This window comes from Halichoeres trimaculatus, unplaced genomic scaffold (genome assembly GCF_033239565.1).
Source record: "Halichoeres trimaculatus isolate MK-OKI-2021-1 unplaced genomic scaffold, fHalTri1.1 fHalTri1_scaffold_4, whole genome shotgun sequence".
NCBI lineage: Eukaryota > Metazoa > Chordata > Actinopteri > Labriformes > Labridae > Halichoeres > Halichoeres trimaculatus.
Genome location: NW_027437182.1, coordinates 9,688,144 through 9,832,322, shown reverse-complemented (window position 1 = coordinate 9,832,322; position 144,179 = coordinate 9,688,144). Strand labels below are relative to the sequence as shown.

Genomic DNA, 144,179 nt, shown 5'->3' with positions numbered 1-144,179 from the left:
TAATACTTAAGTTATTTCTCTGATCCAGTGACATAAATAACAATACTGACACCCCTGAACAAATTTCACAAACGTTCCCTTTATGACGACACTTGAATGATTCAAATAGACCATGCAGACGCAGTGGTATACTCTTTTTCCATTTGGGTATGTAATTTTTCTCGCAGCACCCAAAAAAGAGGCCAGGGCTTAAAGGGTTAAAGTGAGACAAAGATATGAACTCCTAGTGCACAGCGGATCAAAAACAAAAGTGGTGTTTGATTCTGCTGCTATATGTGCACATATACATTTCAAACACCATATAACTCCACTATCTGAATGTACTGAATGCCTCCTTCTTTCCTCTATATCTGATGTGACACAACCATCCCATTAAAAAAAATCTATAGAGGGATATTTGAGAGCAGATTTAATGTGAGTTTTTTTTATGACATTGGGGAGTGTAAAAAGGTTTCCTCGTCACTATGAATCTACAGAGAATTCACTGCCTGGAACCAGGTTCAAATAACAGTTTCTCAGATCTCTCAAGCTGCTTTACTGGGTTGTTCTGACAATCTCTGACATAAGGATTCAAAAATAAGACCTTCTGATAGTTCCACTGGGCTTGTCTAACACTATTTTTATACACAACACTCGACAACCTTTCCTTCACCCCAGAACTCACAGTGTAACTTCTGTGTGGAAGTAAACCACAAGGAGGGAGTGTTCAGAAAATATGTCAGTGACTTCCAAAGTGCTGAGGCACAACTATCACACAATGAACCTGGAATGAGCGTTGTTATACTTTTTAAGTAACAGACAAAAGACGTAACAGTAGGAATTTGAAGGCAACGCCACAGCTCTGACAGCTCATTTCAAGTCCTCATCCACAGCACTCAGTCTCTGCAGCTTCTGGCCTGAATCCAGCATCAATTCTCCGTCCCAGCTCAAACTCCCACACCAAGGTCCTGCACTTTAACACATCACTGCTCCTCACATCAGGGTTTCAGATCAGCTTTTTTTTTTTTACTCACCAAACCACTTCACTCTCACAGGTTTCTCCTCAAGTCTCAATTTCATCTTGAGACCTAGCTCTAACCTCTAGCCCTCCACTCAAACCACTCTGTGGGGACTCAACCTGTACTCCACACTTCTAACTCTCTGTTTTTATTTTCCCCTCTCTGAAGCACAAAACAATCTTTCCCATTGACCCTTGTCATGGCGGGTCAAGCACAGAGAAGATGGTACAAGGAGTGCTTTTTATTTGTCCCTGGACTGTGAAACTCTGTTTTTCTTCTTTACAGTTTTACAAAAGCTGTTGTTCACCTTCATTTTGAAGAAAATACAATAACCTCTACAGAATCTGAAGATCTTAGGTGCCTTTATTTTGTAGATTATATGTTACAGGATGTTCTTTTCATGTAGTAGTCCCAGCTAGTCCTCCAAAGTCAAGTTCAGGTATGAAGTGGGGCTTGTGGACGAGGATCAGAATACAGAACATGAAAAATGTTCATCTAGTATCTCCGTCTGTATGCTTGCTCCTCTCAGTCAGCCCGCTGAAAAAGAAGCTGTGAATGCGACACATGCATCTTCCAGTGCTGCAGGTAAGTAGCTGTAGGTGATTTCAACCAGCCCTTGTTGTAAAAAACGACACCAGATGGCTCTGTGGACTGCTAACAGGATCATCGGACAGGTCAGAGCTTTTGGTTTGCCGTGATAGACGGTTGTGTCAGGAGGCCTGAGGGAGGAGGGGGTGTTATATCGATTTAATTCTGCAGCAGAAAAAAAATACAGGAAGTTTTAGGAGAGAAAGACAAAGAGAGTGTTTAGCTGTTCACTGGACATCTGCTTTATTGGTATCTCTGTGTGTAATCAAAGCACATGATTGTGTTTCATGCTCAGCAGAACAAACCTATAAGCACTTTGACTCAATGAGAAGTACAAGCAGCTCAAAATTATACTCACGTTTTTTGATTTTATGCCTCTTTGTACTTGTTTTTACTCTGCTTTTGAGGGCATACACAAAAACAGTCTGGGCTAGGGTTGCAGGGTTGTACACGAAGAGGAATGTGTGTTACCAACTTTCTTACCTAAGCTTTATCTTGAACTACATACATTTCACTCAAAAACAAAACTGTGGGGTTTATACATAAAAGTTGATTGTGTTACAAAACATGAATACTTAAACCCAGTCCCAGCTCTCATCCCCAGACTCTGAGTCCCCCTTATCTGTGTCTCTGTATCCCAGTTCCGTCTCGACTACTCACTCCTTCCTGACACAAAGCAGAGATGTAGTTGTCTGAATAGAAATTTAAAATTGCACTAGAGCATAATTCATATTGTTCGCTCTGTAAGGGTTACTATTGTAAGGCCATTTCAATTCCCTGAAATATGTGTATTAAAAAAAAAAAAAAGAATGGGCAGTGGCTACTCAGACTCTCTTCTATTCTTTCCTGAGAATAAAGGAAACCATATAATTACCACACAACACAATCTCATTCAGTCCTTTTTGTGTAAAGCATGAAAGTTATTATATTGTACAGCTTGTCATATAATAATATGTTCATTGTGCAATGTGCCATATGAAGGATTTTTCATGTGAGTTGTACATTATCACTGGTTATATGAATTGCAGCCGTCATAAAAAAGCTTTCAGTCTTCCTCTGACTGAAGTATTTCTGAAGGAAATCTCGGCAGGACATTACAAGGCTTGGATCTGCAGAATTCCTTTCAGCTATAAAAGACAAGCTCTCTGTTCCTGGTTTTCACACAGGAATTTAAAAGGACAACCAAGGTGCTAATGTGATCTAAGATATCTGTGTTGTTGATGCAAATATGTTTAGAATATTTGAGAACAACTTTTGGCTCTGCTTATCATTTCTTAAAGACAGAAAAGTCTTGTGCTTGAAGATGTGCCGTCAACTCCTTTATATTGGCATTTTTGCTCTTATGCAAGTCTGAATGGGAAGGTAAACACGAAATGGGGGGGCAGAGAAAGGATTATGATAGACAATGAATTTCTTCAGCCGTTCTGAGGCATGGGTTGAAACCTAGCGACTAAGCTGTGTCCTATTTCAGGGCTTCCACCCTCGAAAGGCTCCTTCAAATATGGTAGCTGAATGTGTCCTACTTTCCTCAGATATATCAGGTGCATTCTTTGTATGTTCCAAGATTCTTTGTGTGCCTATTCAAATGATATGGCAGGATTTCAAATGTCTGGATAAACACAGTATAATAGGCTACAAATTCAGTTCTGTCAAATGGCTGATGATCATATGTGTATCTAAGGAGCAGCTACACCAACGTATTCATCAATAATTATTTACTTTGTCATGGTTTTTAGTTTAAAAAGATAAGCTACTGGGCTGGGCTGCAACATGCTGTTTGTTGCTTTCTTTTGAATTTCAGTGTAACATGTTTTACTTTTGTCAACAACTTGTGAATGAGTGCTTTGCCTTGTTGTTAGCATGTCATTCCCACACTTCAACTCCTGGTTTACAGCACTGCCCACTTTCCTGTCCTCTCAAAATCGAGGTGTAAAGGGGCAAAAGTGAAAAAATTGAAAAAAAAAAAAAAAAAAAAAAAAAAAGATTACAATTTCACCCTATAGTATGCTACTTTGAGGGGCAAAAATGCTCATGAAGCCTCTGTCCTAGTTTAAAGGGATAGTTCAGTTTTTTTGAAGTGGGGTTGTATGAGCTCTATGTGACCACTAAGGACATTAGATACAGCAGAAAGTTGTCTCCTATTCCTGAGTAAGACACAAACTTTAATCGATGGTGACAAGGAAGTAGACGCTAACAGGGACAGACGGTACCAAATTCAAAGGCTATTTTCTCTGCCTACAAGAACTAAAATCAAAAAGTAATACCACAGTTTAAAAGTGCACTACATAAAATATTTTTTAAGTGCATTAAGTCTTCGGAAATATAAACATTTATCTGGACCTAACTAACTTGTCATGTGTCCTTTCGCGCAGCGCTAGTGCGCTCCGTCCCCCCTCCTCCTTTCAGCTGTAGGGAATGTAAACAAGCTATGCTTCGAGCGCTGGTTTTAGCCTCGTGTAAGTTTGATCAAGTATCATAATTCTTTTGTTTGTACTCCAAGGATTGTGAGGCAGCGTAGGAAATTCAAAATGAGTGACTATGACAGCGACCATGAAGTTTCATTCACTTTGGAACCAAAAGGATACCTGTATGAGCCGGAGTAGCTACACAGAAGAGGAGCTGCTACAGAAGGCGACTGAAAGGAATACAGAGGAGACAATTCCAGTCAAAAGTAAATCCCCTGAAGACCTTTTCAGTTTGGCCTGAAAGCTGCTGGCTCAAAGCAGTGTCACCTTTATTGTGTCTGAAGCATTATCTCCTCTTCTTCATCAGTATCAAAATTTTGTCATTTACTGATATCAGACATCAGCCTTTTTTGACAGATCATATCTGAGAAGACTCTGTGTTGCAAGCTTAGCTAACTAATTTTAAACTGGAACAACATGTTACCTTTTCTTCATGTCCTTGAAACACTTCATATGGTTCCTGGATCATTTGTCCCATATTATCAAAATAAGCAGTCATAACATTAGATGACACTTGTGGTCCAGCCGAGCAGGATTTTGAGAATGTCGAGCTCTAAATCTTTGATGTCCGCCACAGGATCTTCAACAGCACTTAGTGCGCTTCTTTTCTAACGTCTGATTTAGCCCACTGTGTTTGACATTCTCAAAATCCTGCTGGGCTGGGTCGCTTCCTCAAACTTTTATTTTGGTGCTTCTGGCAGGCTGGAGTGTGAATTTGCATAGTAGCTAAATATTTAGAAATTGTACCTCAAGATTTAGAAATCTAAGCTAAATATTTAGATTGAAAACTAAAGGTTTTATAAATGTAGATAAATATTTAGAATGAGGACATTTATTTAGTCTGCATAAAAATAGAAATAGAAATATTGTGATTTGTAGTGTGTCCTACTTTACAATCGACGCCCCATATCTTTCTGGGCTCAAGTGACAGAACAGTCGAGAAAAAGGACTCACCCTCACATAAAATGGGCTGATCAGCTTTAAAACCATAGCTTAGGTTTTCTGAAATGTGGTTGTATGAAATACTTGTTAAAATTAAGAGTGTTGGCCAGAGAAGATCCTGGTCAGCTTTGTTCTTTGTTGAGAAAGAAGCCAGAAGAGAACAGGAATTGGAATTTTTTTTTTTAACCGTCGCAGACACGGTCAACTTGATCACGTATTTGAACAAACTTGAAACTTATAATTTATTGTAGCCTATAGGTATGTAGCTATTCTGGGTCAAAAATGGAAAAATAATTATAAAGAAAAACTCTTTTCTTTTTCAGTCATCACTGTGTGGGGGGTCTGTGAGTGTCAAACGGTCCACAGGAGTCTCCAAAGATTTTCTGACACACCAAGTTTTCTGACATCTTTCCTCTTAACTAAACTTTAATCACCCGACTCCATGCTCAGCAGGGCGATGGAGGATGAGGACTCAGAATCCCAAAATGAAGGAAATCTGCATAATGAAGTCTAAGCAGGCGCTCTGAGGCAGATCACCACCTGTGACCCTTCACTCCCTTTAGGGATTTGAGAGGAAAAGAGCCAGAGATGAGAAGGCCAGTCAGCAGCTGTCAAGGTGAAAGAAAGACACTTACTTTAGGTCTTTTTCCAGTCATGGGCACTTCCCTGATCTAGCCAACTTGCTGCACAGGTCAAAAGAAGAATTAAGCAGTGGAAATTACCAGACTGGGATTGTTCTCATATAAGTCGTAACATGACACATAACTTTTTGTGAAGTTACGGTTGGTGGGGCGTCGAGCTAACGACCAATATGTTGGAAAGACTGCAGCAGCATGTGGTTTTTACTGCACCAACAGCTGCCTTCAATGTTTCATCTGCTTACCCCCTGAGCTACAAAAAAGCCATTACACAGCACACACACACACACACACACAAACAAATATACCTCAATATTTCTAAGCTGTAGGTTCTTATTCACACTCCATATGGAAAATCCAGGAAACAGTTGGCCTAACTAAGTGACTCCTTACCAGCTGACATTTCCTCATTTCTTTTATTAGTCACACACTGTGCAGTTCATTCCTGTGGGGATGTTTGACAAGGCTGAACTATGTGAAAAACATATGAGTTGAAAAGCAATTTGGCTGCAGAGTGTGGACTTTACTTCCCTCAATTATCTGGCTCACAGTTAGTCCAAAATGGATAGCCTGAGTGTGTGGATGCTTATGGCTTTGTATCTTTTGCTTATTGTAATTGGCTGCCATAAAACTACCATATGTTGATACCTGCCCTCAGGGGAGAGGCCAGGACTGTGTTCACAGGGTCTGCACGTGAGAAGAGCCAACAAAGATAAAATAATGAACAGCTATAGATGCAGGTAGTGCCAATTAAGAATATCTGCCCATAATCTTGTGGGGGGAAAAAATCTTTTGAAACTTCAGAATGTCTCAAAACGGATTAAAAAATTGTAACTTTTTGGTTTCTATTTGAAATATGCCCAAAAAGCCAAAAAGCTTTTCCTCATTAATTAGAATCATTTGGAAGCCTTTAGTGGTACATTTATGGAGCCAGATCAGTGTCAAAATTCACTAATGCAAATTTGTGTGTGTGTAAATACATCCACAAATGCATATCATACTAATAAATTATGTCTAACAGAATGCTTGAAAGATGTGTCTAAATATTGTACAGCATATAGACAGGTTTTAGTTGTGATTTCATGTTAAAGTACATGTCGTTGTCAGTGTGTCTGCACAGATGCTGTGACAATGATCACGTTAAAACATGCCCTCAAATCTATGAGACTGTGATTGGCTGAAAAGGAGGGAGACAGCTGATTGGCTACAGACCTTTCCTGATGAAAAAAATGCTTTTATAGATCTGAGCACGTCAGGAAGAGTCTCAAAAATCCACATATGCAGCAAGGTTTACAAATGACAAGTGATTTTTCTTTTACCTTTGTAAATCCTTCCGTGTGCATTTGTGGATTTCGTTAATATTTTACACATTTGTGGATCAGTTCACACATTGGTAGATGCATTTATATACACAAATTTTGCATTTGTGAATTCTGAAACTATTCTGGCTCCATATACAGTGTGCCTATTTTACTTACAGATTTGGCAGAAATGTGGTTTAATATTCGTAAGTATGTTCCAATAAGTAAATAATCACTTGAAAATCAAAGTAATAAGTGTAATAAGTCTGCCGCTGAAAGAAATAATCATCACATTCACTTCCAGCCGACACCCTGGCTGAGGACACTCAGGGAGAAGTTTTAGCTGAGGCAGGAAAAAAGTGATTGAGGGAGGAACTGGAGGGGGTCTGTAACAGCAAATCTGACAAATTCTGTCTGACGATGACATGATACTGAACACACTGATGCAGAATGAAGAGTATCTGTGAGCCTCTGGGACACGAGGTGAGATGCAGGCAGTGTAAAGCTTTTAGCCAGGGTGTCAGACAAACATGTTGTGGCTAAATTTTTTACTTTGTTCTGAAAGAAAACTTTAGAACAGCTTCCCATGAAGGTCTCCTGAGTTTTCTATAACCTTTTTGACAATATGAGTCAAACAGAAGAAATGTGGATATAAGATAAATCTGAACATAAAAGAGACATAAATCCAACCCTCTAGAAACTGTTGGAGTCAAATAAATGTTCTGCCCAATGATTTAATACGTCATAATAACTGTCGCAAGATTGCATCATATGTGTCTTGGCAGTTACAATTACCACTTCTGTTTTTTATCTTGTATGTTTATTTTGGGGCTTTTTCCCATATTAGATCGTACAGCTCAAGGCGGATAGGAAATGTGGGCAGAGAGTGCAGGATTATGTGTTAAATCATGTTGGAATGATGACTCGATCCTACAACAAGCACAAAGAGGACTGTAGCATCTGTACATGGGGCATCTGCTCTACGAACTAATCTGAAGTACTTTTTAAAAAGTCCAATCTTCATATATTCACGATCAAAACTATTGAATGCTGATGTTTGTTCAATTCAGTGGAGGGCGGGACAAAGTGGCTCAAAAGTAGGACAAGTTATTCATCAAACAAGGCAGAGTTATGATGCCAATTTTAAGATGATGGTTATCAATACGGCAGAAATATTAATCAACTGTCAAGGAGCCGTGAAATATGGTGGGATGTCAGGAGGAGTCACAGTCAGAGGAAATCTGCCAGAGGACCAAGAGACTGACAGGAGGCTGTGTGAGCATGACACTGAAAAACAGATTTGAGTTATTCCCATTAGCAGAGCTGTCATTAGAAAAAAACCCTTTGATATCATCACTGTGGCTAGACTTGGCCGGTTTTAAATTGGGACAGACTGACTAATAACAAAAACATACAGCACTAATGGAAGCAGTTTTTTAATGGTAAATTCTGATAAAAACAGGTGCTTCATTTAAACGTGTCAACGTTGAATTCAATTTCAATAAATCATGTTAATCAAACTGTTATTATAAGCAGAACATTATTGAAAATGTTTTATTTAACGTGTTTGTGTTTTTATTAATCTCAGACTAGCTTTTTGCTAACTCTGGTACAATGTGTCAAATGGTAACATTTATGCTAACTTCTGTGCATTATCTTTCATGAATCAATCCAATAAAAAATTAATATATTTGTTTTCTTTGCAACATGATTGAGTATAAAAAATAATCCTGGAATGAGTCAAGAAAGAGTAGTCAGTGTTGTCTTGGATGAGGACCGAAACATAAAACTTTACTGATATCCAGACTTCCTCTAAAACCTTGATTTAAACTAAACACTGGCTAATTTTTCCATTAAGTATGAACCCTTTGGTAAAACTACTGTTTGGATTTCCCATCTGCAGTTCATTTATCATCCGAGTGCGTTGGCTTGTGGGCGTCAGACAATTTGCAAAAGCTATAACACAAATGCAACAGCTACAACATGAATACAAGACCAAAAGACGTGAATGCAAAAGTCACAACACGAATGCAACACAAGGGAAGTATGGCCAAAGAGGCTTCTTACCCAAATGGACACAGAAAAGTTGTAGAAGTCATTAAATGATTAACTTCACATAAATACAACTTTGTAGGGGTGTCACCTTGTAATATCCTTCATAGTACTTATATTTCTTTATTTACGTTAGCATTAGAGCTATATTTATCATAGCTTAAGACATAAAAGAAAAAAATCTTTACTTTACTTTCACAACTTTTCTTTACCCGTTAGGAAACCAAAACAGTCCTCTTAACCTCTGTTGTGGCTGTACTTCCATTGTGTTGTGGCTTTTGTATTCGCAGTGTAGTGTTTGCATTCATGTTGTGGCTTTTGCAAATTGGCTGGCACCTATTGGCCGCTGTATCTGCGTTTAACATATCAAAGAATAATCTGGTCGGCATCGTTTATAAGTAAAGCTGGATAGAAAACCAGCTGGTTCTTTGACCTGTCTATTGAGTCCTCTTCTGAGTGGGCTTGTGACCAAAGAATGGCCTCAAAAAAACTCAAAATCCTGATAATCTCTTCATGTTGTGTCTCCACTGAGCTCACAAAGCCCAGAGGAATCATGAACTGTGCAAACTCAGGTCAACCCCGCGAGACTGCCTCGACAAATAACACATCTAAACCACAGCAAGAGTACAAACCACAGAGGGAGATGTTGGAGGCGGGGGTAACAAGCTCCTTCATTTTGTATGTGCATTCAGCTGAACCATGGCAGAACAACAAGCCCAAAGCAAAAACAACTTCCCTTTCAAGTTCAAGGTGGAAGCCAAGAGATCTCTCGTGGCTTTCTGAGCATCTTTTCAGGCAAGAAGTAGCTGAAACGGCTGATTATTTGGTTGTGAGTAAAAAGCAACAGAAGAATAAATTGATCTGAGATGCAACAAGGTTGAATGATTAGTAATGAATGAAAAGAATCACTCACAGATGAACTGCTCTCAGCCCTCAGAAAGCACAAGGAGAAAACATGAATGAAAAGGAAGAGCTATTCGTCAAAGTCAGAATCGGATTGTGTAAAAACACTCAGTTGTTAAAATAAACAGATTCCTGGGAACAAATTATAAAAAGATATTCGTACTATCCTACCTTTGTGTGATTTCACTTTGGTTGTTGAGTGTTTAGATCACAGTGTTACTATCAGGGAAACACTGAGGCCATATTTTCAACCCGTGTCAGTGAAAAGGAGTCTTAAAAAAGAGCTTCTTTTTTGATTCACTGAAATGTGTCACTGTCTCCAAGAGTTCAAAGCCTTGGAAAGTATTAATCCATCACAGGCTTGGCTCCCCAGCCCCCTCTGCTCTGACCTTGGGCCATAAACAGCATTACTGATGTGTTACAGGCGCAGAGACTGAATAATTACACGGAGGAGTTGAGGGAATTTGATGCACAGCACAACAGGCTGGATGTTGCCAGCACGGACAGGGATAAATACCGGATGTCATTTGAATCTTGATACGCCTACAAATATGCTTCGGTGTGGGGTGAAACCACGGTGTGGGTGTGAATATGATGAGTGTGGGCAAAGGACTATGGAGGCTTTAGACTCCATACAAATCACATCGTAGCCTGTGGCCTATGGATCTGCTTTGTTAAAGGATTCTATGAAAGATAGAATAGGTTTACCTCAGGACTTCTAACTAATCCTGAGAGACTGAGCATCTTTCTCTTGCTTTATGGTTTACGTTACACTAAAAAATTGAAGCTAGCTGTGCCTGAACTCTAAAAAAATATACCACAGCTATTAAAGAAAACAATTTGGAACTCAGTTGTTGAAACAGTCTTTACATGTGGTAGAAAAAAATAATTCTGTGCCATTTATGAGTTTCCCCCATTAAAGGTCCCATATTATGAAAAAAAATCACTTTAAGTCTTTTAGTGAAATTTGTGGGTCTTTGGTTTTCCTCCCAGCCCACAAAATGTCATATTTAATGACAGAACCTGTACTTACTAGTGCTTGTGAATGTAAAATTCGGACCTAAAACGAGCTGTTTGGAATTTGAGGATTCACCGACGTCAGCAATTCCCCTTTTTGACCAATCAGGAGCAAGTCTGACCTGATTGGTCCACTGGAGCAGATACCCCCGGACCCCCTCCCCGAAGAGCCATCACTGCTTTGTTTTTAGCTGTAAACAGTCACACAGTTCCATGCACAAGCTTCCCATCTCAGAAGAAGACAAGACTAAGGCTAGAGTTCATTTATCAAGGAAATGTGCCAGCTACACTCAGTGAAACTGTGCATGTGTGTGCTAGTCACTTCACGGCCAACTGCTTTTCCAACTATGGACAGTACAACAGAGGGCTAGCGAATAGATTGGTCCTGAATCCAGGTGCATTACTAACCATCCTCTAACAAACCTCGGACCCTGGAAATGTGAGTATTTTAAATGCTGTGTGCTGTGGAGCAGATGGAAGAGCTTTTCCTCAGTATCCCCCCTGTCTCTGTGTTAGCTTCAGGATGCTGCAGTTAGCCTGTTGTTTTAGCCTGTAATGCTACTGTAAATGAGCTCTGCTGTTTTCTAAATGTTGTGGACTCAGAGCTCGTGGTACTGCTCTCAGTGACGTGAAGGAGCGGGGGCGGTATCAGCGGTGGCTCATTTACATATGAAGGCCCCGCCCACTAAATCGTTCTGGACAGAGGGGCTATGAGAGCCTGGAAACAATGCTGCTGTGCTTGATCTATTGGCTTTTTGGACCAAACATGTTACTACCATTTCATGAAGACATCAATGATCCATAATAAACTGCAGAAAAGGAGCACAATATGGGACCTTTAAATACATCTGAAAAACTGTGAACAGCCTCTACTCATGGTCTATCATTTTGACTGCCTGTTTGTTCACAACAGAGGACATCACCCCTAAATCAGCTACTCTTCATAACAGAGGCCACTCATAACTGCAGGGCAGGGGGTGATGGTCCAAAAGAAAGTGGTGTAAAAGTGAGCTAAGTTTTTCAACATCTCAGGGCGGAGTTACAGAGCCTGTTTTAAGACAGGTGTTGAAGAGTGTGACATCTGAGGATAGCAAGCCCTGAAAGATTGTTTTTCCAACATAAATACCTCAGTGAATCTAACAGTGCTTGTCAAAGTGACGACCCCAAGAGACTGACAGTTGAGTGTGTGAGTTACTGATTAACCTCTTAAAGACTTGCATGTTTGAATATTTCTTTCCTGTCATATTTAGTGTTAAAATAGCAAATGACACCTTATATATGTTAACATTGGTCCATTTTCACACTATATAACTAGAAAAGCACTCAGAGAGCACAGACCTCTGCCAAGCATATTGTGATTGTGACGCAACCCTTTAGTCTTACTATAATGTTATACTCCCTTTCAGCAGACTGTTTGCTAAAATTTGGTGTCAGTTGCAGGTTTGTACAATAATTTGTTTCCTGACAGTGTTGAAAATGATGACGGCCCAGTACATATTTCATATTCTGGATCTTAGTTTCCAGAATATTGCCAGGATCTGGATCATACTTTTACATCTGTCAGAGATTATGGTGACCTTGTCTTGTATTGTTTCACAAAGCAATCCAACCATTTATCGTGGAGTTATATACACATGTGGTGAAAACTGCCCTATCTCACAGTGATAAAGAATCCTTTAAAAAATCTCTGGATCCAGATGGTGATCCAGATCACCTCCTAAATTTGATCACTTCTTCCTTATTCCTTCCACATTTTGAGCATTTCCTGAAATTTTAATTAAGATTCAGTTGTTAGTTTTTGATTTATGTTGTTCACAGACAAACAAACAAAGAGACAGTCAAACTCTCCCATCTGTCTTCGTTTGTTTAACATCAACATATGGTCTAATATGAAAAAGTATTGTGACTGATTTTATTTGTTATAATGAATATCAGTATCACAAGTGCTTTACTTACACAATTTAAATGTAGCAGATCCATTTGGAAGATACTGTTGTTAAATTCAGCTTGGTTCAAAGCGTAACTATTCTCATAATATCTTTGTGATACAATAAATCATAAATCTGTCTGGGAAAAGGTTGGGTCTTAAAATCACGGTTGTCTTATTGTTGGGTTGTTTTTTTGTATCCCTTTATAAAACTTTGCCATTTACTATTAAAATTTAATTCATGGCTAACTCACAAGCAAACAGGGGAGCATGTCTCTCAGGTGGTGGCTCATTAGCTTCATTGCTAACCACTTTACTTTTACTTTGCCTCTATTATGTTCTCTACATTGGCTAAATTCATTCAACGCTGCTGCTAAATTTCTAAGTTTCAGAAAAGTCTGATAAAGTATCTGTGTTTACTCAAATAATCAGACACTTATCAAATACCTGAATTGCACAGCACATGAGATGAATGTGCATTACTCCTGCTATTTTTGCAATCAAAGGCAGAGTCCCATGTTACTTTCAGGTGATTGTTGTGTTTATGTGTGTTCATGCTGTGTAGCAAGGAAACATTCAGCTGCAGTGTTTATGCATACATATTAATGTGAACCTTTTCTGCATGTACTGCGTGAAAGGAGCAACAGTTTGCTCTGCCTGATGGTGAAATAAAACAGTTATTCAGCTCCACCTGGGCTGCTCTGCTCCTGCAGCTGTGCAGTATGTCTGACTGAACAAATGAAGCAAACAAACTTACCCTGATTTATGTATTTATTTACAGTTATCCTCTGACATCTGCTCCACTGATGCCACAGCTTTACATGAATCAGATTAAACAGAATAAACAAACATTCGAGAGATTATGATGTGCTTAAGAATGTGTAGAAAGATGCCTCCAAATGTTAACAGAGCAGACTCAATAGATCACAAAAAGTTGTTGGCTTATCAATTTTTTTTTGTAAGAGCCATCAAAACAGTTTTAAGAAACATGAACTTATGTGGAATTCTGCAGAGTCTAACACTCTCCCTAAAAAGTTGTTAACTTCTACCAATTTTGACCCAATTTGACCCAAATCTGACTTCAAAGAGCCTCTGTGATTACATATGCTGATTTCTGGCAGACTGAGTTTCCAGTGATTTTACCTCGCAGTGATCAAAGTGTCTCTCTTAATGTGCCATGCATACTGGAAAGTGTAATTTCGAGACACACAGTAAACCTTGATCTTTAAACAAGCAAGTCAAATTTAATGTATCTGAAACTTTCTCTAAAATGAATGAAGTCAAAGCTGTTGAAACATCACATTAACAATGATTTAACTGCCATGAGAAAGAGCTACTGCTTGCAGATAATCAATAGAAAATGTATGCTTAGCCGTCTGGCTTCACTTAATTTGTTTAGCTTGTTGTTAGCTTTAGCGCTACACGATCAGCCTAATAGTAACTGCAAATTCAAAGGCTGCAGTTCGGGTTTGAAACAAATATACATGCATGCACATGTGTGTGTGTCTGTGCATCTTGCAGTCTCTCTTATATGACTGTTTTGAGAATATTTGGTTGTGTGTGGTTGTGAACATAGCCCACAGAACTTTTTTTGGTCACGTGACTGTACAGAGTGCAAAGCTACCTACATCAGAAGCATGATGAGGGAGGCGATGTTAACACCTAGAGAGGGAAAAACGTGTCTGCTACTTAGGGATATTTTGAACCAGGTTCAGTGATATTAAACAGGGAGGAGTACTGAACATAAAGCAACACAACCCATTTGCATCATCACCTGAGATGTGCTGGTGCCTTTGCACCATGGAAGAATTCCTGCATTAAGTCTGCAGTCCAACTGTCTCTGTTTGCACTTTGCATAAATGTCATGTATTAAAAGCACTTTACTAACTTTTTCTTTTTAACAGAAATACCCAATGCACCTTTTCCTTCTTCCCTCTCTTTCTGCATCTCTCTCTATAATTTTCTCCAACCCCAACACCATCATGGCAGATGGATGTCTCACATGAGTCTTACATCAATGAGACTATGTCCGTTTATTTTATAGTCTATGGTTTGGATAGATAAGACTTCTTATCTTGTTTTGACATTGGTTCTCTTTTAATAGCACAACTTAAGTAGGTCTCAAACCTGTTAATGTTTTGGAAAGCATCTTAAGGTAAATGTTGTTGTGATTTGGCACTTTATAAATTAAGGTTGATCGTCATTAGTTTTGTCATTGTACTTTGGAGAAATTCATCTATTTTCAAATTGTAAGATAAAACTTTCAACAAAAATTTTAAACTGTTATCTTGAAAACAGCTTGAATTTTTTTTTATTTTGTATTTAAACATTCAAAAATACAAAATATATTTGCTTAGTGTTTTCATCTTTTTAGATTGATAAATGTATATTACAACCCCCCTATTTACCAAACCCTGCACCAACAGTTTGCTTGTTTATAGTTTAGTATAGAAGTGTTGCACACTTGCACACTTGGACAAATGAACCATGTTCCAGGCGTGCATAGGTTTTAAGAATTAACTTTTACTTCAAGCTCTCTGTAAACACAGAAACTCAAGCACAGGGATTCAATGTGGCTGCATACTGCCTTTCACCCTGGTCTACTAAATGACACACATGCACGACATCTGCCATCCCACACACGCTGTGTTCAGCATCGGTTCCCACAGTTATTCACATTCACACACAACAACATCCAGAACACTCATACAGTAAGTATTAAAGTGAACTTCAGATGGTAAGTTTTAGCAACTTTTAGCAAGTAAACACAACAGGTGCAGCACTTCAAAGACAACCAATTAACCCACAAAACTTCAACGTAAAGTGACTTATACACGCGAACAGAAGTCTGGTTTCTCTCCTACACATTTCTCATTCCTCTCGCTACATTTACTCACTGTTTCACCTCTCTTGCTCACCTGCAAATACAGAAACACAAGCACAGGGATTCAAAGTGGCTGCATACTGCCCTTCACGCTGGTCTACTAAATGACACGCTTGTACCCATGCATCCCCAAAGACCCCCTAAAGACCCCAAAGCTGCCCCCAAAATGCCTGTGTGAGCTTTGCTCATTTTAACCACCAAAAATCACTAAAATACTATATTACTGCCTGAATATTCATCTCTTAACAGCTGAACAAGATAAAGTACAAAATCACAAAAACGACCATGACAGTCGGGGGGCAGGGTGTCCGTGTCCATATACATATTTCACACCATTATTATGGGTCCCACAGAAGTCAAACCACCTTCATTCAGAAGTTACTTGTGAAGGTTCAAGAACTGTCTTTTGATTACCTCCTCATCTGAGATGGATCTCATTTGAAGTCATCGCACGAGAAGCTGTAGACACATAAAACTAAAAAAATCTTAACACTCTAAATCTAAATATCTCGATCAGGTACATCTTTCTCGACTAGATTTAAAATCTGGTCTTCATCCTCTGCTCTCCTCAGGGGAGGTTTTCCCACAACAAAGGCATGCTGAACCATAGTTGGTCATCACGACTGTAACTATCTGTTCACAGAGAAAACATCAAACAATTATGATTTATTTATCAATGCCTCAGAGAGACAAATCTGAAATAACATGAGTGGCGTCTGCAACGTGTGCTTGATTCAATGTGCTAACTTGTAAATCTGAGTTGTCTCCTGGTTTATATGCACCACACGCAAACATCCAAGTAGCTCTCGTGTACATGTACTACATCTGTCTACAACACATCCCTTTTCTGTCACCTCTCAAGACAGCCAAGGTGGGAGTGGTGGTGATGGTGGGGTGAGACTGAGGTCCTGCTGACGTCTTATGAAATTAACTGAAGCATTACATGTTTTGAGTGATGAACTCTGACTGTTTGCATACGCAATATCAATAAAACATGAGGTGCTCCAGACTTTGTGTCCACCCAGATGGATTTTATTCATGGAGCTTCTTTTGCATAATGCTGCTGAAGATGTAATCAGCCAAGCAGCAAAGCCAAGTGATCTATGTGTGTACTCTTATCTGATCACTGGAGGGGTGAGTGCTCGGCGCCAGGGACGAGATGTGGCGATGTTCCCTAATTAATAGTCTACAGTGTAAGGTTGCTGCAGTGTCAAAAACCCTAGAAACTTCTCTCCCAGCCTCAGCCCTGAAAGCCCTACTCCTCACACTCATCTGCCATGGATGGAGATAAGAGCCTATGGTGATGTTGAAAAATGTTCAAGAGAACTTAATTTATTATCAAACCTTGAAGCCCCAAGGTGGCTTTACTGAGATAATTGATATGTATCTAGAGGAAGATTAAATCCCCTTGTGGAGACACGAAGAGGAGACTGTGGAGGGGCCGAGGAGGAGGGTAATCTTAAAACCCTCCTCTCCATATCTAGAGAACCCTCCAGGAGTTGAATATTGATACATATCCAAGTTATGAGTACATAAAATAGAAGCAGAGTCAAAGACGGTCTAACCTCTAGATGATGCTATTTTATTCTGGCACCTCGGAAACATTCTATAACACACACATACTAAACAAGGCAATAAAAAAGGACAGGAGATCCGTCACAAGTCACTCCACTGAAAGATAAAAGTCTTTAAACAGCTCCAGAGTTTAAAGTCTGTGGGTGTTTAAAGTATTGAGAGTTTGTCACAAGCAGTCGGTGGAAATCGAGCAAGTCACGACGAGCCAAATCTCCCAGAGCCTTGATGAAACCTGAGCTTTCAAGCCAACCTCTGATCAGACATGAATGTAGCCAAAAAGAAATTCACCAACCTTATATCTGAGTTTTGTGATTACAGAGTTTGATGAAGGCCTTGTCATATCTTGAGTTTCATACTAACGAGCTGTTTCTTTCATTCACACCCATCAAATGGCTTTGAATCTAAATTTTATCTTCTTTTAGATCAGGATTAAGATCTCCATAAAGCTGGTTGTTTTTTCGCCTTTTGTAGTCTGACGCATTCTCTGAGACAAAAGCAGAAAAGGTTAGAGCAAAACAGAAGAAGCCTAATCCACCAAGGCGAGCTCAACATACCCAGAGTTTCTTTTGTCAGCTGTGTCACCTAAACCCGGATATAAGTGTTGTCACAGAGCTGGTTCTGAACATTCTCTGTGAAATCAGGCTTTCTTCTTCAGTCAGTGCCTTCACTCTATTATAAAAAGCAACTTTTATTAAATTCATCATGCATCATTTGACACTTCTTTCGCAAGAAAAGTAACATTAACAAGCTGTCTGCTTCGGTCAGACAAGTTGATAAAAAATGATGATGAATATATTTGCACTTAAATCAACACTTCAGCCGACTTTAAGGGGCCCTGCTAAAAAAAATATGGTGTTATTTGTCAATTTATTTATTAATTTTATGACATGACACACACTGAGTGTCTCTTGTTAATTACTGATGTGATAACTACTCAAAGAGCAACTCTGAGACTTGGAATTTGGACACCTCCATTTCATAAAACACACAGAAGTGACTTCAGAAGTTGGCCAGAGAAAACTAACTGATTCATCAATTTGATTCAATCTGAGGTGAATATCAGTGGAGTCATCACTTGTGTTTTTTGTGTTTTTGATGCAAAACCTGCCGTATTAAACACACTTAGGATTTCTTTTAACATAAGAGCATATTTCAACAAAGTTAGAAGATGCTGTGTGCACATTCGTTTTTTTTTTTTTTTTTTGCTGGATGTATGATCTGCTGAAAGTTGAATAGTTGATTTCACCTGACGCAAACAGATAAAGCTGAGAAGAGACTGGGGTGGTGGATAAAGGTCATGACTAGGGATGGGTACCTTTCACATCTGAAACGATATAGTACCAATGCTTGGTACCTGGCAGTTGGTATTGGTCCACAATGGTACCAATTTTTGGTACTTTTATGTGTTTATGTGTAATAAAATGTATTCTTTTTGGATTTAACATGTTTCTTCTTCAGTATATAACCTTGTAATGATGTGTTCATGTCCAGCATGGAAAATCACCTACTCTCCCACTCCCTCACAGTCACAAGGATGCATTTAGGTACCTAAACATGGAGCCTTTTTATTTTATGTGAATCGGTACCCGATACTTTTCACAGGATTCGGTTGGTACCTTCAAGTACCTAATTCAGTACCCACCCCTACTCATGACAAAGGAAGTTAAATCAAAATGAATTAAATATACACAGTGTGTTGCAGTAAGTGCATAATTTCATTTAGCGTAATTGAAAAGGGATGTTTTGTTTCCAATACCTCTCACTACCCTCACCACTTTTCCCCTGGTAGAGTTAAATCTGGGTTCTCAACCACTGCAGAGGGTCAATTTTGCTGTGAACTGTCCCTTTAAGTGAAGTATTGTTTAAGAATAAACATAAAAAATTGAATCGACTGTCTAGAGTCTCACATTTTCTTAAATTGTTTTCTAAATTAGATTCCTGTAACTCAAATATCGACTCTGAAATGTGGGCCATTATAGACACTTCGATAGTAACATCGCAGGAACATTTCCCAGAACATCTATGATGGATACAATCTGACAGCAAAGGCCTGTAACGCTATTTAAAATCCAGTGGGCGGCTGTGCTGTCTCTGCTCATCGCTCTGAAGTCTCATCAGATCACTAATCAGAGAGAAGGCTGCTGGTAATTATCCATCCCACCTCCACAATGCAGCAGGAAAAAGCAGCACCCAGCACCCGCCTCCTTTTCTCCCCACGCTGACGTTTGGTCCGCCTGAAGAAGCATTAATCAGGCCTCTCATGATTCAGGTGAGAGCCCGTTTATTCATAACACTTCACACCAACGTTGAGCGAGCAGAGAGTTAAATTAAATGATCATTCCATTGAGCCGGAGCATGCTTTTACCCACACGTTACATTAGAGACAAGAGCAAGAAACCCTGATGGTATTTAGCTAATTTTAAACCATGTAAGCATGTAGTGTCACTGATACAAATTGATTATTCAAAAGTGACAGAAAAAGCTCTGAGGGATTGTAAAATAATCTGCATGTAGATTGAAAAGCTGCCGTTAGTAGAGCTGAACCTCCAGGATTGTCCTGTTAGAGTGATCAAATGGAAATAAACCTTGGACTTTTAAATCACTGCGTATGGGAAATGAAATAGAGCAATGACATGCACTGAATGCTCAGAGGTCCACTTTTCAAACTTCAAAGAACTAATCCTAAAGCTTCTCTTCATTTCAAGTAGACAGGGATTAATTTGTAGATGGATTATCAGATGAAAAGTCTCAGGGGGTCTTACAGCAGCAGGCTCAGATTCCCTTCGTTATTAACTTTCAACCCACTTCTTTATTTCTGTGCCACTCAAGTAGCTTCTTCATTGTAGAAAACAAGGAAATAGATATATGTTTTCAAATATTCATTTACTCCACAACTCCCACATCGATTTAGAGGTCAGAAACTTTACTCATCATCTAAAGGGATAAATGAATGAAACAAACTTGGGCAGCAATAAAATAGAAACCTGCCTCAGTGTAGCTCAGCCTGTGCCAACATCCAAGAATCCTTTCCTGGAATTTCCCCCGTTGTGTTTGCCAGAAATCTGCTGAAGAGAGACTTGAAAGACTTTTGTCACTTAAAAATCATACCTTGAGATCTCCAGTTGCCAGCACTCTGATGAGGTTCAGTTTGAGAGCAGCTCCTGGTGAAAATGTTCAGAGGAAAAATGAGATTCAACAAACAGATGAGGGGATTTGGACATTTGGAGGACAAAGGTGCTATTTCAACAGGTTTCTACCCCTCTGAGTCCTCACAGTGCTCTCATTTTTATTTAACTGACAGGCAAATTTAATTGCTAGTTTTCGATTTTGATGTCAGTGTTCATCTTTGAGCAACTAATGAGTTTATGTGATGTTTTTATTTCATGAAGACTTCATTTAAATGCATTTCCCAAAATGTCTAGTGGAATCTGCTCATAGAAAATACAAGTACAGGATTCAAGGTGTTTGAAGAAACTAAAACATCATCTGTCAGAATGAAATTTGCCTTTTTTTCAAATGAAACTTTAACCTCAAGCAGTTGGAATCAAAAATGTTTCCAGTTGTAGAAAATTACTTTGACATATGCATCCTAAATGTTCTGGTTTGAGTCATTTAGTCGTGTGCTTTTATCTCCACTCTGCAGACAGACGTTCATTAATATCCATCAATAACGTCACGTAGCGCACAAAAAAAAGAACCGCTCCCACAAAAAGTTTAGGAGGAACAACAATCTGTGATGTAAATTTATGTTAATTTGATTTGCTCTGGAGAGTAAAAGTGTTGCTGCGTTTCAGCTTCATTTAACAAGGAAACTAAAGACCTTAGCTGCCGCTCAACATGTTTTTTGCATCATATTTTGCTGCAAAAGTTATTCTTCTTTCTCCAAAGCCAGATTTCAACTCACAATACATCGATGTAAGTTGACTCTGAGGCCATCAGGGCGATTAGGTAAGCCCAAGTAGGATATAATCAGTGCTAAGTATTGCTGAGGGACACATGCTGCTGCACATGAACACCTTTGTGGGTGTGTGCATGCAACGTGAATTGCAGGATCAAGTGTGAGGTTGTGGATAATAGAGAAAATGGGTTTGTTCACTCAGTGAACAAAAACACAAAAAACGTACTAAACAACTTTAACTTGTCTTTTCACATCTGCACAGATTTCAATATGGATGAGTTTTTGTTGTGAAGGAAGCAAAATGTGTGCACAATCAAGTTCAAGACAAAGTTCCCTGATGGAGACATAAAGTGTGTGTATTAAAGTGTTACATACCATAAAATAAGGTGTTGTATGATTTTGCATTATAGCCCATCAAAGCCTATACAAAAGCTGTCGTTAATATAGTTTGATCTGGGATTGACAGTTTAGATTTGACATATTATCATATCTTATTGCCAAAAACTCAGTAGAAATTAAGTGATCTGGGGCGAAAAGTAAAAATAATAATATCCGTGGTTATTGAAGGTCAATTTTAAATCTGCTTAATCTTTCATTTCAGACTTAATGAAAGGTCTTGTTAGCTAACCTGTCTGCTTTTATAATTTTGTACACGTGCATATTGCTGGTGCACTCAATGAGCATGAACAGAAACCACAAGCAAAATTTAGCAAACTAGCTGCAGATAAATGACAGAAAAGAAAGTTTAGTATTGCAACCAGTAAAGCAAACTGTATGTGCAAGGCTCTCTCATATGACCTAAATGTCACCTGCGCTGCTAAGTCATACATGATCAGAAGATTGAGGCAGTGACTGTTTGTTCCAACAGTTTTATACTTTAAGTAAGAGTCTGCAGGATTTCCCTAAAAAATAAAATGTCAACTGTTACAGGAATAAGCCTGCTCATTTGTCACTTCTGGACCTCTATACATGTGTGTCAGTGTCTGTGTCTGCCTTGAACCCCCTCCTCTGCCTGTATGTTGACGTTTTGGTTGTTTTCGGACATTTCTGGGAGTAGAGGTGGTTACATCAGCCAGTTCAATGCAGTAGTGACTTTGTGTGTGGATTAGCGAGTGGAAGAAGCAATCTTAAGCGGCTACGATAATTGACATAGCACAGAGAAACAACTTAACAATCAAAATGAAACGAAATGCCAAACAGATAAAGCTTTTTTTTAAAACTTGGCAAGACTTAAACTCACTTTTGGGGACCTGGAGAGCAGCTTGATATGAAGAGCAGCACTATTGGCTTTCTGTTAACCAGGTATGTGTCATATGCCCGTGATTAGCTTGTGCTAACAAGTCAAGTCAGGTGTTGAGTCTCCGGCTCTTGAGTGTCTTCCACATAGAAACGTGATACTGCAGGTGGTTTCTGGGCTAGTGAGTGTGTTCATGTAGTCACGGTTGGAAGCAGTGGGTGTGCACTGCTGCTGGCACTGAGCCAAGGAGGAGGAGCCAAGTTTAAATGTTAAGTTTACTGACATATAAAAAAAAATCCTGCTCACTCTTTTTATAAAGTTGTCAAACCCAGAGATACAGTGTGTTGATATGTAAGCTTGCTGGACAGGTATAAACCAGAACAGTATTATCTTTATTTACACCTTATTTGTAATAATTGTCATGTAGACATGCAGGCATCATCTGCACTAAGCAGTCATTGCTCTGGTGAGTTTGCTCTACATCTCCTGTCAATCATAAGTCTCCCAAGTTGCAGCGTCTTCTTTCTCAGAAATTCTCAGTCTGTCTTTGTTTCTCTCTCTTCATTATCATGCACGGTGGCAATCATTGCTCCTGTTAACTACCCAGGAAATATTACATGCACTGCTTTATTCGCACCACAGGGATTTTCAGAGAAAGAGCTGCCAGGCAGCAGGTGTTTAGAAGTGCAAATGTAAATGCTTCCATCAACTGTATAATGAGTGTGTGGTGTTATTCTGTGCTAAAGAGGATCAAAAGAGACATTTGTTTATATGAAAATGCTGCAGAATGTTTTGGAAAACCATAAAATCATGTTGTCAAAGCAGGAGTATGAGAGAAATACAAAACAAATACCTAAACTTCAGCAATAAGGAGGTAACATCATTGATCATGACACTGGAGTGAGGAAAGTGGAAAAACATATTTTAGTGCTGAAAAATGCAAAAGTCTAAAGAGACAGTGAAATATTTATATCCAATATCAATATATGGTTTGCTGTTTTTTTATCATCATTTCTCCTTGTTGTCAGCTCCCCCACATTTCTTTCATTCCTGGTTCTGATTGTCTTCAAGTCGACTTGTAAGGCAAACACAGAGTAGTGCTTCAGCAGAAACACATTAAACGTCTGAAGGAAGTGACTGTCAAGCCTTTATCGTGCATCCTGCTTAAAGCTTCACTGCTGAAAGCGCCTTTGAACATTTGTGTGACAACTGCTCTCCGCAGGTGGCGCATGGAGGAATTAAAGTTTTCAAAATATCTCGGCCTCACTGTAAAGCTTTTATATTCCTCCTGATGTGCAGACAAAAAGCACAGTGAGTGACAAAAGCTTTGCCTCACTCAAAGACAAAGTGTAGAAGGAAAGTTTTTCTGTCGACTTTATTTTGGGTGAATTTGTACAGCAGGTGTTGAAATGAGGTTCAGTGATTAGGGATCGATTTTAGTTGGTACTGGGAAAGTGCTTTGTGTGACTGGTATAAATCAAACCTGCATTCAGTTCAACCAGTACTCCCATACTTTAACGTATTTCATGGATCTGACATCTGGAATTTCACAGAAGGTTTATTGTCCTATTAAAAAAAGTGTTGTTTATAAATGAACAGGAAGTCCAAAAGTCTAGTTTAACTGCAACAAAGTTGTGTTTGATCAACACTGATGTAGACTTTTAATAAAGTACTTTAAACATTTGGATATGGCAGGTAAACATTATTATAAGCACACACATAACCATTTACAATATATATTATTTACATCCTCGAAACGGGAGCAGAAATGAAAGAAAACAGTTTTTGACTTCATATCCAAGGGTTACTGTGTGTCTGCCGAACCACTGAGCTCCTGAACCTCAGATTGATCACCTTGTTCTGTCCTGTCAGGCAGGTGGGAGTTTGGGGTTTCCTGCTAAATAAAAAACTCCTTCTGGTTTTCTCGAGGAGCGCGCTGAGAGTCCGCCTGGCTGCTGAAGGGTAACTCATGGATGTCCTCAGGCTGTGACGATTTCACTTCTTGGTTCCGGTACGTCTCCTTCCTGCTGCAGATGAATCTGCCCAGCAGAGCCAGTGCGGATGCACTTATGAAAATCACCACAGCGATAACCCCTTAAAACAAAACAAAAAATGCAAGCAAAATTAAAATCTTTTTATTTTTTCTTCTTTTCAAGAAAACGGCAACTCTTATTTCTCTCTCTGATCTTGTTTTCTTCATGCAAAGGTAATACTTAAAAAAAAATCTCTTTGTATGAAATGTGTCACTCATGATTATTTTCTGTACAAAAGGAAAAAAGAGGGGTGTTTTCTTCACCATGATGCAAACCATCTCATCTGGCATCTTCTCTCCTCACAGCAGATAAGATTTCAAAATTACAATGTAAAAATATCAGTATTTTGCCAATGGTCTGTTTTTCTTTTGGAGTTCATACGAGGGAGGGCTGAAAAGTTTGCAGCCTGACTAGGAAGGAGTTATGATGTGGTGATGAAGCTTGGCATGCATTATATTCAGCATTTCCTGACACTTATGGCATAATTTATTTTCAGATTAACTGACACTGATGTAGAGTTTGAGGATCAGCATCGTGGTGTTTTTTAAAAAAATATCTGCAGGTAAAGGGGTTAACCCCCAAGGATATTCAAGCTGTCATGGTTGCTACATAGGGGGATGATGCTTCAGCTTTATCAACTGTGAAAAAGTGGGCAGCAGAATTCAAGAAGGGTAAGAAGAGCCTTGAAGATGACCCAAGGTCCAGATGTCCTCTCACAGCAACAACCCAAGAAAACATTGTCTGTCATAAAAAATAAACCATGCTGGAAGTGTCAGAAAATGTTGAATTTAATGCACGCCAAGTTTCATCACCATGGCATAACTCCTTCCTCGTCAGACTATGAACTTTTCAGCCCTCTCTCGTAGAGAGGCCTCTGTTCATTTGAGTCTGTTTCATTCCCAGCTAAAAACTCCTTGCAGGAGTTTTCATTTCACAGAAACTTTTCTGAGACTTCATCATGCAGCTCTCAGTTACGTAGCCGCAGAAGAGACAAAATGCTGCCTGCCGGAGTTCAACTCTGCATTGAAGTGGGTTTTAAATAGAAATTTAAGTCTTTAATCCATTTGTCTGTGACATTTTTGTGTATTTTTCTGAAATATCAAAAAAATCCCATCATTAAGAGGCAGGCCTTTTACATCTCCTCCCTGCTCCCTCAGCAAGATCAAATGCTCCTGTCCTGACTTGCATGCTGCTGGAACTGCAACTCAAACACATCTCTCTATTTACAGCCCTGCACTATTGACAATATCCTAGTGTTTGGATGTTTTAATGATCTGTTTTGCTCTTGTTAAATGGATCACATTACCTCCGATTAGAGCTGAGTCACTCCTCATGGCGTTGACTAAAGGTTGACCCGGATCCACTGAGCCAGGCTGGTCTATTTAAAGTGAGAAATACAGAGGAAGAATGAGAAGTAGAGATAGAATTCAGGAAGGAGTCAAAGTTGAACGCACAAAAACTAGTCGTGACAAAGAGGAGGGAGACAGGGTGAGAGGGAGCAGAGGTGGAGATGAGACTGAAGAGTTGTTAAAGGTTTCAGCACAGACATCACTTTGGTTGTCTGAGTAATCCGACTGTGCTGTCACTCTGCTTACTGAGGAGGATGGTTAATGAGCTCATAAAGAGTTTAATGAGCTGTTAAGAGAAATTATAAAGACAAACAGCAGGATAACAGCATATGCAAATGTAGGGTGGTTACCTTTGGATAGATAAGAACAGAACAGGACTGGATGTAAGGCTTCAAGCTCACTGTACCTGTTAAGGAGTGTGTGGTTTCAGCTGTGTAGGGATTAGCCGGAGAGGAGGAACCACAGCTCGACTGTACCAGTGGTCCCGTGACAATAACATGGCTGTCAGGGTGCAGCAGAGCAGCTTTTAGAGGACTGACGGAGTTAAAGTGAACACCTGACAGACAGCCGGTGAACCCGAGAGAGGCTAACCCAGCCAGCTCTGAATCCAGCTCATCAGACTCTGAACACAGACAGAGACACAGAGTAAAGACAGACTGAGTGAGAAGACAAATTTGTTATCAGCAAGTTCCAATTACAGACTTGAAGCAAGGCTGCGATAAACATTATCTTGTTGAGACCGTGGTCACGATGGTAAGTGGTATCTGTCTATGGCTCTATCTCCTTAATACCCTCTTTGATGTTATAAAATCCTTCTGGGACAGATTTTTACGCAGCCATTTGCTACATAAAACTGATGGTAGATGATACTAAGCAAATGTTATAAGTCAAAGCTGAGACTGTTCAAGGCTTTAAAGGTACAGGAATGATTACTCCTGCAATATGAATGTCTTCTTAACTGCAGAGACAGCTGAAACACTCAGTGAGGGTTTAAAGGAAGATCATTTTATGGTTTAATACTTCAAATAAAACATGTTTGTCTAAGATGGGGCATGACTGATGGTATCCCGCATCAACATCAATAGCACTTCAGCATGTGCTCCTGCTGTTAGTCTTGCTGAAATAGTACATAAAGGCTGCCACTAGTTCCTGCTCCTGCTGTTTGCAGGAATAAATCATAACACGATTTTGTGAAAACATTGTTTTATTTTCTGTGTCCTCAGTCATCTTTACATTTTTTTTACCCCTTTCTGTCAATGTGATGTTTCCGCTGAAGAGATCAGCACCCCCCTTCCCCTTTGGGAGTTCAGACCAACAATTGTGTGAAAACAAAAAAGCCAAGGGCTGTTTGTGGGTGCTTCCTGTTTCAGGTACAAGCATTAAAGAGGAAAGACAACCCAGTTTAAGCCACAGACACAGAGGTTTGAAAGCTTATCAAGTGGAATTTTAAATTATTGTGAGGGAGGATTTTTTTTAACACAGAAAAGATAACGTGAAACTTTCTTTGGTAGTTTCGTCTAAAGGAAGAAAAAGAATTGGTACTTTCTTTGGTTCCACAACACAGGAGGTCTGTTAACAGACCTCCTGTGTTGCAGTTAAAATTAAAGCAATTTTTTCCAAATAATGTACCTTTGACTCGTTTTTCAAGCCTCATTTTATTAACTGAATGTTTATTTTCCTTTTATCCTGTTTTTATCATCCGACAAACAATATTTTTATTTTCTTTCCTTTCATTTCCATCTTGTTTTTACGAGGGTTCCTCTTGTAGTACTGAGCACTTTGTCACTTTTGTTTGTTATTTCTTGTCTTGGCCGATTGTTTGCTAGAATTGTTGAGAGGAGACTGACTCATATTGTGGGATGTGGGACTGCCAAGTAAAACAAATCAGCACTTGGAGGTTGCCAAATTAGAAATGCTGAACTCATCCTAATTTTCAATCCAGACCAAGCACGAGACAAAGAGGCTGAGGAAGGACTCTAGCCTCCTCACTAACAGCTACAGTGTGCTCACCAGTTAATTGAGTCAACCATCCCTGCTAATTATGCTGAACTTAAAGTCTGAGTCACTCCCAAACCAAGGAGTTACAAGAAAAAGTTCACAACTGAACAACATGTGATGTAATTGAGGAATGAGCTCCTATACGGATGTATGCGGTTTCTGTAACTTTTGCAACCTGCCTCAAGTGGACACTCAAGGAAGTGCAGTGTTTTTGTACGGTGCTTTTTTGTACTCCTCAACCTCAGCTCAGCCTCAGAAGCTACAAACCATCATATCCTGTGTGGAGATTATAAAGTGCAGCAGCACAGAGTTGTGTTTTTGGTGCACCACAGGGATCTGTCCTGGGGCCTTTGCTTTTCTCCCTTTATCTGCTGCCCCCTGCTGCCCTGTCTCTTAGTTTAATGCTTTGTTTATTTTATCTATGTGTTATGCCCATGTGCTAAATGACTTCTCTATATGTAAAGTGCTAAAATAGTTTTAATTAAGGGATTTGAAAGAGGAAGGCAGGCAAGGCAGATCATTAAAACATAAAAGGTTTCTTTCTTTGAATCATAAATATGCTGAGCAGATTTCTCAGTAACCTTTGTAGGCAATCAAAGTCTTCTTCTCTGTGCAGGTTTTAGTCCAATAGGGTTTGAAAGGAAAATGTATTAAGGTTTATCTAACCCTTAGGGGTTCTCCTCCGGAAAACAGAGGCATCCTAAAAAGCTGAACAGATTGGGGATTAGTTTTAAAATGCTTTAATGGACTCGACTGTTGAATGTTTGAATTCTGACCAGCTGCTTTCCAAGAAACTGCTGCTATATTTAAAAACCTGCCTTGAGACAGTGACAGTCTTTTCCAATCTGTTTGAACACTGCAGACAAAATATTCACAAGTTAAATTTTGTTTGGGGAACAAAGAATTGTTGATACCTCCTTAAGAAACTCACTTTGCAGTTAATAACAGCAGGTGCTCAATAAGAAACTTCAGAGGCCAAAAATGTCAGCGTGAACAGCAGTCATTCCTGTTGGATAGTTTGACTCAACAATTTATGATTACCAAGCATTGAGATTATTACCAATAATCCTTTGGTCATCCAATAAATAAAATACTTTGTGTTCGAAGCAATGGTTATTTATTATTATCAAAATATTATATTTTCCTTTGTCACAAACTTCAACTTCTTTTCTGGGGGGAGTTCGTCTCTGATGTTATCGTTATAAAGAAAAAGGCTTTACTGAGGTTGTGTGTGCATGTTTACTTGCTGTATTAAGTTAAACACGCTACCTTTGTCTTTAACTCATGAACAAGAAAGTTGTCCCTTGATAGATTCAAGCTTTCAAAACAAAAACTAAAATACTGAAATATTGATGTTGAGTGGAAAAAGAAAAAACAGTTAACAGAAAGATTGACTTCAAATCCCTGTCTCTTCACTGCCAGCTGTCTAACTCTGCCGTGACAGCACTAGCCTCATATCCATGACCTAATGATAACTGTCCACCTCCACCCAGCTGCAGCTCTTTACCTCCACCTCTCTGTGTCTCACTATCTACCTCACACTCTCACTTCATTATCACCTTCCCTCTGTGGGCATCTCAGTCCCTCCAGTCTTTCCTGGTCCATTAGTTAGGCTGATGGATGACAGCACTGGCAGGGAGTGACAGTATATCAACCATCTTTCTGCCTCCCTGATACTGATATGACTGCTCCAGCCCTGTGGCTCAACAGAGAGAGGCCAGGGTCACATACTAACATGGCTTGGGTCAACACTACACACACCTACACAAAATTCAACCAGGTAGATGCGGAAAAAAAAAATCATCCCCAGAACAAGTTTTTACTTTTTTATAATGCCACACTGTGTGGAGTAGTGAAGGTTGTTCCATCTAAGATCTCTTGTTCTTAGAAACCGCCTGAACTTGGTTAAGGTTTGGTATAGTAATAGTAAATATAATATAAATGCAATCTTATTTTGACATGGTCTGATTTATTTTGACAGTCACTTTGAGTTTTTATGTAGTTTCTGGTCACGGCTCCCTGTCCCGTTCGATCTTCCCTACAATGAATTTATGTGTCACAGCTCCACATCTGGCAAATATAGGAGGTGTGCATATTACCTGCAACATGACAGACCAGCTACTAGGGCTTGGAAGACATGCACTGCAAAAAACTGAAATCTGTACAAGTGATTTGTCTTAATTTTCAGCAGAAAATATCTTTTTAGACTTAATCTGAGCCACATTCACCTAAGCAGTCCAGAAAAATATCTTATTTCCAGTTATCAAAAGACAAAAATGAGGTCTGAATTGCTTGTAAGAAGCTAAAAAAAATTCCCAATGGAACAAGAGAAAAGTTACTTGTATTAAGATATTATTCTAGTTTCAAGCAAGTTTTGAAACATAATTCTCTTATTCCATTGGCAGATCTTTTTTACTTGCTACAAGCAATACGGACCGCAATTTTGTCTCTAAATAACTTGAAACAAGACATCTTTCTGGACTAGTCAGGTGTACGAGGCTCATATTGAGTACAATATGACAACTTTCACTTAAAATAAGACAAAAACACTTAAAAAGATTTCATTTTTTTTGCAGTGTGCTATTCACGCGATTCGATTCTATTACGATTTTTGGGGTGCCGATTCGATTAAAATTGCGATTCTTCTTACAATTTTGCAATTTTTAGTTTGCTTTTTTAACACCAGACCATGTGAAAAAGTTTAATGACAATGATAACGTCTGCGGACTATATCAGGAGCCATATTTTCCCATAAAATGCACATCACCTGAGTCAGAGAGAAACATTTCACCCTCTGCTGGAGAAAAGTGGTAACTTTTTTCCAATCCAGTTTATAAACACACAGTGAAATTAAGCATTTGAAAAAAAAAAAGGATTTTTGGACAAAGAATCTCAATTTTAATACCGTAAAACAAAAAGTCCTGATATATCCTATAACGATTTTTTCTCCCACCCCTACTAGCCATGTAAACAGACTGCTACCAAAGGGATCTAGTAAGTTGACACATTGTCTTGAATGGAAACCTATCTGATCCATTGCTGTGACAGAACAGAGACGGACTGTAGACATATCAGGTGTATTTCAGCGGTTACACCCACTCTTTCAACACCAACACTTCAGCTTCCACTTCTGTTTACTTACCACCAAACATATTCCACCTGCTGACAGGTGCCACTGTAAGGAGATCATCACTGATACTCACTTCACCTGTCGGTGGTCATAGTGTTATCACTGATTGAGTGATTTGCAGTCATGGCATGGATATCACAGTTTTGGTACAAAGTCTACCCCCTTTCACAGAAGGCTGAGAAGGACAGCTTAGTCCTACAGAGGACGACTGAAGAGATGTGAAAATAAAATGTTCTGATCTGTACTGTCTGACTTCCTGGTTTAGCCTGACCCCACCCACAGCAGCTCAGACTTATTGGTTGTTATGCTGAATCGCAGGGTGCTGACTCCAATCTTCCGAGTAATTTGTTCTTTTCAATCTCTCCTCATTACCATACAAAGTGAAAGACCTTTTCTAAAGTTATTACCATTACAGCTGTCTGGAGGCCCGCTCCGCTAGACAGACATAAAGAATGTATTACTCACAGCTTCCATAACACAGATAAAAGTTCACCATTGTAAACTGTATTTTCTGAACTTCTACATTTGTGGGAAAAAAAAACAATACCATTTACAAAAACACTTTATTCATCCATATGGCTCTAAAATGCCACATAACAGCAACTTAAGAGCAGCATCATCTTTCTCATTTGAAGTTTTGTATTTTACATCTCCACATAAAGTGTTGTGTTTGTGACTGTTTGAATATGAATGTCAACTTGTCTGTCTTGTAAAAGCTTCACAGCTGTTCAGACTACAGTTTCCCCTCATGCCTCCCAACCTGATGAATAGAACCAGCAAAGAGCTCCTGAGTGGCGTTTTGTCACATGGGGCCAAACATCTCAAAGCTGTTATTCAAATGAATGAGTCTAAGTGCCATGCGTCTGCGCTCAGAGAGCTCCACTTACCTTGCACTCTGCCCAGAACGAGCGTTTTGATGCTGTTGAATTCCACATCAGATGTTAAGTTGAAGTCCTCTCTGGCATTCTGGTCGATCTGAAAGATAACGTCATGTCACCTCTGTTTAAAGTTAAAGCTCAACAGCAAAAACATCAGCAGCAAACCATCAGAGACAGGATTCAATACAAGGATGCCAAGACCAAAGAAGCATTGAAAAAATCCTCAATCCTCTGATCTGCACAACCTGTAAAGCTGGGTAGGTTAAGTTTACTTGAAAAATGCTTGTAAACCGGTTACCTTAAGAAAACTAAGTAATGAAAAAAGTTAATTTATCTTAACATCTTAAGTAGTTACAAATATTATGAAAAATCATTCTACTGAATGTCTTTAATCAAATAAACCTGATGCTAATTTCTTACAAATTAAAATATTGAGTAATGTTTAAAAAATGTTGCAAATCACTGTGAAACATTATGAGTTGACCTCACTCAAAACTGAAAGATGTGATATCAATACATTTGCCTTGTGAATTAAATAAACATACTAAAAAAAATTGAAGCAGATCTGAAAAACTAAATTGAATAACATTTTAAAGTACAGCGGGGTCTCATATCCACAGCGTTCCTTCCTCACTCATGGTTACAAACGCCGTCACAACAAAAATCAGCTCTAATTTCATAACTTTGGTAACCATGAGTGAGGATGGAAGGCAGTAGATATGAGACCCTGCTGTTCATTGAAATATTGTTCCTCAGGGGCACAGGTTGTCTGAGCCCCACAGCACTGACTGGTGGTCTGTGCTCCATGGCACGGGGTCTTGTACCTACTGACTTTTGCAGCATGTGCCTAATGGTCAATATATTAATAAATGAATTATGACTGGACTATCATGTTATTTAGGCCAATTTTGAAACTATAAAAAGATGTTTTAATTTTTGACACAGTCAGTCCACATCACAAAGAGCATGGTCAGCTGATTGATGCCACAAGGAGCACAGACAGCTGGTCAATGCTGTGGCGCACAGGCAAACAGTCTGTATAATATGGAGCACAGAGAACCTGTGCCACTGCTGCAGGGTCTCATATCGACTGAATCCCCTCCTCACTCATGGTTACAAAACGCAGGCACAAACTAATGATTTTAAATTGTGCTTACTTAAACAGTTACAAAAGTTAACAAAATTTTAAGTTTTTATATTTAAATCCAATTGAGTAATTTGATCTTTGGGGTTAACAGTGCATTCATCGAGGTCTCGCGGTTTCCATTTTGGGGGATCTTATCCTGGGAGGTGCAGTAGGTCGCAGAAGATGAGCAGAGAAGTGTATAAGCGAAGCAGGTTGGAGGTGTGAAACGCCTCAGAAAGAGGCACCCTTAGTAATGAAACAGAGGGCGTGATGCATTGCTTGCAAACACAGAGATTTGGGCCTTAGTGAATCATTTATCAATACGACATCTGCTAATTCTGATCACACTGTGAGCAAAGTGGAGCCACAGAAAACAGAGGCAGAGGACGTGGCTTAAAAACAAAGAGGAGCTGCAGCATTTATGAAGTTTTATCTTCTTCAGTTTACAAAAGCTTTTTTGGCAGTCAGAGCAGTTCCTAAAATGTTGGTGCCCTCAGCAAAACACTGGCACACCTGAGGGGAATGATTCATTTTAATCTTTTTTATCTGTTATGATACACTAATATGAAGATTATTGTTTGCTGAAGATCTCTGGCGTATCAATTATTTAAAGTGCAGGCTGCTGTGTTTTGTGGCTCTGAAGGTCAATTTTTCACACGCTGCGGTCGATGTTTTAATAGAGCACATTAGTATAATTTTGACCACAGTAATTGACAACAAAGCAGAAACCTATTAATCAAACTGCCTGGATTGGTGCCAGTCTTCTTGCTTTCTAGCTCAGGATGACCTTATTTCTATTTTTTCATTTCAGGGTGCAGATTAATGTGGAGATTTTTCTCTTTTTCTCAGGTCTGTTCAAATCTGTGCCACACCTGTGCACTCACTTTGTAGCCTCTTGGTTGTATCCCAGCATGAAACATTATATGATGTCACTGCATAGACATGAATGTCAGGATGGGGATTCTCCCCCTGTATGTTCAAAAGACTTGCTGACACTGGTGGTCTGACCTGCAAGGTATCAAAATAAACTCAACCAGCAGCTGAAATAATGCTGTAAAGTTGTCTGTCACTTGCCTTGATCAGATTTTTTGCAGTGACAGCTGTGGCTTCATTTTACACATTTTTATGCAAATCACAACAAATGTTTTCCAAAGAGACTTTCCAAAGACATTAGCAGCTCACAGTTGGAGATTACATGTGCCACACACTCTAAAACATGAAAAAAAAGTTTTAAATCTGGAGTAAAAGTCACTCTAATGTTTAAGAATCAGACATACTTTTGGGGAAACTCTAAAGACTGCTCAGAGACAGGAAGGTTCAACTGTAAAAACATTCAGCAATGTGCAGTATCTGTGCAGCTGTGTAGCTCTTTCTTGTGCTGTTATTTCCATAATGCAAGCTACCCTTCCATGTTCACTCACATTAAACAGAGAAACATTTTCAACCAAACCAGCACTCTACAGGGTTCAATCACTTTACAGTGGGCCACCTTTTTCTTTCAATGCATGATTAAATCCTAGAGAGAAAAGTGGTGCCACTGGACTGCTCTGCCTCAATATATATCCGGCAAGTTCTGAGGAATAGCAGCTGGTTGCTGTTTAAGTGTCACCTTTTGGGTAACATACTGTGACACACAGTGGCAATTGCTCTAAGACTGCAAGGGAAGCTCAGCTTCCCCTAAAATGTCCCCAAAAAGTGGTGATTTGTACCGCTGTGTGTACATTTCATTGAAAAAATATGAACTAGAATTTCTTTATCTTTTGTTCAGAATCAGCTACCTATCACAGGTAACTGGCTCGACCTTCTCATTCATCCACGCAGCGTCTCAGCGCTTTAACACAGTTGGACACTGAGCATCTTCTGACTTCAGCAGGGAAGCGTAGAGTGGGTTGTTCCAATGTGGAAACTGGATGGTCATTGGATAAACGCTGGGCTTTGTCCTGCCCATCGGACACTCAGCATCTCTGGGGGTCTATGAGGCAGTGGGCTGGCCTGGATGCTGGACTTCTGCATGATGATTGGATGATCTGTCTGAGGCTGAATCCCTTTTTGATAGACAGTGAAATTAGCCAGTCAGCGATCTTGAAGTATAACCCTCCACCGGAGCATCTTCTCAGTTTATCTGGACTGATCCGGAGGCTTTATTGATCCCCAATGAGGTTACCTTTCTTAAAAACGACGAGCGTTGAGAGAACACTGGTAAAATCCCTGGAAAAAACACCTGGTTGGTACGACATGGTCACAGATCATTTTCTAAAAAAAAGGAACGGAGGGTAGAATTGACGTTTAAATAAATAAACAAATTTATGATGTAGGCCGGAAAAAAATGAGCTTCCCTCCTTGACTGACCAGCAGCCGCCACTGGTGACACAATGGTAGTTTACAGTACGCAGCTCACTTTTTGGGTGACAAAAAAGGGGTTTGAAGGTGTCTCTTATACCGAATTTCATGATGCTCTCATTTGGCTGAGATGCAAGAGGAGCCAGATTCTGTGTTAATATCATGACCACACTGCCTCTGCAACGCTAACCAAACAGAGATAATGCCGGTAAATGTCAGGGGTGCAGTGATAGTATGGAAGGGTCAACTGGGACCTCTTTGAAAGCAATCTCAAACAGCTGAGTTCATAAAAGATTTTCCTTTGTTAAAAGAAATGAAAGTATCAAAACAATGAAACACCTCCCTGTGTCTGATTATCAATGAAACACAGTTTCTATCATTTCTCATTTTTACCTGAACAGAAATAGTGTCTGCCAGTCTCCTGATGGCCACTGAGTGCAGATGTCCATCGGCCAAGTTCATGACTCTGCTCCTAAGCACCTCCACATCTCTGCTGCTGTGCAGCTTGTACCTCAGCTCCAGCTCATCTGTGCAAACACAAAACAGCATTTCAGTCAGTGAAACCAAAACAAACAGAGATTATTTAATTGTCTTTTAAGTAGCCTTATTTTTAGGTTTAAACCCCTAAAGCTGATGATCCATTACACTACATCTATTAAGTTGAAGCAGGAAATTATACGTACTTAATAAAGGTAGAGCTGATTATAATGAATGTTACTGATGTACTTTAAAAACCAATTCATTTCAAGCTGTTGCTCCAGTAAACTCAACAAACCTAAACAGTGTACATTTACCCAAAGTACTGTTATAACAGCAAAGAGGAGCTTGTTCCATGAAATTCAAGATAATTCGGTGTAATTTTTAATCTTCTGCTGATACCAACATGACAAAACACTCTATTAAAATGTCTTTGAAAATTAATTAAGCATATAATCCATGTAAGCCAAACATTTCCACAGGCTTTTCTTGGTGTAGACATGTATTCACTCCTTCAAAGGACAAATTTCTCATCAAATATCTGATTTTCCAAGAAATCTGCTGCTGAATAAAGAAGCTACAAACTGTTTAGTACTGCAAGGATTAATGCGTTATCTCTCTGCCTAACACTCTTTGGTGTAAAATTAATTTCAAATTCTTTATACAGTGTTATTATTAATAAATTCCATGGTGCTGAGATCATTTGAATGCTATTAGATCTCTGCAGACTCAACAGATTAGCAGTAATGATAGGAAATAACCAAACGTAATAATCCAAACTCACAATGGCCCCCCAGTTTCAGTCTTACTTTCTTTCAGAGTTGGACTAATAGGGAGCGGTTCTTCTATCATAAGACCACATCTTGATAATAATAACAGAGGGCAAAAGGTGTTTCAGGCTGTCAGAGAGTGAAAAGTTTCTGAGTGCGGCAGCTGAGGCTCTTGTTACAGCATGAAAGGAGAGAAACATGAGAAAAACCTTTTTCTAAGGCATCAAAAATGAACCTCTCTGAGGGATTAAATTAGATCCTTCAGTAAGAGTGCACACACCTGATGACAGCTCGATCAACTATTCAACACCTGGCATCTCTCAGATTTTCTCTCCATCATTAAAAAGAGCTGAAAGTGTCTTCAAACAGCTGAATTTGTAAAAGTTTTATTCATAACGCGGATAAAAAAAGAACATTCACTCTGTGGGTTTAAGGATACAGGACAATATTTTCACGAAAAGGTTTCTGTTGCCTGTTTTTAGCCATCACAAGGAAGTTACAGCAATGGATGAATGCAAATCGGATTATGCTATGCAGGAATTCTGGCATCGCTCTGTGCCAACTGGAACAACGCAAAGCTCTGTAGAGAAGCAAGTGATGAAAATTTGAACAATAAATAATCACAACAGAAAAACAAGAAGAAAAGATCCTCACTGAAAACAGAATTATCATTTTATAGTAACGGCATTGAGCGTTTTCTTTGAACCTGATGATAACAGAGGGTGGATAAGGAGGAGGCGGATGGCAGACTGAATCCAGAGGGGAGAGGAGGCAGAAGGAGAAGAAAGGAGGTTACAAAATGTTTCATCTGATGAACTCGAAACACATGATCCTCACCATGTTTGTTGATCAGCAGGGCCAGGTACTCTCTGTAGAAAGAGTTGATGTAGAGCAGCAGGGCAGGACTCTGACTGGTCCTGAGGCTCAGCGAGATGTTTTCTCCTCTCAGCGTCATTTCAGAGTAGATGGAGGAAGGCACGGTGCTGCTGTTTTTGCTGGGTTCGTAGGGCTCCTGGAGGTTGTAGATGATGGATGTTGTTGATGTAAAGCTGGCTGAAACCTCTGGAAGTCATGAAAGTACAAATACTAAGGTGTTATAAACACAGAGATTCCTGTGTGAAGCTGTCAGCCTCTTTCTCTGGCTATAAGAAGGACAGGTCAGCACATTTCCCAGTAATGGCACCAACAGATGAACAATTTCTTTTAATAACTTTACATTCACCAAGCCTTTGATGCAGCACACAGCAGACATGAATCCCTAAAGACAATCAAAATGCTCTGCCTTCACGAGAGCATGGACTCATTATGACAGACACAGAAACAAGTTTGAAGAGTGCAGACAGTGAACAACACAGACAGTCAGGGTCCTTCAGCTCTTCAGTCTGAAGAATCCCCTTCAGAAGAAATGTCTGCTTGTCATCAGTAAAGTGTGGGGAGATTAAAAAAAAAAAGGTTAAAGTAATCCTATTTTGAAAATTACTGATGTTAACTATTGTGTCTCAAAGAAGATGAAAAAAAAGATTTCAAAAATGTCAAGCCAACAAAACAAAGGAACAAAAGTAAAGCGATAAGTTAGTCATGTCCAAGTAAACAGATTGAACAGAAGGACTTAAGGTTCAGCGTTTAAGAACTTGGTATCGGCAACTGTAGCTCTTAGTTGGGAGAGTAAAAGCCTGCCTCAACATCTCTTCTTACTCCATCCTTACTGATCAGAAGATGTAATATTATATTGACACCATGTGAGACATTTTTCATAAGTTCACTGGTGAGATATTACTACTACTGAGGCTGAATAAAAAAATAAATATAAAATCAACAAAAGAAGTGCACTGGCAGTAACTACAGGAAAAATAATTAAAGAAATACAACATTTCACACAAAGCTGCCTCCAACTAGGTGAGATTAAGGTGAGTCGTTTCATTAAGTATCACACAGACCATTCAAAATAGAGTTCTAGCATAAGTTACATCCTTCAGACCAGTATCTTCTGCAGTATTCTTCATGTTTAATACATGATGTCTCAGTTACATTGCATATATCTCACCCTTCCCTTGCAAAACTTTAATGAATTCAGTGCTAATTTAGTCTACCATAACGTATGCAGGAGAAAATGAAATAACTAAAGAAACAGATAAAGACTGCATGAGAAAATTGGAAGACTAGCGAGAGGTTTTCTTTCCATGAATGTCTTAGATGAAGTCTTGGGTTTTGTTGCTCAATGTGTCAAATTATTTGTCACATAAGATGAAATCTGGCTGTGTTACAATGTCCATTGGAACAAAAACTTGAACAATACCCGCTTTACTATCATAAAAGTTCATAAAGAGCTTAAACAGCCGTTATCACTCTGTGTCCATTTGAATATTTGTACCTTGGTGACAGAAGGATCCAGTGAATGCTGACGGTCCGCAGTCACAGGAGAAGCCATTGTCTCTCTCCACACAGCGACCATGGTTCTGGCAGAGAGAGCCGTAGCTGCTGCAGTGGCCCGGGCAGCCTGGTCGAACCCCCGGGGTGATCTTTGCCCTCTCTTCCAGGTCCAGAGTGGCACCGTTGAGCTGCAGGGAGCGGATGCATCCAAGGAAGCCTTTCTGTCTGGAGGCGGTGCCTCCTGCCATAAAAAATACATAAAGATACTTTAACACTGGCTCAAATATTTTCTTCATCAACAGAGGTCTCCCAAATTGACTTGCGTGTAGTCAAATCAGGTTGAACCGCCTACGAAATGCTCATACTTTTTTTCCTTGTAATGCGCTGCTGTTTTTATTCATTTTATCTTATATTATTTATTTATTTATTCGTCTAATTTATTTTATTTATTTTATTTTTATTTATCTTATTCTATATTTATTTGTTTTTATTTTTATTTCTTATGTATTTATTTTTATTTATTGTGTGTGTGTGTGTGTGTGTGTCTGTGTGTGTGTGTGTGTGTGTGTGTGGGGGGGGGGGGGGGGGGGGGGTGTTACTTTTTTTTTTTTAAGGCATTTAAAGTAGAGACGTGTACCAGTACATCTATGTTTGTCAAGTGTAACCATACAATATACACTTACAGTAAAATGCACCATTATTAGCTGGGTGCCATGTGAACAGACACTTGGTTGTTGTGTCAAAGTATGAGTACTACAGTCATGATTTTCAAGACTTTTGATGTGGCTCACTCTTGAACAACCTTTTCAGACAATTACTACCCTTGTCCTCTGAAGAGAAGAAATTAATCATGATTTTTGTTTTCAAAGCTTTTGCAGGAGATGGATGTACAGTATGTAAAAAGGAACAATCTTGACATTGTTAAGAATGCTTCCAGAAAAGTAAGGCGGTTGCAAAAGTTACTTGGACTGTCACTGTTACACGGGTGCATGCTATGATAACAGTCTGAAATGTTTGGTTGGTTAAAATGCTGGTTAAAAGTGGGTGTGTTACCAATTTCTGAGACACTGTAGTGATCCTACAGCAGCATAATCAATGAATATGATATCCCATTAATGAAGCCAGGTGCATATTTATGCACAACCCAGTGTGAATATCCAGAAAAGTCAGTCATAAATTTGTTTTCTACACATCCCAAATAAATGGTCCAGGTTCACACAGTAAACGGCTTAGAGTGAGGCAGTGGACCTCTTTAAATCCACATAAGACTGGAACTAAGATAGTGAGGATTCGATCCAGGCTAATACTCAGACAGCTTGGACTCCGATTTGACAAGGACTCAGCTCTGACACAAGACCTATGGACTATAGGCTTGACTTAGACTTGGACTTTAAAACACTACCTGGTTGAATGTCGTCTGTTCACACTCCAGCATACAGCCAAACTATGGCGAAACACAAGACAACATAGTTTTCAGCATTATACTGGAGATGAGAATGATCTAGATTTATATCTATGAAACAAAAGACACTCCAGCCTACAATTTCATGCCTGCCTGGATTTGTAAATCTTTTTTGCTGATATCAAATCTTACAGCCATGATCACATCTTAATAAACTGACTGTTTTAGTGTAGTGTATCTTCTGACGTAGAGAAAGAAGCAGAGATGGTCTGGCTAATCAGGGTGGATTATAGCTGGTGTTTGAAATTCACAGCTGTAGAGTTGACAAGATAAAGGTTAAACATACTTCTAAGCAGTTCGTTTTCACACCCCGATGAGTCACCGTCACATGTTGTCATCTTCAAATATCAGTTAAGGGGTGAAGCAGACACAGACGGGGCCTGAAGAAACCATCAGAGAATCACCTGGAATGAGCTAAAATAACCCAAGTAAGACTGAAACTGAGGGGCCATAATGAAATTACTCACTTTCTTCATATCACTTGAATCAGCACTTTAAGCTATCTCTAAAACACCACCACAAGTCTGTATGACTAACAATGAGCTATTTTAGTCGTCATAACAGAGACTCTAATATCAACATTTCCCTCCAATTAGTTCAGATAAGCAGCCATGTTTGACAGAAAACAGGAACTTTAGCAACAACAGTGTCAGACTCCTTTTTGTGCTCTCTGCTGTAAATTAGGATTGACAGCCTCACGTTGAGCAGAAAAATAAGACTTCATCTGCTCTTCAGTGCGTTGAGACACTGCCAATGATGTACAAGTGTGCTGGCCTCTGATTGGCTCAGAGTCGCTGTCTAAACTTTCCACCAACAGGCAGAGGAACCATTTCTACCTCTTTTTACCTGACAGTTATCATCATACTATTTATTGCAGCATCCTCGTGTTTGTTTACAAAGTTGAGAATGGTTGATGTATGATTTCCTCGGCAGTTCCAATCTGGCAGCGTCTTTTTTTTCATCCATGTGTGACAGTTGTTCTGCAGACTGGAGTTGGCAGAGTGTTACTCTCACAGTTTGAATCTGGAGGAGTTTCAAATGTTCAGCCAGAAACCTCTCAGACCACTAAATCCCCAACCTCTGTGAAGCTCCAGTCTCCTCCTGCAGCACGCGTTATAAACCAGCGACAACACATTACGGGCTCACAGACTGAGAAATTTAATTAAGAGTTCTCTGGATGACTCAATCAGGAAAAGTTTCATTATGCTTAATGAAATGCACGCACAGGAAACTTCTGCTTAACAGTAGTTCAACAACTGAGGCTCCTTAAGCTGCAGGAAAATACAGGTTGATCTGTAAAAACAGACGCACGCCAACATGATGCATGTCATAGCTGTCATCTTCAGAATACCAAATAACACTGATTCTCAGTTATTGAAAAAATCTTCACAATCCTTTTAACCACATATCAGCTGATTCATTAATATCCTTTTAACTACAGCTTGTATAAGTATGTGTGTCACAGAGTTCCTCCCAAAGGCAACGAACAAAGTAAAACCACAAGGTAGTCAGATATATTCACCCAAGGCAATATTATGGCTTATTAATTCAGACCATAGAATGCCCTCTCTTATTAAGTTATACAGGCTAATTTTATATATTACAAATGGGAAGTGTTACTCATGGCGATATAAGTGTCCTAGCAGTCTCATGAGTTATGATTTCATACAGGAACGGCTGCTAACATTATGGATTCACAATAAAACTCCCCAAACAAAAACACAGAGAGTCTAAAATGCATATCACTTTGCTGTAAATCAAGTCTTTGTCAAACACAAACAGCCTCTCCCACAGCAGTCTATTTCATTATCCCATCACATTTACATTCAAATATATATGAATCCCTCTGCATCGCCGGTAAACACAACACAGTGCAGCAAATAAACAGAGAGGGAGTCACGGTCATTTCTTTTGGGCTCTTCAGGAGGGATTATTAGTTTAACACAGCCGACCAGACGCAGCTCACCTCAATTTTCTGCATCTCCCCAATCTCATCCCATATTTGTTGGCTGATTTTCTCTTCAAAAAAGTTTGTTTACAAATGAACAAATGTCCATAATATTTGCAGAAAGATAAAGCCTCAAAATACAAGATTGGATTTGATTCCCTCAAACATAGTTCTGCAGATAAGCTGGGAGGTTTAACGGACTCATGAAAGATGGAGATAGGGGAGTTTAAACTGATGGAGTTAAGAAGAAAAAGTACAAAACTTTTTCAAAGTTTACAGAAGGACCCAACTATTACATAATCAGAAGTGAAGTTTGAAGGCTACCTGGACTTTTAAGGAAACAGCTGGCATTCAGTTTTCTTCTCATCATTAATAAACCCCATGAATGAGTCTAAACTGACAAGAACTGACTGAACAGATTAATCTTATTGGTTGAATTGAAGAAAGAACCCATTAGTTTATTCGTGTGTTCCACAGATTGTTGTTCAAATCACATCAGTTAGCCACACTGTTTGTCTTCAATGTAGCGTTTTAGTAAATCCCCTATTTCTCACAATTTGAGTAAAGTAAACCAAAAATCCTGCTGTAGGAAGATGATTTTTAGAAAAACACTGAGATTTGAAAAAAAACAAAAAACAAAAAAACGATGAAAAGTGTAATATTTCATCTCTTTTTAGTTTCAGTAAATGAATTGTGTTTACATGATGCCTGTCCCCAGACCAGTGAAAGCAGTCTCACATTACTCGACACATTTAATATGTATACACTGATGGCAAAAGCTACTATGTAAAGCACCATCACTATTGAACAATCCAGTTTACACTTTGATGGCGGTTAGGCGTTAAGTGTCTTGCCAAAGGATGCTTCAACATGTGGATGCAGTATCTGGGTTTCAAACATAGACTGTATATAGAATGGACAGCTTGGGTCCGCTGTTTACCATTGTACGGTTTTGGAGCCAAAATACCCCCATCACAGGCGCCGTTATTGACAGCCAGAGTCTGCGCAGTAGGGGCTATGAGGGACTTGGAGAGAATCAGAGAGGAGCCAGGTGACAGACATATAGATATTTATTTTTCTTGTGAGAGTCTAATTTCTTCATTGACATATTTTACAATCCCCGAAAATAATACACAAGAACGCGGCTGCCAATCATTGTTAGACATGATGGAAAGTCTTGTTTTTAACCGAGTTTCAACAAAACTTTACAGAAATAAGAGGACTTGAATATAATGCGGCCAAATGATATCTTCAAACCACCACAGCAATTGGTTATGACTTTGTTAAGAATGTTCTTTTTCTTTTTACCACAGCCCAGCTGGAATGGCTGGGAAAGACACATTCTTGATCTGTGCTGGAGTCAGCCACCAGGGGGAGCAGTTTTTGTGGCAACCTCACTTTGAGCCGAGCAAGATGATGTCCATTTTTTTTTTACAGTCTATGGTTTGAACCCCCATCTTCCGACTGAGAGAACCCACTTCACCACTTAACCAATGTCCATCCAGCAAAAAGAGTTTGAAAAGAGCTCTTAAGGCTGCTCAAGACAAAGACTATATCCACTCTGAGCAAACACTTGGCAACAGCGACCAAGAACATCAACAGGTTGAAACCTTGAGCAGAACTTTCAATTCCTGAACTGTCATCTGCTGCTGCTAGAGGGAGAAAAAGTAGGCTGTAAGGAAACTGCTACATTTCAAACTGTGAAAAAAAGTTTTGTTGTGCCATAGAGAATAAAGACAGATCTCTTCTCAACCTGCTATGATGCAGTGAACATAAAACTACAATGATCACGTGATGAAGGATTGATCAGCTGGCTGTGTGGATTGACGTCAGTGCATTTTTCTGCATTCATCTCTGGAAGGTATGAAACACTATTATTACCTGCCGACACGAATGCTCAATCAAAGTAGAATGCAGTACCCTGACATTGTTCCCTTTCTTCACAGCAACTCAGACCAGAACATGTATAAAAAAGTCTGAGGATAAGGTTCCTGGAATAAAACATGTGCAACTTGGGTGGGAATCTTAGAGTAACTTGATGTGATACCATGCTCAGACATGACCCGTGATTATCACGATGTAATTGTTGATTTCAAAGCCAATGAATGATGAATTACCCTGCTAACTGATAAATCAAGAAATACGGGACCACTGCAGAGAGTTTGGAAGCAGTGACACAGGTGCAAAATGGAAGAGATGTGGCAGATATGATCACTACCCCTTTGCTGCTATGTGATAGAAGTACAAGCACAAAAACTTGTGGACCACACAGCAAATTTCAAATGTTGTTAAAGCAACCCTCACTCCTTTCTTTTGATTGCTTAAGGACGTAACTTTGTGGTTTTTTAAAAGGACCTGCCTCTTACCTATGAATAACTGGCTGTTGAGCTGCAGATGAATGTGTCCGTCAGCGGGCGCCTCTTGTGTAGCAGCAGGAAAGTCATCAACACGTAAAGAAGCCTCCTTCACATTTCTCTCAGCTCGCACACTGTGCCATCGATTGTCGTTCAGAGGGACGTTAGCCTCCACTCGCACCTCCAGTGGTCCATTCCCAACGTCAAACGAGAAGATGACCTCTGAGGAAGCTGGAGAGGAGGACTGTGGTCAGATCAGTTGGCTCAGATATCAGTGAATTGAGAAGACGACAAAAACAAAGGTTATATAGTACACAAGGGCTCTTAACGCATTTGGATGACGGGTTTAGAGTCACAGTGACTCTTAACTCAGCAGAATGAGTTTAATTTGGCCCTGCTGAAGAGTTTATAGAAATGTTGACATTCTTAAAGCTACTTTTATGTTAAATAGGTGAAATTATGCCAACCAATGAAGGATAGTTTGCAGCAGAAGTGCAACCCTTCAGTGTCTGCTGTGTCTGGACAGCAAATGGATGGAGCAAATTAGTGCAACACATGCCACATTTCTTTCCTTAAGAAATCTTTTATTTTTATAGACATGTTGTCCAAGATTTTAAACACAACAGACATTTTCTTTGTTTACTGCTCCAGTGTTCCCCATTACTGCAAAATAAATCCAAGGAATTGTCTTCATGAGAGTTAAGGGCAGATCTTGTCGCTGATAAACTTTGCCGACTTTTAGTCTGTGTGCTGTAAAATGATTTCCATCATTATGGTCAGGTCGTCCACCAATACTGAGAAACAGCATTTTGAAATGTCATATTTTGGTGCTGATTTCTCATTTTAAGTTGCGGATTATGAACAGGTAAAAGTGAGCATATAAAGGTATATAAAAGTGAGACTATTCCAAGATCATTCGTAGCGTGAGGGTCTTTGATCAGCACAAATTATGAAAATTTCACTTTAATGTGCCAAATTCTCAGCCTGTCAGGCTTTCATTGGAGCACAAAGGAGTCACACAATCATCATTCTAATTTACATGTGTTCTGATGAAGGCCTGACCGGTTGACCATTTGGCACATTAAAGTGAATATTGTACAGATTAAGTGTGCAGAGATCTCCTTGATACCCCGGCACTTAAAAATTCTGAGAAAGGTTAAACAAAAGTATCCCCACTATAAACACAACAGACTTTAAAAAAAAAAAATCAATTCTTTTTTTTTGCCTTCCCATGGGACTTCAGATCTCTTTCTTATTGGAGACCAGGCCGACATAGCACACTGCAAAGTAGCAGAACTCGCTGTTCATCCAGAATCCCCCCCTTCAGTTGGGCTCCAAATTTCGCAATCTTTTATTAAACCCACTTTTCATTCGTTCTCCTCCATCATCAGATGTTGGCAGAGGTGTGGATTGGTTTCTCCTTTAGTCCATCTGTTTGCAGGATGGACAGACAGCTGGACAGATCTGAGATGAGTGAGTCAGGGAGCAGCAGCAGCGGTAAATTTGTGTGTGGGCGCCTGTGTATATTATCTGGCCATATTTTGATGAAGTTGCTCAATGGTATTTAGTTGTATTGATATTTTTTAGGCATTTACTAGATGAGGATAAAAATAGGTAGGGAATAGCATTGTAATCTCTCCACAGGAATATGTCTTATTTCAAGATATCCAAAAAACAAAAATGAATAAACTTCTTGTTGAGAGTGAAAAAAAATCTGTTATTAGGATGAGAAAAATTCACTTTAGATTTTTCATGAAGAAATTATTCTTATTTCAAGAAAAAAGAATATTCTTCCTACCCCATTTGCAGATTCTTTTACTGTTTACAAGAAATTCGGACATTGTTTTTATCTTTTATTATCTTGGAATAAAACATTTATTTGGATTTGTCAGATAAATGTGGCTCATAGTAAGTCTGACTGGGCCATTTTTACTAAAAATTAGAAATAAACACAAGCTTAGATTTCAGTTTTCAGAGTCTAAGTTAAATGGGATAATCCTGAAGACATCTTGGACTTATTATATTTACTTTACTTGTTTCAGCGACTGAAAAAAGGTGTGATGCAGCATTGTTCTCCAGGCAAAACAAGCACTGGATCAGGATTTGATATCAGCAGATACTTGATAAAAAAATTATCAGGATCACAGACCAAAAAGGCTGATCAAGACATCCCTACAGGATACAGCTGATGATTACAGATCTCTTTTCACCTGCAATCCAGCTTCTACTTCTTAAATCAGATTTACTACACTCACAGTGTACTTTTGGTGTTGTGATCCCAGCAGGAGTGAACCTCTAAACCTGATCCAAGTCAGGATACAGTAATTATTAACCTTCACAGCATCTATGCAGCTCTGTTGGGTTTGTAACTTAACCCATGACAAAGGGAAGTGAGCCGAAGGCTGCACACACTCTGTGTTCATCCATCATAACAACTGCCAGCCTGCCCACGCTCCACACTTAAGGTGAAGTTAGCAGAGCGGTGACATCTGTGCACGAACACATCATCATCCCTCACGGGCGAGGCTGACAGAGGAGGGAGAGCTGTGCCACCGAGGGACTGAGGAAGCATTTGATAGAAAAACCCAGAGGCATAACTTAATTTAGAGACTGCTCTCTGGCCCCGCTCCAGTCATGTTAACAGCAGTAATAATGATACACAGTCATCTCAACACCAGCTGTCATAATAACAGCGGTAATAGTGCTGCAGCGAGATAAGAGGAGCGCTCTGCTGTAACAATGACGGGGTTCCCCCAAGGAGGAGGGCTGCCATTTGTCCTCCTTGTGTGTGTAAGTTTGTTTGAGTGAGACACGAAGAAAGAAAGACAGGAAGATATTAAACAGAGATTAAACTTCAGCTCCCACAGATCCTCTCGCCCACAGTGTGGCCATTACTGTACATTTTCTCTCATCTCATGCTTCACGCTTCCCCCTTTCATCTAACAGACGAACAGAGGAGCATCGCTGTATGTGCAGCAGAAATCAAAGCACGATCCACTAAGTCTCCTGAACTCACAATAAGGGTTGCAACGAAGAATCGATAAAATCAATAAAAATCGATGAGTAAAAGCGTCTACAACATTTTATCCATAATCAGTGCACTGTGCTGCACCATTGCTGTATTAGTTTGCCCCACAGACTGTATATAGAGTGGACAATGTGGCTCCGCCACTTATCATTGTACGGTTTTGAAGCTAAAAAAAACCCTTCATAGGCGCAGCCATTGTTGCAGTTGTGCAGCCAGAGTCGGTGCAGTAGAGAAAATGAGGGTTTCTGGGATAATCTGAGAGGAGCCGGGTGACAAAAATATATATATATTTTTTTTCAAGAGTCTGATCACTTCTTGACTCTACCTCCCGACATATTTTACAATCCCTGAAAAAAATACACCAGAACAGCAGCTGTCAATCATCGTTAAACGTATGTAAAGCCTTGTTTTTAACCTAGTATAACAAATGAAAACAAAACTTTTTAGCAAAAAGAGGACTTGAATACAAGACAGCCAGATGATATCTTCAAATCACCACAGCAATCAGACATGAGAAACATTTCTACGAGGAGTATTATTTTTTACAGTTTGACCACAGCCCATCTGGAATGGCTGGAAAGCCAGACTTTTTAACCTACACTGCAGCGTAGGGAGCACTGCGGAGCGGAGGAAAAGCTAAGCTGGCAGGTGAGTCGAAAACAAGTAATCACACAAATAATGGCACAGCTGGAGAAGCCATTAGTCCCCAAAATTCCAGAGTTTGGGAGTGATCCATGCTGAGTAAAAGCACACAGCATGTTCAATGAAATATAGGACCTTGCATGGCAGGTCAGTGCGGCTGCAATGATCCAGCACCTAAAACACAAACATGTTGGGCTCATCGATGACCCTACATACACTCTTTTTATATGTTGTGAAATACATGGTATGTCTTTTAGGACTGGTTTTGTTTTTTTCATTAAATCGTCATCTGTTTGAAGACCACAAGGAGTTCATTAAACCAACGTTAGCATTAGCGTTAGATGTTACAGATAGTGGTAGGGCAGAGGGGGTGTACAGTTTGACCTGCAGCGATCGAGAACACAATTTTACTCATTTGCCTTTTGGTCCACTAAATTCTTAATCTGATGACATAACAATGTATTTTCTGTTATTTTGCCCATACTGTTGATTCTTTAAAGTTCATATATGTATCATCTGGTCAGTTTAAGGTCAGTTTTAAGGTTTTAAAGGCAGATATGTTGCTTCTTTGTATATATCTTCAAGCAAACAACAGTCATCAACTAAAATAACACTGCATGTTTGGTTTTGCGAATTTTACTATTGTGCATTCTCATCCTTTTTTTTCCAATTCATCGATTAATCGAAAATATAATTGTGAGAGTAATCGATAACTAAAATGATCGTTAGTTGCTGCTTGACTCAAAATTAAATCAAATTTGACTTCATCTGAAAGTACATGCTGTGCTTATGAAAACATTTAGAAAGTTAGTTTTTACCTGACGCAGTTTTGATAAAGGCAAGGTGAGATTTAAAGAAAGACTATTAAATTGGTTATAAAATAAGTATTTTTTACTTTGTTACAGACAGACAGTCACTTTCATTTGTGTTGATAACATAGCAGAAACTTGGTAAGGGGATATGATAATAAGAAACCTGCTCTGAAACCTGTTCTGTTCTTTGGAAACAGAACACTGAGAGCTTCCACTCACCCATGTTTGATGATTGTTAGAGGCCCTTACAAGATATTTTTTCTAATATGAATTTTCTTCTTTCTACCTAAAAATCCAGAAACTATAGGAAAGCACATTTTCAATTGAACCTCGTGAGACAGGATGTCTCCTACTTCATTGAAAGTCCATTTTCAGCATCTGTGCTCTGAGAGTTTCCACATCACACTTGAGATGGATGCATGCTGTGACATGCATGGTTTCAACACCGAGCTGTGATGATGGAAAAATCCTTCTTGCTCTTATACTGTAAGTCTTAAACTTTGATTTCAGGCTGGCACAGAGAAACTTTTCATGTACATGCAAACAGCTCAAACAGAGTGACGGATAACCGACATTTTTTGAGAGTTGGCCTTCAACACAATCTGTTTTTGTCTGGTTGCTTCCTTTTTGTCCCACTTATCAGAAGAAAGCACCTGAAGCTGAGGAGTTTTAGCTGGCTATGAAACAAATTAAAATTAGTTTGGATGTCTCTTTACGAGCTGTAAAAGCAAACAAAGCTATTAACAACAAGACGTGTTGTGTCTGTGCATTTATTTTTTATGGCTGTAATCACTGCCTGGGGTTGGTGTAAGCTTAAGAGTTTAACAGCACACTGCAGACTTTTTCATTTTCTAAAACAAAGATTCTCAGTGTGAGAAACATTTGTTGACAGAAGAAAGCAATGTGAGCATGCACAGGACAAAGTCAGCAAAGTACGAGGTACTGTTTTGTCCAGAGGGGGCGCCAAACTGAAAGTTCCTTGCAGGAGCTTCAATAAATGAGTAAGTCATTGAAGCAAAACATTTCCGAGTTTTCACTTACAGCTCAGTTCAATCCTGATGAAGTCCTTGATGCCCAGATTTTCCAGGAAGACTCCAGAGGAGGATGTCGTCTTAAACAGGAAGGAGATGTCTGCATTCAGCTCCCCGTGGAAGGTGGGAAAGTGAAGGTAAGAAGTCTCCTTATCAAAAAACGCTGCGTTCCAGAAGTTCTCTGAGAGAGAAAACGAACACTTCCTTAATGCATCTTATCCTTCATGTTCTGTTTTTCTGATAGAAAAGACGAGTGATATCATACTGGAGCAAAACTTATTAAATAAAAATGTCATTTTGATGGCTGTGTAATGAAAATAGTGTAGTAAACAAATGGACCAACTGTTCAGCTAATTAGCTAAGAACCAAGGCAGAACTCCAGCTACGCCATCTCATTTATGTTGATTTATCTTTCGAGCCCTTTATTTATCTACTCGTTCAACTGAAGGCTGAAATTAGAGGCAATTAAAGCAGCTGAAATATATTGCCCTCATGTTCATGTATTATATAGAGAATCTTTTCATCACAAATTGTTATTAAAGAAGAGAAGGGAGTCATATTTTAGCTACCAGCCTGCTAATTAGGTAATTAGCCTCACACTATTTTCCCATTAGGGTATAAAATGGCAGATGGAGGATGAATTGAGGATTTCCTTTAAATCTGTTAAGTGTATGGAGAATAAAACCAACCCAATAATTAATAATATTGCATTAAAACAACCATTGTTTAGTAGAATTAATTAAAATGTAAATGGAGAGATGTGAGATGTGCAACAAGCAGCAACCAAAGCTAACTCACTGTCTCCATGACAGCGCAAAGGCCCCACCCTGTAGGCAGCCTCTGACCCCGTCCGCTGGACGTCACCCAGCACGAGGGACCTGACCGGGAGGGTCTCCTTATGGGTGAGAAGGCCTGAGTCATTAGCCCTGCAGGAGGAGACGGAAAGAGGGAAAGGAAGAAGAAAAAAGAAGCAGGGTTAAAAGAAAGCACAAAGCAAATGTAGGAAAGGAGAAGTGGAAAGAGAAAGTGTGAAAGGTATTGTGGGTTAAAAGAGGTTCAGGAGAAGCAAAAAGAGGAGGAAGGCAGAGGAGGACAAAGCGATGGTGAGGGACAGGAAAGTAATGAGGCGAGGAAGAAGAGGAGGAGTGAGGCATTGTAAAAGAAGAGAGGATGGAGAGGGATGAAAAAACAACACAAAGGAGAAGTTTACAGGAAAAAAACAAGGGAGAGAAAGAGGAATAAGGGAAAAGAGGAGGAAGAGAAGAGAAATGAGAGAGAGGAAGTAAAAGAAAGAGCAATTGAGGTAAAAGATAAAAATAACTGACCAAAAAAAAGAGATAAAGTGGTAAAAAGAGGAAGAAGAGTCGAAGGAGAAAGGAATGAGGATGAGGGGGTGATGTGAGTCAATCAAAGGGAAAAGAGTTAAAGTGGAAGAAGTATGTGTGAGTGAAGTTGAAGAAGATATAAACCAAGGAGTGGGAGATGAAGAGAAGGATGTGTAAGTATGTGATGAAGAAGGAAGAAAGAAACAGACTCATAGAACAAAAGAAAAGAGAAGTTAAACACGTAGGATAAAGGAATGAGGGAGGTGAAGAAAGAGGATTTAGGGATGACAAAGAGGACAGAAGAAGAGAAGAGTGGGACATTCATGGGACTTTCATTGAACATGAAAGAGGTAGAAGAATGAGAAAAGAGGGCAAAAGGGAGGTAAGGAAGATGTAGCACCAACAGGAAGTTAAATGATCATTTACATGAATTTCAAAATAAAACATTAAGAAAAGTATGACCTGATGTATTCCAGGTACTTCCTCTTCAATGGTGGGCTGATGTTATTGTTCCTGTCAGTATTGACTAAATATTAAAAGAAAGATCAAGATTTTGTCTGATTTGAGAAAATGTGTTTTCCAAATAAGCGCAGACTGAGTTTTTATCAGCTCATTCAGCACCCTCTCTTTGTTCTATGGTGTTTCAAATTCCAAAAATCAGCTTTCAACCTCTGAAAATTGTCAAAAACACATCTAGGGCTGTAGGCGCTCACACACAGCGCTGGTTAATGTGATGAGATACCGTCAGCAGTACAAAAGAAAGAGAGATAATGAAAAGAAGGACTTCTGGGGATGCAGACACTCACATGGTTTGGTGACAATGTGGTAAAAATGGGTAGGATTGGTCACAGGATTTGGGGAAGGTGACCTAAATACAGAGCTGCATTCAGCTTGAATAAAAGGATTTCTACACAAAAATGTGGAGGGATGTATAAATATCTTTGGATTATTCCCAGATGTCTCATGGTTCATTTGTGTCCACTTTGAAATGATGTGACAGTAAACACTGGATCATAGTAATGACTTCATTAAAGGCAATTAAGACACATTTCACTGAATCCTAACATTAAAGACCAAACCGTGATGGGTTGTCTTTCCAAAATAAACCCTAATGCCTGGGCTGAATTGTTTTGCTGATGTAATTAACATTTCAAATCACAACATGATTTGTATAACTGCATGTCTTCCAGTGAAAATCTTTTTATCATAATATAAATAATTCTGAAGTCATACTTGGACTCATATGAAGGTTATTTGAGTGAAACCTTCAAACTAAATCTTTACATCAGTTTCTTTGTCATGAATTTGCTTTAACAGTACAAGGGATATTAAATAGTACAGTACCACTGGTCTAGGTCAGTGTCACAGTTGCAGTGGTGGTTTGAGTCCAGACAGTCATCCCGCAGGCCACAGGCACACTGCCTGCTACCTGGCAGAGCGCCTCCCCAGTGAGACTGGATCTGACCTGGATCCGGACCTCCTACCCACCAGCTGAACGGGGATCCCTCTGAAAAATAAACACAACACTGACTTCTTTATTTCTGACCACCTGTTTCTTAAGGTTTTCTCTGTTAGGTTTCATCAGATATGTACAGCTCTTTGTTGTCTTTCTGACTGAAAATGGATGTAAAACAAGCAGCTACTTCACTGAGACATCTCGCCCATGTGAAAATTCCTCTTATGCGTAGGCTTTTAGAGTTTTAGTGGTTCAAAGGGAGCTGTTTAAGTAAAGGTTCTTCTGGATGAACAGAATAAATGTAGTGTTAGATGTATGTGTAAGTGCCTTATTTAAACCTGTCTATCATATGAAGCAGCAACAGAACCTTCAAAAAGAAGCTGAAGATTAAACTCTGAACACAAGTTGTGTTGAAAAATTTTCACAGCTGTGATGGATCGAAAAGAAGAAAACGCACAACAGATGTGTGATTGATGTTTTAATTAGTAAGTTCTCAAACTAAGTGTCTCTTGTTGCAGATTGAGATGCCTCAGATGATGAAAAGCTTGCTTTGCAAATAACTTTTTTGATTCTAACACTTCTCCTCAACATAACAACATCCTTGATGCTGGAAACAGTTTCCAACCTTTTACAGCTTTGAGCAATGAAACAACACATTTTGATGTTTGGCTCTGTGTTTCTTCCACATTCTGACTCCAGGCTCGTGAAAACATCAGAAAAAATCCCCTGTTAAGGAGATTTGACTGAGGAGGATCACTGACCAAGCAGAAACCTTTGGTTTCCAAAATACAGGCTAATGTGGAAGTGCTAAACAGTGCATTTTCTTCAAGTGTCCACTTAAAGTTGGCCCCAGAAAACACCAAAGAATCCCTTTAAATGCTGCCTGTTGCAAAATAAACTTCCATCCTTGAGCTTCAAAATGCCCATTCTGAAATGGACGCATTTATCTCTATAGACAACACCCCCGCTTTGTCCTCACCTGGTGTGTTGAGGAGGCGGGATTTCCTGCAGTGGTAGGACAGCTCCTGCTCGCAGTGCTCTGATTGGCTGATGATGGCTGTCAGCTGTTCCTCTTCAGATGCGTAGTCAAAATGGGCAGAATGGTGGATTTTCTCAGGGGATGGCTGCACTCTGGTCAGTTCTGTGTTGTTGTGCTGAACCACCATCCATGCTGTGTCCTCTGGCGCAGGGAAAAGACAATAAAGGAAATAAGTGATAGTGTTACATTTGACCCCTTTCAATAGTTCAGACAAAAAAATGTCTGTCATGCTACAAAAGTTTTAATGTGTTACCTGTCATGTTACAGTAGATAAGCTGGGGTTTTACTGGTCCACTGCCGTCCACGTCTATATAATAATGTCCTGATGTGTTCCCTTTGTGTTTATAAGCTTCGCATGACTGTTCATATGTTGCTGTGAAAAATGAGAGAGGATACCCATGGTCAGAAAATCCCTCTAACAGTACATTTTGTCCTAGGAATAGGTCGTAAACATAACCATGCAAAAAGGGAGGAAGCTTTTTTTCACTTTTATTTGTTTTGTTGTTATATTATTCAAAAGTAATGATTTGAACTAGACTCAAATGAATGAGAATTGTGGGATCTGGAGAGAAAGAAAAGTTTCCATAAGAATTCCTAAAAGACAAGCTTTGGGCTGTTGATTTACTGGCTCTATTTCAGTAAGAGAAATGAGTCTAGAATTTTCTATGCCAATGATTATACTGTTAAATTCAGTGGAAAATGCTTCCCTCTTTAAAAGAGCTTCAAGAAATCCAGGCAGCCCTTAAAAGTCTGTTTGGAGAAGTTGCCTTCGTCCTAACCAGGGTGGGATTTTCTCTGGGAGATTGACAAAGGGGATGAGATTAACAATGAAAAAAAAAGAGAGGCAGGGATTAATTAAACACTGTTATGCAACGTTGAGAAAAGCAACTACTGAATTTAAAAAGGTGAAACTGAGTTACATAAAGCCCTCCAGCTGCATCAGGTTTGCTCTGCAGAACATACACACAGGGACGCACAAAACCATGCACAGACTACTGTAGAGCGTAGGAAAAGAAACCACAGGGGTCTGACTATGAACTGTGGAGGAAAGTTTCCTCTGTGAACACACGTGTGTCTTTTCTTGTTCTCATGTCAGTCAAAACTTTTCCCAGGATGAGGGCTTGATACAGCCGTCAAAAAGCTTTTGACCCAAATATAACAATCAAATAAGAGTGTGAGTGTGGGAGTGTGTGTGTGTGTGGACTGAGTTTGCTCTGATCCTGCCTGCAGCTGATCACCACCACCCGAGCGTAGAAAGATTCAATCAATGCTTGGCTGTGTAATCAAAGCCTGAATCTTTTTAAACCCTAATTTGACTCACCTAAACTACTGCAGGCAGTCCCTAAGTTTGAAATCCATTTATGTAGAGAGAACAGGCAGCCTCAGGACTCACTCTCTTTCTGACACGCTTTCTGCCTCCATCTCCTCTGCTGTTTGCTTCCCTCTTGCTCCTATCATCACTTTCTTCATCTCTCCCCCTCAGTATGGCTTCTGCCAGTCCTTGCTACCTTACTTTTTTTTGGTTCATCTGTCTATGCATCTCACAACTCTTTGCCTATTTTCATTTTTAGATTTTCTTCTGATAATGCAGAACCAAAAAGCTCTGACAAGAAGGGAAACAAGGCAAAGAGCATAGCAAAGAGTCATTCACGCAAGCTCAAAGGTTTTGACCTATTTAGGAATACTTGGAACAGACTAAGAAGACAAAGGAGTGTTTCATTTATAATGTTGGCAAGGCACTTTTGAAAAACAAGATAACACCCCGTGAAGGAGTCATACAAGCTGAGACTGAAGAAACTTCTGAACTTTTTAAAACAGTTCAGAAATCAGAAGGCACTTGAATAACCTTTCGTGATATGGAAATTGAATATGAGAGTCATCATAGAAATAAGGTCCTTTAAGTTGTTTTATCAGTGTCTAGTCACTGGAGTATTGCCAAGCTCTGCTGTGAGCAAGTGGAGCCAACCCAGCGGCATCTGTTATTTTACAATAAACAAGTCTATAGACAGTATACGGACAAATTAGGCTTCAATTAAACATCTGTTGGCCAAGATGATACTGGAGCTGAGGTTTGTAACTGTAATTGTATTATTTCATTGTTGATTTTACCTGTACATGTGTAAGAAGTTGTTGTTTTTTTGTTTTTTCCCACAGAAATCTCAGCCCTGTCTAATTTTAACCAAGTGGCAACCTCCAGTCTAAGAATATGAGACAATGCGGAAGGGCTAAAATCTTCTGTTTCTCAAGTGTCCACTTGAGGATGGCTCCAGAAGTACTGGAAGTCACCTACACACCAAGACAAAAAAAGCTGTTTTCACAGCAGAAATAAACCTATTTACAGTCTATATCAAAAAACATCTCCTGTCTTAGTCGCTAATTTCACTTTGGCACACACTGTATGGGGCAGTGGCGGCTGCTGGTCAGTCAAGGAGGGGAAGCTCATTTTTTTTCCGGCTTACATCATAAATTTGTTTATTTATTTATACGTAAATTCAACCCTCTGTGCCTTTTCAAGAAAATGATCTGTGACCATGTTGTACCAACCAGGTGTTTTTTCCAGGGATTTTACCAGTGTTCTCTCAACACTCGTGATTTTTAAGAAAGGTAAACTCGCTGGGGATCGATAAAGCCTCCAGATCAGTCCAGAACACCTGAGAAGATTCTCCAGTGGAGGGCTATACTTCAAGATCGCTGACTGGCTCATTTCACAGTCAATCAAAAAGGGATTCGGCCTCAGACAGATCATCCAATCATCATGCAGAAGCCCAGTGTCCAGGCCAGCCCACTGCCTCATAGACCCCCAGAGACGCTCAGCGTACAAGGGCGGGACAAAGCCCAGCATTTATCCAATGACCGTCCTGTTTCCTCAGTGGAACAACCCACTCTACGCTTCCCAGCTGAAGTCAGAAGACGCTCAGCGTCCGACTGTGTTAAAGCGCTGAGACGCTGCAGAGATGAATGAGAAGGAGGTCAAGCCAGTTACCTGTGATAGGTAGCTGATTCTTAACAAAAGATGAAGGAATTCTAGCGTATATTTTGTCAATGACATGTACACTCAGTACATATCACCACTATTTTTGGGGACATTTTTAGGGGAAGCTGAGCTTCCCTTGCAGTCTTAGAGCAATCGCCACTGGTATGGGGGTTCAATTCTTTCTTACTTGGAGGTTAAGAGGATATTAAAATGAGCTCGCCCAATCAGAAGCACAGCTCAGCTCGGCTCACATGACTGACAGGCGCCCTATAGCTGTCCTTCTATGACTTGTAGCCCCTGTCACTTCCAATATGGCTGCGATAGCCAATTTGCTTCAACCACGTTGGGGAGACTGCATCCATTAATTATACAGTCTATGATTTTAACACTGTGAAGTTAAATGTTTTGAATGATGCCTCCATCTCCATCAGCAACTCCAGAAATGCAAAACAAATCTATAGATGTACTCAATCTATATGTTGATGGGTTGATAGTCTTGTTTTCTCTTGTAGGCAATAAAGTGGTACCAATCTAAATTTCAATCTGTTTTGTAATCAGCTATAAAACCTGCGAGCTTCAAATATAGTAGTATGAAAACAACTAATTCTTTTGTTGTTTTTACAGTTTCTTACATTAACTTATTTATCTGTATCAACATGCTTGTGTATTATCTTGTCTACTCGTTTAATGTTTTGCAGTTACAAGAAACTTGGTCATAATAGACCACAGTGCATGTTCTCAGGGTCTCTTTGAAAGTCCCACTTTACATAAACCATGTAAAGTAATTCTAAAGTAAGCAGGAAAAGCCATAAATAACCCAAAAAGGTCAAATATAGACATTTAAACTGTGTCAGGCTCAAGCGTGACAAATATTTACCTTTGACGAGGCACAGTAATACGCACAAGAATTACCCACTTTCAAAGTAAACCCTTGTTTTTGTCTCAGCTCTCAATTGCTTCATTTTCATGCTAACCTCTTCAAATGAGCCACCTGGAAACATCAAACATCTAGAAAGAAAAAAAATTCAGCGAGTACGCAGAAGTTTACTCCGCCTGCTCTGAAGTTGTTGTTGATGGGAGCTGTTTGAAGTTTCAAGTGGGTGAAAATGTTTCTTTCATCTCAGTCAAGCAGTTCTCTCTTTGTTCTTTCTTCAGCTGACTCTCTGTGGATGCAGTGACACTATTTCTGCCTTCTATTACAGAAAGGACCAGACTTGTTTACAGACAGAATATCAGATTTGGCTGAAACATGAACTAAACTTAGGAGGATGCTCGACAGTCTTTATAAATCTATTTCCTAAGTCTTGAAAGCAGTGACACCCTAGAAAAAGTCAGGTCTTATCTCAAAACTGACCAATCCCTGCAATAAGATTCTTTTCACCTGACACCTTTCTCGAAAACACCTTGGGGAATTCCTGAGAACAAAGTTTCATTTCAACATTTTATTATGAGTTATATCTCATGAAATGTGGAGCTATTGATCCACCATCTCAAGTGGCTCTCAGTCAGTGACAGGGTCATATACTTTAGTTTAAGTGAAGGCTGTTTGCTTCCAGCATGAACCTTTAGAGTGAAAGGCAGCCAGTCACATCATTTAAGGAAAGGTTAAACTAACACCCACACTCTCTTTGATCAACGCGGATATCTTGCATTGAGCAGCCCCAGAAAGCCAACAACAAATGTCTGATTTACTCAGTATAATAAAGTACTTCAACATGTTCCTTCTATCCCTGATTGAACACAGTTAATTGAAGTCTCCAAACAGTGAATGGGGAAATAACACAACAGGAGATCAAATGTTGGGAGTCATGGGGTCTCACTCTTATTAAAGCAAACTCAACAGGAACATGTTTGGAAACTGTATCAGTCTTGTTTTTATATAAGCTGCTGCACTGAGCATTAATTTTCTTGTCTAAAATATCCAACATTAAATGAAAATTGATTATGACACTCTTGAACAATATGAGGACATTTTTGTTCTTAACACAAAAATTTAATTGATTTGTACCAAACAGCCAAGAATTAAAAAGCATTAAATGAATACTTTTAGCTTCAGTTAATGAGATTTTAGAAATTATTTCTGTTTCCATGAAAGTGTTTTTCTGGTTCATCAAAATACAGCAAATACAAAAATTACTGTCCAACTGTTTATGAAGAATGGGGTTGATTTAAAGTCAGATGTTGTTGACTTAAAATAGTGTCTAATTCATCTTCAGCTGACTTAGATTACAATATAGATCACTTAAGCTAATGCATGACATTTCAAAATGACTGTGAGTCATTGAGCACACTGACTAGAAATTAATTGAATACATCACAGGATAGTGAAGTATACTCTGCTTCTATTTACATAAGCTAAATTTCTCAAACTCTCAATTTAGTTTGTCTCAGTTTGAAAAATGTTGAATAAACAACACATCTCACAGTTATTAACTGACTTTTACAGAGTCTTGTAGCCTCTTTCAGCTCTAAGTTTTGGTTTTAATACACTACTTAACTATTTTTGGTCACAGTTTAAGGCAAAAATTGCTGTTTGACCAATCTTAACAACACGTCTGGCACTAAGTAGCAGTCATGCACGATGAGGTGCTTGCTTGTAAATTTTGTTTAACATATTGCAGTGATGGGGCTAGATCGGGGGTAGCCAACCTAGGGCACGGGTGCCATAGCTGGCACGTGAGGCTATTAATGTTGGCGCACAGAGAATAAAAAGAGGATTAAATAAATAAATGAAGAAAACGTTCATTGTTTTGTATTCAAATCAACACTTCCCTAAAAAATTGAGCACACTTTACATTCACCGCAAATCTCTTGGGACGTCAGTTTGTTAGCTTACAATAGCATCCATTTAGCGGTGTTAGCAAAGCAAACAAACCAAGTTCCAGTCGTTGTTTTCAACATAACTGGACAAGGGAGTATGGATTTATTGCCAGAGATGGCTGGAGATCTGGCAGTATGCACCCTTTGCTGTGAAAGTGTAGTATGTTAGGACATCGAGTGTGCAGCATCTTTTAGAGACCAAACACGAAAACGGTGTTAGCAAAAAAATAATAAAACAGCCAAAGAAAGGGAGTTATATCATTTCTCATTGCATAGCTAAGCATTGAAAACCATTCAAAGAGGCTTTCAGATCGACTGTTGATGATTTTAAGAAAGAAGTAAGTATCAGCACAGTGGGCATAAGTGTATTCTAAAGTGGCTCAAGCCATGGAAAGGTTGCTCGCCCCTGGGCTGGATATTAGAAGTTGGAGATCGACAACAGAACAAGAAAGCTGAGAATATTGGGCTCACATTTACAAGGTGGCCAGAGAAAGACTTTAAATTTGCTGTTATCACTTAGAGTAAAGCAACTTTGTATGAAAAGATTTTTTTTTTTTGTTCAAGTGTGGGTAACATGCTCATAATGTGTTTTCAGGCTGTGGCAAAGCCCCTAAGTGGCCAGAAAATAACAATCCAAGCAGCTTAAACATAATTGGATCCGTATTACATTTTAGTCTGCCTTTGAGAGCAAAAAGAAAATAAAAAAGTTGGTCAAGAACCACTGACTACATTATTACATGTTAACAACTTCTTCTGTCTCCATGGTATTTCATAGACCTACAGATGCCCTGTTGCTGGTTGCTTACAGCTGTGGCAGGTTGCTCCTCTGTAGCCACTGTTGGAGCAGTTACAGTGGAAGGTGCTCCACGACTGAGTGCATCTTCCTCCATGTTCACAGTGACTGGGTGAGCACCTGGAAGACAGAGAGAGACACACATGCAGAGACAAGGGGGAGCCCATTGTTAGTCAAAAAGTTCTGTGAAAAGTTTCTCAAGGATGTTAAGATGAAAAGAGCTCCTACACTCCTGACTGCTCTGATGAGCGGGTGTGTAGGAGGGACAAGAATGAGAGCGCTCTTAAAACAAAAGTTTCAACCTATTATAATTCCACAAGTCTTTATTTTAAGCGCAGATGCATGTTGTGAGGAGGAGCTGGATTGAAACACCTCTTTGTTTCTATTGTTCACTTAGATTGCATCAGTCAGAGACAGAACTCCTTCAGTGTTAACAATCTATCAAAGAGCAAAGTCATGATATATCCATTCATATTTTGTTTTAAGGAACATTAAAGAAACATTTTTTTTGCAAAACATTAAAACATTTGTTTCTACACACAGTTCTCTAGACTGCTTTCTGATCACACTCCTTTCATTTCTCACAGAGAAAACATAAAATGGAAACCACAAGCTCTGTCTAGTAAGTTTTTCTTATCTTCATATTTTTCTTGATGCTTATTCACAAACTCTGCCACCAACAATTGTCACAGTTGTTTTGCTCAGTGTTGTGTTTTTGATTGTCCTTCCATAGGGAGTTTCCTTGTGTGTAGCAATCACTGATTTGTCTCCGTCTGTGAAATGTTAAAGACAATGTCCAAATCCCAGAACAACACAAACCACAGAACAATCGATCATAGTTGTGCATTGGGTGACATCTGTAGCATAACGTGTGTTCTAAGCATCACCATCAGCTGAATATGATGTTAATCATTGTGTTGTTATTGTAATTTAAGCTGGGATCAATCCAGTTTGATCAACAGAGTTCAGTACTAATTGGCTTGTCTGTATTAGCAGTAGTGTGACGCAGCATGCACACTGCAGAAACACTTAGTGCTTCAAATGACAATGTTTTTATTGGAAAACTGTAAATGAATGTAAAATGACGACAGGGTTACTTGTAAAAACCAAAGAAATTGAAATTAAAATTCAAAAGGCTACAAATGTGATACAGAAGGTGATATAACACATGATTAAGAATCAGTATTCACTTTGTACTGAGTGGGTTTTTATGCTAATGAAATTGTCCTTAATGCATACTAATGATCTCAAAGATTACAAAAATTTAAAACAGTGAAAGGTTTGAATCATCAAGAAAAATAGAAATGTACAATAAAATTATAATTAACTTTGAATACAGCTTTCGCCGTTCCTGAATCTATCAAATTATTGGGTACATAATGTCTAAAAGAAAGAAAACAACAATTTGAAAGCTGAGTGAAATAAAAAAAAAACAACAAGCTACAAGGAAGCAATTAGAAGTGGCATAGAAACTTGCAAATTTTCTAATGTGTGGGTGGCCCACCGTTGGCGAAGGCTGTGTGGTTTTATCTCAACTCATTATCAGATCATTTTTAGTCCTTTACAAAGTCAGACACTCTTTGCTAGTACTGTACAAATGTTGTTTTAAATTCTTTGCTATGCTCCTCCTGTCATAACTTCAGGCACATCTCTGGGGCCAGTCACCAATAAAGAAAAAAGTACACACTGTATGAACCAAATACACCTGAAAACCTACAACCATCTAAAGAGAGGAATTTCTTTGGCGCAAAGTCGAGTAAAGTGAAGCAATACTTTCAACAGGAAATGCACCTTGACTCAATAAGGATGACTGATTAAAATTGTCTTCAACAATATTCACCCGGGTGTCATATCGAGACACCTCGGTGTTTGTGTTTTCACTTTCCAGAGAAGCCTCGCTGACAAGGATATGTTACCATACCAACTTTCAGCCATGTCCTCACTTAAACAGTTCACCTACAGTACAGGGGTCCTCACAAAGACAGGGAAACTAAAACACTAACACGCTCTCTAACAAAACCTTCTTTGAGCACAGCGATCGGTTTCCAAAAGGATGAAAGAACAGAGGTGCATCCAGACGATTTAGGAAATGAAGCAGCATGGAGAAAGAGAAAAGCAGAGCAGGTGGGAGGGATGAGGTGAGACTGAGGGTGATGAAGGGGAGGACGGATGAAGAGAGCAGCAGCAGGCTGGAGGCAGTGACTGGATATCAACTGTGTTTGGACAGTGAACCTGATGAATTGAGGTCAGGGGAGCGCAGATAGAGAGGCTGAAAGAGAGGCTGTGTTCACACGGCACAGCTGAGGAAGGATGCATGTCGGAATCACAGTTGTCAGTGCTTTAGGATGAACTGCTTTCTTACTGCTACACTGATTTTATAAACCAGAGGTGGATTTATGAGATGGGGCATCAGGGAAACTTTTCTCCTCTGGAGGTTCAGGATTTCCAATCCAGCCCAGCTGAATCCTGATGTTTCTCTTATTCATGTTCAGTTCGAGTGGCTCAATAGATTGTTAATGTTGTTCCTGCCAAGGCTTAATCTCACCATGAATAATTTTGTCAAAACAGACAAGCATTTATTGTTTGTAATACTCTTTTTGCAGACAAAGCTACAGTTTCCCTCAAGGAGTATTGTGTTTTTGATTTTAAAGATCAGGATTGTTTTGGACTAATAGGTTTTGTCTTAATGCAAAAAGTTGCTGAAACACATATTAAATAATACAAAGTCAACAATAAACTTACACATTTTGTAGCCTTTCATGAGCTTTTGCCTTAGGCAGCAGAGATGATTTTGAGAATAAGCATTTGGAGGATACTCAAAGAAATTACACACTTAGTATGCTTTCTTTCCAATAGCTCTGACATGAATTTAGAGTTTGTGCAGCCAGCAGCCATTTAGGATAGCTCAGCGCAGGGGAGGATGAGGCAAAGAGCAAGTCTGGCTCTGTCCAGACAAAGCATTAGTGGAAAAAAAACCCTGAAGTTGTGGTTTTTATAGAGGATGATGAATTCGACTATTTCTTGGCAGGACGCTGGCTCCAGGAGGAGATCCATGCCCCATGAAATGTAACACACACAACAACCAGTGCAACCACAAGTTGTCATTTCACAAACTTTTAAACATCATTTTCAAACATAATTTAAACAAAAACATTTCATTTGTTTTGAGTCTGTCTGTGAGCTAACAAGCTGCTTGCTGTATTTATCAAATGCTCATTAGAGGACAGAGCAATAGCGAGATCTTTCTGTCCAACACTTAACAAGAAATCAATTCAAACAGGAAAATAAACATTTAAAAGTGATTTCTGTAAAATATTGAGTTTTTAAAGAAAATAACTCATCAAATTAAAATCTTCTTGTATTGTATTTTCAGTCTTTCAGTAACATCAGGCTGCATCACCTTTCACGCAGGAGAAGAAGTAGGAATGCTCAGAGAAAAGTTTTATCTATTAACATCACTTAGTTTCTACACCCACTGCACTCAGCAAAAGTTAGGAACACAAGTCGACTTGGCATGAACCATCTGCAGCCACAGTGGGCGACTCTTTCCAGCAGTGTTTGGCAGAGTTTTTGTCACTGTTTCACAGAAAAAGCAGAAAGAGAATTACAGAAAGATTTAGGTAAGGAGGCCTGAGTTTTGCTACTACCTGTGTCACTAAATCCACTGTCAGTCTTTACAGGGTTTAAAGTCTCATGTTATGCAAACACTCTGCCCTACATAAATCTCCAGAGGGCTCCAAGCTTGACTTATGATTTGCATTTCAACATGGCAGCATAGTGTGCCACCCCGTCAGATCCCACGACTCTGAGCTTAACTGAGTGAAGAGACTTTGTAGCTTATCTAGAAGTTTCCAGTGTGGTGTGACAGTGTCCCATAACACAGCTTGGATCACAGGACTTGCATCCAATCTCCCTGGTTCCTGCTTCTGCCTCAGGCGAAACCAAAGCGGTGCTGCTCCTCTCCTGATCTGCACACTTTTGCTGGAACGGCAGAGTGGGATGTCCTGCAAAGACTTCAAATATCAGCAGACGGCTGGGCAGCAGGAGGGAGGAGAGGAGGAGTCATTTTATGCTTTTAGTCTGCTCTGCACCTGGTGCTGGATAAACCAGCATTACAATCACAAACATGAGGTGGAATTTGGGAATGGCTCAGAAGTGTGGAGTGTGAGATTTACTCCTAGTGTGTGTGTGTGCGCATGTGTGTGTGTTCGTCTGGTCAAGTATAGAGCGGACATGTCATAAAGTCACTCCCTGACAAACGAACACAGGTCCTCCTGATGACCTGTATTCTTTCTATTTATGGATGTGTGTGTGAGAGAGTGTTTCGACAAGGTGTATTATTAAGTTGTCAAGAATTTGACAGAAGCAGAGAGGTCAGAATAACTTCCTCCTGACAGCTTAATCTATCTCCCTTCAAAGCTTGAACTCTCTCACAAACTCATACAGTAAGGAAAAGGGTGGGGGGGCAGGAAGAAGTATCAAGTTCATTCAAGTTCAGAGACTTTGTAGTCTCAGAATCAAAGTGTCCCAGCAGCGCTGTGGGGACTATCCGTTTTGGCGTTGATTGCAGTGATACAGTTGGTTGAGATCAGTTTTGCTTTTCTGGGTTGACAACACTGTTCCAATGAGCACCAGCACCCACTGTCATAAGGACTCTTGCTAAGATGTGCATTTGTTTTTGGAGCATATGACTCAAGAACAAATCTTCTTTTTAACACTACTTTTCTTCATTCAAGACAAGTTTTTGCAGGGTGGAAAGTGACAAGGCATGTATTACTAGTTGTGTAGCTCTATTGTTACCTCCTACAAGGAAGTTAAGTTTTTGGGAGAGTTTGTTTGTGAACAAGATAACTCAAAAACTAACAAATGGATCTTGATGAAACTTTCAGGAAATGTTCAAAATAGGATACGGAAGAAGTAATTACATTCTGGAGGTGATCCGGATCACCGTCTGGATACAGATTTTTTGAAAGGAGTCTTTATCATTGCGAGATAGGGCCGTTTTTACCATATGTGTATATAACTCCATGATAAATGGTCGGATTGCTTTGCAAAACAATACAAAACAAGGTCACCATAATTTCTGACAGATGTAAAAAGTATGATCCAGATCCTGGCAATATTCTGGATACAAAGATCCGAAATATGAAATATGTAGTGGGTCATTATCATTTTCAACACAGTCAGGTAACAAATTATCGTACAAACCTGCAACTAACACCAAATTGTAGCAGACAGTCTGCTGAAAGGGAGTATAACATTAAAGTAGGACTAAAGTGTTGCATGACAATCACAAAATGCTTAGTGGAGGTCTGCGCTCTCTGAGTGCTTTTCTAGTTTGAATTGTGACAACAAGCAAACTTGAGGTACTCAATTTGTATCATAGTTTGTAGCTGTTAAGTGTTACCCACAGCCCGGTGCTCCAAAACGTGTCAGTTACATGTAGCGTTAGTGAATCCTGGTTATATTCTACGAGTGCTCACCTCCCAACTCCAACCTTGCCGAGCAGAGCTAACGTAACCTCACTCTTCATTTTATTGATAGACTCTCAAGTTTGAACAGACCACAGCAGAATAACTGCTGCGTGTGGGTTAGAATGAACATTAGAGCAAACAGCTCAGCCCTGTTTCAGTTCATCTGTTCGTAATGAGCATCAGATTAACTGTAAACACTGAGTAACAGAGAGGATTACCTTTGGGTTATTTCAGTGATATAAGCTGTAAGACGAAATAGATTTTTTTCTGATTTACTTGTTGTTTTCCAAACAACAGCTTTGTAAGGTGTGTCTGCAAAGGGAGACAAAAACTCTTTTTTTGTTGAATGGAGATGCAGTAAATTAGTCCTAATTTGTTTCAGAAATTTAGGAATTTGAAACACTAAATTGTCATTTGCAACAAGGCATCAAGCAGATTTACTGGTCAATACAAAATTTTTCAATCAAGAACAGATTGTTTGCCACATTTGCACACAGATATCTCTTTGAAGATCTTAAAACCTGTTTAATTCTTCCTCAAATTACCACAGATTGAAGCCAGGATCTTATTACTGTGGTTTGCATTCCCCACTTCAGACAGACTGTTTTTCCTGCATTTCCCAACGTCTGCTGTTATGTAAGTATTAAAGACTATTTGAAAAAAACTACACAAGAACAGAAACCAGAACTCTTCCCAAACCATCTCTAGGTCCCATGCACCTTCAAAATGAAGAGTGAGTGTATTGTAATGTTTGGGGAACCCCATCACTCATGATCCCATGTGTTCTGCTGATGTTTTATTAGAGCTGGATCCATCTATAACACTTATAGGAGAACTTCCTTCTCTTATATGGCTTTGATAAGCACTTTAAGAGAATGAGGAGATGAAAAACATTTCCCTCTTAGGGCTGTTTAATCCACTTAGTAGCACATGAAGTCAGTCTTTCACCCTCTCCTCAGGAATTCTGTTTGGTGTAGCCACGACGCAAATTGGCCAAGAAAGGAATGTCTTTGCATTAGTAAATGGCTCCTGGTGCTTCTTTTTCAATCCCTGATTTATATTTTGCCTCTAGGAGGGATTTTTCAAATGATCTTTTTCATTTTGTGTTATAAACAAAGTGATTTAGCCACCCTAGAGAGATGGTTCAGATTTGAGAACTTACATAACTGTGTGTGGAGGGAAGAGAGTGGATTATGATATTATCCCCCCCTCCAACGGTTTCTGCGGTGAAAAGCCCCAGTGAGCAGGCTGTCAGATGCTACTCCTTGACATCTCAGTTTCTTTTTGCACTCCTTTAATAAAAAGTGTTAGGGGACACCTATCAACTGCAATATTCTGTAGTCACCTCTCTTTCACCTCTCTGCCGCAGTGACTTCAGTATTGATTTCTATCCGTCAAACCAGGTAAACTTTGTAACATTTAAGAAAAGTGAATTTATATTCTGTACAATACCCTTTGCAACACATACAAACCTTAAAAACATGTTGTGTTTATACAGACTATGCTCAGAAGTGCAAAAAGCTCTGAATTGAATAGAGAGTCTAGCCTGCACAGAGCAGCGCTCTCCAAGGTCCTGATCCTGCAGTTAGTCAGCAGTAAAGGAGCTGTCCACGGTACCAGCCTCCGTTCACGTCAGCCGCTGGGATGCTCCAGCCAGTGTGACATGTCTAATATTGATTTCATCTGTCTGGCAGGTTGAACTCACTCTGTGCAACTTTTGTACCGGTCGCTGAGTCTTCAAAACGCCTCCCTTATTTACACCCTTCTCCCTCAGTGTCTCTCAAATAGACCAGCAGAAGGATCAGAGGAATATCTATATTTTAAATGCCTGTATGCTACTATTCACAATAAATACATCAGTTTTAAGACTTGTAAGGTGTGTGTGAATCTGAAACTACCTTTAGAGAAATCTTTTATTTGCGAGTTTGTATTTCAGCAGGACAGTTTATTTGCGTTTTACTGAAAACAAATCAAAGCTTTTGAGTTAATTGTAATCAAAGCTGTGCAAGGTCTGCTTTATTGATGTTTGGCAGCTTTTAGATAATAACTAAGCTCTTTATGACACAGGGGAATGACAGGCTTTGGATTCAGAGACAACAATTGTTTAATAGATCAATTAATTTGTTTGTTTGTGTTTTGTTGGTATAAATAGGAAATGCAGTCAGGAAAAAAAAATCCAAACATCACAAAACCCTTTCAATCTCTATGCTTTTGTCTGCATTTTTATTGTCTATTCTTGGTCTGTCACTGGATGTCAAAACAGTCTAGACTTCTGAGTCTGACGTCAACATTTTGCTCTTCTGGTTTGTACTTAGGATCAGACCTTACCTAATGAAGAAACCAGGCTAGTTCAAGAAACCATATAACTATGTGTGTGTTTTCGATTCCTAGTTTGCCAGCCTTTCTGTGTGGAGTTTGCATTTTCTCCCAGTGGATGCATGGATTCTCTCCAGTACTTTGGCTTCCTCCTGCCATCCAGAAATATGCTCACCTGGTTAACTGGTGATTTTGAAATGTCTTTAGGTGTGAGTGTGTGCATGAAAGGTTGTCTGTCTCTGTGCGACAACCCTGCAATTGACTGACGACCAGCCCCAGGTGTACCCTGCCTCTCGCCCAGAAACAGCTGGGATACACTCCAGCCACCGCAACCCTGAACAGGATAAGTGGTATAGAAAATCCAACAACTGTTTTCACATATGACTCTGGTAAATTTTAAATCAGGGCGCTACACAAATCTGAGAAACATTCATATAAAAAGCAATCCACATTAAAGTCACAGTGTCTGGTTATCATAGCATCACATTCACATACTCTCAAACAAGTCCACACGTAAAGAAGAGTGGTTTAAACTCAGACCCACCTGTCAATGATACCACACATATCAATCTGCAAGTGGCTGTAGTTTCCCAGCAGCCTTTGCTGCACCTTGATCAGGTCAACAGGTTGGTCATCCAGAGCCAGGAGACGCATGCAGCCCTGAAACACTCTGAAGGGGTTGACACACTCCTGTGAGATCTCATCAGCAGGACAACCTGAAAGGAGAGACACAGGATGTACAATCAGCAGCAAGGAAACAGCTCTGTTTTTGTTTTGTTGTTTTATTTGAAAAAACGTTCATCAGCATCAAAGGATGAAAACTACGGAAGTAGTTTTAAAACAGGCAAAAAACTAACATCTCTCTCATTGTAAGAGACATCACTATGACGTATTTGGCTGAAACTTGGAAATGTTATAATTAAATATTGTTTTATCAGTTGCTAACAGAAGGTTGACGGTGTCAAAGTCACATCTAGCTTTCACACTTCATGTGGCAAACATGGATTCCAGCTTTATACAGCTCCCAATTGACCCCAGGGCTTAAAAAGTCAAATTAATGGGTGTTAAAACTGATAATGATTTGTTTTCAAATGAAGTGTAAAATCCATCCTGACAGCCAGGCTGAGAAAAACGCTGAATATTTTCCCACTTAAATGTGAGTCGAGAATTTCCGCCAAAAAAAAAGTCACCTGGTGACGCTGAATGAAAAGGCCAACAGACACTGTGACTGAACTCATAACCCAGGATATTATACTCTGAAATATTCAGTCTGACCTTCTACTCTAGCTTTCATGTTTCCTTTTCTGAATACATGTTCTCTCTTTGATGATTGTGGCTCTTTTTGCTCCTGTTTCCACCAGTAAAGCTACATTTTAAAATTCTATTTAATTAAACCAAATAGACAGCTGTTCTTTTCAGCTTTATTCATTAAACAACTATAAGACAAAAAATGAGACTTTCCAGGCCTTACAGAAAGAAAAAATAAACTTGCAACAAAACAACCATTAACATAAGGATAGACAGACACAAAATTAAGATAGGAATCAAAAAACAAAATCTGTTTTCTTAGCAAATAAAAAGGTCAGACGATGTAGATTTAGATGGAGTGCACAACTTAAAAGTCCTAGTTCCTTTTAAGTTCATGAATCCTCTTTTCTTTAAAATGCTTCTTTCCACGACCGCCATATGAGACTATCCTTAAACAAAGCATGTCAATAAACTCTTATGTTTCATCCTTCACTGGTTTGTGCTTTAAGTTGACCCTACATGGTCATAAACGTGACCACATGCAGCATTTCTGCTCCAGCTTCTGCCTTGATCTCATACAGTGAGCCCATCAGGGGCTCAGCTCTCCACCACCCAGCATCCGAGGACAGAGAAAGATGAGTCACCGTTTATTGTCACTTCGAATTTTGGGAGTTCAAAAGAAGATTTTGTCAGTGCTTTTTTATTTCTTTATGGAAGCCACAATGATGATTTATAAACCAGTCAGTTACAGCTATGGTGTTTCAGCTGTAACTGTCATTTTTCTTTGACGATCAGAAATTACTAAATCTCACTGGAGTCACACTCAAAATACATTTTTTTATTACTGTATGGGTTAAATGTCATGTGACTACAAGCGGGGTAAACAAGGAGTTGAAGCAGTGACATTTGTACCACCTATCTGCAGCTGCATGTCTTTGTTTGAGTGTCTTGGATACACAAGTACTGCAGAGGAAAGAGAGGAAAAAATGAAGGACAAGAGACCTTGAGATGGTGATTGGAGGGAGACGAATGTATCGAATAAAGAGGAGCCGAAAGGGAAAAGGAAAATAGGGAAGAGGAGAAAAAAAAGAGGAGAAGGATCACTTGAAGGAAAGAGCAGAGGGAGAGGAGGGGGAGAGCCTGAGCAGCTTTACGACTCTATCCCTCTGTGGGTGGCACTAAACCTCCAAAGGACTTCTGGAGATGATAATTATTACCTGAGTACGTCCATGAATTTTAAACAGTTCTAACCAACCGTGTCAGCAAAATACTTGAGATGCAACTTTACATATTTGCCAAGAAGATGCTTTTAAGTGAGATGCACACTGTTTGGCAGCTGTCCTCAGCTATACCTACAACATCTGTTTTTGGCTGACAATGACATGAAACAGAGACGCACGTGAAGGAATCATGTCCTCTTTTGTGTTTCTCTTACCACCAAAGAAGAGTTGACTCTCTGGGGTCAGGGGGAGTTGGATGCTGGTGTGGGCAGTGGCTCCTTCGTCTTTATCCACAGTGATGCTCAGCTGATCCTGACTGGAGCTCATCTCCACAGAATGCCACTGACCGTCGTTCAGACCCGAGCCTACGTTCAAAACAGACACAAACACATTGAAACAGACGGTAAAAAGATCTGAAAATTTTGGATTTTGTGCCATCCTTTGTCTTTTCTTTTATTTCCATCTTACCTTGGTTTAACTGTCCTGTTAGCTTTTTTTTATTGTTTTATGACTTGTTCATTGTTATTTTATTTTTTTATTATTCTAAACACTATTAACATTGTCTTTTTATAACTGCTGTACTGTTCTCTGCTCCCAACCCTTTTTATTGCCTTTTATTTTCTTTTTATTGTTGATTGATGTTTTTAGCTTTTATCTTGGTCCTCATGCTCTCGTTTTATATTGCATGGTTCTTGTATTGTCTGGGTTCATATAGGTCAAAGCTTTTGTTCCTTGTTTGAAGCTTCTGTTTGTTTTTATGTTCAGCCTCAAAGCACTTTGTGAACTTCTGTTTTTAAAAAGTACCATACAAATACAGTTTTTATTTTTTATTATAATTTGATTTGTGTCGTTACAGTCTCATCATGAGTTCTGGAGGCCCTACATATTGAGAGAGGGGCCCATGACCAGTGACTGCCTCTGTGGACTGTGGTAATGGTCTTGCTTGACATTGTACTTTTTGGAAGAAAGTCACATTTTACTTGTAGTGAAGTCACTACAGATGATTGTGAGAGTGTTTTAGCCTTAAATTGATGCTTGGTTTCAATATTTAGCTATAGCTTTGTAAAAATACTGACCTGCGCTGAGCTCCAGCTGTGCCCTGCCAGCTCTACTCATCTGTAGGCGAAGTCTGGCCTCGCTCAGGTATAGCCACACTGACCCCTCTTGCTGGGGGAGGTCAAAAGTCACTAGAAGCCCTGCCTTGTTCCAGGTCCTGAACTGCAGTGCCATGGACACGACCCCTGAAGACCACGACCTCAGTCCCTGCAACATGAGGAAGCTCTGGGAGTCGGTGAACGTCACAGCAACCGAAACTGGCTCAGCACAGGAAAAGGTCACGTTGCCCTGAGAGAGAAACAGACAGAGAGAGAGAAATGATTATGAAGAGATAATACAAGATGAATATTCATTGAGAGCTCGGGCTGACTCAGTTTGACTTGATGTCACAGAGGTCCCATCAGCAGCACTCTGAAAAAGGACACCTACCATATTACCATATTGATATACGCTGAGCGGCTAAAATAAGTTCGAGAACCTGAGGCATCAGGGTCACACAGTATTTACAGCAATTATTCATTATTTGAATCACATCCCTTGGTGGAGAAATGACATGATGGATTAACTGATGTCAGATTAGGAGCACCATTTTCAGAAACAATTATGCAATATTCAGAAGGCTGATTAAATTTCCCAAACACCACAAAATTCAAACAGCTTTTGGAGTTAAAAAAAGTTCTAGGGACACTTAAGCTGCGTTTCCACCAAGCAGTCGGGTTCTGTTCAGGATGATTTGGCACGGTTTTAAAAAGTTAAGCCTGATCCAGTTTGTGTTTCCACAGCAAACTGTGTCCTCTCGTGGTAGGCGGCATGTAAGTCAGAATGCCGAAAGCCGCATATGTTACATAATAGCGTGACACCGTAGCAGCGCAACACAGTGTACCCTAATAAATCTAATAAATCCAACAAAGAAGAAAAACACGACACAGTAAACAAAGAGCAAAGATGGAAGACGTGCAGCATTTTGCCCTCTCTGTGATTGGCATGTAGCTCTTTGATACAAAGTGCAATCAAACTTTGTTTCAGAGAAGTCAGGAGAAATGCAACCGCTGTTGGGGTAAGTGACGATCCTTTTGACCAATCAACGGTCTGTGGTGTTGTAGCTCCACCTTCCAAGAGCAGATCAGTTAAATCTGGCACCCATATGAATAGGTCCCAAAAGTGGGACGGCTCGTCTCAGTTATTTGGAGATCTGTCCCAGGATAAGTCAGTGGAAACGCCACAAAATGCGTGCCGTACCAAGATGAACTGAACCAGTCTGCTTGGTGGAAACGCAACTTTATTATATACACTGCCTCGCCAAAAAAAAGAGGCGACCAAAAACATAGTCACACACTCAAATATTACACTGGACCGCCTTTGACTCTAATTACGGCACGCATTTGCTGTGGCATTGTTTCGTAGAGTGGCAGAGTGTGACAGATGTCAGTCAGCAATCAGTCAGGCTAACTCAAAAAAAAAGGCTTCAACTTGCCAGGGAGCATAAAGATTAGACTCTGGAGCAATGGAAGAAGGTCATGTGGTCTGATGAGTCCAGATTTACCATGTACCAGAGTCAGGGTAAGAAGAGAGGCAGATGAAGTAATCGCCCATCATGCCGAGTGCCTACTGTACAAACCTGTGGGGGCAGTGCTATGATCTTGGGTTGCTGCAGTTGGTCAGGTCTAGGTTCAGCAACAGTCTGTGCTCAAAGAATGAGGTCAGCTGACTACCTGAATATACTGCATGACCAGGTTATTCCATCAATGGATTTTTTCTTCCCTGATGGCACGGCCATGTCCAAGATGGCAATGCCAGGATTCATCTGGCTTAAATTATGAAAGAGTAGTTCAGGGAGCATGAGACATCATTTTCACAAATGGATTGGTCACCACAGAGTCCAGACCTTAACCACATTGAGAATCTTTGGGATGTGCTGAGAAGGCTTTGTGCACAGTCAGACTCTACCATCATCAATGAAAGATCCTGGTGAAAAATTAATGCAACACTGGATGGAAACAAATCTTGTGACATTGCAGAAGCTTATTTACTGTGTGCTATAATCAAAGGTGGTCCAACGAAATATTAGAGTGTATGACCTTTTTCTTTGGTGGTGATTTTTTTTTTTGGGCCAGGCAGTGTGTGTTGGGGTCAGCTTCTTTTGAATCAAGTTTTCTGTGTTGGCAAACATGCATCAAAAAGTTTTAGTGTGTTCCATCCTCTCCTTGCTTTCTCTCCCACCGCTCATTTTCATCCTCTACCTCCTTTCCTCCCTCACTCACGCATTTGTCTGTCTTCCTCTCAAACTCTCTAACTTTAATCTGTCTGTGTTTTTCCCGCTTTGGGCGGTGCGAGTGATGACACTCGTGATGATAATGAAGGAGATTATGCTGATGCTAGTGGTCATGATGATGATGGAGATGGTGATGACAGATATAAAAGTGAAGATGATGATGAAAATAATGATAATGACAATAATAATCATGAGAGTGACCATTAGAATAATAGCGACACTCATTGTGAATAAAAGAGGGAGAAAACGGTGAAAGTAAAAGCTCAGAGAGTTTGAAAAGTGCTCAACTTGTTATTCAATTTCAAAAACACATTAAATGAAATAAACACTTTGAAATGTAAGATAAAAAAGTCAGCAAAACAGCTCGGCTTTAAGATGAGAAAACACAATATTCATAGCTGGTTTGGAGAGAAATTTTGGTGTGTGTTTGTGAAAAGGGATGCAATTTCAGGAGCCTACTTCAACCAAATCTGCCAGATCTGCTCCAACACACCTCCACAGTCATGTTTTAAAAAATGATGTTACAGAAAGATGGCTGCAAACACAAACTCACCATCATGGAGACCTGGTGGTTGTTCTTCTTGGCCAGCTCGAAGAGATTGAGGTCATTGTAGAGCAGGTTTTCCAAGCAGCCGTGAAAGTTACGGTTTGACAGAATAGGTTTCTGCAGTCCATGGCCCTGCACAGCTCCAAGACTCAGCTGCACAACAACACATCACATGCAGTAAAAGAAAAGATCAGTAGAAAGCAAGCAAACATGAAGGCTGCTGTGTAACTGTAATAAGTTTATATTTTGTCATCCACATCGGCTTTGATGGCCTTGGCATTTGACAATAGTAGAAACAAATTAACAGAAACACAATATTCAGCAGTACACTCATGATTTACAGGCTATTCTAATTTTACAGGTCACAAGAACTGGCAGTGTTGAGTCTGGTGTCGGATTTGTTTCATGGGTAAGAAGTTAATTAAAGCCACATTCAGAATGTTTACATGCATCAGTTACCCTTTCATATTCAGGATATTAGCAATAACCCTTTGTGCGCAGCTATGTTAACACCAATAACCCTTTTTGAAAAATTATGCTCATATTCTGGTTTCAAAAAACCTGAAAAATCACCCCAGGGTTACTCCTTTTCTAACCCAAATATGTGGTCAAGCATACACCTATCAGCGTATCCCCATCAAAAGGAACATTAGTTTGTGTTCTTAGCATGTCTTGCAAGGAATCTTGGTGGTTTGAGTACAGGAAGTCCACTGTGCTGCTGATTTTGTTGTTGCTGCTGTTGCTATGGATACAGTAAGAAGAAGTGAAAATGATGTGCATCGGGTCAAGATGTTGTTTGTGTGTCACTGTTTTGATCGGATCAAACGGAAACCTCCGGTCTGGGAATATGAGACAATGCGGAAGTGCTAAAATCTGCTGTTTCTCGAGTGTTCGCTTGAGGCTGGCTCCGGAAGTAGCAGAAGTCACATACACAACAAGCCAAAAAAATTGTTTTTAAAGCAGAAATTAACCTATTTACAGCCTGGTTCATAAAACGTCTCCTGTCTGACCCATTAGTTTTACTACCGGCACCCACTGCAGAGATCGCGAGCTCCCCCAATCAGAGGCACAGCTGAGGGTCACGTGACCAACAGGCGCCCTATGGCTGTAGGCGAAGCCCTTGCCAATATGGCCGCTATAGCCGATGTGCTTCATTTTCCGTTTCAGAAACAGACGGGTGACGTCGGCGAGACTACGTCCATGTTTTATACAGTCTATGATCGGGATAGCATGTAAATAGGAATAACCATGTTTGCTCATGCATGTAAACAGGCTAATCTTAATGTTTCAGAAACCAGAATACTGACCTTAACCTGAATATTGACCTCATGTACACGGAAACCAATGACAGCAGCTAATCAGTGAACTACAAACAGGAATCTTAAGCCCAGGAAACAAACTGTAGGCATCAGGAGAACTTGACTATGAAACATAAGTGCTTTTATCGTGTCTCATTATTAATGTTTGACACTGAGAATGTTCATAAATAAAAGAAGTATCCTGTCTTTCTCTGCTCCCTGCATGCTTCAGATTTTCTCTCACCTGGTGAATGTCCCAGCTGCTGAGCTCTGCGGGGATGTGAACCTGCTGAGTGTTTTTATCCACGGTGATGTTGAGGTGAGCGTTGAGCCGCTCCAGCTTTATGTGGTGCCAGTGCTGGTCATCGAGTAGACTTCCAAGAGTAACAAGGAGTTGACCGCTGGAGGATGAACTCACACCTGCAAACAAAAAAAGCAGTTGTGCTGTTAAAATGGTGCTAATGGAGAAATCCTTTTGTGCACATGTCATGCAGCCTGCAGAAAAGTTCCTTTTTTCAAAGGTGTCCCCAAAAAGCACTTCCACAGCCCTCTTTGGCCCAGTTCTGGTCCCTGACTCACAGATTTTGGGGTGTTACTTCTAAGTGTGTGAGTGCTTTGCGCTGCCCTAGTGTGGGATCATCGAGTGTGTGAGTGCTCTGACTCAGGCTCTTCAAGGCCAGATTACACATTTTCCAGGACATCAAGCAGCATCAATTTGAGATTATTTATGTTTTCCTGAAATGTCTACAAACATTAATGTTTAAGGCACAGCTGAACACAAATCATGATCTTTTTTTTCTTGCTGTTCTTTTCCTGTAAATGTGGATGTCATTGTAGTATTTTCATACCATCACAAGCCCTCACATACTCATGTACTGCACACACTACATCTTGGTTTTGGGTCATTTAAAGGTAAGCTGTCCATAATTAATTAATATCATAAATCATTAAACACACAAGCCTGGGAATTAAGATGAAAATATCTTTTGGGGGGGCAGTTGAACATCTAAAGAACAAGTCATATTTGATTTATCAGATCAAGGCAGAAATTTTTGTCTATTTTTCGAACAAGATGCTTCGTCATTTGAACCCACATATCTATCTATGTGGAGGAGGGAGGGGGACCAACCATGATGTTGGATGAGGCTGATCATTAAAATTGATGACAACTGAAATTCTAATCGTGTGGATCCATCGATGCATCTGCTAACATGTTGAGAGAGAGGACAGTTTGATTTTGGGAACTATTATTCCCAACCACTTTCTTCTTTTAAGTCATAAAATCTTTGAAGACAAATTTTTATTTTGCTAAAGCTGAAAAATTCTGATCTTTTTTTGAGATCACTTCTTTGTATCTGGGTTTTTTTGTATGTGTTAGATGGAGAATGAACCAATCACACTTTAGCAAAGCTGTTGAAAGCTTTCTTTGCTTTCCTGAAAGATTCAGAAACAGCATTTTAACCAGGGGTGTCAAAAGTACTCACATTCATTACTCGAGTAGAAGTGTACACACAATGGTTTAAAAGGACTTTTGTAGAAGTTGAAGTATCAACTCAAGATTTTTACTTAAGTAAAAGCGTAAAAGTACTGTTTTCAAAACTACTTATAGTATAAAAGTAAAAGTAACTTGGGGGGTGGGGGGGGGCATTAAGGTCACAAGCTTAGGCTGTGTTCATCCCCTCTCCTGAGTCTCTGCCACGGACATCTTCATACTGTGCTATACATGTCTTTTATGTCATTGCTGAAGTGTGGTGTGATTTATGTCATGTGCAGAGTGATGGATCGCGTAAAAACCAATAGTTTGTTGGAATGGTATTATGTTTATACATCTCGTCCATCCACAATCACATCACTCTCTCTGGATGACACCATTTCAGTGATTTTAGGATAGGTTTTTACTTTTTCAGTGTGTGTCTTTTTGAACCATTTTTAAATGTGTGGAGTAGAAAGTTGATTGTGGATATTCAGCTGAAAATGTAAGGAGTAGAAGTAAAAAAAGGGCTAAAAGTCATGACTCAATAAAGTGTAAATACCAAAAAATTTTTACTTAAGTAAGGTAACAAAGTAATTTTACGTCGTTACTTGACACCTCTGATTTTAACTCACAGAAAGTGAAATTTTAGTTGCTTGTCGAGAACAACATTTTTGGAAGAGTGTTCTGGGATCATTTTTAAAATAATGCTAAAAAAGAACTGATTGATCTTAGTTCTACATCACCTTATGGTAACAGGGAGTACTTCAAAATCAAACCAGAATTAGTCCAACTGTGAAGCATTAAACTACCAAATTGTCTTTTTTTACACTTACACAAGTTTTATCTCAGTTCTGACCATATAAAGAAGCAGCATAGAGTCTTTTGTTTTTAAGATTAACCACCTAAAAATATGTATTTAAATGATTTAAAACAAGCCCATTTGCTCCCTGTGTTTATGAAAAGCTATGCATCACATCCCCGTCCACAGCTCCATCTGTATTTGCCTTCAAAATCTCTTCATGATAGTCTGTTTATTATGAAGCCACTTAATGCAGTCACACACTTGGTTTCAGTCTGAGGAAGTGGAAAAAGAGAAGAAATGATCAATACTAGAAGTCTGAAAGCAAACAATTATAGAACATTAAAGTTTCATTCATAGAACTCCTCTCCTTTCTTACTCTGTGTCAGTCTTCATTTCCCTCATCCTCCCATCCTCGCATGTCTGCGAGGACTCTTTGAGGCAATAATTACTTGATCTATCCTCCCTGAGCAAACTAATATTGAATGTTCCCGTCTACCAGCTGTGGAGTCTACGCTGAATATTTTACTTTCCACTCTTCAGGAGTCTACTGTTCCAGACGGCTCCCCGGGGCGATATCACCTTATCATTCTCTGTCTGTTACTCCATTACAGCTCTCTGCTCCAGCTCTAAATCTGTTTATGAAGGACGACAATGACAGGACTTATCAGGAGACAGGCCGTTATAATTGTGTCAGCGTTTCGGCATCACTTGGTGTGGTGATTTAAATAGCTTGGCTGTGGGTGACTAATGTACTATCCTGAAACAAATTCTGAGATTTGGACTCAATTAGGAGTTAAAAATAGTATCATGAAACAAACAGGAAATAAAAAGAAACACAACAGCAGACAGACATTCATTGAAGGACAGTTGCTGCAGTGAAAGGTCTGTTTTTAACACATCTCTTTCATTTCATTTCTGAATTTCAATTCCAATCAGTTAAAACATAGTTATCAAAACACTTTTAGTCTTAGCATAATGAGAACGGTATTGGTGTTGGTGGCCAGACTGATTTTTTTTTGTTGCAATAATATTTCTTGGCAACAAATCTTCTATTGTTGTAAAACCTGTTTATTTGACTTAAATGGTGCCACATTTGTAAGCACCATGCATTTCTGGGATTAGCAGTAGAGCTGAGTATTTGGGTGGCACCTGAGAAAAATTTGCCAAGTCTTCTCTGCCAAAGCCAAACAGCTTGTTCTGCCACTGACTGTCTTGTCTAGTCCTCCTCCACTACAGTAGGTGGCGATATGACACCGGTTAGCTGGTTAATGCTAGTTCTTCTTCTGGAAGGTCAATTATATCACATACCAAAGCAATCAAAAAACCAAGGGACAACATCCGATTAGCAAAAATGAAGCCAAAAAAAAATATATTTTTTTTTACAGCATTAAAAAGTATATTTACAGCCTGGTTAAAAAAACAGCTGAGGTCCAATTCCGCTATTGGCACACACTGTAAGGTGAGTGAATTTTTTTCTAACCAAGGACTTTAGAAGTTATCAGGATCATTTGATTGACCAATCAGAGACACAGCTCAGGTCATGTGACTGATGGGCACCCTGTAGCTGTCTGAAAGGAAACTCACAGCTGGTGTCATGTTCAATGTGGCTGCGTCCGCAGATTGGCTTTAATTCACGGTATCAGGCACAGACAGGTGACATCCCGGAGGCTACATCCATGCTTTATACGGTGTGAGGAAAAAACGTATTAAGAGGCTAACGTTTTGTTTGTCAAGAGGCGAAACTTTAGTGGTACAGCTTAGTGCCTTTCATAGATAAAATATCAGTGGTTTTATCTGTTTTGTTGAAGTTTTCTTTACTTCTCAACTTTTTTCTACGAATTTGTGCTGTTTGACTTTGGGGTCAAAGCCCAGCATGCAAGCTGTGGCGGATGAGCAGAATCTGGACCAGTTTTGGGCTGAACAAGGTGTAAACAGGTAAGAGGAAATCGATCAACCAACCAATCGATCAATCTTAAACCACCTGGGTATGTTAGTCTGACTTTGAGAAATTCAACTTAGAGCAATTTCAGTCAGACTAACATGTTTACCTATTTTTTAGAAGTCTAGCCTCTGCGGGATGAATGCAATAAATCAAAACATTCAACATTGTGAAAATGCTGAGTGTGCAGTTTCTTCTCTGTCTGTATTCCCTCAGACAAAGTCAAAGAGGCCAGTCATTTATGTCTCCCCTTGACAAAGTGTGCATCTTATCATCTCTGTATTGTGAGATTTAAACTGTATTTTTCTGCAGGCTTTGCAGAGAGCTCCATGTTATACAGCAGGGGCTTGTGTTACAATACGAGTCCCATGAGTATCTTTGCAGTTTCAGGCTCTTCTGGAAACACAGAGGCTGCAGACTGAAACTCTTATGAGACTGTTTATAATGGAAAGTCCTGGAGGCTCACTGTAAATCACTGTAGAAAAAGTGGAAAAGAGTAAGCAAATGCAACAGTAATCCCCACAACTCATTGTCTTCTCCGTTCTCAGCCAACTGGCACAGCCGGTCCAAAGAGATTTGTTTCCTTTCACTGCAGACAGCTCAGGAAAAATGCTGCTGTGGCTTTGGTTGCTCTACACAGTTTGCAAAAGACCTTAGTGATCATGCTGATGTTTTGTCACTGTAAAATCTGCACCATTATGTGTTTTATCGCACCGACACACAGGAAGCAGCATGTTGTTGTTTTGGAGCATAGAGAGAAATGATGGGCTTTCACTTAACATGCAGCGTTGCCCTGCACGCCTCTCGGCTGCCATCCTGATTTAGTCAACGATACTTAACGCCATTCGTCCAGGAAGGCACTGGAGCAGGACACACTCACCCTCGGTGTGTTTACTGCTGTGTATTACAGCCTGCCTTTGACAGTTCAGAATTGAGCTGAATTATGAAGCACTGAGCTACATTATAGTGGGCTGACATTTTGATAAATGCAAAGCAGAGAGGAAATGAGATGGTTTTGGATAGCCGACATAAATCTTAATGAGCCAGCCAATTTATTTCAACTGCTTGGACAGCCACAGGCGGATAGCGCGGGCGTCTGACTGTTTATCTGTTTGTTTGCCAGTCTGTCTGTCTTTCTGTTTTCATTCATCATTAATTTATGCTAATGGCTGTAACACTGTGTCTTACAAAAATACATCTGCTCTGGCTTGTACTTGTGTGGTTTATAAGCAGCACATGTCCCTCATGCCCAGTGTTAACCATCATTAACTCTCCTGTGTCTCAGCCAGCTTGTATTCCCCTCCTGATGCCACATGTATCACAGCTAAAGAGAGGCTCGGGACTGACGGAATCAGGCTGCCAAAATGGGAGAGATAAGTATGAAGAGCCTGAGAGAACAGCTCACAGTCTGCTGCTGTTGAGATAGTGCATCTAAATCTTAAGGTTTTATCTCTGCTCCCCGAGTTTGAACTTCTCTTTTCTTCTCCTGAGCCAACAGCTGACTGTGGAGGAGCATGCAGTGGCTGAGGGTGGATGCTACAAGCTATTGATCTAAATTACACTGTCTGCAGACTGCAAACTCCTGGGAGCGTGTGAGGGAGGAAGGGAGGGAGGAGGGGACAGAGTGTGAAAGAAAAAGAGAGAAAAACAAAGAGCATGCAACGGAAAAAGGCAAATAATTACCTCTGGAAAAAATATCTAGCAGGGGCAGAACTGGGGCAACATATGAGAAAAGCTGTGATAGAGAAGCGATGGGAGAAGAAAGGGTAAGAGGGCAGCCAGACCGAAACATGCAGCGACAGCACCGTGATTGAGGCAGAAGATGTTTTTATTTTTGCTGTATTGGCTCTTTCACTGGATTATCTCATCTTGATCTAATCTCTGTGTCCCTCCAAAAAACAGTAGACGCAGTGTTTATATTCATTCCTGGCTACCCAGAATGCTTTGAGCAGTTTGTTGACTATCAGCTCGGCGGGCCGAGCAGAGAGATGTGACAGGCGTCACTCAGGGAGCTGATGTCAGACTGATGGCTCTCACAGATAACAACCCTCCACTGCTGACAAATAGACAACACCAGCAGGGAATTAATGCTCCTCACCCCGGCTCCAAACACAGGGGACTGAACAGTATTATGTTTTCAGGGAGAGATGCAGGGTGGGAGTGACTGATGTGGAAGCACAAAAACCAACAAAATACTGATGAATACAGCAAATATATTCATCCACTCTGGAGACCATGTGAAAAACTGCCATCTAGGTTGTATCAACTCAAACCCTAAAGGGTGGTGATGACTGGGAGAAGCGGGTGGGAGGTAAACTTGTAGCACCACAGGAAACAGTTAGCAGAAATCTGAGTCTGACATAGTTCTATCAGTCAGAGGAAAGTTTACTACATCGAGCTGACAGAGCCAGGGGAGGACCCAGTGGAGGAGGCACATGAAAGAAAAACCTTAGATTTGTAGATTTGGCAGCAGAGACAGAAAGGTAAAGGTTTGCTCTGTAGAAGAAGGATGAGGGTAGGAGGTACGGTTTGTGGCACAATCAACTCTCCGATTACTCAGGGAATTGGGAGCTCGGGGACAGAATCAGAGTCAGAATCAAGTTTTATTGCCAAGAACATTTCATCTCCTCCTCCATTACAGCTGATGCTGCTACAGAGGGCTTGATGTTTCCTGTTTTTAGATAAATTTTGAGTTATCTGTTGTTTACACATGTCTTGTTTGTTAAAAATGTGTTTTTTGTTTACTGTCTTTTATAAAGTATTGTTATTTTATTTTATTTTTTTCTGTTTGATCACCTGCCTTAGGACAACGGATGAAATTTAGCTATTGTGTTAATTCCGGCATATTTACAATGACGTGTAAAACAAAATTGTTGATTAATGTGCACTGTCATAACCAAATTAATTAATTAATTACTTTGAGTATACAAGGAATTTGTCTTGGTGTGTTGGTGCTAACAATAATAAGAAAAAAATGAAAAAGCAGGAAGAATACAGAAAAAGTCAAGATAAAAAATATACAAATGTGCAAAAATATAAATAGAAAAATTATAATAATTATAAAATAAAATAAAATAAAATAAGATGGTAAGATGGTTAAGGAAATGTCAGCCAAGGCAGGACTCAGAAGGAAAAGCACAGCCCAGCCCAGTTACTACTTAATTTCAGTTCTACTAGGTCGACTTGGTTATCAGTTGCAAATATCTGTGTCCTGCTATTTCAAAATACTTAAAAAATATGACAAAAAATCTCAAGAAAAACTCCTATAATCTGTCAAAATGCTCATTTTCTTTACACCTAACAAGTGAAATAAATCTTGGCATTGAAATATTTTGGTATAAGTTATTCAGATGATGAGTTATGAGCTAATTAGAGCTTGAGTAAGGAGATTAAACAGGTTTTTATCCCATCTGTAGCGTCACTTCTGTACCGGAACACAAACTCCTCCAACAACTTCTCTGTTTACAACCTAAAGAAGTTTTCAGTTTTGTCCATTGGGGCCATTGGCATTCTTTTTAAGTTAATGTTAGTATATTACTGTTTGTCATGTCAACTCTTATTTATTTCAATAACCATTAATGAAATATGGCTCCTAATAAACAAAAGTTATAAATGTTCACTATGTCGACGCACCTTTGGGCCCTGTAGGTATTGGAAATCTACTATTTAAACATGAAGTTCAAAGTAAATCTTAGCTGCAAATTCCCAGAACGTAATAAGTCAGAGTATTAGCGATGAAGGAAAAGAGAGGAATGTGTGGCGAGCAGAGCCAGATGGGATGCTTGATGAGAGGTCTGCCATATGGTGAAAATACTACAGCCTGGCAGTCCAACATCGCCTCAGGTTTAACCTCATTTACACCAACAAACACACACTGGCACAAACACATTTCCTCAACAGAGCTCTACTCTGTGCAGGTGGAGGCCATGGATCATGTAATGCTGTGCTAGCCCACTGTGCTCTGCAGAGTTCATCCTTAACTCATGTTGCTAGCAGCCTTCATTGATTAAAAGAGAAGGAAGCGAGGAGAGGAGGCAGAGCAAGGGAAAGGAGAGAGTTACTGGGGTGAGGTAAAAGGAAGGAAATGGGAGAAAAAGTAGTGAGACAGAGAGAATGTGATGCTGTCTTCTCTCACAGCAAACAGCAACATGTATGTGTTCATGAATTGACAAGTAACTTCACCGCTTACCTACACCAGATCTCTGCATTATTTCTCAATCTGATTAATTTAGTCTGGAAATTGCTTGAGACATATGGATGGGTAAATTAAGTCTGTACGAAGCTAATCAGCAAAAGCAGAAAGAAGCACGATTCCCTTGAGTTTCTGTGAAATTGAATCAGCAGTTTTTTTATGAACCACTTTTGACAAATACGCAAACAATCCAGCAGATGGACAGAGACGGACAGGGAGCTTCTTCATTTTCATTGTAGGGGTGAAAAAACGTGCTGGATATTAGATTCAATCATAGAGAATGGAAAGTGTTGTCTCTGGGGGCTGGGAGTATAATTTCACAGTATGGTGTAGGTGTTCAGCTGACTATTACTCAGAGCAATGAAAAATAAATGAATGGACAGAAACAGCTGCAGAGTTGGCCACAAAAGCTGTGCAAGAAAAGTTCAAAAAAGATTGTGAAGTTCTTAAAAGCTGTTTTTTCCCCGCACCTTCTCCTTAGGATGTTGGCTGCTGCTGTTTTCTGCCCTTCTAGAGGTTGAAGTGCTGAGAGCCACTTAGAGTCCCACCATGTGAGATACTTTGTGGATGTACAGATATGAAGCAGCAGGCGTTATGCCTACAGTTAGAAAGCACTAATTGGCAGCAGTTAACCTTTTAGATTAAGAGCTGCACCTCTACATCACCTAAAGCACATTTCTCTGCTTTTTTTTTTTTTCATAAAATTTGATTTCAGTATTGCATTATTAGATATAATACAGACAGAGGGGTTACAGATTTAATTTGGAAACTCATCCAATCTTGATACCACTCAGAGATAAGAGGTTCATTTCAACCAGGAAGTTTGCAGCAGCATGTACTTAGTTATTACCAGTCATAATGAAGCATCTAACATAGGCTTGAAGTACACCTGTTGTTTTGATGGCTTCATAACGCCTTGATGTCCCTACTGTGACCCGGTTTGATTTTGGAGCATTAAATGAGGACCCAGCAGCTGACTATAACAACCAGCAACAGAAAATCAACACCCACAGCCATAATAAGCACTTTAGCACTGCGACCAAAATAAGCCCCAGCATTACACTCTCAACACGCACAGATGCAGATTTACTGCGCGGGAATTGTTACTTGCAGCAAAATCATTCTTGTCACAAGCATTAAATTTCAACCTTTTCCTTCAGTACTGCTGGCTCTGTTCAGTTGCCATTTCAAACCTATGCCTGCAGTGTGTTGTAGGAGTGTCAGCTGATGCATGACGAATAATGAGTATTATGGCTTCTGGTTAGTTTGGACTGTAGAGAGAATGGATGTCATCATGTTTGTCTTAGGTTGGAGCTAGTTTGATGAAACTTGTACTAACTCAACAGAAGTAAAATAAAATTTAAAAAAGATCATGTGCTTTATAAAAATGACTAAAGCTAAGTGCTCCACAAACACTTCACAGTAACCAGCCGGTAGGAACTAGCTCTGGGAGCTGGAGCCAGAGTTGAATCAAGTCTGGGTACAGATAAAATACGCAAATTGGGACTGGTCTTGGAGAGGAGCTAGTTTATTGCAAAGGTGCCCTCAAGTAAAGCACCAAACTCGACTAATCCAGGCACCAGTCCATGTTTAGCCCCCTCATTTTGACATCTCTCCATTGGTGTTCTGTTTGCTCCTGTGTATACTTTGATTCAGTAACACAGTAAAATCATTAATCATTCCAACAGAGGTTAACAGGAACATAAAAAAGGTCAGTAATTTCTAATCAAAAGTTTTAAACATCCAAATGTTTCTACCAATAACAGATGGCAGATGTTAGAAGTTCATTGACCTTGTTGGTGGTAGAGCAGCAGCCGTCCTTTCTCCAGCACCAGAGTGAGGCTGTGATCTCTCTGTCCCTCTGCATGCAGCAGCGTCCCAGAATTCTTCAGGGTTTTAAACTTCAGAGAGATGACCTCCATCTCCGTCCAGCTTGGCCTCACACTCAGCCGGTAGACCAGGCTGCTGCTGCCGTCGAAGTTAGCCACGTCAGAAGCTACAGAATGATGGAGAGTCAGAGGAAGAAACAGTAATGTGATACGTGTTACATAAAATTTCACCATTGAAATCATATATTTAGATACTGAATAAAAAAATGACCATTTGTAGGTCACAAAGACAACACAAACTCTGATGAACAGCCTTGAGAGAAAACAGGATCTGAAATCATCAGAGCTTAATAATTCTCAAGATTTTACAGATCAATCCAACCTAAGGGCTAAGTGAGTTGTATGCAGTTTTTGAAAGTCACAATAGATGCTTTTGTTGAATAAAATGTTTACATCTCAATGATTATTAATGCTTGTTATTTGAGAGTTTTTACTCTATGTAACTTCTGCCCACATGTTCTGAAGTAACCAATAAATAAAAAATCATTTATCACCTGATTGAAAAAAATCTGAAAATATTAGACCCAGATGCATCTGTTTGTATCTTAATCTTCACTTTAGCTAACTTTGCTTCTAAATTCAAAGCATTAAAGGGAATCCACACTCTTGAGGAAGTCAAATATTGAACCTATACTCACTATATCTACATCCATAAATCTCCAGTCTGAGTCCAATCCTCCCAGTCGGGTTCCAGTCCAGAGGAATGAGGCGCAGGTAGCGAGCTATCACCGGCTGTTCCAGTTTGTACTGGACCACAGAGTCTGCATTGCTGTTACCGGGAAAAGCCTGAAACAACAGGACAATATTAGCCACAACAGTCCACCTAGTTTTACATCCTGACAACAAGCAACAAAGTTTTACCATCTTACTTTAGGGAAGATTTGGAGGCAAAATACTTGATTTAATGAGTTCCTTGAGAACATTCAGCAGGACCAGGGGAGCTGTTTTGTACTCTGTTGATCCTGATTAAGATGCCTACTGGGGAAATGGGTTTTCTGTTGAATATTTGAAGCAATTCTGGGGACTGAGGGACAAATTAAAATTGATGCTCATTTATTGAGTGCTACAGCAAACAAGGCCATCAAAATAAAGACTTGGTGTTTCTAAAGTTATCTGAAACCTTTGACAGGATGTAGGTATGTGCAAATTGAAGCCACAATTTTGTTTAAAAAAAAACACACTACTTGTGTATGCATGGGACAATACCAGCAACAAAATATTTTTTAACAATAAAAACATAAGATGAGAGAGCCAAATTTGAGATATGTTAAGTTGACAAAACCAGTGTCAGGGAAGAGGACTAGTTTCGGAGAGCATGGGTGACCCAAAGACAGAGAATTAAAACACAGAAGTGCCAAAAACTGCAGTACCCCAAGCAGCCACTTGAGGCATGCTCCAAAAGTCAGTCAGTCTCTAAGGGGCCCCATATCAAACTTTTTAGCTGAATTAAACATACTGATAGTACAAAAGAACAGGTTTTGGGGTATTTTGTAAAAACTGTACAAGCAATCCGTCACAGTCCAGTGAAATCCTGACAGACATCAGCACAGTCAATTACAATCACTAAACTATAACTACATGAAATGCTTGTGTTGCTGATGTCCTGGTTAGCATTTTCATGCAGGCCTGTGCATGGAATTCAGTATTCAATTTGATGTTTCATCATGAGAGCTGTTTCAAATTGTCCAAATTGTCCACCTCTCTAGCCGATTTGTGAGAGCCACATCCCCTCAGCATCTTTAGTCTAATAAATAAACAACTCAGGTCAGTAATACCCCCCAAAAAAGAAACTAATTCTGCTAAAACCCAATTGTTAATTTGCCATTTCACAAACTAATTAAACCGCCACAGACACACCCTGAGGAGCTTTGGCAACTTGCTGTTAGCTAAACCGTTTTTCTCTCCATCACCACCCTCGTCTTCTCTCGAGTTTTGGCTTCAGAAAGCCAGTAGACAAACCAATTTGCTTTGTCACGGTGGACACACTAATTATTCATACAGCCAATGATCCAACCCATCCCCTCCTGTTTGTCCAAGGTCCCACGAGTGAATGCATCTCTCCTTTCTCATCTCCTTCCTCTTATTATAGGACATACGTTTGGGAAGCTGAACCAGAAAGCTTGTCAGGATCTATTCTAACCTGGATCTCAAACCCTGATGCTCCCACATCAAAACTACAATTCATCCCTTTATCCTCCATCTCTCCTCACATCCATTCCAGATCTCCTCATTAATGCAGTGTAGCACCTTTGTAGCAAACAATAACACCATCTTGTTTGTAAAAGGAACTCCAAAAGTAAAGGACTCAGGTGGAGTGCGAAGAAAAACTCCCCCTAACCTTCCTGGTCTTTGTGCATTTTCAAACTTCAAGCTCACAGAAGCCATTGATCCTGGCTGCTAATAACATCTCTCCCTCTCTCTGTCCGGTGATCAATAACTCTGGGACCTACTCTGTCTCTGTATCAAGCCTCGCTTAAAGAGACTAATGGCCTCTATTTTCCCAATCAGCTGCCTGTGGGAATCGTGTGGTTGATACACAAAGAGCACACACATCAGCTCATGCATCTCTATGGGGAAGAAAAAGCTTCATTTTGGTGATTTTGCACGTTAAAGTGTGAATACTTTGCTGATGCCTCCTGTCTTTCTTGAGAGCCTGTATCATTCCAAGTGTGTGTCTGTCCGCTGAGTGCGTACTGATGTGGCTGTGTGAGAGGAATTGGCTTCCCTGGCGCAGCATAATTGTGATCTCAGCACCGTCTTCAGTGCTTTGAAGGGCTGAGCCGGCTGGGCAGCGAAGCGTTGAGCTCAACAAACGGCTCTGTTTCCTGCTGAGGAGGCCGAGGAGAGTGGCATCTCATTTACCTCGCTGTGCATGTTTTGAAATGTGAGGAGCCTCTGATGAGACCTCAGTCAAGGAGACGAGTAGACAATAAGACGAATGGAGGGAAGGAGGGATGCATGAGTAAGAAGTGTTAGAAAAAAGTCCTTAATGCACCTTGAAGAGTATTTAACTGCAGACTGATTTGAATACTTTCGCTATGATCTAAAAGATAAACATAAAAATATACTCCACCAGCCTTGCAATCAAATTTTTTCATTAAACTTCACTTTGTTAAGCCTTTCTGTGTAACCTGATCTAATCATTTCCTTTAATTAAATATGCCTCTAGTCATTTAAATAATATATCATAAAAATATTAAGACAGGGATCTCAAAAGAGATGCCTCAGTGGAAATGTGTTTATGTGAAAAGACTCGGAAGAAGCCTCTGAATGAGATAATTGTTTACTTATAAGAGAGATGTTTTGAACAGACACATAAACTCACAATCTATGAAGACGTTACTAATTTGTAATATTGAGATGTTAAACTCTTATGAGCCAGGTCTGGATTGTAGCTTCAGGGCTAATAATATTCATAATTAGCTCGGCCTTTGGTGGACTCGTGCAGATGTCAACGCTTAACATGTTCATTAAAAGTTTTGTATTTTTTACAGCTCAGTCCCAAGACTGTGAAATCATGTCAGTAAATGACTCTGCAGCTTGTGCAAAGAAGATTATTTTTGACTCCATCCATTCGGGACTGACTAATGCACTGCTAAAAATAGTTACATGGGAAAAGTCATTTACATTATTTTGCATCTTCATGACCCTCTTTGACATTTAACTGAACGTTTGAAGAGATAAATATTCATAAGTCAAATCTCTCTTTCAGTGTTTTGCACATGGATGCACCTTCTTTTAATCTACTTAGTTTGTATGTTTCTGTTTTGTTCCCTCTGGCAAGGAGGTTATGTTTTTGGGACAGTTTTCTTCTTTCTGTTTGTTTGTCAGTGCACAACATAACTCAAAAAGTAACAAACGGATCTTGATGAAACCTTTGGGAAATGGGATCACCGTCTGGATCCAGGACTTTTTTTTAGGATAACCATAAAGGATTCTTTATCATTGTGAGATAGGACCGTTTTCACCATATGTGTATATAACTCCACGATAAATGGTTGGATTGCTTTGCAAAACAATACAAGACAAGGTCACCACAATTTCTGACAGATGTTAAAGTACGATCCAGATCATCCCAATATTCTGTTTACTCAGATACGAAATATGAAATGTGTACTGGGTCATCATAATTTTCAACATTGTCAGGTAACAAATTATCGTACAAACCTGCAACTAACACCAAATTGTAGCAGACAGTCTGCTGAAAGGGAGTATAACATTAAAGTAGGACTAAAGTGTTGGTGACAAACATAACATGCTTGGCAGAGGTCTGCGCTCTCTGAGTGCTTTTCTAGTTTATGTGTGTTTCGGTTTGCTTTTACCAGGGACATGAGAACCCTGAGATGAGGATGATAAACTGTTCTGTTTCTGCTTTTGTAGATTAAATCTAGCTCATCTTGAGTTATCCCCCTGGTGTGGTGGTCACTTATATTCACAGACATAAGAAATGTAAATGAGATGTGACAAGAAAAATGTAAATAATAGCTATAGCTAAATAGTTGGCAAAACACAGTGATCATAGTGAGTGAGTGAAGGCCTGTAAGGACACAACAGAGTTACTAAAGTGAACCTTATTTATCTTCTCCACATTCTGCCCAAAGCCCTAGAGTTTTTTCTCCAGTCATCTCTAAAATCATAAAGTACTGCAGTTATGTAAACATATTTACTTCCCAGATCTGGAGAGCAAAGGGACACCTAAGCTGAGAAGTCAGAGAGAAGCTATGACTGAGGCTGACAGCTGTTTCTGTAGTCAAATCTGCTCCTTAACCGATACTCTAAGCTGGCCTGACTAATATATGGCGCTTTAAAAACACTCTGAGAGCTGATCTGGGTTTATCACCTCTCATGCTGAGTGTCAAATCAACAAGTTCTTAAGCTGTGAGAAGTTATACTCAGCTCCTGCTTTTCAGCGATGACTCCTTGGCTTCACAGAGTTTGAATCCTGCACTGAGAGAAAAATCACATCCTGTCATATCACAATCAAAAGCTGTTCTCAGAGCTGCTGCAGTAACAAGACAGGCGTTGTGTCTGCCATAAAGGAGACGCCTGACTGCCTCTGAATCACGTCTATTGTTGTTCAGTCATCAGAGGGCTACACGTCTTCCTGTCATTGTGATGCATGGTAGTTTGCTTCGTGGTGATCAGTCACTCTGCAGGCGAGCCTTTACGAGACATGGAGCAGACTCTGGCTTTAAAAAGTCACTGTAAAATACTGTAAAATAAGGATCTTAAAGAGTAGTGAAACACTTGGGAGCACTTGAGTGAAGAGATGATAAAAAGCTGAAAATAGCGCAGGGGCTCTGAATTTCTTTTCAGTTTCCAGGAGGAAATTCATGCATGAGTTACAGTTCGGAATACATTCTTAGGCACCACATGCATGTTTCAGTCAGATTTCTCATTCTCATTTAAGACATTGCTCTGCCTTCCTTATCGAGTCTGGCTTACAATGCCAGAGCTGGCATGTGTTCCATCAGCGTCTTGCACATAGACTGTTGACGGACACGTGCGCTGCTGCAAGAATCAAAGCTGTGACTCCTGGAACACCAGGCAGCCTTTTTAACAACAGCCCTAGCCTCCTGTCAGCAGAGGTTTAACTATTTGACAGCAGCTCCGTGCAGCTGACAGAGCCCTGCCCAGGTTCCTTTCATTGTTCCATCCATTATTAATAAAGAGTGAAAGGCTCCTGGTGAGCCAGCACAGCGCTGCAGGCAGTACCAGTCCCCACAGAAATGTAAATTATGTCTGTGACAGTGAGGCCAAATGTGTTTTAACTTCAATCAACCTGCTTAGAGCTCAGCTCCCTCCCAAGCAGCAACAATACATGTTGATTTAAATGAGGTATTTCTCACATAAACAACTCAGAGTGGTGTTAAGTGCATAACTGCAGGCCATTTCAGAAAGCCTTTATAGAAGTTTGGACTTTTCTTCAACTTAGTTTTTTTGAGACTTGATAGTGTCTGCGACAGTCAAACCATCAGTAGACTTTTCATGAGCCTCTTCCACACATCCAGCCTGATGGTGAGCAGGGTAAAGACAAGTGTCAGGAGGCAAGACATGACATCAACCATGCTATGTTTATGACATGATGGCATACAAAACAACAGAGACCTACGCTATGATTACAGTTACTGCATTTGAATCAGGGCTTTGTGCAAATCTGCAAATGTGCAGGCATCTTTTCTGCTCTTGTCTTGAATATAATCCTCCTCCTTTGCCCTCAGCTGTTTTTTTATTCACCCATCAAGTATCACTCCAACTCCACAGCAGTCTAGAGTGCTGGCAGAGAAATCTGCTGGTAAAACCAGGGTCAAAGTTTGAGTTCACACATGCTTTAGAAAGGTTTCAGGAGTTTTCTATATCTTTGAATCCAGCAAGTTTTTTTAATCACATTTGTTGGCCTTGTTTGATTCTTTTGTGTCACTTTGTTTTTCGCTAAAACATTTATGAAGCTGACCTCCCTGCCACACTGAAAGACCCTCAGACAAAAATCAAAAATAAAAGCAGACAAGTGCATCAGTCATCTGCAACTTGATCTTCCTCGCTCTCTGAAATCATTTAATTCATGTTTTTGTGAGAAATAACTAGATGGTACAAAGTGCCGCGCTCAGAGGACAAATAATCAAAAGCTCTTCTGAATGCCTATACTTCAAAGTAGATTGAAAAGTTTGCTTTTACAGGCGCACTACAATCATTTCTCAGTGGTGGCAACAGACAGGGTTAGATTATGGCAGACAGACCTTTGTGGAAGGTTTTGTTTGGAGCCTTTAAAACAGCATATGTCGTGCAAACAAAGAGGTGAACTTCTGGCTGTGGGGTGATGCTGATGTGAAAGTTGAATCATCATTTCAGACAGAAAGATATGGTATTTAGATGAAGTCCTCTACATTCTGTCAGCTAATGAACCTGTTGTGTTTTAACTGTGTCGCTGAAATTAACTCTTTATTTTCCTGCATTTTAAATTCTCCAAGCAAAGCCTCAAACTTTATTACAAATCCAATTTCCAATAGTTTAACATTTAATCAGACTTGCATTAAAAATGTCACACTGTTTTCCCAATACCCACGCTCATTAATTTAATGTAACCTTGTCTCCTCGAAATTATGCTGATGTACAATTAATATGTTTTCCAAATTGGGTCTAGCAGGACAGCAGAGTAATTGCTGCATGAATTATTTCCACAGGCAATGTTTCCTCTAATTTAGAAAATACATTCACTGGCTACAGGGGAATGGTTCTGGCAGATGTTGGACTTCATGTTTTAGACAAAAGATCTTTTTGGTAAAGGGTAGAAAAAAAGTTGTTTTCATTACGCTTCACTTTTAAAATCAATATTAAAGGGATTGGGAGGACTTTCTAAGTTTTCTTAAAAAAGTCTCACTGGGAGATACATGTGTTATCGTAATCCACAACTTAATGATTTACTGCCCCTACTGGTGTTGTGGTTTAGTGCAGTTACTTTTATTTTTTTTCTCCATACAGCACTGGCCCGACTTACATAATCTACCTGGATATCACAAGGAGTCACTAATGTTACAGTCTTAGAGCACAAGGCTGTGAGTAGCGTTTGATATAGTTGGCATCTAAACTAAGCCACTAACCAAGTTTACAAAGTTCTGTTGTTGTCACGTTTCAAACAATAGCTCTATGTAACTGTTAATAAATACCTTACCTTGTCACATCATATCCTGTTTAAAATTGTCTTGAACAAATAAAAGTATTTTTTTAAAAGATCTGATCTCCTTTAATGAGCTTAAAAACAAACACACACCTTTGTAAGAGCCATGTCTTCATGACAGTGGTTGCAAGTGCTCATGGGAAACGGAGGGTTCGTCTCTGAAAAATGCTAGCTTTTCAGGTAGTCCTCAAAGCTCCTTTAAACATTTACCTCAGACTGTTTTAACTTTTGTTTTAGTTTCTGGGAAAAATAGTGATCTAAAAAGTGAAGATGCTAGCTGTTTATTTCAATTTGAAAAAAAAAAAAGTCAAACATAGAAGTACATTTTCTTTTTGTACTGTTATGTAAAAGCTGTTAGATTATTCGTACTAGAATCCCAATGAATCACAAGTTTTTAGTCTCTTCTACTGAACCTCAAACTGAAAATTTCTAAGATTTTGAGTTGAGACAGTGTATTTTATTGTCGCAACAATCCAAAAAAGACAAACACTATAAAAAATAACCACAGTGACCTCAAAGTTGCTGCGTACCTAGAGCGTAAGCTAAAAATTTAGCATGGCAAAAGCAAGTACAGCAAGCAACAACACCGCTATATTGACCTAAATGTAATACTGACGTGGGATGGGTCATGATGCTTGAAGCCAGTAAGAAAATAAGTTGTGGTCTTGTGGAAAGAAGCATCCACACTAACTGCTGCATCACTTCCTGATTTCCTACGAGGATGGCCCAGTCATTATCACAGAAGGTGCGTGAAAATATTTTGTGGTGTTAAAAGGAATTCACATGAGCTTTGACAGTGCTATGCTATATGTGGTTTTGTTGTATTCAAAGTTTTCACTGTAGAAAATAAGTTTTCTGGCTCATGCTGGTTTGAAAGTTGATGAAAGTTACCCCAAAGCTGTCTTCCTGCCGGTGTTGCCTCCAGTTGTGCCCCGTGTCACTGAACATCAACAGGTAGGCCGTCAGCCAATCAGAACTGCCATAACGTCCCTGTGTGGCAACGGCTGTAATCTTCGTTCGCCTCCCCAAATCCACCTCCAACCACTGGTATCTGTCTGAGACGAGCGGAGACCAACCTCCAGCTCCTGCAGAGAGACAGAGATGAAAAGGGTTTCATTGGCAATACTTACTTTCATCATATTGTGTGTGTGTGTGTGTGTGTGTGTGTGTGCGTGGCAGATTGGTGTGTGTGATGGAGATCCAGAAGCCGGGAGAGATGTCAGAAAAAAAGAGCAAGGATGGAGAGACAAATTGTTGGAGTGAAATATGATTCATTACACTTTAATCGAGTTGAAATGAAAGTCTTAAACTGTGAATTTATGGTCTGGAGTCAACGCTTCATGCACAGATTTTTAAAGCTGTCAAATAATAAATCTCATACATTGCATAAAAAATGTAAAATGCTCATTTATCTGTTTGAGTAATGTCCAGAGATTAGAAATGAGGACCTAACAGGCGATGGGAGAGACTAGAGAGAAGGTTTGAGGTGACGGGGGGCTTAATTTTTGCAGTTATTAGTCAGCACATTAAGAGGAAACCCTCTTTAGAGAAAATGTTGCAAATATGATGTAAAGCAAATTTAATCCACGTCTTTTGGAGTCCACTTACACGCCCACAGATATAAAACCCTGTGATATGTCAACCACTTCCTCTGCTTTCCTGATGATAAATACAAATCCTTATAATTAAAGACATTACACTGGATTTATTTGGGCCACAAATACTTGACGGAAATGAGTTTGACTGCGAAACACCAGGGATGGTATTTAAAGCAATTTGATGACTCTCCACAGCTAAGTGTCAGGATGTGTCCTGTCATTTAATGTTTCCACCGCGGGTTTTATGTGACACTTAGGGTGAGTGAATGCTGAGAAATCATACAACAGCTTGTTCACTTACAGTCCTACACTGATACGACGGTGTGTCTTTTAAACAGTGCTTTGTCAGGCTGACTTCCGGCCTATGTTCCTGGGGGTAACGTGCTCTCTTTGTGTGCAGGTGACAGCTGTTGCAGCAGCTGGAGCAAACATCCAGGGGTGTGTGGGATTAGCTCACACTGTGTTAATATCACCGGCTAAAAAGTAATCCCATCACAACAGTACAGCTAGGATTTAATGTCACTGCAAAGGCAAACGCTTATGGAAAGTATACCAAAGTAAATATGCTGAGCCAACTCAAGCCAAAGGCAAAGTTGGCAGTCACCTTGTGTGAGTCATGAATGCTTTAAATGTCACCATAAATAAGTAAAATGTTGGATGTAAATCACTTGCCAGATCACCAATTTTTCCACTCAATGTCCCTTCCACCCTGCTTGTAGCAAAGCTTGCTCCTTTGCTTTTTAAATCATGACTCAGCAAAGAAGCATTAAGAAGTTCAACTATGACACAACACATTCTGTTTTATTCTTTCTTGCACCAAAAACCCAAACAATACATAATTTTCTGTGGGTGTTTGTTGACCCAAAGGTCCAGAAACTTTTAGTTCCTGGTAAAACATTCTGTGGAACTACAATTCCCATGGCTCTTTCTCTGAGCTTTCCACCTTCAGCCAATGACTTAGGTAGATTATGTAAATCAGGCCAGTGACTTATGGAGTAAAAAAAGGTAACTGCACCAAACCACAACACCAGTAGTGGGCAGTAAGACAGCAACAAAGGCTATTCAGAAAAAAGTAACACCATAGAGGGAGAAGACAGGATGGTACCTTTTAAGAAGCTATGAGGAGGATCTGTCTTTATTGGACTTCCTCGCCACCTTCTGGCGCAGAGTCTCATGCACACTGTCGTAAAGATGCGAACCAGGTGTGTGTTTTGGAACAAATTTTCTTTATTCAAGACAACTTTTCACTAGAAACAGCGCAACAAGGTAAGGTATTAATCAGTACAGTTACGTTGCACTATTGTTTGAAACGCGACATCAAGCAAATGTAAGTTTGTACCATACGTCAGAAGCCGGCTGTTTGTAGTGCAATGTATCTATAGGTTAACGTGACAACAAGCAAACTGTCAGTTCATACAGTAATTTAGTAGCCGTCCATATGTAGTGCTACAGCCCGATGTTGTGAGATGTGTCTGTAATGTATAGTGTTAGTAAACCCTGGTTATGTCCTGCCAGTCATCTACCAAGCAGAGCTAATGTAACCTCACTCTTCATTTTATTGATAGACTTTCAAGTTTTAACAGACCACTGCTGCAGAATAACTGCTGACTGAAGGTTGGAATGAACATTATCACATCCAGCCTAGCGCTTTAGACATTAGCTCGTGCTGTATCACTCTCTCATTTAGCTTTCTTCTGCTCCTCTGTCCTTTTTCTGTCTGACAGTTAGGCTCCTGCGTCTACCATTACTACATTATCATAACTACAGAAATCCTTTTCAGCATAGAAAAACACGGATCTCTCTTGTCACTTCTAAACTTCATTAGCTGGCATGGTGTTGTCATAGACCTGCAGTAAATCAATTTGGTCCTGCTCGAGGATCGGGAAGCTAAGAAGTGGCATTTGGAAATAACCTATATTAGCGCTGATGATGTCATTTTAAAATCTGGATTATGATCGAGCATATATCTGGATGGGAGACTTAAAGTGAAGCATTGCAGTAAGCCTGTTAGCATGGAGCACACTCTGCCTGTGCTGGTTTTGATTGCGCTTTATTGATTCACTGCAGTTAAGATTTGTGTCACTTGACAGGAGACAAGCTCTACTACGAAACTGTTTGAGGAAAGCCAGAAAAAGCTTGGACCGGCGAAACACCAATAGGAGACTTTCAGTGGGATGCATCCTTCTCAAACAGCTTTAGACTATCATTAAAACTTAGCTGAAGAGAATATTTTGACACATTTTTACAAATATAAAACTAAAGATTCATTCCTGAGGACTTCTTCTGTGTTTGAACAGCTGTTGTTAACTGGATATCCACTGACATGTTCAGCTGAGGGTCTCCAGTTTACAGGGTCATTCTTTAAACTACAACACCGGGAGCTGACAGAGACACATTCACACTATCAGGCTCAAAGAATACCATTATTTAGGAGCTATCAAACCAAGTCAATCACAGTGGGATCTTATTGTGGTCAGAGGGTGCAATGTGCACAGTTATCAGCAGGGCTAAAAGTGGAGTAGGTAGGGTTAAACATGGAAAGAGAGAGTACATCAGGTAATAGGCAAACTCATTATTTAAAAAGTTCAATAATTCAGAGCAAAAGTTAATTTTTGATAAGGAAACATTGTAAGAGGGAAAACAAAGCTGCAGATTTTTTAATTCTGTTTATTTTTAAGATGTCCCATCTGTTTGAGCTTTTAATTTTTAAAACTGTTTCTATTAAGAGTAAATTTCTTTCTTTCAATTCCTCCTGCACAGTTCTTAGAAACTAAATGATGTCTTTGCTGCTTCAAGAAGTCACTGCTTACAGAGCTCTGCAGCACACGTGGGCATTTTACACAGCAAGCATTTGGCACATCATGAATATATAAATCTTACTAAAGGAGACTGCAACAGCTGAGATCTTGTATCAGGCGTGAATGGATCATTCCACTTTCAAAACTCCAGGAAGTGGTCTCCTCTGTCCTCAAACATTTAGTGTCAGAGGTGATGCCACACTTCAAGAAAACATGACCTCTGTGTAGGCTTGTAGTGAATTACTGGCATTAATGTAAAATGAGCATTTTTTTTCAAAGCACAATTTTTTCAGCAACAACATTAGATATGCTGTTTTTCAATATTCTCCACTAAAAGAAAGGTTTAAATAATAATCATTTGATATCTGATTTTATGTGAGCTTTACTCAGCACTCTAACTTTTCTGGGACTGGGGTTGTATTAAAAGAAGGGAAATATGGTCAAGTTTTGTTTTATATCGCTTGTGTCCACTTTATACCCTGTGCCCTAAATGAATCTTTGAGTACAGTCATCATTTTAAGAAGAGAAATAAATGTGCATGGTATTTAAAAGTGAAAGCTCAGCAAAAAGCTCAGCAAGTTATAAAATGTCTCAAATTGAAAATAGAAGAGATCTGAATAAGCCTCGCTGAAAAGTCCAGATCCAAAATAGGAAACTAATCAGAGCTCATAAAACTTTACACGTTCAGTGCTCAGCCCCGGGAGGAACCAGGATCTGTATGAGATTAGTTTTATTCAGAAATTCGTAGCCTGTTGCCGAAAGTTGGAGGGTCGGAGGAGGTGAGAGATGATTTGGAGACAGCAGAGGAGGACGGAGGAGAGGAGAGGCAGAGTGAGAGCTCTGTCTGTAAAACAGCAGCTAACTCTGCAGAGGGACATCGGCAAAATACACCAAGCTGGGATTTCATTTCTAATCTAGATGCAGCCAGTGTAGTGTGTTTAAAGGAAGGTGTGTGTGTGTGTGTGTGTGTGTGTGTGTGTGTGTGTGTGTGTGTGTGTGTGTGTGTGTGTGTGTGTGTGTGTGTGTGTGTGTGTGTGTGTGTGTGTGTATGTGTGTGTGTGAGAAAGCCAGTAAGAAAGTGAGGGAAAGTAAAATGACAGAAGCTTATTATGAAGAAACATTGAAGGTGATGGAAAAGGCCGCTACAAGATAAGAACACTCAGAATACTGAGAGGGGTTTGTGTGTGTGTGTGTGTGTGTGTGTGTGTGTGTGTGTGTGTGTGTGTGTGTGTGTGTGTGTGTGTGCCTGTGTGTGTGTGCGTGTGTGTGTGTGTTGCAGAAAAAGTGCTGAGTAAGAGAAAAGCAAATCCATGGCGCCTGAACAGCAGATGGAGGGATTTCTCTCCTATAGAGCGAACACCATCCACTCACCCATGCACGCACACACATCCACGCATGATAAGAGCCAGCCTGAAGAGCACTCGAGATTGTGTTGCCAAGGTGATGTCATGCTGACACAAGGCCAATACAAATCAATACGGCAACACTTCAGACACACACAGCCTGAATTTCCTCAGCTCATCATTTCTATTATGAGGCTGCGTTTACCTCAATTGAAAACGACTGGCACAACACAATAAGATTGTTCAACATTTCTGTACTGTTGAACAGGTGTTTATTTGCTAGGACATAGATAAGTCATTTCATTCAGCTTGAAATGAACTCACGTATGTCAAAGTCAGTGGATGTTTTTCATGCCTGACATCTTTGCCTGCTGTGTGATAACAAATAACTGTACATGCAGCTTGCACATAATAGGCAGTCTTCTTTACCATGACTGCAGGAACTTTTACCCTTTAGCTTCCACTTCTGCTGTGTTCTTTAAATTATATATAGTATCACTTAATTATTACATGAAGATGCTTCAAGTATCTGGATTTTTCAATTTACTGTCATTGCCAAAGCAAATGTAATTGCAAATTGCAGTAAATTGGCAAGATATCCTCACTGAAATTGGTGCAAGACATTGCTATTAGGAATGACCTTGGTCAACAAAATAGCTGACAAAAAAACACAAAGCTTGTTATACTTGTTCTAACGCAGCAAGCCTAGCCAGGCTAATTAACTTTTAATGTTGAGAAAATGCTGGACAAGCAAAACAGCTAAAATCATAATCAAGTAAAACCCTCATGAACTATAAAAGAAAATGGACTTGTCGCCATAACAGGGGATCACTGGACATAATCAAAGTAAAAACTCCACACCATATTTTGCATTTGCACTCCTCAGTATTCTTCTAATATGTTGGGGTGTTAACCACAGAGACAAAACACTATGAAGCTGTGTCCTCAGCAGTCATGGTTTGTAGTATCTCTTTGAATGCTGAATCTAAAATTCAAGATTGAGAGGTTCACTATATTAAAGTCTTTTGATTCCCAAATCAAAACACTGTTGGGGGTTAATTTACATTGTTAATGAGGAGTAAAAACTGCTTTGAAAGGCAAAATAATGGAATTTTAAATATGTGATTAAGAAGACAATTAATTGCAAGCAAGTGTGGGAGCAAGTGGGATTTGCTAGTTTTTTTTTTTTTTAACTCTGGCATCCTTAATAACTAACTTACTAATTATGATATATTATTTCGAAAAGTGAGAAATTAAGTAAACCAGTTTTAGAGTAATCATGTTTGCAAAGAATTTGCTGAATTTTGGTGACTTACAGGTGTCAAAAATGTGTCGTGTAGTTATCTCATTACTTTGAAACCAGTGCTGTTGCTTTCCACGTCATTGTGCCTCCTACACCGAAAGTGATGGTATTTTTGTATATTACATCAAAGTGCATTTATCATTTCCTGTCTAGAAAAATGAACATCTTTAAGATCACCAACAAATATTCTGAACTTAACATGAAGTGCTACTTTACTCATGGAGAGCATTAAGTGATTCTGAGGTCATCTCATAGCCTCTGACTTATGTAGTCCTCCTCCTGCAGCAGTGTCAAAGCTGCCCGCTTGTTAGGGCAGCAGCTAAAGGCCACTGCTAATAAGTACCTCCATAACAGACAAGAGCACTGACAGCACAACAGGAGAGAGCTGACACACTGACCTTTACTCATTACAGCAGGGCCTGAGGGAAAAGAACAAAGAAGAAAGAAAGAGAGTGAAAGATTGACAGACGGAGGGGGAGAGAGTCAGGTTATCTGACATCTACAGGACAGCAGGGGAGAAATTAGGGAGTGAGGCAGAGGAGGGAATAGCAACCAGGAGGATGGATGGAAAAGTAAAGCAAGAAGAGCCCAAATGATGGAGAGCCAAGTGTACACATTGAAATCTGGAGAAAGACTCCACCATACTTACTTGCTTACCAAAGCAATACTTTCTGTCACTTTTGATCCAGTAAACCTCCTTGATTCCTCCCCCTCACTGTCAATAATGACACCAAAGCTTTTCCTCACTGGGACAGTAATTGAGGTTAAAAACAGGTCAGGCACATTGCATCTCTGCTCTACTGGACATTCAAATTAGCACATTACCACAATGAATAAACCAATCGGGAGACCGTGACTTTTTAGGTCAGCGAATCAGAAGACCAATCGACCAGACACCTCTTAGGGCAGGTGGTTGAAAAAGTGGCCTGTAGGGTCATCAATAAGGTTGTCTAAATGATTCTCTTCTCCACACTTGGACAAACCGTTAAAAGACACTGCTCCAAACCACAGGGAGCTGTTTACTGCCTAACAGGACAGACTGTTTGGGATAAAGTCTAGACCAAAGCACCCACAAAAAACGAGGAACTCCTCTGTCTTAAGTCTTTCAGGACCATCATTGACAACTTATTACAGCCACATAACAGCCAATCTCATGTAAGTGTTTTTAAAGTGTATAATGGAGAAATAAAGTATTGAAAAATTATACTGGGGTTTGGCAGAACACAATTTTGATTAAACACAGAAAAAAAGCATTTAAAACTCTGCAAGTTGATCCAGAACGCAGCAGCTTCACAAGTCTTAAACTAACCCAAAGCTGCACACATGACCCCAATATTTTATCCCTCCAACAGCCCCAGATGCTGCTTACTTCAGATTTGAGACCCTTATGCCCTCATATGAGGGGCCAAGGATACTCAGAGGTGGCATGTCCTCTACTTGAACTCCAGCTGGTCATCACAAAATCCTACACCAGGTTGGCTCTTTGCCTTCTCAGAGGTGGGACTTTGGTTAAAATCCATCATTTAGGCAATATTGCAACAGGCTGCATGTAGCCTCATTTTCATTTCAATTTTCTATTTCTTCATGTTAACGCTTCATATTGTGACACTGAACACCTACCTTTTATTTCAAATCCTTTAAGACTTTGGTCCTAAGGATTTCTATGCCACTGTTTTAGATTACCGAGTCAACAAAACAGGACTATCCATCCATCCATCCATCCTAACATCAATCCTGCTTTTCTTGTTCAGGGTCATGTGGAGGCTTTCCAACAATACCTTAATGTCAATAGTCACAGTACATATAATTAATGTGTGCAGAAGGGGTAAATGAAGGCTATTCATTCGTGTGTAAAAACATTGATAGTTCATCCACCTGACAGATGGAAGTGCACAAGTCAAATGGTATTCTCATCACAACAGGGCTTTGGGCTTCTAACTAGGCTGGCCTCTGTAGCCCCCAGCTGGTGGAATCAGTGACCCAACTTCTGTTTATTTGATAGTTGTGGACCCAAGTCTGCATATATTCAAAGGAAAAGAACTGTTGATGCTGATGATAAAACTAATTTAAAGCACCTGTCTCTGTACACCCTGTTCTTTGCATCAGTGCTCTGCCTGTCAGCTCCTGTGTCTGATTGGACTTTTGTGGGAGACGATTTTGACCTTCTCCCACAAAAAAAGAGACTCTGAATCGAGCTAAAAACCATCCCACCATATCAAATCAATGCAGACCTTTAACTTCGGGACATGTTGCTGTAAACATTACAGGAACATATATGGAGAGCTTGGGCAGCTCACTGTAACCATGCCAAAGATGTGCTATTTGCATGAATACACCTGGCATATTTAGAGTTATATCTTGTCATAAACATACCTAAAATTATATTATGACAGAGATGAACAGGCTTTTTGAGCAGAAGGGCATGATTTTTTTTTCCTTTTTTGGGACTGTTTCCCTCTAAAAACATCCTTTATGAACTATAAATGTAGGTTTTCCCACTCTAATCCTGATAAATAGAAGAGATAAAGAAAAGAAGCTAAGTTAAATGTTTCCTGATTTGAAATATGGGCCCAATTTCCAGCTAAAGGTCTCGCTAACAACAAGCTCTGGAGTGTGACCTTCTTGTTTTCCGAGGATGTGTATTTACTCGTGGATGGGAGATTGTGCAGCAAAAATCAATACAAATTTGATTAGTACATGGTTGCTCACCAGAAACAGATTTTTAAATAAACCTTGAGAAATTGCAGTATTGAGTGCAGAATGTTTCATTATTGAAATGAATTCGTCCAGAGCCCAATAAAAGCTAACAGTTTTTCTGCTAAAAGGTCAGTCCTCAGCTAATCCAACGAATGTGCATGAGGGATTTTGAAGTGAAGGTCCTCTTTACTTTTCAAAGTTTTCAAAGAAGTCTTCAGCAAAAATCAGTGCAGTCCCTCAAATAAAGTAAATATGTGTCATTGCTGCAAATCATACATAGATTTTTTGGGGCCTGCTAGAAAGCATCAAAGGGAAAGTTATTTCCAGTGCTTCCTCCAGGCGCTGTGTCGGGAAAAAAGCCAAAGATGTGTGGCATCAAGGCAGGATTATGACTATTTTATGGCAGCAGGGTGGAAGATGGGACAGACACTCAAGAATTCCCACAGCAGTGAGATTGTGCCCATCAGAAGCCACAAGTGTCTGAAAAGTGGCCTGGATTTTTTTACTGGATAGGAGCACAATCTCGAGGGCTAATACCTCCTAAAATGGAATGTGAATCTGTACCTACTTGTAAACCTCTAAATGCCACTTGAATGGGATTTGTCGTGGTGCAGGATCAGCACATAACATATGTTAAAGAAAATAACTTGATCTGACATCAGGATCAAGTTTGTAGAACAGGATATTCTTTACTTTAAGCAGCTCATCCTCTTTGAGCCTGTGTATATCTACACTATTTTTTGAAATACAGATGAAACACCTACATCAAGATCCCCTGAGCCATACACAGAGCAGATACTTGTGTTGATTTAAAGAAGAAACTCACGACTCCTGTCCACACATACAAAAAGGGTAGCCAATAAATCATCTTTGAAAATAACATAATAGAGCAAAACAAAAATTTGGAAAACATGCATGTGCTAATAAATCAATCCAAAAACAAATCAAGACAAAAGCATTCTTGATGATATAGATTTAATGTGCTTTGTTTTTTAGTTTTAGACATGTTATACTTGTTATAAATAAAAAAGAGGGGGAGCAGGGGGCTTTAGGACCTATACTGTACTCTATGTAATTTCCCCTTGGGGATCAATAAAGGATATCTAATAGTCAGCCACCAGGGGGAACTCTACAACGTTTGGCTTCACTATGAAGAGCTACTGTGTTGTACATACAGTGACATGCTTCGTGTCCTCCGATGTGCCCCGCTATCCATTTTCCTGCTGCAGGGACAGCAGCTCTGACCGTCTCCGCTACCAGCACTGTTTCCATGGTGCTGAGGATCAGTCAGACCAATCAGACGCTGCGCCCCCGCCGCAGGGCATTTAAAGGCGAGGAGAGGCGCTCATTTGATTGGTGTAAACAGCGCTCGGCTGTGTTAAACCAACTCACAGCTTCTCTCCTCCCTCTCTGCCATTTGCGCGGAGGGAGGCGTTCTGCGCTCCTCTGTGCTTTGACTGCGCCTCTCTTGGCACTGCAGGAAACTTGCAAAGTGCGCCGGTCACGCCCTGTGCGCACGGCAAAGGCCGGTGCAGGGCAGGTGCGCCTGCGCCTGCGCCTGCGCCTGCGCCTGCGCCTGCGCCTGCGCCTGCGCCTGCGCCTGCGCCTGGTCTACGAAATTGGAGCCCTTAGAGTTGATGTGAGACTGAATCTGTGTGTTACAGAAACTGTCCCTATCGTTTTTTACTTGAGACCTTTGGTAGACAGGGTGGGTGTGCTTCACTGCTTTTCTTGCCATGGGTGTGAGAGTTTATTCAACTTAACAATCACCTTTTGTCACCCTTTCTATTTGTACCAAAATTAGTAGCTGCTGCAACAAATTGTTATCACTGCAGGCCCAAGATTTGGGTCAGAATTTGTGTCTAAGTTGTAGAGTAGCCCCTCTCAATGCTTCATTAATTACAACAACCATAATGCTGTATGCTCTACTACCCAGATATAAACAAGAACAGCTGACGTCTCATAGTGATGTGCGAATGAAAATAATGTTGAAGTTAGGTTGTATCTGGTTAACCTTGAAAAAATAAAAAATCAACCAGAGCAATATGTAACCATCACAGACATGTGGATATTAAACTGCGAAGGAGGACCACGGGCTAGTGGTGGTCAGTCTTCTAATGGTAGCTACGCTTGACATACCAGTTTGGCATGGTTAGCCTCAGACTCTGTGATGCTAAGCAGTGTTATACAAGTTGTGCTTTGCTCTCTGGTTTTTCAGATTGTTGTATTACTTTTACACTAGTCGGCTAGTTGAAATGTATATTTTCACGCTTAGAACTGGGAGGTTTGTAGCATTGACAGAAAAGCTACCAATCAATCATGTTTACAATATTGAGATCATACCATAACTCAGGGGGTTACGAGGATGTATATGAAGTCAGAAGTGGGCACATTTTTCTGTCTGGTTTCACAAAAATTATTATATTTAACAACCAGAAGAGTGGTCCCCTATTGTCAATGAAGATAGTAAATGTGCAGTGACCTCACTTTTGAAACTAGAGGCGACATCTGTTTTCAAAACAAATTGTACAGATTTTACATACAAAAAAGCAATGGATCTGTGAGTAGTCTGAGGAGTCAAAGCTCTGTCACTGTAATCACAGTTTGTTCTGTAGGTAATGGGCAATGAACCACAAGAAGACCCTCCAGGCAATCAGCCACTTTGAGTATCATCACACTCACAAACAGATTGACTGCATTTCAGAAAATCAACTTCCTCCTTAAAGTCATTAAAAATACAGTGAAAGTAAAAATCACAACATCCAGCACATTTTTTCCATCCCTCTGTTCTAATTGAAATCTCCACAGTGTCAGTGTCTTGTGGGAAATAGAGGCTGACATGGTGCTTGTCAGGGCAATGGCTTCACTAGAAAGAGCAGATGTGCACGCCAAATAAAAGTAATGACCGGGATGTACTGATGCAATGTTGTTCCATTCAGTGCTGGTTGAAAGAGAGATGGAACATTGAAAGGGACAAGGAGACAAAAATCAGCAGGTGGGGAGGGGGTACAAGCAATTACAGGATGTAGAGAGGAAGAGTCACCCAGAAGTGGCCAGTTTGAAAGAAAGCCAGTAAGACACAGACAACCAAGAGAGACGCTGTATTTCGGAGCTAGATCTTTGAATGGTTCCATGTGGGGTCCAGGGGATTCGAAAAGAGCTATCAGCTGATTTGAGCTAGATGTCACACAGTGTATTTTAGGTTAAGTGAAATTATGTGGCTAAATGTATTAGAAATTACTCCAGAGCCAGCAGCCTTCACAGGATTCTCTGAGAGGAACAATAACGCTTCCATACAAAAAAACATGTCTTACAAGGAGATGCTTTTAACAAAGCAGGGCACAGGAACATGTCTGTGAAGAAATGTAAGGTAAGGTAATGAATCCAGTTTAAGGGGTCTCAGCCAACATCAGCAGAGTTAAATTAGAGCAGGCCCCTGGAGATGCTGGCCTCAGAGTATTGAGACTAAATGTGGTGGGCAGGTGGAGGATGTAGTGAAAGGATTTCTAAGTAATGGGACTCAGACTAACAGGGAGTTTATAAAGGGGAACAAATCAATGGGGGTTGCACTTTGCTGAGAGCTTATTTACAAGACCTTTATGCATCAAAGCTGATGGTAGCAACATAAGGAAGCAACAAATCATAAGTGACAAACAGCAAAGTAGGAGAAAAAGAATGGATCTACAAAGTTTAGAAATCAATTCTTGTGCGCTCAGAAAATAACGTAAAACTAGAATCAGTGTCCTGATAGTCAAGATGAGTCAACAGAATAAGCTGTTTGGCATTGAGGAAGAGGATTTTGCAAATTTTCTGTGAGCACAATTATGTTTCTCATCCCACAAATGAATATTCTTTGCAAATGTTTCACCACTGAAAAAGTGTATAAACATGCTGTACAACCGTATAAAATTTGTGTCCAAGAAGCCCTGTTACAACAGAGAAATAATCCACGAGACACAAATTGCCTTTCTTTTTGTTAAATGTTTGGTAATTCTGACACCAACGGGAGAGGGTGACAACTTTTAATAATTTCATCAACTAAACCTTTACATCTGTAGCTGTCAAAACACAATAATTTCAAACTTAGATACAACACTACTGAAACTCAAATGATACCAGTATCTGTTTTGTTACCACAGTGAAATGAATTAAACTCCTGTGCACCCACAGTTGGGTATCCTTTTAGAAACCGAAGTATGAATAACAAGCAGAGTGAAAAAACGACCTTATCAGAAAGTCAATTCAGATGACAAGATTCATGCACATTGCCCATCTCTCACAACAAATCTAATTTAACAGAGCAATGTGGGAGACCTCTATCAAGCACTGTCAAGGATTTTCTGTCCGACTTGAAGTAGTTTGAGAGTTGCTTCTTGATTAAAATACAAAAATGTGATATTTTCTCCTCCCAACTTTTATTGTTAAAGTGGAAACATGTTTTGGTTTAGTGTTCAAGTAACATGACATTAGGTTTGTCAATGTCCTAGATGGCCTGATGGTTTAGGTCGCCCTCCATGAGGTTTGCTGAAGCGGCACCTGCTTTTTTTTCAAGTGTTCGCTTGACGCTGGCTCTGGAAGTACCTTAAAGCACATACACACCGAGCCAAAAAAGCTGTTTTACAGAAAAAATTAACCTATTTTCAGCCTGGTTCAAAAATACATCTCCTGTCTGAATCACTAATTTCACATTTGGCATACCATACAGGGGGATTTCTTTCTAACTCAGCAGTTAAGAGGGTATTAAGATCATGAGCACGCCCAGAGGCAAGGCTCAGCGCATGTGACTGACAAGTGCCCTATAGCTCTACTCCAAGCCCCTGTCACTTTCACTGTGGCCGCCAATTTGCCTCAAAAGTCAGTTTCAGAAACAGACCGGTGATGTCGAGGAGACTACGTCAATTAATTACACAGTCTATGGCTGTTTCCCAAAGCCAAGGTACCTTGCCTTGCCTTGGTCTGATGTGGGCGTGGGCAGGCATCCTCATCATCAGTCGCTGCCCAAGTGCTGTTCCAATGTTCATGTCCTCCGGAGGCATATGTCCTCCGTTTGGTTAGCATGTGGCTAATTGACCAAGGATACACAGGTGTATCCATCGCTGCCTTGCCATGGCTATAAATACCCAACATGCAACGCGTGAATCTACAAAAAATGAAAAAAAAATGGAAGGAAAAGACGCACCAGCGGAGGCGCGTGGTAAATTCCAAATTAAATGTTAGTAACAAAATACACCTCTGAAAATAACAACTTATACCATGTCCACCACTTAACTCTTTTGTGTGTCACTCACGTAACTATAATTACTGAGAAGCTGCACCTGCAGAGTGTCAATGATGTGACAATAAAAAAGCAGAAAGTGTAGAAAAGTGGCAAGTTATGACAATATTTGAAGCCGTCTGAGCTCCTCCCAAAATATGCCTTTGTAGGCTGTTCCATTAGCATCTCCTTTTGAGCAGAGGCAGGACACTTGCCTTGGATTGGAAGGAAGTGGCTTCGGAGGCACTGCCTTCCAAGGCAAGGCAAGGCAAGGTACCTGGGCTTTGGGAAACAGCCTATGAGTCCACCCAGCCTGTGGCCTCTTTCTCACGTCACTCCAAAGGGGCAACATCCAGTTAGAAAAAATGAAGCCTATGCAGAAGTGCTAAAAGTCACATTCATCGAGAATCCGCTTGAGGCTGGCTACAGAAAGACTGGAAGTCATGAACACATCCAGTCATAAAAATGGCATTAAAAAGCATATTTACAGTTTGGTTCAACAAGCGGCTTGGGTCTAAAACGCTGATTTCACTATCAGCACACACTTTACGGTTAGTAGGGGTGTAATGGTACACAAAAATCATGGTTCGGTACGTACCTTGGTTTTAAGGTCACGGTTTGGTACATTTTCGGTACAGTATGGAAAAACGCAAAACCATTTGCTTGTTTAGCATGTTTATTAAACCAAAAACTTGCCATTATACAGCGAGGGGGGAGGCTCTTCAAGCTGCGGTTGGTCGTTAGCAGCAGCCATGATGCACAATTCAGACACAAGCTCCTGTGGCTACGGAAGCTCTTTGATATTCATCTTCTGATTGGCTCACCGTGAGACGTCACATCCACATGATATGCACATGATCGCAAAGCACGAATCACAGACTACTTTCCTCATGAATATTAAACCGCCTTCCCTGCTCAGCCAATCATAGACGAGTACTCACGTGAATATTAAAGAGCCATGTGCAGCGGCTAAGGTAAACTTACTGTACTCATTTGAATACAGCACTGTACCGAACCAAACGGCCTTATGGAGCGGTTTGGTACGGATACATGTACCGTTACACCCCTAACGGTTAGTGATTTTTTTCTATCTCTGCGGTTTAGAAGTTATGAGGATCGTTTAGGCTCTAGTTATCTGACCGGCGGGTGCACTGTAGCTGCTTGGAGAAAAACTCACAGCCAGCGTCATAGCAAATGTGGCTGTTTCCGCGGGTTGGCTTCATTTCACGGTTTCAGGAACGGTGACGTCGCGGAGGCCATGTACATGTTTTAAACAGTCTATGGTCAGTCACCGTTCTTGCCATTTTTCCTTCACTATCCATCGTCCTTTCTCATATCCAATTAAAGGCATGAAATCCCCCCAAAAATAACTTAAAAAATAGAAAAGAATTGTTGATGTGTGTAGTAGGGATGGACCTACAGCGAGATATCATTTTAATCTGCACTTTCTCTTACTTTCTTAAAATGTTTATCTTCCTCTACGGACAGCAGCAAGAAAGCTCTTACAACCCACTGGGTACTCCCACTTCAAAACCACAACAGCAAACAAACAGAGCTAGAGAACAGCTGGTGAGTATAATGGAGCATTTAGCAGCTAAAGAGTCACTCATTTTCCCCCTCAGGGGTCGATAGGAATCATGACAGATCTAAAAGAGACTGAGAGGGATACAGTCTCCAGGAGCTGAGAATCGTGGCTTCAGATTACCAACAATGAAGCCAAATAAATGTCTCAATGATTTTTATGTCAATAATGGGTTCACAATCTACTTCTTCTGCCCTCAGGTGGCCTTAAAAATATCACACGCCAATGTTCAGTTAATTTCAGGTAGCTAAAGCTGTCTGGTTAGGAAAGGAAAAATAAAAGTCAAGGGTAGAAAACACTAAGGAAAGTAAATCAAAGCTGCAAATAATCCAGTAATGAAAGTGATCAAAAATACATCACATCAACTGCAGAAATCCTGAAAATCAATTTCTCAAAAAAAAAAAAGAACTCCCTCTGAGAGCCACAAACATCAGCTGTTTAAAGATCTTTATCAAATTTTTATCAAAATATTTTGGCTAAGCAGTCCTGAATTTATTTATTGTTTTAAAGGCTTTGTATGTTAGTGGTATATTTTATTAATGCGACAGCTGTGTAACAGGAGTAAATAGGTTGTATAGTCACAGTATCCAGCGAGTGTGTCAGAAGTGTGTTTTCTCCAAGGCTGTCGTGGATTTACAACCAGGGTTTTTATCAGAAAATTGGGTGAGGGATGTAATGGAAATTCTGTTGAGCTCAGGAGAGTTTTAGCTGCATTTGTCAGAGAATCTAGCTTTATTTCCCCCTCATAAGTAGATTTATGTAGACTACCTCAGACTTGAAAAGATTTGTACAGAGGTATTGCGCAACTCAATCATAATAGGTGTTAAAGAGCAGCACGAAACTGGCACCTGGAGAGGCTGAGGTGGCACATAAACATCAGACAAAGATCAATACCTCATTCTATGGTCTCCTTCACTTATAATTCCGACCTACAGCCCCCTGCGAATATTTCAATCCCTGTTTCAAATCCAAATTAGCACTTCCAGAAAATGATTACTGGGAATTGATGAAGTGTTTCAAGCCTATTTCAGCCTAATTACAGTTCTTCTAATGTGCAATTAGCAGTATGGCCCAGTGAAAAACAAAGACCTTCGAGATGTTAAATACTCCCATTAACATTTGCCAGTAAATGTTAAATGCTGTCATTAACATTTGCCTATAAGATGGAATGGAGTTAACTCAATGTTTTCTTGGCAGCTCACATGGGGCTGAGATAAAGTGACATTTACAGCAAGAGCCGACCTCACTGTACAAGGAGGGAGACAAGACACAGAGGGCAGAGGTTTGACCATGAAGGGTAAAAGTCGAGGAGCAGATGCTGCATGAACATCACATGTATCTGTATCTGCTTGGGGAAACATGCACACACAGCAACCCAATTAAAGATTGCCTCATTAACTCCTCTTCCTCCAAACTTTTTTTACAGCTCCTCGAAAGCAATGCAAGCACAGATCGCGTTTTCACCAACCAAGATTAAAAAGGACACAGCCAATTTTAAAGGTTTACAACACATAGCAGGGTGCCTGTGGGTAGCATAATAGGCCAGAGCGTGCAGACTGGTGGGGTTTATAAAAACAGCAGCACAACTATTATTTTTAGAGACACCCCAAGAGATAGAAGTTCTGGGGTGTCTCTTCTTTCATCTTAAACCCACTACTGGAGACTCCATGCAGCTACTGAAGGTAATATGCACCAAGAGGCTGCAGGAGTGGCAGTCATAAAGAGCACTTCTGTACCCAGTGGTTTCCTGCATGTTGCACTTTTGACAGATGAAACATTACAATTACCCTGTAAATTTCAAGACTGTGGAAGAAAAATGTGATAAAGTGGTATTTATGGCACATTTCTCCTGGAGAAAATGGGATTAAAAGCATTAAATGATGCCCCCCTGATGGAAATAATGTGATGCAAGCAACTCTGAGGTGAGCACAGACAAATGAAAAACATGCTCATTTATTCCGTATGAAGTAGCTCAACCTGAGTCACTTTATGGTTTATATAATTCAACAGCATCTGTCATCCTAAGAAGCATATAACGTGCCTTAGTGCTGGTGCTCTTCCCAATGCAGATACTGCCATATTTTACTTTTTACCCCACCCCTCTGGCATACAGGCCATCAGTCCGCAACTGATAAAGGGAACTTGTTTGGAAACTGTTACCACTCTGCTTTTCAGAGCCTGAAATCCAGGTTGTCAGGTGCTGGAAGTTTTTTTGCTTGACTGACCTCATTATTTTTGTATTTTAAGGAATGGCACAGTTAAGGCACCAGGAATAGGAAAGGTAATCAGAGCTTCAACTGGTAGATGTGATCTCAAATAAGCTGTGTTTGTCTTAGTTTTATTTGTTTAGACAACCAATGTGGAACGGACGCAATCAGACCCTGAGTGGCTAATCAAGCAGATCTGGACAATTCCAGGTGGGCTGGTCGGATTTGAGGCTGCAAGGGCCAGTGTCCAGTCAACACTTGGCCTTGCAGCCCTTTTTTTCTCCTATGTAGCTGGCCGTCATCTTGACAACTCGTCTAAGCATGCTAACACCCAGCAGTGCTTGTCGAGGATCATGATGATCACAAGAAATTGGTCAGTAAGAAGAGCATGGGTGGCACTGAAAAGGCAAGAGTTAAAAACATAACGGTCTGATGCGACTACATGTGCCAAGTTCAGTAACTTTTTCATCAAGATGAGCTTGCGGGATAAAAAAGGAACTCCAGATGGAGAGGATGAAACAAGAAAGGCAAGATGTAAAAAAAATACAAGGTTGCCTTCAAACTACTGTCCAAGTTTATAAACTGTGCGGCATTATAACGTAATGTTATATGGTTTAGTGTCGACAAAATAATCCCCCATAGCAGAGGATTCAGTGGGACATATAGCTATGCAGTAAAACATAGTTAAATACAATAACACCATCTGAACAGGGGGATTAAATTAGTGATAAGTAAGCATTTAACTCAATGTGCTGATAAATGTTATCACATTATTCAATATGTTCATTAAAAGGGGTTAGAAGACTTCACGCAAGGTTGTTAATACATGTTTTGATATAATAGATCATGATCTAAAGTGGGCCGGTCTGAGGCATGAGACTCCAGGGCTGAAAATGAGTCCCACTCCGGCCCTGGATGTAGTTGATAGTAGTGCTGCACGATTTGGGGAAATGGTACGATTTGCGATTAGGTGGACAATATTGCGATTGCGATTGTGCTTGCGATTTAATAAAAAAAAGTTGTGTCATGATGAGTCTACAGACTTGCTTGGTTATCATGGAGAAAAATCTGAATTGCATGTGCTGACATTGCGATTGCGATTGCGATAATCGTGCAGCCCTAGTTGTTTTTAGTGTTTTTAATTTCAATAACTTAAGAAAAGCTGAAATACTGAAGAAAAGACTTAAGTTTTTTGACAAGAAACTATGGACTGAGATGAATGCTGCAACAAACTGAATTTGAAATGCTCAGTCCAGTCATTGCATTGAAAACTGAATATGAACAGCACCATTTTAAATTAAATTTAATATTATACTATAACAGAATTTATTTTCTTGGAAATTCCCCTTTCAACTTTCTTTATTTCTTAAATTCTAAAATTCAACATTCTAAAGCCAGGAGTGCCTCTCATTAAAATAAAAAATAATAATAATAATAATAAAAAAAAACTAAATGTGAATTTTGCCAACTGACATTAAAAATTGACGTTTTGACTTTCAGATAAAAGAGAGTGGAATGACCTTGTAGGTTAAATACAGAGTAAATAAATTCCATTCTAAAATAATCAATTCAGTTTTAAATTATTCTATTTAAATTCATTTTTAATGCAGTGATTCAAATTCAGCTTTTAGTCACATTTCTCAGGCCATAACAAACATTAAACTTTTGTGAGTCATTCACTTTTAGTTGCTGTAGGGGTTCAGAACGCACTCTAAACTCACTTTTGGATTAACACCAGCCATTCTAGTTTTTTCTCACAGGCTACTTTTGATTGATTTTTCATTTTAACAGTAATTGCCTGGATAGTCTTTCTTTCCCTTTTCTCCTCCATCAGGCTCATTTTAACTGGCATCATCTCTTCTTTGTAACAAAGAAGAGTCATCTGTTGCTGAGACTATCGGCTCTGAACTGCGGCCTTCTTGGCCTGAGAACCAGAGCCGTCTGTTGGAGGATCACTGCCAAGCTCTGTGTCAAGGCCCATAACTCTGGCCTCTTCCCAAACTGATGACACACTAATCGTCCACTTTGCACATTGTGGGAGTAATGAGATTAACAACCAGTGGTGCCCAGCCATAGCAGGGCAAGACACAGGAAGTGAAGCATTAAACCACCGTGTGTACAGTCCTGTAAGTGCGAGCTACTGCCAGAGGCTAACTGACAGGAGCAAAGACCAAGAAGGCATGAGGGAGTTCTCTAAACTCCACACACCAGCTCCCCTCTGATAGATTTTGTGGGTTGTTGTAACTGCTAAGTGACGGACAGGCCTCTCTGAACGGCTCGTTTCTTTAGTGTTTCTGTCTCTTGCCTCTGTTCACCCATGTGAGAGAGTCTGTGATGGTTGGTGAGCACCGGGAGAGTAAAAGTCACTGATGCAGATGCCTTGAAATTTCACAAGCTGAGAAAAATCAGACAGGAATCTAAAGGGGGGGTGTATCTCCAGTTCCCCTCGGACAGCATGCTGAAGTGTTTTGTAGTTTCTGGAGTTACGTATCTGTCAAGTTGTCCTGCCTGGACCTTTTCTGTTTACAAAAACAACATGTCTCACACAGCTTGACTGATGTACTCTATACTTACTTCACTCTCTGGGACATTTGCAAAATGTGATGTAACAAAATGTTACAAGTCCAACTAGCCAACGTTTATTGATTACATCTGAAATAATAACTGATGAACACACAGTCTATTTCTTTATTAATGTTAATTTGTTAAAAAAACAAAATCAACACATTCGATAAGTAGTAAACAGTCAACTCAACTGGGACTTTAAACAACACAAGTTCCAATAAAGTCGGATGCAGTTTAAAATGTCAATAAGAACACATTTTGATGGTTTGCAAACATTTGAAAAAAGTAGATACACAGACAACGAAACACTGATAAGGTTGTATTCCTGTATAATATCACAAATACTGGTATTTGAGTGTGTGCTAGGGCTGGGATGATATGCTAATGCCGGGATTAAATCCTTTTAGGACTGTTGGGTTTGATTTGATTCGATTTAGATTGCGATTCTTCCATATTTACGATTTTTGGGATTTTTAATTTTATTTTTAACACCAGACCATGTGGAAAAAGTCAAATGATGATGAGGATTATGTCTACAAACTATATCAGGAGCCATATTTTCCCATAAAATGCACATAATGTAAGTCAGAGAAAACATTTCACCCTCTGCTGGAGAAAAGTGGCATCTTTTTTCCAATCAAGTTTATAAACAAAGACTGAAATAAAGACTTTGAGTTTGAAAAAAAATATTTTTTGACAGAGAATCTTGATTTTGATACAAAAACAAGAAATCCTGATACATAGATTTTTGTTTATTTTCTCCCACCCTTACTGTGTGCTGATAAAAAGCCAGGTGGTCCCTCTCCTCTTAAGAGCAGCATCCATGGTTTCCAAAAAGAATGTCAAATATTGGTTTGTCAGATCACTGGACCCTAGGCCCAGGAAGTTGCTAGAAATCCTGAATCATGCTTATACGTTGTTTCCACTTTGCAATATTTGTTGCACAGACAACCAGTGTTTGCAGACAATGGTTTTGTGCCCGTGCAGTGAGTTCCACTACAGAGTCAGGACTGTTTGAAGTGTATCCAGTTTTGGTTATGATCCTTGTCCCTTTTGCACATAAACTTCTCCAAATGTGTTTGTTTTTTAGTGTTATGTACTTTAGGTGATAAGATCCCTTAACTCTTTGCAGTTTATACTCAGAAAGATCTGATACAGTGATTTTGATAGTCATACCATTTCCCTCTCCTGTAATGTGTTTGGAAACTCAATGAAAAAACTTCATTAATGTTGCCAACAATTTAATGTGTTGAAGCATTAATAAAACCCCTGGCTCTCAGCTGCAGCTGGAACTGGTCCAGCTGTATGATTGCCTTTTTGTTTCAGCGGTGCGTACAAACCCGAGAAATTAGGACAACAATTTCCCTCTCATATTAACTTCCAGCAATGTTTTGAAAGGTGTTTATTAGGGAAGAAGAAGAAGAAAAAAAATTTCACCTAAACTTTTCAGATAACATTCTGCTTGCTTATCCTCAATTTGTCTCCAAGTTGGTCAAATTATTCTAACAATGGGGGGGGGAAGAAATCCCCAACTCCCTGATGTTTCTCTGCTCTGGTACCACAGTGAGGCACTGAGCTCTTAAAATGGAAAAATCCACAAACTGTTTTCCACCAAAGACTTCACAATGAGGCATGATAGCCTGGCACAAAGCCACACATCAGCATCCAGCAGAGAGCACCCTCTTGAATTTTTATTATGGTGGGTGAAACACAACTTTGATTTACACGCCTGTAGAGAGGAGGTGGCCCTGTGGAGACTTTTTGACATACTAGCTAATATAATTCCAATGCATCCCAATATACAATGCAGATAGTTGGCTGTGAGGGCTGTCATTTCTATCCTTCTTTCTGTCTTTTCTTTGTCTTTATCTCTGTCTCCCTCTATCCCCAGCCTCTGCAGAGATATCGCTCGGCCTGTGTGAATCCAACTGAGGTTTGTCTTTGATGTTTTGTGCTCTGTGTCCTGTGGAGAGCCAAAGACTCTCTCCTGCACTAAGGGGGGATGCAGCACTGCAGCCCACAGAGCAGAACAGAAAACACCTCAGTAAAAAGATGGAGATGCAGCTGAGGGACATTGCTTTTCTCAGTCTGTTCCCTGCATTTCACTGACCTAAAGGCGCCTCAAGAGAGTCAATGCCAAAACTGACCAAGTGCATAAAGTCAAGCTGCACAAGGCAAAACTTTTCATGGGTAGCCAGCACCCCAAAACCTTCAGTGCTAGGCTTTGCAACACAACCGTGGAAAATTCAAAGGTCACATCTGCAACAGAGAAGTGTGAGGAAAGCAAGCATGGAGCATGACCAAATAGGAAAGTCTTTCATCACAAAAATTCCAGAAACCTTGAAATCTGAGAAAAATAACTTAATATTTTCTCTTCTGGATGGACTTAATTATTTCTTGTCACAATATCCATGATCTAAAAACAGGCAGTAGAAGAGACAAAGTAAGAAATGATTCCTTACCTTCTCTTCTGTTAACTTTAGCAAAGACCGGTCCATGGCTGCTGGTCAGCTGGGAGGAGCTTCTGAATGACGACGGCGGCAAATTGGTCACCAGTGGACTGTCACACACCTCTGTAACAGCAAAAAAAATGAATTAATGTTCAGGAATCATGGGTAATGTCACTGAACCCACAGTCCATCATGTAACACTGTGTTAGCTCACGCCACAGTTTCAGTGAAAAGCAGACTGTGGAAAGTTTAGAGGTTTCTTCTAATTGAAAGGTTAAACTCGAAGCTCTCTTGAGTACCCAGGACAGATAATTGAAGGTTGGAGCGGATAATGGGTCACACAGAGGAACACGAATAAGACAAGTTGGTGTCAGAGGGAGAGGACAGTCAATAGAGACCTTTTCAGGCCTCATACACTTTCATGTTTTAAAATGTCAAGGACAAGAATTGGTGCTCTAAATTTGATCCAGATTGGTTCTGAGTTAGTGACCCTTAAACAGCAACTACCTGCATAACAGTTTTAAATTGTTTGAAAAATGCTGCTTATCTTTAAGCTATAAGTTTGATAAGCTGTATGTTCATGTAATGCTAATGCACAAAGAAACAAACAGTCTGAAGTGAATGCCTGCAAGTATGTGTCTGTGCAGTTGTGCTTCAGTAGCAGGAGAACAGCTGGGATAGTGAGCATCAATCAAAAAAGCAATGCAGTAAATCTGCTGGACCACACCACATTTAAAGACCAACATGCCCCTGTGTGGACAAAAGTTCATGTGACATCAACATGAGTGCTAAATTGGAAAATAGGGATGGGAATCTAAAACCAGTTCCTGTTGAGAATTTGATAAGAAATGTTTCAATCCATCAACATTGTTAGCCTTTATGCTTAATGATTCCTTTATCAATTCTTTAAACTATGCCGGAGGCAGGACTTTACATCGACCTCCTATCCAATACATTTATTGTTTAAAACCTCCTCATTTACCAAAAATCATATAAACAAAACAGCGTTAGCTTGATTCATATGCAGGAAAATTCACTGACATACTAGCAGTTAGCATACATCGGTATAACTTCGGCTTCAGAGTAGAATTTCAGCTTTTACCACAGAGAATTATCCCAATTACTCTTTGTAAGAAATACTGAAAACTCCAAATGTCTAAATACTTGCAGCCAAATGACAGAAAAGTTACATGCACGCTACGGCAAGGTTCCAAACAACTTAGAATAATGCTACAACCTAGAGCCGAAACGATTCCTCAAATTATCCGAGGTACTCGATTACAAAAAATATTCGAGTAATTTTCTCTGCCTCGAGGAATCGTTTAATTTTAAAAAAGTTCAAAGAGTGGTATTTCAAATAGAGCTGAGGCTATATTGAGGGAGTTTTCAGACCCCTCAAGCTACCTCTTATACAAAGTAGCAACTAGCAACAAAGCTAGCTTCTTTTCTGGAGTTTGGAGACTTATGGGTCATTCTACGAAACGGGTGCCATTTGGGTCCGCAACATTTGATGAGATGTACGAGGCACAAAAAAATGTGTCAAAGTATGTTTACAAATTTTGGAGCTACCAAAGCAAGTGCTCTTTTTGACATGCTGTATCAGAAAACTCTATTTCTTAAAGAGAAAAATTTCCTTTTGAAAAAAACTGCTCTTTAACTAAACAAAAATGTATTTTATCCGATTACTCGATTAATCGATGGGATTCTCAGTAGAATACTCGAATACTAAAATATTCGATAGCTGCAGCCCTACTATAACCACTTCGAGAAACCAGATGGCCTGCTTGAGTCAATAAATCACAAAACAGTACATCAACGTCATATGACTGGTAATTTTTACTTATTTCTGTATATTTACACCCAGAGATATCCGATCCAGTGACCAATAAACTAAATTTAATGTTGACCCAGAAAACCTGTAAATCCTACTTTTTGTACAAAGAAAATTCACAAGAGGATTTGATAAGGGAATCCATAAAGAATCTGATAGATAATCAAGTTCAATAAGGGTATTGGTATCGATGAAATTTTATCAGTACCCATCCCTACAGGAAAATGCTAATAGCATCAGTGTGAAAAGATAACAATGGCACTTGTGCTAGAGGGAACATGAGGCCCTAATTCTCATTGGCCATGTTGATTCGTTTTCCTTTTTCTTTAACTTTTAATTTCCTTCCAACACAATGAGAATACAGAAAAGCACACTCAAAACAGTGTTTTTGTCTTTGCTAAGAGCAATCTCAATCGCTTACATGAAAAAGGCCCTGTAGGAAGATAAATTGAACATAATTACTGTAGTAGCGTAGCTGACAAAAGAAGTTACGAAACAGAAGCTGTGACTTAAATTGTCACTCATCCACAGGGAAGCTGTTCCCAAGAACACCTGATTATAAACTCATATGAAATGTTCACTGTGTCCATGATTACTTTTGAGTTTAATCTAAAACCCTTTTTTAATGGATGTTGTTTTTCACCACTGAGAATAAGGCCGGTTCAAATTACTCACAATTCATTCAGAGATATCCCGTCCTGTCTGTTTAGTCTGACAACAAACATTCAGCTGAGATTACTTTTGTCAACATTATTGAACTTCATTTCAAGCACAGAGGGATTTTAATTATCCAAGACTATGAACTGCAGGCTGCTGACAGTTTTGAATAGCTTGTCATATTCTCCAATGGCTATCTGGACTACCTTCTTCCCTCTTTGCAGGCACAGTTTGTGTGCATATTTCCATCAGGCTCACATCATAGACCCCATACTCTGACAGAAAAAGCATCCCTGGGAATCTTATGGCAAAATAATGTCACTGCACCGGCTGTAAAGGGATATTAACTGATTATGAACACAGCCAAAGACTTCCAGGAGCTCCATCACATTTGTCTCGCCTCTGGTCCTCTTTACAATGAGATTCTCCTGCAGTGCTGTGACCGAGTTTCTGCCGTTACTCCACTTTTTACTTTTACATCAAAGTCTCACAGCAAAATATTGGCGTCCCATTGTGTGATGTATTGGATTACGACACTGCAGAAGCTTAAGGTATGTGAGGTATATTCTCAAGCTTGGCAAACACACACACACAAAAATCCCTTCTTTCTTTGTATGCATGATCTTCACTTTGGCATAACAAGGGGGAAGAGGTGTCACCACCTTGGTGACAGTAAACTGGGGGGCAGATTTTCAATCATACCACATGCAGTGGGTTCACCGTGACTCTGTTACACCTCTATCACTGTCTCTAAGTTCGTCTCAGTTGTGGGATGACTTCACCCTTCACCACCTTTATGGTTTCATGGGATCTACAGTGATCTTGAATCTGGAATAAGTCGCCCATGTCGACAGTTGCAGAGCTACATTTGAACAATTGCTTTTCAAAGCAGAGGCAGTTAAGTGAAAAATGATAGAATTTCACCAAAAAAGTTTGATTTATTTCTTGTGAAAGGATATTCAGCTCCATCTACGCATGAAATAAAACTTTTTGGTTGTTATTCTACAGTTTGGGTTCTGATAGAAACTAGCAAGAAAGTTGATTGATAACAACACCATTAACAATGCTTCTATTTCTTCACCGCCATCCAAGCAGGCTGTAAGCTGATAGAGGAAAGCAGTAGATTTTAGCTGAGCACTGACTGCAAAATACCACGAATTAGTGTGGAGAGGCGAAATCAGCACTGTTAAACCTCAGCGGATAATCTGTTGTGAGAGCCTGGCCTTGGCCAAGAAAAAAAGCTGGGTGGAAGAAGCAGAGGTGTTTGAACAGGCGAGGCTGATTCTCCTTGGAGGAGTTATGACATTTAAAAGGTGACAGAAAAAAATGGTATAGCACAAATACAGAGAGCTCAGAGCTAAACGAAGGTAAAGGCTGCTGAACTGCCAGTCACTGACCAGGGCTTTGTCAGACACAGATACATGGCACTACAAGCATTTCAAAAAACAGAGCTACAAAGAGAGCACAGTATCTTTGTACTGTTTTCTTGACAGTAAGCCAGACTTACAGCTCAAGGGAATGGACTTGTCTTTAAATACACAGCACCGCAGACCGACATTTTCACCCTCTCCTTCTCAAGGTGCTTAAGATATTTTCTTTTTTATATTTTTTTGTAAAACATCATTGTGGGTTGTTCCATTTGTCAAATCCAGCTCCATTTACTTAAGCACAAGGACGAAAGATGGTGAAAACCAGGAGAGAGGCCAGGGCTAGATTTTGACAGCCTGGTACCTCATGTCAGGACGTACCTTACAATAGCATTTAGCCACTTTCTGGTTAACTGTGATGATGGAAAATCACAGGTGAAACACGACAGTGAGACAGAATAGCAACATTTGAGCTTCCCATCTTGAAAAAGACACCAAAACAAGATGGCCACAATGAGACTGTGATCCATTGTTTCAGCTAATGCTCAACGTTCCCAGTAAATGTAGAGTCTGATGAATTAAATCACCCCAGACAAAAGATGTCTGAGCCACAGGATTCACCATAGGCTAAAAATATAGTGAGAGCAGATTATAATAGGCCTATTTAATGTTAATTATCACAACACTGAACCCTGAGAAGAATTACCACCAAAGGCATAATAAGCCTCAGCTTATCAGGGTTTTCTGCTTTCGTCTTTACAGCACAAATGGCCACCCACTTTCCTGGATTTTATTACCTATTCTCCCTGGATTAGCAAAGCACAAGCTGCTGTACCTAAACTACTTCTGTATTCAGCGTCAAGTGGTTTAAGTCAAATGTCAGCCACGAGGTACAGCCTGTTGTTTATTTGCCCTTGAGGCTCAGCGGTACAGGAGAAAGTGACAGAAGAACAACAGGAAGTCTATCCATCTGCAGTACATCTTTGAGGGTTACCTTTTTCATGACATAGGTGGGTACCCAGAGGGGTGACAAGAGATGCAGAGATGCTGAATACTGATGAGTACCATCCATCACTCCAACAAACACAAAGGTAAAAGACTTTAGAGCAATATGAGTGTCCCAGACAGTCAAAGTGGACTTGATCTGTGACTGTCTGGCTCTCTTGTTCTCTCTCAGAAAACTACTGCACTTGTTTCTTGTCTGTTTGTGTTCCTACACTTTACCAAAGAGATGTAACACATTAGGATGTTTATCTGCTTTAAACACTATTCTTCTTCAACAGTAGACCCCATTCAACAGTAGCACCAACTTTTCCAATTTAGCAAATAGAATCTTAATGTCTTGGAATCAAAATGGTTCTTTTTTGTCTTTCTTAAAATGAACACATTAATAAAAGTTTTCTTTCAAAAAAACTATTGATCTGTCTATCCTTCAGATTTTTCATACAGTGATAAAACATACATTTTTGTGATTATCCAACTCAGTCCAAAAAGTCAGATGTGATATATTGCTTTATTCTACACAGTTGAAAACAACTTTTATATTTTATAGTGCTGCATGATTTGGGGAAAAGGTGCGATTTGCGATCAGGTGGACAATATTGCGATTGCGATTGTGCTTGCGATTTAATAAAAAAGTTGTGTCATGGTGAGTCTACAGACTTGCTTGGTTATCAGGGAGAAAAATCTGAATTGCATGTGCTGACATTGCGATTGTGATTGCGATATCCTTTTTTGCGATTACGTAATTGCATGTGCTGACATTGCGATTGCGATTGCGATTGCAATAATCGTGCAGCCCTAATATTTTATTGTTATCTATTTTACCAAAATAATGAAAGTCAGATGCAGTGTTTCATTTATACTCTTAACTTGAAAAGATAGAGTATGTCAAGTTTGTCACTAAAACTACTGTGACATTAAACTAAATTATTGGGTGGAAGTCATGATCAGTTGGTGAAACTGATAAATGTCACTTGGTGTAACCAATGCTGATCATAAAAAAATCTAATATTGCACAAACCATGACTAGGATTATTATTTTATCAGTTTACAACACAGTAAAAACTGAGCTTAAAATGATTGATTATTAAAATGATTTTAAACCCACTGACCCAAGAATAGGGAGGAAAACATGTTGCGGCATGAAAACCTACATCAGCAAGTTTAAGACATAAATATTTTTCATATACTTTGAGATTATATTTCCTATACAGTTTATGGGCAACATACAGCAGAGTATTTGGTGCCATCTACCGCAGTGGGGGTGCAGAAGACATATTGTATTTTGAACTCACTTAAAATATGAATTTTTATCTTAACAAAAAATAAAGATAATACGAGTTGAAATATCGATATTCAATCACAGGTCAAAGTATCACAATGCACTGCCGTATCAATATTTTTTTACACTTCTACCAAAGACACACAACTTCAGCTCTTAAAAACAAAACATGATCTTGTATTCTGTGTACCCTGGCAGAGAGTAAAATATCCTGCCTTGTCATGTGTGAAACTAAATATTTCATGGCTTTAAGCAGAAACAGACTGTCTCTTGACAGTCTGTAGGCTGCTACACCTGAGGTCTTGTCATTGTTGTGTCACTGTTACAGCAGACTCAGGAAGAACAGTCTTGTTTACTGTGTAGGAAGATAAATATAGAGAAAAACATTAAAAGTATTACACTTGAGAAAAATAATCATTTTTTTTCTTTGGGAGTTTGGCTCAGTCATTCACTGGTTCCAGACTTAACTATCTTACAAACAATAAGAGGGATATTTATGAATGAAACCTAAAGACCTGCAGACTTTAAAATGTCCACATAACCTTGAGAAACACTTGGCACCTGAAGATAAAGCTGGATTAAAATTCAGAGGATCAAATGTTGCTTTTTTATAATCCATGTTCTTACCATGACTTTGGCTGCCAAATTTATATTTGTCATAGTAAAGATATTCAAAGATATGTTTGTTTTTGATGTAAAGATAGGTTTTTGGGAACACAGGCTTGGCTAAGGGTTACAGTTGCATGCCAATGTCGCAGTGACCAGGGTTGGCTTCCACCCTGAGACCTGTTTCCTGCATATTATTCCCTGCTCTATCTTGCAATTCCCTGCTCTACCTACTGTTGTTTCCTCCATGAAAGATATGATAAATGCTTAAAAGTACAACTTTTAAAGTAAGTCAGTTTTAAAATATGGTGTGTATGTGCCTTTGGTGCAGCCAGACTCAAATGAACACTCCAGGAACTACAGTTTTTAGCACTTTGCTTTTATCTCTCAAGACAAGAGGTTGCTGCTCAGTTTACATGTGGGTTTGAAGCCTCCTTTTTCAAAATGTGTTACAGCATTAAGATAAAGGTGTAAACATGGAGCTATTAAAGCATTATGTGATATGGAGAGAGAGTGCACGTTTATTTTTTTCCCTTCTTCCATTTTGCTCTCAGCTCTGTGTTTTCTCTACAGTTTTCGTCTAATTGTGTTGAGTCATCCATACTAATCATTATATTGTGCCTGTGTTATAGTCTCTCCTGTTCAAGCACTTAAAGTGTTGTGTAAATCTCATGCCTGTTCTGGCTGCAGACTGGTGCCTGACAGTCTGACAGCTTAACTGAGCCGCTCTGCTGTCGGGCTGACTGCTAACAATGAGAGAATATTTGCTCCTCATTTCCAGCCCTTCATCTGTCTTTTAGTGACACAGCAGGCAGGCCGGTAATTCTGCAGACACTCTCCATCTAAGACCTCCCTGGTTCAAAATTCACATTACATTTATGGTACAACTGTAGATAAAGTGTTCTCTGCTACATAATAATCTACTTTTCTCTGTGAAATGGTATGAAAACAAAGCAGTCATTTCTCCAGCTCTAAATGCATTAATATGAGGCTCCATGGGAGGCAGAAGTAATCAGCTGAATTAAATGATCAAAAGGAAAACGGCACAGCAACAAAGCAGCAATTAAAACATTTATCTGGAGTTGGCGAGGTTTTACCCTCATCGCATTAGCACACATGCTGAGTGCTGAGACAAGCAGCGAAAAAGTAAATGCAAACACAATAGTAATGAGAAGGATGAGTCAAAATTATTTACAATAAAACATATCAGTCTTAGGCAGATTGGAGAGAATTGCTGCAAGTTACATCACATTCACTAATAGACCTGGGGGTAGATGTGATGAGCATTTCATTAATGAGCCATATTTGCATTTCAAAACAGGGACAAGAAACTGAATGGCATAGTTTTCTTTGCAGAAGTTCTCATTGAGAGGGCATTAAGACTATTCTTTAAAAAAACACTCAAAAAAATGATCAAGCCCCCCTTTTTTTTCTTTCTGCCCCCGGCACTTTGGGTTTTTTTTCCCTGTGGGTGAAGAAGAATTTCTTTAATAACCATACAAAGTGTGTAAAGCTTTCTTTTCAGAGCAAAATTTTAAAGTTTTGGACAACTCAAACCTTGAACTAAATAAACTTTGTAGGACAATCTGGGTGAAATCAAACCAGTTCTTTGAAAAAGAACAATGGTCTTAATTAGAAATACACTGTAGGGATGTTTTCTTAACTAAAGGCAGTTTTGGCTGGATGACACTTTGATCACTTTGTGCCATCTCTACCAGATATCGCTTTCAATTCTCCCTTTAATTGTCGCCTTGGTATGCCAATTATTTCATTCTGATAAGTCAAAATCTCATAACAGGGGAGTGGGTTTAGCCTTGCAGTCAAGTTGTGTGCCCGAGGGGCCAAGGTCTAGTTTTGCACTCTACCCACCATAATCTCCTTTTGATAAAAACTTAAATAACAAATTAAGGCAAAAAGCAAGCAAGCAACAATGATAAACTCTCAACATGGAAAACGTGATAGGACATGTTATACCAAATTAATCTGGGAAAAAAAGCCTGACACATTTCACCTCTGCCTGCTTACACTGTGGAAAAACGTAACAGCAGCAGTATTGTTACAAAAATGTTAGTCCAGGCAGGTTTTACAAATTTGAGAAATAACAGATAGACAAAGCAACCTGAGAAGCGCCAAATATTTGTGACAGGGAAAGCTGAAACAACATCCTGTCCTTAAATCCAGATAACAGTCTAGCTAGCGAGTTCATCTCTACAAAGCTGATACCTTTAAAGTAAATGAATCAAAGAAGTAACAATGATTGCAACAATTGTAAAAGATATGAATGAGATATCTTACACATTTTCAAAGGGGCTGCATGTTTCCACCAAGCAGTCTGGTTCAGTTCAGTACAGTTTGGCACAGTTTGGTACAGATAAGCCTGATCCCATTTGCATTTCCACAGCAAACTGTGCCCTCCCGAGGTAGGCAGTGTGTAAGTCGGATGCCGTGTGACACTGTAGCAGCCCGACACAGTTTACCCCACTAATATATCCAACAAAGAATAGAAACGCGACACAGTAAACCAAGATCTTAGATGGAAGACATGCAGCATTTCATTCTCTCTGTGATTGGTATGTAGCTCTTTGAGACAAAGTGCAATCAAGCTTTGTTTCCGAGAAGACTGTGTGCTGCCAGGAGAAATCCAGTCGCTGTCGTGGGGTGAGTGACAATTCTTTCAACCAATCAACAGTCTACAGTGTTGTCACTCCACCTTCCAAGAGCGGATCAGTTCAGTCTGGCACCCATATGAAAGGGTCCCAAAAAGTGGGGCAGCTCGTCTCGGTTATTTGGGGATCTGTCCCGGGATAAGTCTGTGGGAACGCCACAAAATGGGCGCTGCACTGAGACAATCTGAACCGGTCTGCTTGGTGGAAACGTGGCTTATGTGATCTTGAAAAAGTCTCCCTTCTAGATATATGCCTGATTGCAAACCACACTGTAAAATAAGATTATCAGCACCAATGTTACAGGTTACAGGTTATTTCAAAACGCTACTACTTAACTTCCTGATCAAACTGATGGTGGTCACCTGAAGTCACGTTAGCCTACAGATACGTTGCTTGTTGTCACGTTTCAAACTTATCTGTCCTGATAAATACCTTACCTAACCGCATTGTATCCAGTAAAAAGTTGTCTTGAACAAAGAATTTGTTTTGATATAATCTTCATTTAATTCCAAAACAAACACACGCCTTACTAAACATAATTTGTGTCAGTGTTGAATCTGTGGCATAGCCTGATTTGTGAGCAAGGACAGAGTTTTCACATGTGATGTCATGGGACTAAAAAAATTCAGTTCCCCAAGGCCTCCTGATTAACTCTCAAGCCTTAAATAAAAGCCTTCACTGATGAAAAATAGTTAAAAACAGAGAATTGAAGGTTTTTTTTCTAAACCTCAATAGCCTTTTAATACTTTGACTTTGTCAGTAATGAAAGTAAGATACCTGGCCATAAACTAAATGTGCTTAAAACCTGTGTGATTGCTCACATACCTGCCCAGAGACAAAATTCAATCAAAAGAAAATGGGGTGATAACCAGACTAACTACAAAATAAGCTCCTCAAGTATAAAATTGATGGTGTCTGGTTTGGGTTAGCAGAAATGTAGTGTCATATAATGAGACTTTTTCAGAAAGACATGGAGGTCAGGGGAGAATTCAAGCATGAAAAAGGGTCCTGATTGTTATAATTACTATTTATTTCAAGTGGCACTTATACGTCCTGCTCCCAGTGCTCCACTTTAATCCTGAACACGATGAATTCTAAAAGATGTTAAGGGGCAAGGTCAAAGCAGCAGGTTAGGTTAGGATTAGCTTATTAAATGTATTTACAACTAATATTAGATTAATTTTCAGTTTGATTGATTGTGACTGAAGTGGTAATGAAGGAGGCAGCTCAGCGGCAGAGTCCTTGTAGCACACTGCAGGGAAACATTTCCACAGATGGCTCAATAACTGTAAAAACTGTAGTGAGTAGTTTCAGATGATGAAGTTGACATGGCTTTACTTCATGATGATGTCTCAGATCTTTGCTGTGGTTTCTTCAAATAAAGCACTTCAAGTATTCTACAGGAGGGCCTTATGGTAAGAAAGGTATGCATCAAAAAACGCATTACAGTGACAGACTCCACCCCTGGCAGCAGGCAGGGATCTGAGATGAGATACAAGACAGGAGAGAGTTGATGAAATAAAACTGGTGTTGCTGGGCATCACAGAGCTGTAGCTGTGTGAAGGTAAGGTCAGGGGAGTCAGGTGTATGAATCTGGCATCACACACTCACAAACACACACACTCACAAAGAAGAAAGAAGAAACCCAGTGATGGGTGAAATGAGAGAAGGAGTGGGGAGTGTCACTGCATGGCTTAAAGATGGAGGGCAACCACAATGAATGTCCGAACAGTGCACTGAACCAAACTCCTTCACTTCTTCTACTTTTCTTTGTCCACCCCCCTTTTATTTCTTCTTTCAACCTCTCAGGTAGTTCTCTTTCTATCCTCTCCTCCTAACTCTACCCAAATAAAGAAATAACCGTGTTTTAGTATGTTTGGCCCTGGCTGGACTTCCTCTACTTTTTCACCTGCTTCCTTTATAAAACAGCATCATTTGACACAAACCTGCTGATATCTTTGTTCTTTAAAAAGGCAATCAGGTGCTTTATGCTGAGCCTAAGTGCTGTCAAATCAATGTCAATGGTATTCATTTTATTAGCTGATTACTTATGCAATACTCTTGCTTTTTCTGGAGGAACTGATGTGATATACAACTGCAACATGTAAGTCGACATTTTCTGTTTGTTTAAAGCTCCTGTTGTTACTTTTCACATCATTTTTCATAAGCCTTGTTTCAGGAGCAGCATGCAGCATAAAACACTGCACGCTACAACACCAAACAGCAGTTATAAAAAGTGAAATAGTGACACATTTAGCTGCTAAAAATAAGTCTGTTTCAGGAGTTGAAAGGGGCTAAATCAAGAGTAATGAGAGAGGATATTGGGCTGGTGTGCAGGCGCCAAACTTCAAATTATTGCTGATGTTACCCCAAATATCTCAGGGGAGGAATGTGCAACTGCCTGCATGTATCTGGTTAAAATACCAATATTTCTTTTTTATGTTCACATCTGATTGTCCCTTTCCTCTTGGGGCCAACAGTGTTTGACATACCCTGGTTTGAAATCAAGAAACTGTTTACTGTTGCACTTCATACTCTGTAACCACTTGTCGTCCAAACTACAGGTCTACGGACACAGATTGAGGTCAAGAGGGTAAAGTATTCATCCAGAATCAACAAACTCTTTGACAATATACTTTTTTTCTTCTCAAGACTTATTTTTTGAAATTGTATTCATTTATTAATTCATTTTACAAAATTTTAAACTTCAGAAAAGGAACAATGAATTTCTTACAGTTTAGACAGTTGATTCTCCTCCTGACCTTTGACCTATGGGTTGGTTATTATAAGTCTCAAAATAACTTCAGGTTAGAAGCTTTTGTGGAACTTGATATATAACTTATATATATATAACTTTTTCATTTACAGTATTGAAAAGTGGGGGTATTGTCCAAGTACAGTTTTAAGTAGTATTTCAATTCTTTATTTCAGAGCTCCTGTCAGCAGTTTTGTATATTGTTTCAGGTTGTTCGCCCCTATGGAGGGGGTGATACCTGCGCATGTCAAACTGGTGTTTTAGGACTATAATAATAATAAAAATATTTTGAAAGAAAAAAGAACAAGTCTGATGTTTTTCAATGTGCCCAGTCAATCATGAAACCTGGCACCAACCCTCAAGAACTGATATGTCATGGTCACAAGCACTGTTCACACAGGCTTGTTTAATCTGGGAGCCTCTTTCAATTTAATTCATTTCCATTTAATCTAACACAGTTGGGTTTTGTTGTTGTTTGTTTTTTTGTTTGTTTTTTGCTTCATTTAATTCAACACACAAAACTTTAAGGTTCAATAATTGAAAATTACAATATAAAGAAAGTAAATGAAAAAGTGGTCCACATCCACAAAAACAACATCCTCCTTTAAGTCTAAATCCATCAGACAGTAGGTACAGAAAGTATTAAGAGCAATGTAGAATCCATGTCATGTTTTATAATGCAATTTCAAGATCAAAAATTTATACTGCTTTTACTTAAGTAGGTCATGTGAAAACTTCTTCCACTATTAGTTGTTGAGTTTTACAGTAAAGGGAAAAAAAATCCATCAAAAAAGTTTTTCATCTTTCTTAGAGTATTGAAAAAAAACTGGTAAAGTTTGATGAATTCAATATCGACTGTCACTGAATTTTTGACTCAATAAAGCAGCGACAGATTGACATGAAGAAGTGACGAGATCATATTTGCTAGCTGATTCCCACAGTTTCCACTTTCCTGCTGCATCGGGGGAGTGACAGTGAAGAGTGACCTCAGCACTATGTGGCTGATTCTTGGACCGATAACAACTCATCTGATATAATGACAGCACTGTGTGATGAATGAGTCTGTTTTTAGGGAGGCAGACACACACTGGGGAGCTGGCCTTCGCCAAACACAAAATCCCACAGGTCACAAAGGCAGATGGATGGACTGCAGCTCTCTGTCACTTTTATCGCTAAACTACTCGTCCCTGGATTAATAAATCTGGATTCATGAATGACAGCTCCAGGGCTCACTCCGCCAACCTCTGCCGCTGTAACCTTGACTTAATCAGAACCTCTTTATGGCTCCACTTTTGCTAAACACATTTTCATAAACGACTCTAAAGAAAAAAAAGGAAGGGCCATTTATCCTCCACTTGTTTGCTCTTTCCTTGTGGTGGTTTAAGACTCCGGCGCCTCATGGAGCATAAAGGGCGGGAGGGTTTGCAGAGAAAATGTCTCTCACATTCACACCGAATTGATTTTATTCACAGGTTTATGTTCTCTCTGTGCAAACCAGCAGCTCATTGAAAAGTAATAAATCCTGATGAGACAGGGTTGTTCGCATATGAGGCAGGGGAGCTATAGGCCCAAATTTAAATCAACTCCTCTCCCACCATATTTTCTTCCAACTTATTTTCTGCCCGGCTGTGGACTGAGGGAGATGGATTTCCGGCAGTCTGAGAAAATAACAGCACCTCAATGTTCCCCGCTCAGCCTCAGCTAGTTAAATAATCAAACACATCTACCCCAACACACAGTCCTATGCAGCATAGACATGAAATGATCCTGAAGTTACCTCCCTGCTCCCAACAGTGCAGTAATCAAATCCAAGACTAAATTTTGTTTCCTGTTAGGAGAAGAAAAAGTAGAAGATATGTGCGTACCTGTACAGAGTTAGTGGAAAAGTGACACAGATGGAAAAGACAAAACAGAGAGATGGCAGACAAAGTTACTGATACACAAAACAAGCTGAGGAAAAAGTTGAAGGGTGGAGGATGATGATTATTATTTCCATGAGGTGCAGCTGGAGATAATGATGTGAATGATGAAGACTGGGAGCACACACTGTGTCAAAGAAGTGCCATGAGATCAGGTGCAAATGTTGCGGAGGAGTGTCAACTGGCACTGTACGAGTGAATCATTAACGATGCACAACTGCAGCTCATGTTTTATGTGCTCGCACAACATGACCCGAGTGTTTACACTGAACATTTTACACTGAGACAGAGCGCTGTCAACTGTCAATCAGGTTTCCTCTGAAAACTCCCACACAAGGCAGTTGAAGTCAGTCATATTTACAAAGTTTTGTCGTTTCTGCCATAAAAAAACAAAATCAGAAAAATGTAGAAGCTCAGTTAAACAATAATTTGTGATAGAGGTGTAGTGTAATATATTGAACACATGTACATAATGTTGTAGCTGTTTGCGTAAAGGTCCCATATTATGCTCCTTTTCTGCAGTTTAATATGGATCATTGATGTCTTCATGAAATGGTAGTAACATGTTTTGGCCCAAAAAGCCAATACATCAAGCACAGCAGCATTATTTCCAGGCTCTCATAGCCCCTCTGTTCAGAACGCTCTGATTTAGTGGGCATGACCTTCATATGTAAATGAGCCACCGTTGACACCGACCCACTCTTCCACGTCACTGAGAGCAGCGCCACAAGCTCCGAGTGCACAATGTTTAGAAAACAGTGAAGCTCGTCTACTGTAACATTACAGGCTAAAACAACAGGCTAACTGCAGCTAAAGTTAGCATCCTGAAGCTGGAGAGTTGGAAAAGCAGTAGGCCATGATGTGACTGGCATACACATGCACAGTTTTACTGAGTGTAGCTGGCACATTTCCTTGATAAATGAACTCTAGCCACTCAGTCTTGCCTTTCGAGATGGGAAGCTTGTGCATGGAACTATGTGGCCGTTTACAGCCAAAAACAAAGCAGTGATGGCAGTGATGGCAGTGATGGCAGTGATGGCAGTGATGGCAGTGATGGCAGCGGGGAGGGGGTTCGGGAGTATCTGCTCATGTGGACCAATTAGGTCAGACTTGCTCCTGATTGGTCAAAAAAGGGAATCGCTGACGTCGGCAAATCCTCAAAATCAAAAACAGCTTGTTTTAGGTCAGGATTTTACATTCACAAGCACTACTAAGTACAGGTTTTGTCATTAAATATCATATTTTGTGGGCTGGGAGGAAAGCCAAAGACCCACAAATTTCACTAAAAGACTTAAGAGTGATTTTTGCGTAATATGGGACCTTTAATACCTGGGCCATAAACAAATTAAGAAGTGGGCACAGCTGATCAACAAAGAGGTTAACTCAGATAACAGCTGATCCACAAATTCTGTTTGGGGATGTCCCGATACAGATTTTTGACATCCAATCTAATTTTTTCATGATATGTTTTGCCAATATGGATCAAACATGGATCCCAAATCAAGTACTCCATTGGATGATTCTGTTGCTAATGATGAATGATATTTGCTGTGTTAAAGTGAGCCCTGTTGGTACCTCCTTGAGGAGCACTCACTTTACAAATGTTGCAAGACGATGTTTTACTATCATTGCTTTCCAAAGAGAGAAGGTCCCACAGCGCAGGTTTGCAATGTGGTTTAATCTACAGCAGCCATATAGCTTGACTGCGCTGAAAACACATGAAAACTGGATTGGTCCCAGTTACCTAGCGATGCTATCCGACCCTCCAAAATTCGCCAATTACAATCAGTCTATTGGATCGGCACATCCCTAATTCTGTTAACAATTGACTGAAGTTAACATTAAATTTAACTTTGAGCATTTTACTCTTGCTGTCCCCAAGACCTGAGACAGGTGAAAGATTAAACCAAACACATATCTGTGAAGAGTTATTTCAAATCCTGTGTGCTTGTTTCTATTTTTTAATGCAACAGTGGGATTTGACCCCCCTCATTGTCCTAACCAATGGGAATTCAGGCTCTTTTTTGAGAGCTAGGTTATTTGGCTCAGTCAAAGCAGGAACTGGGTCTTCTGGCTACCAAATGACTCTTCGTAAAAACCATTAACAGGTCAAGGCCCATCAATTTTATTTGATTACATTTTTTTAACAGACCCAACATCAACACAAGATAAGAAGTCTGATCTCATCTCAACCCACCATGAGTACAGCACTTTGCTGCATTAAGCAAGTTACAAGTGGGGAAAAACTTTCCTGGCAGAACCAGACTCTTGTTAGACAGACATCTGCCTTAACGGTGTTGGAGTCAAAGAGAGAGAAGAAGGAAAGACTGGGAAGGAGATGCAGAAAAAATAATGAACAGCAAGAGCTTGTTGACCAATCTTGAGCAACCAACCCATGAACTACTCCACATCACATCATTGGAAGAAAAATCAATTAACTAGAAGTTAAAGGTTTCAATAACCATTTATCAAAAATAACGCTGACAAAAATCAATCGAGGGATTTAATGATGAGGGTCCAGCTCAGCACAACGTCAACATCATGCAGCAGTCGGCCATGGGGCTTTCAGGTGCTGCCCACCAGATACAGTAGGCTTGCCGCTGGTTCTTTTGTTTGTAAACACACAGGCAAACATTTAGCCATTGAAACTGCAAATCATAGCCTTTTGTGTAGCCTTTTGTTTGGTTACACAATTGCATGTTTTCAAATCGTGATTGTGACTGCATTTAGGCCAAATGTTGACATCATGCAGCATGTGGGCATGGTTCTTTTGAAATTCACTTTAGTTTGACCAACCCAAATTTCTGACATGACAGAAACAACAGACTGGGCTGTGATCACTCCTCATTCAAAACAAATGGTGAGCAATCTGGCTTAGCTTTGGTTCCACTCAGCATTCAACTATGCAACAAAAAAGGATAAAAATAGACTTTTATTAGCACAATCTATGCTCGCCCTTAGACTATTTAATCAAAGAAATTAGCTATTGCTAGTTTGAGGGCAAGGTTGTGCCGAAAAAGCAGCTGTTTACAAACACAGAATCAAAGCCGGAATACAAAATGCACCACCAAGGCCAGTTGGATTAGTCATTAAATTGCCATAACCTGGGTGACTGAGACACTAGACGTTCTTACAATTTGTTTTCCAAAAAAAAAAAAAAAAAAAAAGAGAAGATGAGAGAAATTTAGAAAGATTGTTAGTTTTAAAATGGCTCTCAGGCTAAGTGAAAATCTCCAGAGATTGGGGGGAACAGAGTAAATGCCGAGAAAATACAAACACCCACCATCTTGCAGTCCTTTCTAAAAGTCAGCTGTCAGATGCTCGTTAAACATAAAAGTGATAAAAATAGTTGAATGGAAAGACAGCTGGAGAGAGAAGTGCTCATCCTCTCATCTCCGCACACTTGGCCAATCAATGCAAGAAGTCAAAGTTAGATTTTCACTCTGAAAGACGGAGATGCTGTCAGACAACATCTGGCTTCAGAAGCTGCTCAACTATCCACTCATGATCCACCATACTGGCAGCTAGTAAACCTGCACGAGTCAGGGAGGGAAGGGCTGCACAGTGCATTAAGAGACAGAGAACGAGCATCACAGAAGATGATGAATGTGACGATGACAGAAACCTCCTGTCAACCATGTCAGAATAACAAGATGACTGATGGGACAGTTCTCTGCTGAGCTGAAACCTTTTCATTGCTTGGGAAGCATAATGTGGACAGAAGACAGATCATTACGATGATGATGTACGGCGCAGAGCAGAGAAAATATTAGAAGCAGAGTGATGCAGCGACGTATCAGATGTCGTGATTTGTTTTTTTTGGTCTTGTGCTTCAAGCAGATGTGGCCGAGCCAAACTCTTCCATTATGAGTTATATTATTGATATTACAGATATTGCAGCTAATATTAGACACACTTCAAATGTTATTACAGATAACGCTACTTGAAGTGACTTTCATCTGATGTTATTTTTTGCTTCCTGGATGTCATTCTGTCTGTCTTTGTCTCTTTAAATCTTTTACTTCCTGCCCTTAAAAACCTTATGGATGCAGTGGATGGCTGTCTTACGTAGACTGCTATAAAAATAGATAAAATAAAAACTTCCCTATAATGAAGCCAAAAGGTGTGTGGCTCCCCCTTCTGATGGCTGTGGTATATGCCTCCAGTGTTCGCACGGAACATATTTGAACACTGGTGTCTAGGCTGTTACACTTACAGTGTGAGCCTCAGGGTGTATTGATAAGTTTTACATGTGTTTGGGTCTAGCAGATGAGGCAGCCCGTCGATACAGCAGCTACTCGAGCAGATCCCTACTGTGCCCACTCACTGGTTGATTAACTGTGGGTAAATGTAAATCCTTACAGAGTGAACCTCTGCATTTCAAAAAGTAAAACATATTGATCGGTGACTGAGCTATACAGGACAGTTTTTTTCACATTATTGATCGATTTGTTGTTATTTTGCACCCTGTTGTGTTTTTAAATAAAATTCTTCAAAAACAGAAAATTATTGATTGGTTAATTCAGCCACACGTGGATCATTTCTTTACATACTATTGATCACCCTGTTGTTAATTTATATCCCCTGCCTTCCCAGACTACAACTGCCACTGCCCTTTAATTCATCCGCCCTTCTCCTCGATATCCTCCAAACCCAGCATCATCCATCCATCAAATCAGCTGATGAAGAATGAATGTTTGAGAACTCTCTGGATCCCAAACCTTGTTAGAGATTCAAAGAGATGGATACCTCACGGTGGTGAAGTGGTTAACTGCAGGTAAATACAAGGTGCTCTTGAAGCAAATCAAACGTCAGAGTAAAGGAAGCTGCTGGCCTTATTTCAGATACTTTATATTTGGATCATGTTTGATTACTGGTCTCAGTAACCTGGCACTGAATCTTCCTTCAGGGTTATTACAGTTTGGCTCTATCTTATATTCATGAAGTAAGGGCACATACGGAGCAGCTGTGGCTGAGCGGAGAGTAGGTCATGTCTGTTCTCTGGGGGTGAAAAGTGAAGCCAGTGCAGATGTGTAGATAACTGGAGCGTCCACTTGAGGCTGGCTGCAAAAGTCAAAGACCCTCCATCAGATCACGTGGTAAAATTACCATTTTAACATCAAATTTAACATGTGGATAATGGTTAAATTTTACTACCTGTGAACAGAGGCCTCATGAACTTGACACATTCCCAACTCTCTAACCTATTCCCTTCTCTTCTCACAGTGTTCATCGCAGTGTTTTTGTCTTATTCTCAGTAAAAGAATAGACTTTAAACACTCCTGTTGGTTTTCAAAGCTCTGAATGGATTAGGGCCTAAATACATCAATGATCTTTTGATCCCATATGAACCATTAAGACCACTTAGGTCATTTGGATCAGGTCTGCTTTCAGCCCCTAGAGTCAGAACCAAACATGGAGAGGCAGCATTCAGCTTCTATGCTCCAAATATCTGGAACAAGCTGCCAGAAAATATCAGCTCTGCTGAAACTCTGAGTTTCTTTAAATCCAGGTTGAAGACCCACCTGTTTACAGCTACCTTTTATTAGAGCATTTTAACAATTCATTTTAACAACTTTTCTTTAAAAAAATCTGCTTTTTAATTAAATTTGATTTTTTTTTCTTTTAATTTGTTTTGTCTGTGAAACACTTTGAATGGCCTTGCTGAAATGTGCTATATAAATAAACTTACCTTGCCTTGCCTTAAAAATGTCTTGAAGCTGTTTTTGATCCAGACCTGAATTATGTTCTCCCTTTCTTTCTTTCTTTCTTTCTTTCTTTCTTTCTTTCTTTCTTTCTTTCTTTCTTTCTTTAAAAAACTGATATCTTACTAAATGTTTTTGTCTTGTTTCAGTGAATTAGCCTTTTTTTGACTAAATATGAGCCACATTCACTTGACCAGTCCGGGAAAAGTGTCTTACTTCAAGTTACTTAAAGGCTAAAATGAGGTCTGAAATGTTTCTAATGACAAAAAAAATCTGCCAGTGGGGTAAGAAAAATGTACTTGTATAAAGACATTATTCAAGTCTTGACAAGCAAATTTCCATTACCTCACTGGGCAGATTTTTTTTGACTTGTTTCAAGCAATTTAGACCTCATTTTTGTCTTTAAATAACTTGAAATAAGACACTTTTCTGGACTGGTCAAGTGAATGTGGCTCAAATTATGTCTAAAAAGACATTTTTCACTGAAATAACACAAAAACACTTAGTAAGGTACCAGTTTTTTGCAGTGTTGTCCTCTGAACAGAAGCTTGAAATGAAAAGAAAGAAAGAAGGAAAGAAAGAAAGAAGAACATAATTTGGGTCTGGGTCAAATGACAACTTAAGATATGTAGGTTGATTTACACACTGTTTAAGGGTTAACTTTTTTGAAAACACATCCAATAAAGTAACATACATAAATCCATCTAATTGGATTAACAGGTGGCACAGTGTAGCTGTTTGTGAGGAAACTTAAGCTCACCTCTTCGCTGGTGTCTGGACTGATTGAGAGTTAAGATGAGTCAGACTTTCCTGTTCATGCTTGCCATAGTCTGGCTTCAGAACTCCTCTTCTAAAACCAATAAGTGACCTCACAGAAACGACAGCCAACTTTTTGGTCCAGTTTCACCAAGGTTGAGGATCTGATCAAGACGTCAAAGTTAATTTGTTTTAAAGCTTTTGATGTAGCCTTGTGACCAGTGGTGTTTATTAACAGAGTCATAGCCATTCAACAGGAAAGAGAAGATGAGATGCCTCAAGCTGATCAAAATACAATTCATTGACACTAGTTACCAATGTATCATACACTGATATGAGCAGCAGTTGGAGATGTGAATAGTTAAGCTGGAAGAAACCTTTATGAATAATGCTATAAGTAGACACTGAGGTGTAAAGGGTCATAGATCATGACGTCTGTGCCCATTTTCTTCTCCCTCTGCGGATTTGATTCAGAGCATGCAGGCTGATTGTCAGAAGGGGGAGGTGCTGTCATACCTCAGCTACTCATATGAACAAAATTTTACAAAAGGTTGGTAAAAAATAAATACACAAAAAGGAAGACTGAATCAAGGCACATTGTTTGTGAATGATCGATATTAGCCAATGTATTATCAGCCAAGCTTGTTTCTTCACTTGCTAAGACTTGAATAGCGTCGTATGACAGACTGCACTGATGAGCAGACGGCATTTCTACATGTTCATTGTTGGTTTTCATAATAGATTTGCTTTTATAAAGAGCAGGAGTAGCTAATATTACCTAACCAATGAAGTAGAGTTTTGACCTGGAAACAGTTTTATGCAAATGAAGTGTGATGTCAGGCAATGTGTAAGTGTGGCGGAGCAACCATTATCTTTTTCTTGAAATTGAATTTCAACTTCATCCTCTCATTTTTTTCCTCATCCCTGGCTTTGGAAGTCTTCCATACAAAGTCCTCAGGCAAGACAATGAACCATTTCTCTAAAAGATAAAGCTATCAGGTGTAGGTGTGTGTGGAAGTCAGGACAGCTTTGCATACTCTACTCTGGTGTTTTTCAGATTTCAGACTACTTTATTTATCCCCGAGGGGCAATTACATTTCAGTTTGAGTGTGTGAGTGTGTATGAAAGAATCAGTGTGACACATTTGAAGTGTAAGTGCAGTCCTTTTACCGTCTTGCTTCATGCTTCCTTTTATCTGCACATAGTGACAGATAGTATATAGTACATATGGAAAAGCATATTGAACAATAGAGTTATTGTTACAGTTTCTTCTGGACTGTTCATTAAATATGAATCAAATCGTATACTGTGGTAAATTAGCATCCCTGCTGACATTGTGGTAATGGGTTGAAACCAACATAGTTTGTGCTGACCTAATAAAGGCATTTTAATTACCTCCTTATTAGTGATTCCTTGTTTATCTGCTTACATGAGCGTAATGAATCAGGCTGCGTTTATTCATAGCATCAGTTCAAGGGAGTACACTTTAATCATAGTGAGGAGGAAGGGTCATCTGATTTCACTGAAGCATTACTTGAACGGTGCAGCTACTGGAACCATTCATTAAAACCTCCTGAGAGGAAAATAACAGCTCATATGCACTCAGAGACCAGGCAGCAGCAGCAGGGAATCAGATCTATCAGCTGCTCACACTTGTTGCAGCAGTAGCTCTCTCACAGTTATTAAAAAGGCAACTTTTTTCGTGACTTCACTCCCAAAATCATCCTTTTTACCCAAGAGCTCTCCTTTAAGGATCTTTTCCAAAACACCGTCTGTAAGTATCAGACTAGAGCAGCAGCAGCAGCAGCAGCATCCTCCTGTGCAGCTCCCTCTCATCTCCACGGACAGACCACAGACTCTGTCTCTTTCTCTTATGAGGAAACATCAAACACTGAAAGAAGCTAAAATAAGAAACCCAACTTGTGGGATTTTTGCTGTCTCCTAAAACATGACAGCCGTGAATCCCCTGAGGAGTCTGAACTCTCTTTCTAAAACAAAACTCCCCGCGGTGGTCGGATGAGACCAAGCCGTCTGTTTAATTCACCAAGTTCTCAGAATTAATGTCATGATGAGCAGGACTGACTGACTCCAGAGAGGAGAAACAGGTCGCAGCATGGGTCAGAATCAACACGCACTTGCTTCCTTTCATCCTGATTAGAGATGATTTAATGATTTCTTCTCAGGGGCAAGCTAAAGCTGGAAACAGTTGGTGAAATAGTCTTGATTTCAACTTGTTTGAACATTACACAAGCGATTTTTGAAGCTCCAAAAATGTGATGATTTGCTGCTTTTTCTCCAGAGTTATTCAGTCAGTCAGAACAGGATGATCCAAAACATCATCTTGGACTTTGGGAAACCGTTATTTACATTTATGAGGTATGAAATTGTTAATGGGGGAAGAAATTCTGAAATAAGTACATTTAATTTCATCACTTTTTGAGTTTTGATGCTTTAAGTTCTCTGGAGAGGACACTAAAATATGTGTTTAACCTAAATAAGGCAATAACTAAGAATTTATGAAGTTGATCCCTCCGAATTGATTTTTCTGATTTAGCAGTTCAAAGATTTCAAGTTACTTGAGTTGTTTTGATATTCAACAGATTTTTTTGTTAAGTGGCCTGTGCTATGTTGAGCTATCAGCAGTTTAAAGTTGCTACATGAAGAAAAAAATCACTTCTTTATTTTCCTTTTTGCGCAAAAGAAGAAATGATATCGCCAAAGTCAGCAGATAAAAGTCTCATCCACAGCCTTGCATCAACCAACTAAACATCCAACAGCCCTTCCCCTCACTCAGCCCACACCCTTACAGCCAAGTAATGTCTGAGAGCGATAAGAAACCACGAGGGTCCCTTATAGCTTAATAACGTACACAACAACCCTACAATTGCTTCCCTGGACGCGCACAAGCCGCTCACCTTCTCCACCTGTCCCACAGGGGCCGAGCAGCAGCGCACCGATCAGCGCACCAATGCCCGCGAGACTTTTACTCCCCAAAGGCATGATGAAGCGTCGGGATGCTGCAGAGTATAATCCAGCCTGTCGGAGAAGAGACAGTCCGTCTTTCTTCCTCCACCACCTCCTCCTTTTTATCCTTCTGATCGCTGCTCTCCTCTGCTCTCCTCCTCCTCCTCCTCCTCCAGCTCCGCTCCGGCGCGCTGCGCTGCAGTGTACTCCCGCTGCTTCAGTGTGTGGAGGGGCTGTCCGGTTACTCCGGTGAGGAGAATGCTTTCACACAGCCTGCCCTCCGCCAACTGATGGAGGGAAAGGAGGAGGGAGGGATTTTGTGAGAGTGCTGCGGGTTCGAGTCAAGCGCAACGCCTCTCCCGGGGAGATCTTCAAGGAACTCGGAGTTCCTGGAGAGAGTCCCAGCTTTGGTTTCGGCGCAGTGGCTGTTTGTGTTAAACTCTCAGTGAGCCCTTAACCCAGCAATCGTCCGAGCGCAATGAAAGTGAACTGTTTTTTTTTCTCATTTGACCTGGGAAATCCCCTCTCCCCCATGATGGAAAAGAATCAGAACAACTAAACCGGAGCAAAACTTTGTAGCAAAACAGAGGCACAGAGAATTTTAAAATGTGGCAGAAATTCGGGTTTATTCGCTTGCCAGGTTTCCAAGCAACATTACTCATGAGCAACATTTTGGAACTAAAATCAGCTGATGATAAAGCCAAAGAAGCTTGATAACATCTTTGTATGATTCAAGGTTGGTGTCATCTTTAATGGGAATGCTCAGGAAATCAAATTAGGGAAATTAAGTTTCTTAACTAAGCCCCTGCTTCAGAATCCACACACTCACTTTGGACAGAGTTTGACGAGTTTTAATGCCTGATATCTGTTGAGTTAAGCATTCAGAATCTGGTCTGTAAATTGTATTATCTCTCTGGAAAATTTCTGTCCAGTCACAAATTTTGGGGTGACAGCTTGGTTGAATTACACTTTCCAGGGCTGACATTCACTACCCTTTTCTCCCACAGAAAAGCTGCTCCTGCAACAAGACTGATAAATGTGTCACCAAGAGTCTCTCCATGGTGTTTTGGTCTCTTTGTAGTCATTTTGAGTTGCTTAGTGTCTCTTTTTTGCCATCCTGTCTCTCCCATCAATTGTTTCCTCTTTTTTGGCCTTTGATGCCTCTTTCTAGTTGTTTCATGTCTGTGTTTTGAGTTCTTCAGTTCTCTCTTTGAGAACTTTTGTAACCTTTGTGGTAATAAATGTCTCTTTGTTGTCACTTTTTAAATCTTAGTTTAATTTGGTCTCTCTTTGTTGTTACGTCATCTGTCTTTGTAGATTTTGTTTTTAGTCTTTCATAATCTTTTGTTATATCAATTTGCCCTCTGCAGCTTCAGGAGGCTCACCTTACAGTGCACGCAACACAGCTTCCAGACTTCCTGCAACTCTTTACCCAACCACATTTGGTCCCTCTCTACCTTTGAAACACTTTTGGATCCATAAAGCGCTCTATCAACAGCATCATATTTGGTGTATGGGAATACAGACAATAGCATTGGTGATGATGAGTTCAATCTGTTTGTGGCACTAACTCGTGCTGTTTCCTCCCTCCTTGCATTCATATGTTCATCGCTTTGAGCAGAGCATCTGCTATGAAAAAAAAAAAGGTTAGATTGTGATATTGTACTTCTTGTCATTTTTTTTCTTTTACGCAAAATTTTCAGTCTCATTGCAGTTTTTGAAGTAATTTTTTGATAGCCTCAAAATAGAATTGTATCATATTTCTTTAAGAGAAGTAAAAACAGAGATAAAGCAAGGGCCACTTTTGACCTCTTGGGCCCCATACAACATTTTCTGCTACCGAAATGATTTGAATACATGAATTGAAAGCGTCAAGGTCACAGACAAGTACAGGATTTAAAAAATATTTTATATTCTATAAAGATTCAAATGCTTTTAAAATCCCTTGTTAAAATAACATGTTTTTTTGCAAAAGATTTTTATAAGTTAAAATGAATCCATCTTCTGAGTCAGATTTTTTTTTTAGTTGAATTCCAGAGAACACGTTTCTAACCAGTTTAATCAAATTGCAACACAAAGTTGCAAAAGTCAATTTAAGGCGAACACACAAAAACTTTCTTCCTTCAGAAGATGACTGTGGAAACAGCCTTCTGGTGTCAAACTGTGAACATACATCACTCGGCACAGTGAAGGTCAGACATCCCGGGGAAGTGACAATAGGCACATTTTTGAGTGGACGGGGACTTTAAATTTATCGCTGCATCACTGCTTGAGGACACTACAAAGTGATGCTGTGACTTCCTGAGTGCCTCTTCTTTCATAGCTTTATTTAGCAGGACGCTGCCTGCCTGCCTGCTGGGGCCTTATTGCTACACTTCAGTGCTGCATTTTCACAAGAGGGGCCCTACAGCAACTCAGGTTCTACTCTCAAGCTCATCACAGGTCATCACTTTTATCTGTGTTTATAAGTGTTTCTCATTTTTTTTGGAAAGCTGTGTTTATCAGTGTTTCTCATATTTTTTGGAAAGCTTTGAGTCCAGTGACTGACATTAATATTTCTAAATCTTCTCCTCTGGACCTAATCTAATCCACAGTTATGTGGTGCAACTGAGCAGGTGATGATTATATGAGATTGACTTACAAAAATAAGCCTGAGGAAATTTGGTGGGATCTTAACATTTTTCCACAACCCTACAAAATACAGACATCTCAAACGTTCATTTTCAGTATTCATTATGTTTAAATCAGACCAGATGGAAGCCACTCTGCAACAGAGACATTTTCCTGCAAATATATGACAGTAGATAAGGTCACATTCTCAGATAAATGATGTTTGCAGTAAGATCTGATCTTTCACACAAGTGTTTAAAATGATTTTGTTTGGACAGAA

General features: G+C 39.8%; 1 protein-coding gene across 1 annotated transcript; it reads right to left on the bottom strand.

Annotated features, from left to right (window-relative positions):
* Positions 1-22,813: 22,813 nt before the first annotated feature.
* LOC141789548 (contactin-associated protein-like 4) lies at positions 22,814-141,599 on the bottom strand. Its single transcript, XM_074669013.1, has 24 exons — positions 141,241-141,599; positions 117,792-117,902; positions 94,874-95,067; positions 86,946-87,093; positions 86,211-86,414; positions 76,256-76,431; positions 74,720-74,866; positions 71,915-72,182; positions 71,054-71,203; positions 68,915-69,086; positions 60,594-60,700; positions 54,247-54,366; positions 53,934-54,134; positions 52,843-53,005; positions 50,972-51,099; positions 50,184-50,354; positions 44,673-44,891; positions 38,898-39,137; positions 37,364-37,588; positions 35,673-35,806; positions 31,823-31,910; positions 26,214-26,429; positions 25,765-25,836; positions 22,814-24,519 (listed from the first exon to the last, which is right to left on the bottom strand). Exons 1-24 carry the CDS (start codon positions 141,323-141,325, stop codon positions 24,323-24,325), a joined length of 3,936 nt encoding a protein of 1,311 aa, XP_074525114.1. The 5' UTR covers positions 141,326-141,599; the 3' UTR covers positions 22,814-24,322.
* Between the last annotated feature and the right edge of the window lie 2,580 nt (positions 141,600-144,179).

Coding starts and splice junctions, on each gene's coding strand:
- LOC141789548 (XM_074669013.1), bottom strand. CDS start 141,325: ATGCCTTTGGGGAGTAAAAGTCTCGCGGGCATTGGTGCGCTGATCGGT. Junction 117,903..141,240: donor CTGTGGGACAGGTGGAGAAG/GTGAGCGGCTTG, acceptor TTGCTGTTACAG/AGGTGTGTGACAGTCCACTG. Junction 74,867..76,255: donor GCAGCTGGGACATTCACCAG/GTGAGAGAAAAT, acceptor GTTGTTGTGCAG/CTGAGTCTTGGAGCTGTGCA.